The sequence below is a fragment of the Chenopodium quinoa genome, unplaced genomic scaffold (genome assembly GCF_001683475.1).
Source record: "Chenopodium quinoa cultivar QQ74 unplaced genomic scaffold, ASM168347v1, whole genome shotgun sequence".
Taxonomy (NCBI): Eukaryota; Viridiplantae; Streptophyta; class Magnoliopsida; order Caryophyllales; family Amaranthaceae; genus Chenopodium; species Chenopodium quinoa.
This window is the reverse complement of record NW_018743712.1, coordinates 21205-165383: the sequence shown is the minus strand read 5'-3', so window position 1 is coordinate 165383 and position 144179 is coordinate 21205. Positions and strand designations below refer to the sequence as shown.

General features: G+C 35.8%; 10 protein-coding genes, 1 long non-coding RNA gene, 1 other non-coding gene and 2 pseudogenes across 20 annotated transcripts; 8 read left to right on the top strand and 6 right to left on the bottom strand.

Annotated features, from left to right (window-relative positions):
• The first annotated feature begins 4839 nt into the window (after window positions 1–4839).
• LOC110684543 (protein EARLY FLOWERING 3-like) lies at window positions 4840–11832 on the top strand. The gene is made up of 4 exons (XM_021860990.1): window positions 4840–5870; window positions 7705–8537; window positions 10384–10435; window positions 10551–11832. The coding sequence occupies exons 1-4, from the start codon at window positions 5661–5663 to the stop codon at window positions 11556–11558; spliced, it is 2103 nt and encodes a 700-aa protein (XP_021716682.1). The 5' UTR covers window positions 4840–5660; the 3' UTR covers window positions 11559–11832.
• A 4356-nt stretch (window positions 11833–16188) lies between these two features.
• LOC110684542 (UPF0587 protein C1orf123 homolog) lies at window positions 16189–19145 on the top strand. The gene is made up of 4 exons (XM_021860989.1): window positions 16189–16438; window positions 16680–16787; window positions 18092–18262; window positions 18729–19145. Exons 1-4 carry the CDS (start codon window positions 16337–16339, stop codon window positions 18852–18854), a joined length of 507 nt encoding a protein of 168 aa, XP_021716681.1. The 5' UTR covers window positions 16189–16336; the 3' UTR covers window positions 18855–19145.
• Window positions 19146–21915: 2770 nt separating this feature from the next.
• LOC110684541 lies at window positions 21916–27390 on the top strand. The gene is made up of 2 exons (XM_021860988.1): window positions 21916–23174; window positions 26364–27390. Exons 1-2 carry the CDS (start codon window positions 22680–22682, stop codon window positions 27000–27002), a joined length of 1134 nt encoding a protein of 377 aa, XP_021716680.1. The 5' UTR covers window positions 21916–22679; the 3' UTR covers window positions 27003–27390.
• A 1063-nt stretch (window positions 27391–28453) lies between these two features.
• Window positions 28454–28525, top strand: TRNAH-GUG. Its single transcript has one exon. It is a non-coding gene; the product is annotated as a tRNA-His (tRNA).
• A 16409-nt stretch (window positions 28526–44934) lies between these two features.
• Window positions 44935–54500, bottom strand: LOC110684539. Of its 6 annotated transcripts, none has more exons than XM_021860984.1 (8): window positions 54277–54500; window positions 53669–53730; window positions 53480–53544; window positions 53286–53388; window positions 51887–52287; window positions 46834–47170; window positions 45311–45388; window positions 44935–45135 (listed from the first exon to the last, which is right to left on the bottom strand). In XM_021860984.1, the coding sequence occupies exons 5-8, from the start codon at window positions 52276–52278 to the stop codon at window positions 45082–45084; spliced, it is 861 nt and encodes a 286-aa protein (XP_021716676.1). In that variant the 5' UTR covers window positions 52279–52287; window positions 53286–53388; window positions 53480–53544; window positions 53669–53730; window positions 54277–54500; the 3' UTR covers window positions 44935–45081. The 6 variants fall into 6 exon arrangements, with proteins under 6 accessions (XP_021716676.1, XP_021716675.1, XP_021716677.1 ...); XM_021860983.1 differs by lacking the exon at window positions 54277–54500 and adding an exon at window positions 53983–54263; XM_021860985.1 differs by lacking the exon at window positions 54277–54500 and adding an exon at window positions 53983–54263 and having other exon boundaries at window positions 53669–53708.
• A 12094-nt stretch (window positions 54501–66594) lies between these two features.
• LOC110684532 lies at window positions 66595–67510 on the bottom strand. Its single transcript, XR_002503762.1, has 2 exons — window positions 66871–67510; window positions 66595–66654 (listed from the first exon to the last, which is right to left on the bottom strand). It is a non-coding gene; the product is annotated as an uncharacterized LOC110684532 (long non-coding RNA).
• Window positions 67511–69373: 1863 nt separating this feature from the next.
• Window positions 69374–75546, bottom strand: LOC110684537 (vacuolar-processing enzyme-like). Its single transcript, XM_021860977.1, has 9 exons — window positions 75224–75546; window positions 73940–74104; window positions 73700–73856; window positions 73065–73150; window positions 72653–72852; window positions 71247–71295; window positions 70763–70975; window positions 70291–70497; window positions 69374–69817 (listed from the first exon to the last, which is right to left on the bottom strand). Exons 1-9 carry the CDS (start codon window positions 75446–75448, stop codon window positions 69635–69637), a joined length of 1485 nt encoding a protein of 494 aa, XP_021716669.1. The 5' UTR covers window positions 75449–75546; the 3' UTR covers window positions 69374–69634.
• Window positions 75547–79861: 4315 nt separating this feature from the next.
• LOC110684538 (pollen-specific leucine-rich repeat extensin-like protein 1) lies at window positions 79862–84392 on the bottom strand. Of its 4 annotated transcripts, none has more exons than XM_021860979.1 (4): window positions 83904–84363; window positions 81332–82611; window positions 80390–81027; window positions 79862–80316 (listed from the first exon to the last, which is right to left on the bottom strand). In XM_021860979.1, exons 3-4 carry the CDS (start codon window positions 80807–80809, stop codon window positions 80056–80058), a joined length of 681 nt encoding a protein of 226 aa, XP_021716671.1. In that variant the 5' UTR covers window positions 80810–81027; window positions 81332–82611; window positions 83904–84363; the 3' UTR covers window positions 79862–80055. The 4 variants fall into 4 exon arrangements, 3 of the variants coding, with proteins under 3 accessions (XP_021716671.1, XP_021716672.1, XP_021716673.1); XM_021860980.1 differs by having other exon boundaries at window positions 81332–81467; XM_021860981.1 differs by lacking the exon at window positions 81332–82611.
• A 4585-nt stretch (window positions 84393–88977) lies between these two features.
• On the bottom strand, window positions 88978–94725 carry LOC110684536 (vacuolar-processing enzyme-like). The gene is made up of 9 exons (XM_021860976.1): window positions 94440–94725; window positions 91720–91884; window positions 91467–91623; window positions 90845–90930; window positions 90496–90695; window positions 90161–90209; window positions 89790–89999; window positions 89460–89666; window positions 88978–89359 (listed from the first exon to the last, which is right to left on the bottom strand). The coding sequence occupies exons 1-9, from the start codon at window positions 94665–94667 to the stop codon at window positions 89177–89179; spliced, it is 1485 nt and encodes a 494-aa protein (XP_021716668.1). The 5' UTR covers window positions 94668–94725; the 3' UTR covers window positions 88978–89176.
• Window positions 94726–118523: 23798 nt separating this feature from the next.
• On the top strand, window positions 118524–121871 carry LOC110684535 (putative wall-associated receptor kinase-like 16). Its single transcript, XM_021860975.1, has 4 exons — window positions 118524–118737; window positions 119309–119854; window positions 120342–120503; window positions 120680–121871. The coding sequence occupies exons 1-4, from the start codon at window positions 118524–118526 to the stop codon at window positions 121723–121725; spliced, it is 1968 nt and encodes a 655-aa protein (XP_021716667.1). The 3' UTR covers window positions 121726–121871.
• A 2301-nt stretch (window positions 121872–124172) lies between these two features.
• On the top strand, window positions 124173–125930 carry LOC110684531 (cysteine-rich receptor-like protein kinase 26). Its single transcript, XM_021860974.1, has 2 exons — window positions 124173–124570; window positions 125298–125930. Exons 1-2 carry the CDS (start codon window positions 124199–124201, stop codon window positions 125826–125828), a joined length of 903 nt encoding a protein of 300 aa, XP_021716666.1. The 5' UTR covers window positions 124173–124198; the 3' UTR covers window positions 125829–125930.
• Window positions 125931–126206: 276 nt separating this feature from the next.
• On the top strand, window positions 126207–127286 carry LOC110684534 (annotated as a pseudogene).
• A 138-nt stretch (window positions 127287–127424) lies between these two features.
• On the bottom strand, window positions 127425–130047 carry LOC110684533 (annotated as a pseudogene).
• A 9259-nt stretch (window positions 130048–139306) lies between these two features.
• On the top strand, window positions 139307–141941 carry LOC110684530 (cysteine-rich receptor-like protein kinase 10). Its single transcript, XM_021860972.1, has 2 exons — window positions 139307–139815; window positions 140892–141941. The coding sequence occupies exons 1-2, from the start codon at window positions 139423–139425 to the stop codon at window positions 141432–141434; spliced, it is 936 nt and encodes a 311-aa protein (XP_021716664.1). The 5' UTR covers window positions 139307–139422; the 3' UTR covers window positions 141435–141941.
• The last annotated feature ends 2238 nt before the right edge of the window (window positions 141942–144179 follow it).

The window sequence follows — 144179 nt, the reverse complement described above, 5'->3', positions numbered from 1 at the left end:
CTTCTTGGTATGAGCATTCGGCCAAGAAATCCGCTAGGGCTTGAGCCTTAATGGCAGCCCTCGGACGGTAGCTGATGCTGAATTCGGTGAGCTCAAAAGCCCACTTGGCTAGCCTACCAGATTTTTCAACCTTGCCGAGAACTTTTTCCAACGGCTGATCAGTTAAAACCACTATCTGATGGCAATCAAAATAGGGCCTCAGCTTCCGAGCAGCTACTACTACCGCGAAAGCAACTTTCTCGAGTAGAGGATAGCGAGTCTCGGCATCCGTCAGTGTATGACTGACGAAGTAGATCGGTTGCTGACTCTTACTCTCTTCCTTCAGCAATACTGCGCTGATGGTGGCTGGGCTAACGGCCACATATAGGTACAAAGTTTCTCCTTCAGCTGGGCTAGCCAGCGTTGGGAGTTGAGCCAGATGCTCCCGAAGCTGTTTAAAGGCGTCTTTTTGCTCTTCCTCCCAAACGAGCTCTTTTGTTTTCGGAGTTTTAGGGCTTTGAAGAAAGGTAACCCCTTATCCGAAGCTCTGGAAATGAACCTCGAGAGGGCTGCCATTCTTCCGGTGAGCCGCTGAACATCCCGCTTCGTTTTCGGCTCAGGAAGGTCGAGCGCCGCTTTGACTTTAGAGGGATTGGCATCAATCCCCCTTTTGCTGACCATGAACCCCAGGAATTTCCCTGACTTCACGCCGAAGACACACTTCTTCGGATTCAGCTTCATTTGATGCTTTCTCAAGGTGGCGAAAGTTTCAGCCAGGTCCTTTACATGGTCCTCTAGTTTTTTGCTTTTGACGATCGAATCGTCAACATAGACTTCCATGTTTCGGCCCTTTTGATCGGCGAAAACTTGATCCTCCAGCCTTTGATAGGTTGCCCCCGCATTTTTCAATCCGAAGGGCATCATTTTGTAATTGTACACCCCAGCGTTCGTGACGAATGCTGTCTTGGCTCGATCGTCGGGGTGCATAAAGATCTGATGATACCCCGAGAATGCGTCCATGAAGCTAAGCAAGGCATGGCCACTTGTCGAATCGACTAGCTGATCGATTCTCGGCAAGGGATAGAAATCCTTTGGACAAGCCTTATTTAGGTCCGTGAAGTCAACGCACATCCTCCAGGTACCATTGGGCTTCTGAACCATCACCACATTTGCCAACCATTCTGGATATTGGCAAGGTTCAATGAATCCTGCTTCCAATAATTTTTTGACCTCGGCTGCGATGTCTCGGTTCTTATTGGCGGAGTAATTCCGCTTCTTTTGCTTAACTGGCCGACACGTCGAGTCAACATTAAGCTTATGGGAGATGAGGTCTGAACTTATCCCGGGCATATCAGCTGCCGAGAAAGCAAACACATCTCTGTTATCCCGAAGGAGCTGAATAAGTTCGCAACGGGTGTTCGGATCAAGGTCCATCCCGATTGTTACACATTTCTCAGCGTCTCCTTCGGCCAACTCAACTGTTTCAGTCTGTTGGTCCATGTCCATTGCTGATGGATTGGACTCTTCATTATCTGGCCTGCTGCCAATATCAGCAGGTGTCCCAGTCTTTTTGTTCTTCGGCTGGCTCTCTGAGTCTTGCGGCTCAGCTGAGGAGCTAGCCTTTTCCCTTTCGGGCCCTTTACCTCTGGGTACAGATCCTTGGGCCGAAGCACTTAGGCCTTTCGGCTTTTTTGTGCTTGGCTCTCTTTCTTTTTCTTTCTCCTCCTCATCCTTGTCGTCATCTGGGCGACTACTGGATGGCTTGAGGTAGTTGCACCTTCGAGCGTCCTTTTGGTTGCCCTGTATCCTTTCGGGGAAGCCGGCGTCTGAGACGTAAATCATCAGCTGATGATAAGTTGAGACGACCCCTTGGATCTCGTGAATTATGGGTCTCCCCAAAATCACGTTGTACACTGAAGGAGCGTCGATGACCAAAAATTCAATCATGACGTTCCGGGCTGCCTCATCGCAACCGATGGTGACAGGAAGTGTCACCTTCCCATCTGGATAAGTTGAAGCCCCATTGAACCCGGATACCGGATAGGGTACCGGCGTAAGGTGCTTGGGCTTCAGCTTAATTTGATTGTAGGCCTTTCGGAACAGAATGTTTGCTCCACTGCCACCGTCAACAAGGACCTTACTGACGTCGTGGTTGGCCACCGTGGCGATGATCACCAACGGATCCTCGTGAGGGAACGTAATCCCCCGGCAGTCGGCGGCTGTGAACCTCATGTTCGGCACCGGCGACTGGGGAGATTGAATGTCAGCGTTTTTCACCTGGTGAGTCAAAGCTCTAAGGTGGCGCTTGTGCTCCCTCCGAGAGTATATTCCTCCCGAGATAACATTGATCGGAGGGAATTTCCCCTCCGGCTTTTTACTGTTTTTCCGGGGGAAATCAAGGTCCTGCCGAGGGTCCTTTGCTGACCTCTCGGATTCTTTTTTCTCGCGGTGATCCGCGATGTATTTTTTCAAGTATCCCTTCCGGACCATGTCCTCTATCTGGTCCTTCAGTTGGATACACTCCTCAGTGTTGTGGCCCGAAGACTCGTGGAACTCACACCACTGATTTTTATTTTTTCGCTGATACCACTCTGGGAGTGGTCTCGGCTTTCGGTAACTCTGCTCCTCCTTCGTCACACTGTAAATTTTGGCGCGTGGAAGAGAGAGCGGAGTGTAGGACTCGTATCTGCCTGTGTATGAGGCAAATCTTTCCTTCTTTGGGTCGTTGGCCAAAGATTGCTCCGGGGCCTTTGACTTTCCCTTTGCCTTATGGCCTTGGCCTTCAGACAAGGGTATTTGCCTCTGTTTCCCTCCCCCGGATTGAGGTTGGGTTTTCGCTTTGTTCCATTCTTCGGCTCGGATGAACTTATCCGAAGCACTAAGAGCTTCCTCCAAAGTCTGCGGGGTATGCATGACCATGAAGTCTAGGAACTTTCCTGGCTGAAGGCCATTCTGCATTGCGAAAACGGCTAGCCCCTGGTCCAGCTGGGAGACGCTTGATGACTCGTTACTGAAACGGGTCAGGTAGTCTCGGAGGCTTTCGGTTTCCCCCTGTTGCAGACTCATGAGCTCTGCGGTAGTCTTCTCTCGGCGGTTTGCCGTGGAAAACTTGCTCCTGAACTTGGAGGACAGATCATCCCACCCTGTTACGGAGCCTTGCCTTACTCCCTTGGAGATCCACGCTTGCGCGACCCCCTTGAGAGTGGTTGGGAAATATTTGCACCAAGTCGCCTCGGATCTGGGGCAAAGATGCATATGAGTCTCATACGAGGCCACGTGGTCCTTCGGATCCGTGGTCCCGTCATATGTGATGTGCGAAGGGATTTTAACCGTGGGTACGCGCTCTTCCAGTATCCATTGCTCGAATGGTGAACTAGCGGGTAGCATAACGGCCTTGCCCTTGTTCCTGGCCGAAGGGACCGCGCTCCGCCCTCTTAGAGAGGTAGGAGTGGTTTTCGTCCCTGGCTGGGAAGTCTGGGCCTCGGCTGCAGGGAACGAGAGGCGACTACGCACGCTCGGTTCCTGGCCGCCGAGTCGGTCAAGGACGCTTCTGCGAACAGTCTCAGGTTCTCGGTGAGTAGATTCTGGCCGAGAAGCTGAGCTGCTGCTCTTATGCGCTTCTGGTCTTGAGGATGAGGATCCTTTTAAAAATTGAGGGTTCTTTTTCCTCTGTTTTTCATTTTTCCAAGAATCCTCCTCCCACTCTTCCAGTTCCCGGAAGGAAGGAAGCTTCCCACCATCATGGTCTAACTTCCTCCGCTGATGCCGGGTATGCAGAGGAGTTCGATCACGAGGTGGTGGCATATTTTGTGCCCTCATCGCCTCCATGAGTACTGCCAGCGCTCTTGCCACCTCTTCCGAGCTGGGCCCCGTCAAAGGGGTCCTCGGCCGAGTGTGGGAATGAGGGCGCGCAGCCGATGGTTGGCTTTGGGACACTGAATATGTCCTATGATCGGACTGACCCCTGCTAGACCGAGAGTGGCCCGGCCTATATTGAGAGTCATGAATTACGGGAGATAGGGAATCCTCCTTGTATGATCCTCCCCCCGAGCCGGCACCCTTGGGAGAGTTCCGGTCCGGCGAGGGCGATGGTGTAGGGGTTTTAGGCTTTTCGCCCGCTCCTTGACGGAGGCTTTTGCTCTTGCGGTTCTTAGCCATTGCTGCTAAGATAATTGCAAGATGATCTTGGTTAGGAATTTGGCTTAAAGATTTTTGAAAGTCTTCCCCACAGACGGCGCCAAATTGTTTCGGGTGAAAACAATGGGACCTTGCCGAAAGTCCGCTGAAATGGAGAAGGCTGGATTCGGTCCAAGTTATGTTGGGCCGAAGATTTCCTGCACAGTAAACACACGTAAACTAGCCTCGGGGGTGTTGCCGAGGAAGGCCCCTCCGATGCTAAAGTCAGTACAATGTGTAAGAAGAAGACACTATGCAAGAGAGTTTGTTGCTTGAGGCTTTTTTGGAATATCTCAGAATATATGAATGAACATATGAATCTATGAATGAATCCGAATCCCCCTTTTTGAATGTATCAATATGATGGCCTTTATACCTCATCATACATGGAGAGGTTGGGCCTTAGCCCAATTGGCTTGCTTTGTGGGCTGACCTTTGACTTTAGCACAATTGGAGAGTTGAACCTTGACCTTGGGCTTTTAATTGGATCATTTAGTGCTTAGGCCCAATTGGACTAAATTGGACCCAAACACCAATAATAAATTTTAAATTATAGTTTTTTTTTAATGATTTCCTTCTTCCCTGTTTGGTTAGATAACATTAATAATAAACTCAAAGGTCCAAAATTTTTGAATAACAATATAATTTGGCGAAAAAAATAAAAATAAATAAATTGTGGGAGTTTTCTAGCTCTATCCAAACAGGACCCACAACCTCAATAACACTTTTTGCTCTTTCCTCTTTTCTACAAGGAAAAAAGCTTCAATCTTTCTATCAGAAAATCCCTAATTCTGCAGAAAAAAAACAGCATCATTTCCTGTTTCTCTCTCTAGATTTTATTCCTTTTCTCTCTCTATAAATTAGAAATATCCATTGATTTCTTGTCTGTTATTGCTGATTTTTCTTAAATTTGGGGAACTCTTTTTCACTGCTGTGGGATAATTTTCTCAGGTCGGTTAGCTTTTTAAGTGAGTTGGAGGAAACTTGCTTGTTCCCAAGGAGGATATTTAACAAAGATTTTGGCTTTTGGGTCTGCTTAAAAGCTGAGGGATTTCATTGTTAGGGTAAATTTTCTGGGTTTTTATGTCCTCTTTGAAATAATTTATTTAATTTTGTTCCTTTTCACTTTAAAATTGGGCTGTTATTTCTCAATCGATTGCAATTTCTGGCGGTTTGGGGTTCTGGGTATTTGAAACTTCCAGGTTTTGTGTTTAATTTTAGTGTAATTGGGTGTTTTTTCAGTTTACTTATTAGATTTGAGGGCTTTGATTAAGGGTTTGTTTGTTTGATGATTGAATGGTGTAATTGGATTCTGATTGAGGGGTTGTTTGCTTGGTAATTCAATGGGGTAATTGGGGTTTTCGATTAAGGGGTTGTTTGTATGGTGATTTGATGGGATAATTCAGGTTTTTTTGAGGGTTTGATTGCTAATTTTGTGGATAATTGGGTATTGAGCAAGGTAGTTAGTTGATTTTGAGGAATTTATAGAGAAGTGGGGAAAGAAGATGAAGAGAGGGAAAGATGATGATAAAATGATGGGACCTATGTTTCCAAGGTTACATGTCAATGACACAGGGAAAGGAGGTCCAAGAGCACCTCCTAGGAATAAGATGGCTCTCTATGAGCAGCTTACGATACCATCCCAACCGCGGTTCAATTCTGGTGCTCATCACAATAGCAACAACACTATGGCTCCTTCTACCTCAACAATGCAGGTGTGATTTTATGGCTCTTCAATTCATAAATATATCGGTTCTCATATATATTTTGATGGTGATTTTTTGTGCTTTAATTAATTTAAATGTTGCTACAGTGCTTATTCTTTTTCTTAGTAGATTTGTTGTGCTTTAGTTGATTGAAGCGTTGTTGCAGTGCTCATTCCTTTTCTTAGTAGTTACTTTGTGTATATTGAAATATATGGACCTTGCCTTTGGTGTGCCTAAGACTTGACTGAATTTTTGTCAACGTGTGGATATGAAGTATGTCAGTAAGCAGTTGAATGCCACAGGTATAGAGGTAGAGGTATCCCTGTGTTTCTGAGCTGCCTGACCAAAGAAAGGTTAAGTAGAGTGGGAAATGAATCTTGTAGGGTGGGGGGTGGGGGAGGGGGATTCGGAAACGTTAACATTTCAATTAGCTGATGTGAAGCACTGAAGCATTCCTTATCCTCAATTGACTCGGTTGAATACTTGAATGATATTGTTATCTCTAGCTTACCTACCTATTTTATACAACATAATTAGTTCTGTGTGATTATGGTTATTCTTGTAGCAATTCGCTTGCTATTTTTATTTGAAAGTGGAAAGCATAGTCCTTAACCCTTGTAGGAATTTGGAATGTATTATTAGGAGGAACTTAGACTTTTCTATTTTAGAACTCCTATGTTTTTTGTTTTTTTTTAGTCTTTGACTTCGATCATTCAATCTGGTTGGTGAATTACATCAACCCAGTTTTCTAATATGTCTCTAAACTCGTTCTTACACACAAATAAGTCAATCTGCTGTGAAAATGTCTAGCCTTATTGCATTCATTTGTCATCTCTAGTCTGCCTGTTTGATTGGTTTAAATGTTGATAAATGAGTCTCTATACTCAAGGTGCATCATCTTAAAATTATGTACTGACATGAGCTTTTTGGTTGTTGATCTCACCCCCCGCAAACAGAAAGTGAAAAAAGGCTCGCATTGAATGGCTCCAACAAGATCTGAAAAATGATAAATTGTTGGTCACTTTCATACATGCATCCTTTTAATATTGATATTATATAAAGGCCTATAATATAAGTAAATAAGTAAATTAAGTAAGGATTTAATTAGTGACAATAAAGAGGCAATTAGCATTTCAACAAGGACATCACCTATTGTTTGCTGGTGGAGAAAGTTTCTCCCAAAGCTTGATTCAGATGTACAACCAATGCATGAGGTGCTTACTAACAGTGGTAGACTTGATCTGTCATAGCTCAATTCTCAGCCTATGACCACAATGAGATCAAAGCATCCTTTGTAACTTCATAACTTCACCCATAAGCATATTAATGGTAAGGTTGATTCTGTAAGTATCGAGAGTTTGATAGCATAAAGCAATAGAGGGTTGGCTATTACCTTGTAGAATTAATATGGATCTGCTGTGGTCCTGTTACTTGCTGTTTGGTTTCTTGTCTATTACCTTTATTTATGTTTTCCCTTGCTTGCTGCATCATTGGTGATAAAATCAGCTTCAAAATTTCAGGGGAATTGTTACTATTCTCCTCCCTTCCATCCTTTCTGTTCTTCTATGGAGAATCGAGTGACATTTTAATCATTTAGCATTGTAAATTGGCATAAAAACTGAAACAAGATTACAGGTTGTAATTTGAATGGGCCCTATGAGTTATGTTATAAATTTGGCTTTGTATTGTTTGATCTGTATTCTGCACTTATTAAGGTCCTCTTCTCCATTAAGTTGTATGTTCATTTCCTGTTTGTGCATAGTCTTCATTGACATTTATACTGATCAGGTCTGGTTGACGATTAGAATTTTGCTTCTTTTTTGTGTATGGTTTATGTATGCAGGGTACTGGCCATGAACAAAGTATGTACTTTCCTCTTTATCGGCCACCCTTTGCCTCATCTTATGACGAGGTTCAAGTCAGTCGTCCAGAAGTGGTGGATGCAAGAAATCGACCGGTACAGGGGGAGAATCGGAAGCAGCCATTGGAAGAGGATGATTTTATGGTCCCCATATTTTCTCAACCTGGAATTAAGCGATATAATGGCAAAACTCAGAATAATATGCACGAGGGAAGACGCAATCATCCAGGTTCAGGTCATTCAACAGCGCTTCCAAGTCCCGGTGAAACAGAAACTGACCACAGAAATAGTGGAGACCTCATCTCTGAGCAGCAAATAAAAAATCTAGATGGAAGAAATTCAAGAGTATATGATGCTCCTACAAGACACTCATCTGATATATTGATGAGGGAAAAGGATGACTGGAGGAAAGATGCTTGTGCACAGAGTGGATATCCAGATAGGTACAGAGCGATCAATTTAGAGAAAATAGATGCCAATTTACGACAGGACCATGAGGACGATGTATCAGCTATAGATGCTACAAATATTGTAGGTGTTTCAGAACAGCCATTGGAGTACCCTAGCAAAGAAATTTCCTTGAGGCCGAGTCATGCTCCTCGTGTAGGATGTCATTATAGGGGTGATAACGAGATTGGCAGTGGAATGCAAAGGGTAGAAGAATATAGGACATTTGAAAATGAAAGTTTAGATAAAGGGGATGGTGTCTCTGAAACCTCCATGGAGGATACATCTGAATTGGACATAACTCCTGACGATGTTGTTCGCATAATTGGCCGTAAACATTTTTGGAAAGCTAGAACCGCTATTTCCACGTAAGTATTCTAGTACTTCACTAAGGTTTTATCTTTTTTCCTCATTGTGGATCAGATTTATTTATGGCTATATAATAAATCATATGTTGTGAGTTGTGACATTTTTAGATGCTGGATTAATTTCATACCATCTGCTCTTTCTCTCTACATGTGATCTTTTTATCTTTAGCTTAGTTTGATGATAAGTGTAGGCAACCAGACATGTATCAAGTGTGTTCTTACATAAATCAATCATCAAGTATTCCCTTTAATGAAATGCTCCTTCGCCCCAAAATATAGTGACAGGACTGACAATTTCAAAATGAAGAAATATACGGAGATATACTTTTTACTACTTTCTTCCACTCTCTTTTTGCATAATTCTAACACAATTTTAGTTACATATTGACAATATTAATACCATATCTCTGGGATAAAAATTCCCTGTTAAGGGACGGTGGAATATTTTTGGACTGCTGATTGTTATATGTGTTGTCTGTAAACTAAAGCTTACTATGTCGCTCTTTGTGATAATGTGATCTAAGCTCTTATGAAGTCAGATACTGCTTGGATGGGTGTGTAAATACCATGATGTGTGAGGCCCTCATATAGTTCCTCAAGATGCTATTAAGGTGTCGTGTAGCCATTGGTCTTCTAATTTTCTAAATGCTCTTGTTTAATTTTATTGGTCAATAGACTATACATGAGAGGGAGATCAATAACTGAATTGTAGTATGGTTTTCAGAAAATAAGTTTTCATGGAAATATATAGATGTGGATTTTTCACAAATTTACCCCCCTCTCATAAACGAAATTTGCAAGAAATTCAAAATCTCCAAAAAATTTACCAAAAATAAACTAATCTTTAAATTAGTTTTCTGTATTATGGATGTTTTATAATTATTGTTGAAATGATCTTATATGTTGGATGTATGTTAACTGCTGGGATTGTGGTGAATATTTTTGTGATACTGTAAGCAGAGTGTAAAATTTGCTTTAAGGGAGGGAATATTGATGCCGTGGAGATCATCAGTCCCTCCATTGTATGGGTTGGCGAACCTTCATAAACTCCTGCAGTGGATCATCATGAAACATCTAGAACAGTTTCAATGCATTTGGTGCGAGGCGAGTCTTGAGACGGTCGATCATCCATGATTTTATGTCGTTTGTCTCTGCCTTTGGTGAACATATTATGTGTCTTTCCTTGATATTGCTTTGCAAACCACTAATGCTTAGGTAAGTCCTTGGTGCTCAGTGGGTGTGTATTATGAGGAAAATTAGTTTGGTGGTGAGGTGGCCCAAGTATCTCATATCTAAATCAACAAAGAATTCTGTGACAATATGATAAATTTATCATGCTACAGTTATAGTGGGTACCAATGGGACAGACCTCCAGTGAAGCTTTATCAAATATGCCTATTGAACACTGATGCTTCAAGTGATTTTTGATTAAAGAATTTTGTTGATGCGTGTTGAAAACAAATTTCATTTTATCCACTACCTTGTACCCAAGGATTTAAGAATTTGTACCCAAGCTTATAACTATGTGATTGTTTTGTTTCTAATCTCGTCTTTCAGAATCTCATTTAGAATCGGAGAAATCTGTGAATACCTAGTCTTTATGCTGGTTTTCATTTTTCTGGGTACAAATGTAAGAGATTGACTTGTTGAAACATTTGTATATTGAGGTTTGAGTATTATGTGTGTCATAAAATTCAGTCCTTGTTAAGATGTGTGCTGGTCGGTCTTTTTTATGCAGTTATGTTGTGCTAAGATGTGGCTCAGCAAAAGTACATTTTTTTGTTATGTGACCTTTAGTTGATTCAATTTTCCTTATTCTTACTCCTACTTATTTTACTCTTTTCAGTCAACAAAGATTGTTTGCTGTTCAAATATTCGAGTTGCACAGATTGATAAAGGTATTTTAAAGATACATAGAAAGACTTGTGAGGATACTACTGTTATGTGTTTAAAGAGGATACTACTGTTCTGTGTTTAAACCTCATATTTTGAGACCTTTGGAATATTTTGTAGGTACAAAAACTTATTGCAGAATCCCCAGATTTGCTGCTAGAAGGCACTGCTTTTGTGGGTAAATCTTCTTTGAAGGATTCTGCTGTGAAGAAATATTCTTCAGAGTTTGCAGTAAAAGCTCTTGCTCGTAAGAGCTCGTCAAAAGATGATTCCCAAAAGGCAACTGATAAGATGGAAGGTACAGCTGAGAATGCAGTTGCTAAGTTGCCTCCGGTCCCAACTCAAAATGCTATCCAGCCTGCAGCTTATCAGCCTTCCTCTGTCAACATAGGGTCATCATTTCCACCGGCCAATATGGATCCGAAAATGAATCCCTGGAGCTTCCATCAACCAGGCCCTCATCAATGGTTGGTGCCTGTGATGTCCCCTTCAGAAGGTCTCGTATACAAGCCATATCCTGCACCTGGATTTACAGGCCCAGTTTGTGGGCCTGAAGGCCTTACACCTGTGATGAATCCGGCTTATGGAATGCCAACTCCACCTTATCTACAAGGGATGGGAATGCCACCAGGCATGCATTTTGGCGGGCAGGGTTACTTTCCTCCATATGGCATGCCCATGATGAGCCCAAGTGTATCAGGCTCAACTGTAGAGCAACTGAACCAGTTCTCAGGTCCAAATCCATATAGTCAAACAGGTCAGCTTGTAGGAACCAGTGCTATTTTTGGCAGCATGCAACATCAGGGTTCGGTCAATGTGCCTAGTCAAAAGAAAGGGACCATTGCACCTGCTGCAAGACCCCGCCCCCCTAGGGAACGCGAGCTGCAAGGAAGCACAGCTAGCAGCCCCAGTGAAAGAACACAGGAAACGGGTACAGTTCCTCTCATGGAAGGAAGAGATGCACTTCCTCTTTTTCCTGCGGCTCCAACCATCCAGATTTCTGAGGGCTCTCCAACTGAGAAGCCAACTAGAGTAATCAGAGTTGTTCCACAAAAATCTACAAGGGAATCAGCTGCACGTATTTTCCAGTCTATACAGGATGAAAGACGGCACTACGAGTACAACTAAATTCACTGTGACGGGGTTAATGAATACGACCGGTGATTCCTCATAATTTCGCGACTTTAACTGTTCTTGTTTTATAATATACTTCATATCTTGTAGAATCCTTGTGTCTGATCTGGTTATAGGGTTACTGATGTGTAGATATTGTATTTCCTTGAGGTTACAACTAATCCATGTAAGACTTTAGAATGTTTCTGGAATTTCTTTTTCTGTTTTGGATTTAATCAAAGAGATATTCAAAATGATCTATGTATATGCTATGAACACAATTTATCTGGCTCTGTTTGTGGTTTTTATGTAAAGTCCTAAGCTAGATATCTAATGAAGATGTGAGCCTAGTATAGCTGTGTAGCAATATCGTCTTTCCTTCCTACAGGCTTTTATTGATGTAAAAAGGCCATTGTACATACTCACATGAACTTGGTAGTGATAAGGAAGAATTTTGACGGCCATGTTTGGATTTTAGAGTTTTTACCAAAAATGAGCTTATTTAACCAAACTAGAGGTTTGACTATATTAATCATCTAATTTGGTTGTTTGATATAACCGTAAGCTTTTTAAATGAACTTATTGAGGCAAATAAGCTAATTTGTAAAAAGCTAAAAATTAGAGCCTTTTAGATTAGTTTTGTAATATCCCGTATTTTTGAAACGTATTTTTCAATTAATTAATTAATTAGTATTTTTTAAAAAGGGTATTTTAGTAATTTATTTTACAATTTGAATTTTGGAGCCAATATGATATTTGAATTTTGGGGCCAACAACATTTTGGGGCCAGAATGATATTTGAATTTTGGGGTCAACAACATTTTCAAAACTCGATGATTATTTTGGATTTTGGATAAGATTTATTATCCATTATTTTAATAAAAACCGTACACACACACACACACATATATATATATGTATATTTTCGGGTATATTAATTAACAAAAATTATATTTCTTATTTATAAATTAAAGGGCCGAAATTCCTAAATTAATTAATGAGATTTTCGGATTTTCTAAGTGTAGAAAATCTGATTTTTATTAGTTAATTAAGTTAGTTTTAAATTAATATATTCTAATTAATTATTTTCTACAAAATATATTATTTACACAATCATTTTTAATCCTTAAAATCTAGTAAATATTTTCCTAAAACTAGTAGTGGAGGTCTGAACATATGAGCATGGATATGCTCAATATTTTCAGTCACCCTATGTTAATTTTGGGTTAATTATTTTGTTAGTTTTGTATTTTAATTATCTTCCTTAAATTCCTTAATTCTTATTCTCCATCTCACAAAGATTTGATCATACAATTTATTTTCCTTAAATCATTATTGATTATTCCCCAAGCAAAGCCACTTACCATTTAATATTTCATGACCACATACTTACCTTATTTCTTCAATTCTTAATCACCATAAACTAGACTTTCCTAAATTCTTTAACTCTCTTTTCCAAGTAATTCCTTAAACTAAATTTACCATAATTTTTCCTACAAAATCTTACCTTAATTCTTTCATTCATAAGCCTATAAATACCCCCTAATACTTCACACTAAAAACTTAATTCTCTTCTTCTCTCTTACTCTTCTTTTCCCTCAACCTTTTCCTACTTTTCTTCTCCTCTTTTTTAAAAGAAAATCAACCCGTATATCTTTGGAGCCAATTTTTGGGTTCTTCTGGTAAGTTTTGGGGTTTTTCTATTTCACATAAAATTGTTCCTCTCACAAAATCCTTGAAGTTAGGCTCAAGAATCACCCAATTCAAAGTTATATTGAAGAAGTTATAGCCTCTAAAAGTTTTGCTTATTCTTTCCAACGCAAATTCAATTCTCTTTAATCCTATTCCTTAATTTTCTTCATGGTTAGTTTTCTAAAATATAAATACTTATTCAAAGCTATAATTTTATATTAAAGTATTATTTTTAAAGAGTTTTATAGTCCATGCACATTAGATTTGGGTTTATGTCTAAAGATGTTGTGATAACCTTATGGTTATGTTAATTGCAAGGTGTATTCGTGATTGAACTTTGAAAATGCGAAGTGTTGATTGAGAGTCGAAATCAAAGTACGTTTAGGTGGTTAGATACCTTTGAAAGTGATTAGTTTAAATAGCATATTTTATATAATTTTATTGGTGATTGAATTAAATTGATTTGAATTATGATTTATGAAATAAAGTATGTTTGAAAAAATTGATTTTAATATATGCTTTAATAAATGTATTTGAAGGATTGATTTTAATATCATGATTTGAATGTCTTGAATTACTAATCATGTTTAAATAAAGGAATTGATTCGAAAATCTTGTTAAATAAAATAAAAGTTTTTGGATCTCGAAAGGAAGAGTTATAATTGATTTTTGAAAAGTTATTAATATGAGATTTAATTCTCAAGTATTTATTAAAGGTTGATTTTAAAAGTATGTTGATTTAAATAAAAAGAGTTTTGAATTATTTTATTATAAAGGTTGATATTATTCAACGGAGGAATTTTATGAGGATTTATTGAATTATTTATTAAAAGTATTACAAGCATTATTATTATATTAATCCCACTATGCGGATTCATTGAAGACTATGGACTTTGTATGACCTAGTCTTTCCTCAAGAATAACCTTTCAATATAAACATACTAGATTGGGGGGGTGTGCACACTTAGGAGAGGAATTGAGTTTTTAAAAAGGAATTGGTTTTTATCACTTGAATTATTATCCAAATTATTATTGAGTTTTTGGAATTGTTTGAGAATCTTGAGAATTGAGAATTATTAATACATATGACAATAATCATGTCATTTAATCCTAATTATCTCCAAAAACAATCCCTCCAAAAAAAAAAAAAAAAAAAAGTCAAAGTAATAAAGAGAGTTAAAATAAACCCGTGGAAGGTTCAGAAACAAAAAAAAAAATAAAAAAAAATTAAGAAAACATAAAACGAGCTTTATTACAACACCAGGCCTCTACATTTCACCACCATTCACAACAAAAACAACTGGAGAGAGAAACCGAAAATGGTGATTTTGAAGCAACAGATTTCAGGGGTTTCCGTAAACGTTGCTAAAATTGAAGCTTGACTTACTCATTCAAGGTAACTCTTAGCTCCTTTTGCATTAATCTTGAATTTTGTATTGTATTCAGCTTCTCTGTGAGAGGTTACTTCTTCCGTTGGCCTGGCGTTGGGAGAGTACCGCAGTGGGTATACGGCAAACCTCTTCAATCAGGTATTTTTTGGTTTTTATTTTGTTTATTAATGAGTAAGATTTTGGTTAAAAGGTAGAGTATGGAGGATACAATACGAAGGAATTCGTATGGTATGCTATAAGTGTGGTAAAATCAGTGGTTAAGGAATTCGAAGGATTTTGAACAGCAGTTTCTCTATACGAATATCATACAGTAATATATAGTCAAACAAGAGTTATGAATTACGCAAAAAGTCTAATTATTGCAATTTTACTAAATAGGAAGAAGTGTTATTTAGAATTAGCCCAAGTTAAAGAGAGCACACCAAATACTCCCTTTTCATAGCGCCACCACACTTGCCACGTCATCTACTCAAATTCTTATATGGGACTAGCCTCCTGGTGTGGCCACTTCACATAATCACATAAAAGGCAATTAATTAAGTAATAGGGGTCACGGTGATGAGCAAATAGGGGTACCTTAACGTATGTAGGTTATTTAAATGAGAAAAAGGGGTTACTCTATTAAATAAGTGGTATCATTCTTTTAGTTTTTAAAACAAAAATATAGGGATTACTCGAATGAACAAATGGGGTTACTTATTTCTAAATTACTTGATTTTATTCGTATAATGAATTTGGGTTACTTTTATGGACAAAATGAAATTACTCTTGAGATTAAATAAGGTTAATTATACATATAAATGAAGATTAATCTTATAAACCAATGTGGCCACACCACATACAAGACTTACCAAAATAAAAAGATTCCAATTCTAATTTTATATCAAGAAAAATTTGGAATTTTATATCAAGAAAAATTTGGAAGAAAGGAAAGAAAGAAAATTTACAACAAAAACAACAACAACAACAAACCACATACAAGACTTACCAAAATAAAAAGATTCCAATTCTAATTTTATATCAAGAAAAATTTGGAAGAAAGGAAAGAAAGAAAATTTACAACAAAAACAACAACGGAAAAAAAAAAAAATTCTAGTTATACACATTCATCAATCAATAAGTTTAGGAAAAATAAATTTACTAGCTTCAATTAATTAGCAATCAAATATTTTAGGATTCAAAACAATAACTGAAACAATTAATCCAATATATTGAAATTTGACAATATAGTGCTTTAAAATATCATTTAAAACTATTTTTAAAAAAATATCATTTACTCCGTAAAATATATTATTAACTCTTACCCAAATTTTGTCAGGGGTTCGAACTCCAAAATATAACGTAACTCGAAAGTAATCCGATCCAAATTTCAATTTTTATAGGCTTAGTAATTTAGACATTTAGCATTGACTCAAACTTTTAATAGACTCGAGCACCGACTTAACTAAACCGACCTAATTACTCAAATTGACACCTTAACAAATCAAAACCGCTTCACAGATTGGGTAAATTTTATACTTGTACACATGATATCAATTCAGCCCCATAATACTAGAATCATCCGGACCTAAACCAAACAACAACCCAAATCACAAATACAACCCATTTCCCATTTCCCATTTGACCACCATCATCAACTAAACATTTAAGGAGAGAGACTCTTCTTCTGCAAGAAAGAGAGAGAAACAAAGCTTACAATCAACGCCAAAAATGGTGACCTTCAACCTCATGATCACTGCTGAAGTCGAAAATGTTTCCACCATTCAACCAATGGGCGGCCTTGATGATCCTAACTTCCTTTACTACTTCAAGGTCTTTCTTTCTTTCTCTCTTGCTTTTTTATGTAATTTTAGTTTTGTTAAATTGGTGGGGTTGATGTAATTTGAACTTAATATTACGCCTCGGGCGAGTATGGATGTTGGGTTTGTATCCGAACGACCCGATTGTCACCTCCTTGTGTAATTGCGTATGTTAGATGGTGTACAATGATTATTTAAGCTTGTATTTCTTGAGTAATGTGTTTTTAGTCAAAATTGATTGTGGGTTTTTGCAGGTGAAATGTGGGAATTGTGGAGAGGTGACTGAGAAGGAGAGTTATGTGATGTTGGGAGAAGTTGTTCCTATCCCTAAGAGTCGTGGCCAGGCTAATCTTGTTCAGAAGGTTTATCTCTATTACTCTCTGATAATCTGTTGTTCTATTCTGATTTGATTGTGCTCGCTTCTATTTGAGATTTAGTTGTCGCGTAGAAAGTGTAATTTGAATGAGTAATTTTACAATTATATTTGAATGGAGGTAGTATTTTGGCACTATTGATTGGTTTTGTCAGTGTTTATTTCTTTTTCTGGACTAATTTCTTGCCATTTAGTTTCATGAGGGTTTTAGCATTATATTGACTATTTCTTGGTTATTGTAGTGATTGTAGTTATGTGTTGATCAATGAATCATATGCTGCATTTATCTTACTGTAAATGTTACATGGTTATTGTAGTGATTGTAGTTATGTGTTGATCAATGAATCATATGCTGTATTTATCTTACTGAAGGTTACAAAAATGTGTGTTATCTGTAAGATGATCAGTGTTTATGAAGTCTATTTTTAGCGTATCTTATAGTGAAGGAAAGTGTTTTAAAGTTTTTGAGAACTCGTAGGAGCTTTGTACTTTCATCTTTTATGTTTAGTGATGATCTTTCGTCAATTTGCTAGAAGCGAGTTGAATACCCCTTAAGCTTCTTCATCCATTACAGGAGTATTGAACATGTATTAAGGATTATGAACACCAGGGTTGCAAACTGGAAATTTCTCCTCGTTGTTTTGATTCCTGTCTGATTTATTGAACTGTTGAACATGAGATAGCGTTTAAGTTTGGTATGAAAATTCTGCAATTCTGTTATCTTAGGATTATTTGCTTAGGAGTTAGGACTTGTTTAATATGTTTCTTCCGGATGTCAATTGATGGCCTTGTATTGGCACTTGGGGAATGGTTTATGATAGTGTATTGGTGTTGTACTAGTACTTCTGCTCTGGCTATTAGAATTCTTTTTTTTTTTTATTTTTTTTTTTATCTATTGTTCAGTCATTTGCTGTACTGATTCCATCTTTTTCAATAATAGTGTGCCCGTTCGAGTGATATATGGCTTACGTTGTTGCTATATCAGTATTGACTAAGCCTTGAATAATGTCCTGCAGCTTATAGAATGCGTTTGATGCTTTGATCTGTATGAATCACGTGTTGCATTTCTGCATTTTTTCTGGTTTACACTTAATTGACATTTGATGCCTGAATTACATTACAATGTGTAAATTTTCTGTGAGCTGTTAACTTTGTTCCATTCCAGCTATTAAAATTCTGTTGCTTTTTGTGTGTTATTGCCTTCTAAATTTTGGATTTTCTTACATTGGTAATGGTGATAGTTACATTGTGTTTTTGGCTTGTTGCTAATCAGTCACCCTTTCATTATTTCAGTGCAAGTTCTGTGGCAGGGAGGGTACTATTACAATGATACCAAAATCTGGCCGCTATCTAACAGGTGATGACTGTGAAGCAGGAAAGTTTGTCCCTTTGATGAGCTTTGACTGCCGGGGTTTGGAGCCAGTGGACTACTCCTTTGGTGGTGATCAGTGGAAAATTGTAACTGTAAGTCTCTCTTGTGTAATTTGTGTATTGAAATTTGCTAGATTCATCGGTTTAAGTTCCCATATTATCTCTTCATGTGATGATGGTGTCCGTGGGCATGACATTTTTGCCTATGCGTTTTCCTCGTGCCAGCACCATTTGTCCAATCACATCAACATGAATACCCCTTCCCCTTTGCTGCTTTACCTTAATGCTCATCTATGCTAGTTGACATTATGATAAGCTTACTTATTTTTGAAGTGAGGGCTTGGTAATCTACCTGATTGTGCAAGCTTAAACATTCTCATCTCTAGCTGTTAGCCATGGAAGGAACATCTGTCTGTTGGCTTAGGGTCAGAAATCCATATTAGTTGTGGGAATAAGACTTTTGAAAAGTAACATTGTTATTAGATAGTTCTTTTGATTTCATTTGCCGTCTACACTTTACTGATTGTTGCCTGATATAAGTTTAATCTTTTATGTGCAGACTGCTGGTACTGTTTTCGAAAATGTGGACCTGTCGGACGGGGACTGGGCTGATTATGATGAAAAGAAGAAAATGCCAACTTCTGTCAGTAACCTGCAATCACGTTTCGATGTAATGAAGACATGAAGCAGAGAAGGTGGTAATAGGGAGGGTGGTGTTTACATGCACAGTTCTTGAGAATCAGCCACTGACAAATGAAGTGTGAACTTAACCAGTACATTAAAACTGCTTAGAACTATGAATTCCATACTTGAATGTCTATGCTAGTGTAAATGTAGCACAGCTTACTGCTTGACAAACTACTTTTCGTTTGTTGGTTATCAAAACGTGTATTTCACCAAGTTTCTTGAAGGCTCTTTGGCTGGCTACTTTGATGCTTTGTGAAATGATGTGTTCAACTCCTAATTCTGTTGTTTCCTTGCCCTCTTATATTTGTATTTGTCATGCCCGGACAGTCAGTTGAATGACTGTCTTCTCAAGCCTCTCGCAGAATTAAATGTGTTTCATCTCAAAATAATTTTGTTTCCAAGATTTTATTATAAATACTGGTTAATAGATGCAGAAAGTTTCTTCTGTAGTAAATAAAACTCTCATCTGGTTAAAGCGATTGGTTTATTAGCTCAAAGAACAGGTTACAATCAAGAAATTGCTGCAACAGTTGATAATTGATTCATGCCTTTTAATATTATGGACCTGATTTTTGGTCCAACAAATGACTAATTGCCCTCCAAATTCTAAAATGCAACTTATTTTATATTTGCCTTAAGGAAAAAACAAATGTCACAAAACTAGTGACCAAAACAAATCACCACCAAAAAATTTGTTGAGTAGTTAGACCCTTAAACCTACGGCATAGTTGAAATTCTTGAAAAGCTTCAGATCATATTATACATTATTGAAATGAAAATGTTTTTACACATATGGTAAACAAGATTAAAATCTTGTAATTTTGATTACATGAATAAAAAATATTAGAAAAAACCAAAGGTTATACATTCCATAGGTTACATGATCCGGATTAACACTAAACACCTCACTACATATATAATTGATCAATGTCGACCTTAATGGCCTTGGAATGATCCAAAGCCCTATTCTTAGCAAGACCCCATTGAGAACAACACCTTGATCTTTTCAGCAACTGTACTCGGCAAAGTGGACAAGTATAACGACGACCATCCTTTACCCATCTATCCATGCAAGATTTATGGAACATATGATGGCATGACAACAATCTTATAACTCTGGTAGACATGTCACATACTTTGGCATCAACACAATCTTGTTCTTCTTGTCGCGCTACTTCTTTATTATCATAACTCGATCTCTTCCTCTTCTTCCCCTTGTTTGTAACCCCTTCAAGACATATAGCACAAGTAAACCCATCAAGCTTCTTAGGCAAATTCCCGGCCTTATTAGCCATCTCCACTGCGCGCAATGATGGATGTTGCTCATGTGGTTGTTCCCGAAAGTCTACCCAAGTGATCAACCACTCTTTATCGTGTGACATGCAATGTCGCTCAATGTGGTTAATAATCTCGTAACTAGTCCCACAAATTTCCACGTCATGTGCCATAGCTACTTTAAATCGAAGACTCGAAACCTTCTTGTATAGATCATGTAACACATCATTCGGGTTAGGGTGAAACACGAAAGATTCAAGGAAATTCAATAACCAAGCTTTGCATTCTTCGCAATCTACCGGATTAAACTTTCCCAATGAGAACGATCTTTTATCTCTTTTAACGTACCAACTTTCATCTTCTTTGTCACGACATTTGATCGTTCTTTCCCACTCTTCGTACCATACAAGTACCTCTACTTTACGTGTTCCGGCCGGCCACTCCGAGTGATGATCACAAGCGATCACAACTTCATCAGAGTTATTCTGTAAAGCCATTGATAAAATTCTCACTTTTTTTTTAATCCCTAATTTTTTTGTATTAAGTAATTCTACCCTAGAAACCTTACTAACCCCTCTATATAAACAAACGGATGAACTCCTTGATGCACAAAGATAAAAATTCTTCTGGCGCAAGACTTTCCTAAACATAATATACTCATAATAACTTATTTATGTTAACTATATCCAACTTATCACCAAGCTCCTTGCTTTATTTTTTATTTTTTTTTTTTTACGTTATACGAAGTAGTAATTTGGGATATGTTCAATTTATCTTATAAAAAATAAGTTCCTGATGCTATTTGAGTCTAATCATATCCAATTAGGTGTATAAAGAAGGGATATTATGGCTAATTTGATTTAACAAGTTTAGTTCATATAATATCGGGTGAAAAATTAATTTGAGGTGAGTCTGACCTCATATAAACATATAATATGCACAATCCTTTTGGGCTTAACTAAATAAAGTTTTGGACAATAAATTTTCACTAATTTATACTTTGTATAAATAAATATGTGAGGTCTTGTTAAATTTGTTTTTTTTTTTTTAAATATCAATTTTTTTTTTATCACTTTTATACATGGAAATTAGAGATTTACTATATATTAAAAGGTGTTCCTTTCAAAGAAAGGGTGCCACATGTTACTCTTCAAAGTATACGCACCATGTCACAATGCCACGTCACTATCCAAAGCATATGTCCCACGTAGGCTTGCCACTTCATTTAACAAAATAAATTATGCTTTGAGCTAGATTCGAACCCATAACCTCTAGGCTCAAACACATAATAGTCATACAGCTACCATCTCAACCTGTCTTGAAAATTATATAAAGTCAAGTAAAGCGATCTTTAAAGGAGAAAGAGATTACATAATTTCATATTTAAGCTACTCTCCATTCCTAAATAGTACAAATACTTAGGTTTTCATGTAATTTAGAAAGGATTTTGGATACTTTATGCGAAGTATAAATTAATAACCTAAAGGACAAGTAGAGTTAATTGTGGTAATTATAATTGTTGGTGGGAAAAAAAAAGAACAACCGCAACTTTGCAAGTGACGTAACTGCGTAAATGGGAAAAGGAAATAATAGGCTGGACCAAATAGAAGGTGTTGAGAATATTCGAAAATAATGATTTGCAAAAACCAATGTTGCAAATATGTCGTTTAATAAAATAAAGTAACATTTTATAACATTCACAATTATACATGCATATTATAGAGTATAAATACAAATTTCGTTTAATTTTATTAAGAAACGGAAGGAGTAAAAATTTTGATGAGTGATGAACATTTTGGACCTACGCTAATTATCCTAATTACTTGGCAATCATTAGGGAAATTCCAAGTTTAATTTTTTGACAAAAAAGTGCCTCCGACAAAGGCGACTACTGCGTGATACGAAAGACATACTCCAAAAACCTGGAAAATCCCAACATAAAATCCTCTTACGAGTATCCTCCTATATTTCCCCCCATCCCAGATTTTCTTTTCTTTCTCTTTCCATCTTTCTTTATTTCCCTAATTTCAAAACTTCCCCAATTTTTTTCTTCAACTTTTTTTTTTTGTTTTTGTTTTTGTTTTTTTTTTTTTTTTTTTTTTTTTTATTAAAATTTCTTTGACTCACTCTAATTAAATTTTCCCACTTTTTTGACCACCCATTATTGTCCACTAGCCCTTCCAATAAATAAATCAGTATGATATGTTTTGATTTTGGTATCAGTTTATTTTGGCAATATTTTGATTAACATATATCACCTTATGATTTTTCTTACCTTTTTAATCAGATATTTTGTAGTTTCAATCTTTGTTATTTCCCACTAAATAATCCATTTTACTATAAATTCAGCTCTTTTTATTACAGATCTGGCATCGTTTTTGATGCTACAGAGGTTCATTTTGTGACGGGTATTGATTAATTTCATCACCCATTTCTCAGAAATTTGAGATAATTGGGTAAGTGTGGGAGTTTTTGAGTGATTTTAGGCAAAAGGGTATCTTTGATCTTGTTGTTTAAGTAAATTTTGAGCAAATAAACAAGGGTTATAATGGCAATAGAAGAAGGGAAGGACCCAGTTCCTGTAACTAGAACTAGGGGTATATCAGTGAGATTACTGTTGGTATTTTTGATGTTCTTGGTGTTATGTGTGTTGTTTTCTTTCATTAGTCTTAGTACATTTAGGCGATTCAGTTTCGACAGCGTTGCTGGAGTTGTGAAGCCTAGTTTAGAGCCATGTATTGGTGAGTCTAGTGGTTTAGATCAGTGGATTAGACCCCCATCTAATTTGATGCATACAATGAGTGATGAAGAGCTCTTTTGGAGAGCCACATTGGTGCCAAAGATTAGGAAATACCCTTTTGACAGGAATCCTAAGATTGCATTCATGTTCTTGTCTAAGGGACCATTGCCATTGGCACCTCTTTGGGAGAGGTACTTTAAGGGGCACGAGGGGCGGTTTTCGATCTATGTTCACTCGTTGCCATCTTACAATGAGGAGTTTCCTCCCACATCAGTTTTTTACAAGAAGCATATACCTAGCAAGGTATGATTCTCACTACCTTTGTGCTCAATTTTATTGTTTGCATTTTGAATTGTTAATTCATTTTTTGCTAAACTGTTTGCCTGATTGTGTATGCTACTTTGTGTTCAAATCTTTATGTTTTTGTGCTATTTATGTGCTTAATTATGTAATTGCCTTCCATTATATTGATGAATATGTGCACAAATGTGAATTTTATTGCACTTTGTCTATTACATTGTTGATCATATGGCTTATACTAATGTGAGCCATTAGGGGTATTCTGATCGATTTGCGAGGTTTTAGGTGTGACTATGTCTATTAGGGGTGTCACATGCTTTAAGAAAAAAAAATTCAGTAATCAAGCCTTTAACTTATTCTGCAGCTTTTGGTAGAACCCAAATTATGTTGTTATGAGAAGGAAAGAGAGTATCTTTGTAATGAGTAAACTTAGTGTTATGCAATTAATATATGTTGTTACTATCTCATTAATTTTCCAATCAATTGTCTATGAACTGTCTTTGTCCAATTGCAGCATATGGTTGCATGAATTTGATTGTCCTAAAACCGCCACTGTTAGGACCTTTTGTAAGATACTATATTTATGTTATGGTATGTGTAGCTTTAAGTAAGCATTGATTGCAAGGACTGTTTCTACTTGCACCCCTGATGGTTGTTAGAAATTGAATGATATGTAACTCTTACTCCTCTAGGCACCACGCCATTTAAGATGTTGTACACTGTATTCAATTAAGTAACTATAAGCTTGTAGAAGCTTCAATGTATAATGATTCAACAAAATTGAGTCGCAGCAATCTTATATAGTCCATACCTCAAATTCTTATAAGGTCAAGAGAGTGTTTAACGGCAATTTAGTCACTTAAATGTTGTTGAAGAAATCTTGCATTGCTACTTTCTGAGGTGTTGTGAAATATCAATAATCAGAATTTTATGATGGATTAGAGGATGGGTTATAGCTTTATATTACCTGTGTTAAATTTTTGAATTGGGAACTATTATATTTTTATACATCATATAACTTGTGAGCCTGTAATTTATCTTGTGATCCTTTTTGACCTTCAGTGAGGGTTATTTTGAGAGGTAGTGTAGACCCTAGAGGACTTGAACCCCTGTGGAAAAAAGGTTTTCAACACATTTTCATGTCCTTATCACCTTTCCGAAGTGAGCACATCTTTAAGGCCTTGTTTGGCAACTAACTGTTAGTTGCATTAGGTGGTTTGACTAGTTGTTGGTTAAGTGTTTGGTAAATTGCAGTTAGTTGATAGCTACTTAATTATGTAAAATGACCAATAAAAATGTTGGCTTAATTTTTTTTGCCGGGTTTTGAGGACTTTCGGTAAAAGGTATTAAATTTGAGTAACTTTAGGGTTTAATAGTAATTTTACAACTACATAGTCTACGTCTTGAACCCTTTCATCCTAAAAGCTCCCCTTATCTCTTTCAAAATTATCCTTTGGGACTCAAATTTCTCTTCCAATATTCTATTAACCAGTATCCTTTTTAAGGATTGGACCTGTCAAACCTACCTTTTGGCCTTAAACTTTTCTCAACCAAACTCCCTGCATCATTTTGTGTATTCAGTGCATTCATCAGAGCTTACACTGGGCCACTGACTTTGGATAGTAAATTAACAATTGGAGTGACTGCTGAATTCTAATGTGCTTTGTGTGCCAAAGTATTGATCATTATATAGACGGGCTATTCAGAGCCCTTTGATGTTGAAGGAACAAGGTTAATTCTGGTGCAATTACTGGATTTTTACTAGTTTCATACATGTGTGGGGAAAAAAGGCATGTATGAGCAAGTTATGGAGGGTCAGCATCAATACTAGAGAAGATTTAAAGTAAGTTGTTGAGGAATATTTTTGGGTTTTTTGGGGTATGATTCTTTGGTCAGGTGCAAAAGTCTAATACTTTGTATTTATTTGGCTCTAGGGATTTAAATTTTGAATTTTTTGTCTTAGTGACTGGGGATTTCAGCCTTTCAGGTACTGGTTAAGGCAGTCATGCATAGCCTGTCCATCAAATTATTACTTGTTAAATTTGGTTGTCTACGATTGCTAACAAGTTTCGGGTTTATTTTGCAACTTTCTCGTCCTCTGCTCAAGATGTTATGTACCCTTATTATTGGTAAAAGTTCATGCCGTGACTGATAGATTTCCTCTCATAGTCTCATTACATCTGAGTTATTCCATGTTGGCACAACTTAACATGGTTGTCGGAGCCCTACTGTAAAGCCTGAGCATTTTAGCTGGGAATTTATGCATGTTCTTCCCCAACTAGAGAGCACTATGGTTTACATGTTCAGAAAATTTCGATGACTTACACAATGTGATAATCTGGGGTATGGCCTTATTCTCCTTAGCAGTTTGAGAGTACTCTTGGGTCTTCTGTCACTATTGGGGGATGTATATCTTCATATTTTTATTCGACGAAGTGACTGGCAGACAAGTATTTTTTGTGAAATTTCGTAGGTTTGAAACATGATGGGAAGTCCTCTGTGTGTGGGGTTAGGTATGCGTGTGTCTTTTTAGACATTGACATGATTTTTCTATTGTAAATGCATTATTCTTGGTCTGATTTCACTTGTCTGTACTTTGTTCAGTTAAATTAGAAAGCTCACTGAGAGCCCTCCAGGCTTGTCTTTTACTTGATTATTTGCCTCTGATGTCCATCCACTCCAAATTACAGGTCAGACCTGTAAATTTATCGCGGAAGTTTCTGGGTATTGTGAAGGCTTGCTCAAATGTTAATTACTTGGCAAGATGTCGTCTGCCAGTGCATTAAGTTTGCAATCTTGGGCGGATAGTAAACTTTAGCTAATTATAAATTTCTAAGGCTGTGATGATAGAAAAGGGAGTCATCCTTTGGTGAAAGTCATGATTTTGAGGAAGATGAATGGATTCAAGTTCAGTGGTCAGATTGTTTGTGATGTGAAAGTCTGTGTTGGAGATGAGAAAGTTGACGGTAACAAGTGTTGAGATCATGGAGGGATTTAACAGGGGTTTTGTATTGTCACTAGCATGTTAATTGTAATGAATTATAATATGTGAATAATTATAGCTAATTTGTAATTTGTATCCTAACTGACTTGCTGATATAAAGTACTTCATTTTTTTGATGTTTTGCTTGTCTCAAATATTTAGAACTAGAAATATGGCTAATTCACCCTTTTGCATTTTTTTTTTTGCAGGTGGCAGAATGGGGAAGGATGAGCATGTGTGATGCCGAAAGAAGGCTCCTTGCCAATGCATTGCTTGATTTTTCAAATGAGTGGTTCATACTTCTTTCTGAATCTTGCATTCCAATCTACAATTTTAGCACAACTGTGAATTACATCACAGGATCCAAGTATAGCTTTCTTGGTGCCTTTGATGACACTGGGCCATATGGGAGGGGACGATATAATGAGAGCATGGCCCCTGAGGTTAATCTATCTGACTGGCGTAAAGGATCTCAATGGTTTGAAATCGATAGAAGACTGGCAATTAACATAGTTGAAGACACTATCTATCACCCCAAGTTTGAAGCGTTTTGTAGACCTCATTGTTATGTGGATGAGCACTATTTTCCCACCATGCTTACGATCCGAGCGCCAAATCTTCTGGCAAACAGAAGTATCACTTGGGTGGATTGGTCAAGAGGCGGTTCGCACCCTGCTACTTTTGGAAAAGGGGACATCACGGTGGAGTTTTTTAAGAAGGTTAGGGAGAGTAAGACTTGTGAATACAATGGGAGGAATACTACACTGTGTTTTCTCTTTGCTAGGAAATTTGCACCAAGCTCCTTGGAGCCGTTGTTGCAATTAGCACCTAAGGTTCTTGGTCTCTGACAATGAATATTGGCATATGCATCTGATTTTGAAGATTACAAAAACAGAAATTAAGAGAATATACAGGTAATCAGCATTTTAAAACATGAAGTATAAAACCACAGCTCGCAGATGTTGCTGCGCACCCAGATGACACATGCTGCATCCTCTTTCTTTGGCCTACATTTACCCAGAATATTTCTGGTGTACAAAAGCTGTTTAGAGCTAGCATCATAATAGGAGAATTATATTGATGAGATCTTGTAGATTTTAGAATAATACTGGATGTAATTGAGGCTTAGCTTTTTGAACTTTTGTGCTTGTGTATGTATAGGTGTGGCATAACACAAGACGATATTGCAGGAGTTTATTGATATATACTAGAGATGTATCGCTCTCATTTTTGTCAGTTTTGATGTATTTTTAGCAGTTGAACTTTAGAGTTAGATAAAGCCTCTTAGCCTTGATCAATGAACCAACTAACGCAGCTAAGGTGGTTTAGCATAATCGACAGAAGGTTTCTTTTCCATATACCCCCATGCTTGGCATGCACACAAACGTGAGCCTGCACAAGGAGCAAACGAATAGCTACCAGTTCTGGCCATCATGGAATCACCCTAACGCCTCTTCTGATACTTTATTTAGTCTTCATATACACAAATACACAATGGTTGCCCAATGCATGCAGATTCGTTTTCTGCTTTGTGACGGTTTTGGTTAATTTTTCTGGGACGGTAGATGATGAAGTCATATTGCAGACTGGCAAGTTATAATGTTTTAACTAGACTAGATCACCATAATTTATTCATGATCAGAAAATCTTAATGTTAATTTATTAACTGGCCTAAGGGACTGTATATCTACTGAAGTGTTTCTCAAAGAAATTTTAGACTAGATGAAGATTGAAGCTTCTTTAATCTTAATCTTATACTGCATCTAATGAATACCATGGGAGTACAGTTGCAAATTGCCTGATAGAATCGGAAAGGTGCAAGAAAATGAGCAGTCTAAGATAATACGCATAGAATAGATAAATTGGTCTAGTCACCAATACTTCCTTTGTCCTTAAATTTAAAAAGGGGCTACAGTAGTTCGAAATTTTACATTTAATTTAGGGTTCTATACAAGAAACCTTGCTAAAATTTGTTTAAATTCGATTTATCTTTCACTAATGACGTATTTTAACAAACTATCATGTTTTTCTTTGAAATTATTACCTATACATACAAGGGTATAATTACGGTGATAGAAAAAAAAAAAAATAGTACCTTAAGTTAGTTAAGTATATCCAGAAAATAATCCATTTCTTTAGGATGAACTAAAACATAATTTGGTACACAAAATAGTACAAGTATAATTGAACAGGAATAGAATGCATAATGTGATGGACATTAGACAGCTTGTTGTTTGAATGTCTCACTTGTTATGTTTAATTTCAAAATGTAATATATATGCGGTTTATGTTCATCACAGTGGCTGTAGTTTAGTGGTTAGAATTCCACGTTGTGGCCGTGGAGACCTGGGCTCGAATCCCAGCAGCCACATTTTTTGCTCTTATTTTCTATTGGTCAAAGTTCAAATTTCTAAGTAGTCCAATTAGACATGATCTTCTTTGAATCTCAAGACCATCATTTCATCTAAATCGATCAATACATTGGTCAAAGCTTAGATTCTCTATACAAAGTTTGTTCCGCGAATTCTATATAAAGGAAATACAAAGTTTGTTCCGTAAAGTCTATAAAAAGGACATACAAAGTTTGTTCCGCGAAGTCTATAGAAAGGATTATATCTTTTGATCAGAAAGTCACTAAAAAAAAATGTAAACAAGATTCGATTTCATGTTTTAAATATTACAGAGTACCATATCATCAAACTTTAACCAAATAAGATAAATATTGGGATATTATCTTTAGATAATTATCTTGTGATATTATTCTATCTCTATTATTGTGGGATTATCCTAGTTTAAGATAGATTATTTGGTGATAAGATAGTGAGTTATCCTTGTCCTTGTTGAACAAGGAGTCTCTGCTATATATATTCTTGTACTCTGATGTTTTCAAGGTTAAGAAAGACAGAATATCAAAATTGTTGATCTTCATATCAACTTAGCATGGTATCACAGCCAGGTTTCACATAAATATTTTTATTTTATTTTTTTTCTTTCACTGCCTGCTCTTTTTCAATGACCACGCCATCATCTTCCACCGATGACAAACCGGTTGTTGATCTAGTGTATTATTTGGGCTCCAGTGATGCCCCTGGAAATATTATTACCCCTGTTCAACTCAAAGACGACAACTATGACGAGTGGGCACGAGCCGTGTCCATTTCATTGAGGGCCAAACGTAAGTTTGGTTTTATTGATGGTTTCGTACCCAAACCAACGGACCATGCGAAATTGGATGATTGGATTGCTGTGAACTCTATGCTGGTGTCATGGCTCTTAAACACTGTTGATCCCTCCATACGCTCTGTTATAAACGGAACTGCGGGAACAAAAACAGTAAGAACAAAGTTACCGAAAATTAGACTGAGTCGCGGACTATGTCGCTTTCTTTAGAACATTCACGGCACTGCCCTGAAAATGTGCAAACAGTTCGTACTAAACCGGATGTTCCCCAGGATAAAACAGCCTTTCTCTATTGTAATTATACCGGTGGAACTGCACAAAACCACCGGGCAACTAAACACCAAAAAGAAAAGAAACTGCTCGAGGGTTTTGTTTTTGTGAGGAAAAATAGAGAGGAGAAGAAGATTGCTTTCTGTATTTTTTTGTGTATCAAAAACAGGAAATCAACACGCCTTTTATAGGCAAAATTGCAACGTAACTGCTGCTGTTTAATTAGGCACTAATCACGCAATTAAAACGGTCATAAGTTGAACGTTGAAAACGGTTACAGAAGATTAATGCGTGGCAAAACGTTTAGCAAAAAATCAGTGAAAACGTTTGCATGATTAACGCTCCATTAATCAGTTTTGAAAAAACGGTCAAATGTAATCAGTCAAAAACGTTTAGCAAAAATCAAGGAACTAATCACGCAATTAGCCTTGTCCAAAAAATAAGTTTATTTAATAAACCCGACCCAACCCGGCTCGGCGCGCGTGTGTGATAGATGGTTTACCATATAGGTCCTCCCTCTCCACAAAATGTGGGTAGCCCAAGGGCCACACCTCTTTAGCCCACTCTCTATATTATAAAGAGAGTAAAACTCTCATTTCCCACCAATGTGGGACTTTGAGTTTTTTCACAAAATTCACACACTACACACTTGTTGTTCCAACACGCTCCTCTTTGGGGGCATATGACGATGCACGTTTGCTCTGGTCCAATATCAAGAACCGTTATTGTGTGGTTAGCGGCACTCGAATTTGTCAATTAAAGTCCTCTTTGGGCCTTTGCAAGCAACAAAAGACCGAGGCAGTTGCTATTTATTTTGGACGATTAGCAAAAATTTGGGATGAGCTAAATACATACTTGGCTATCCCGTCATGTGAGTGTGGGCTTTGTACATGCAACATCGTCTCGAAGATGGAAAAATTGCGTGAGGATGACTACCTTCATCACTTCCTTCTCGGGTTGGACGAAAAATATGGTCCAATTCGAGGCCAATTGTTAGCCCAAGAACCTCTGCCAGACGTGAACAAGGCCTACCAACAGGTCGTACAAGCGGAGCGCCTTCTTGGTGGTGAATCTTCCCAGTCGCGTGATCAATCGTCTTTGGCGTTCACAATTACCACGGACCAGAAGAACAAGACCCCACGGACAGACAACTCCGACCTCCTTTGCACACATTGCAATCGAGTTGGACATCTTGAATCGGGATGTTTTCAGTTAAGCGGATATCCAGACTGGTGGGGGGACCGTCCCCGTGGTGGTCGAGGCCAAGGTCGTGGGCAGTCTACCTCACGTGCAGGTGCACGAATGAGGGGCGTGGAAGGGGCCAATCCACATCCTCCTCCGCAAGAGCAAACAAAACAACCGCCCAATCAACACAGACTTATCACAATTCTGCCCCACAACTAGTGATGCGGCAGCTCTCTCGGGCATAACTCCTGCTCAGGTTCAACAAATATTAGACCACTTGAATTCTCTTAAAACCAAACTCCATGGTAAGCGTGAATGGATTCTAGACACAAGCGCATCGAATCATGTAACCTCTGACCTGTCATGTATGATTAATGTAACAAATTTGACTCACTATCCGGTGCGTCTTCCAGGATGGTACATCCGCTTATGCTTCCAAGATTGGAACAGTGGTCTTGGATGGAGGGTTAACCGTGAACAATGTTTTATTTGTTCCCCAATTAAACTGCAATCTAATTTCTATTTCACAATTATGTGACGATTTAAAATGTACTCTTCAATTTACTGACAAAATCTGTGTTATACAGGACCTAGCGATGAAGAAGGTGATTGGAGCGGGTGATCGTGTGGATGGTCTTTATTATTTCCGCGGTGTTCCTGAAGTGCAGACATACCAGATTAATACAGAGAACTCTCCTGAGATATGGCATCAAAGAATGGGACATCCGTCGGACAAGGTTTTACAGCATCTCCCGTTTAACTATCATAGTTTTTCTGAGTGCAAAAATAAATCCTGTGATGTTTGTCCCCGGGCCAAGCAACATAGAAGTAGTTTCCCAATGAGTGAAAATAAGGCAAGTGATTTTTTTGAATTGATCCATCTGGATTTATGGGGTCCTTATAAGACTCCTGCATCTTGTGGTGCACGTTATTTTTTAACAATTGTGGATGATTTCTCTAGAAGCGTGTGGACCTATTTGTTAAATAAGAAAGTTGAAGTTGAATTCTCGTTCCTTAACTTCATTGCTTTGGTTAAGAGACAATTTTCAAAGGATATAAAAACAATCCGCAGTGACAATGGAACTGAATTTCATGCTTTACTTGATTATTTTCATAAAAACGGAATAATATTTTAAACTTCATGTGTCGGGACACCTCAACAAAACGGGAGGGTTGAAAGGAAACACCAGCATATTTTAAATGTAGCCAGGGCACTTCGTTTCCAGGCTAATTTACCTCTTAAATTTTGGGGAGAATGCATTCAAACTGCGTGTCATCTAATAAACCGAACCCCCTCTAGATTGTTAGATTTTAAAACTCCTTTTGAGATATTGTTTAAGAAAGCCCCTTCTTATTATCATATCAAGGTCTTTGGGTGTTTATGTCATGCGCATGATCAACGAAGTAAAGGAGACAAATTTGCAAGTCGTAGTCGTAAATGTGTGTTTCTAGGTTACCCATTTGGAAAGAAAGGTTGGAAATTGTTTGACCTAGAAACCAAGCAAAGATTTGTTTCCCGTGACGTGAAATTTTTTGAGAACGAGTTTCCCTATTCCACACCTACCAAAGATCTCACGGTTGCCATGCAAAGTCACCATAATGCCTCTGCAGTTGGTGATTATGACGACTCAGATTTTGAGGCTCATTTTGCTAGACCCTCTGACCCATTAGTTGCACCGGGTAACCACACACCTGCTGCTGAGGAACTTGCACCGCCTGCTGCTGCTGAGACAGAAAGTACACTCGCTGCCCCTGCTGCCCAAACTACATCTCAGCAAACAGCACCTGCCCCAGACACTGCATCTGTATCGGTTTTTGGCGAATCAGAGAGCCAAACAGCAGCGGTAATGGCAAATAACCAACCTATGGGAAGAGGCTTCAGGAGTAAGGCTCCATCAGTTCGTCTGCGTGACTTTGTCACCGCTATCCGAAATAATAAAGACACACCTACATCACATATCACTTCCGCTGCACCATCTTCTTCAAGTATGGGTTATCCTTTAACACATTGTGTCAGTATAAATAATTTTTCTGTCAAACATAGAACATATGTTGCAGCAATTACAAAGGGAAACAAGCTAAAAACTTTCAAAGAATCTATTAAACATGAAGGCTGGAGGAAGGCAATGGCAGACGAAATTAGGGCATTAGAAGAACAAGGTACATGGGTTTTAGAACCACTTCCTCCAGGGAAGAAGGCCCTTGGCAGTAAGTGGGTTTACAAAGAAAAATATGATGAGCATGGAAATCTGCAGCGCTTGAAAGCTAGACTGGTCGTGTTTGGTCACCATCAGATTGAGGGACTTGATTATAATGAGACTTTTGCCCCGGTCGCGAAAATGGTTACTGTTCGTACCTTTCTTGCCATTGCAGCAGTAAAGAATTGGGAGATTCATCAGATGGACGTTCATAACGCTTTCTTGCATGGAGATTTGGAAGAAGAGGTATATATGAAGATCCCCCCAGGTTTTTCTAAAAATAATTCTAATAAAGTGTGCAGAATGAAAAAGTCTTTATATAGACTGAAACAAGCTCCTCGGTGTTGGTTTGCTAAATTGACAACCGCACTCAAAGACTATGGATTCAAACAATCTTACTCTGATTATTCCCTATTCACTCTGTCAAAGGGACTTGTGCAATTAAATGTACTTGTCTATGTTGATGATCTTATAATTGCAGGAAATGACTCCGGTGCTATGGCATCGTTCAAAAATTATTTGGGAGATTGTTTTAAAATGAAAGGGCCTTGAGGTGGCTCGAAATAAACAGGGAATTTTTGTCGGTCAACGAAAATATGCCTTGGATATTATTTCTGAATCAGGGATGACGTCTCACACACCTGTTGAATTTCCCATGGAACAGAATCATCGTTTAGCTCTTGCCACAGGCGAATTTTTGTCTGACCCAGGGAAGTACAGGAGGCTTGTTGGGCGCCTGATATATTTGGGCGTCACTCGTCCAGACCTTGCCTACTCAGTACATATTTTATCCTAGTTCATGCATGCTCCAAGGACGGAGCATTGGGCTGCAGCGCTGAGGGTTGTCCGATATTTGAACAACAGTCCAGGACAAGGTATTTTATTACGTTCGGATAGTGCCCTGCAATTGGAAGGATGGTGTGACTCAGACTGGGCGAGTTGTCCTTTATCTAGAAGATCCTTGAGTGGTTGGTTCATATTCTTAGGTCTCTCTCCAGTGTCATGGAAGACCAAGAAACAACCCACTGTTTCTAAATCCTCTACTGAAGCAGAATATCGAGCTATGGCTGCTACTACTTGTGAGTTGAAATGGTTGAAACGACTTCTAGCGGAACTGGGAGTTAAGCACAAAAATGGTATGAACCTATTCTGTGACAGTCAGTCAGCCCTGTACATTGCCCAAAATTCGGTTTTTCATGAAAGAACTAAACATATCGAGGTCGACTGTCATTTTATGCGCGATGCTGTAACTGACGGTACTATCTCTCCTTCATATGTTCCTACTAAAACACAACTTGCAGATATATTTACTAAGGCCCTTGGGAAAGATCGGTTCCAATTATTACTTTGCAAGTTGGGCATAGGTGTCCCTGCTCCAACTTGAGGGGGGGGGGGGGTATTGGGATATTATCTTTAGATAATTATCTTGTGATATTATTCTATCTCTATTATTGTGGGATTATCCTAGTTTAAGATAGATTATTTGGTGATAAGATAGTGAGTTATCCTTGTCCTTGTTGAACAAAGAGTCTCTGCTATATATATTCTTGTACTATGATGTTTTCAAGGTTAAGAAAGACAGAATATCAAAATTGTTGATCTTCATATCAACTTAGCAATAAATGACATCGAAACAGTATAATAAAACCTTACAAGTGTAACACAATTGATAAAGTGAATTACTTTTTTATTTTATTTTCTTGACGGGAAAAAATGTTAAGTGAATACTAATACAAGGATGAAAAAAAAAAAAAAAAAAAAAAAAGCAAGCTTAGTTCAAAGCAAAAATTGGTGCGCAAATGTAGTAATCTGGAAAAAGAATATCATGCGTAATCAAATGCCAAGCATAAAGAGATTAGTGGAGTGTGGAATATGATGGAGAAAATATATTAAGAAAAAAGAGGCTTCAGTAAGTTTACAGTAGGAAACTTCTGGAAAATTACACACTTGGCAATGTTGGCATGTCGACAACTATTAAAGGTCAAAAAATACCTGCTTGTTACAGCTCCAGGCCAACAGCACAGGACGTTTTAATCACGCCGATTATTCCGCATAAACTTCTCAATATTTTGGGGCCAATTTTTTTTTTTTTTTTTTTATTGTGTTGCTCTTTTTCAGTCTCAAATTAATTATCACATTTACATTTTTTTAGGCCTTGTTGTGACTATTAAAAATTATCTAAAAGCTACTCAAAAGCTCGAATATGTTTTAAATTGTCATAAATTTAGGTTAACGTAATGATTATAAGTTTTGTGGCAGAGAATGGATTGGATGGAGAATTGGAAACCATGGAGTACTATTATAATAAGTTCAGAAAAATACTTATTATAAGATATGATAAGTTTTGCAAAGGGTTAATAAGTGTTATCAATGTTCATTTTATAGTTAAAATAAAATATAATAAGTTCGGATTTATTTAGATAAGTTCATGTAAATTTAGATAAGATAAGTAAAAAGCATATGAATAGATCACACCCTTAGCTTCAAACAAAATTTGTAATATTATAGCATTTATTGATTTTTTTTTCCTTTTTTGCTTTTAAGATGATAGCACAAATTTGAATTAGTCGAAAGCATATACAAGCAATAAGTTCATTACTATGTGGTGTCCCTGTTGATCAAAGGAATAGCCTATATGAACTTGAACACCAAGGTCTCTAGTGGTCGTGTGGACTCATGTCCCATTCTAACCTTTGGTGAACCACTTTCTCATTTATTATGTTTGTATTAGATTAAATCGTATAACTTTAAAGTTGTGAGATATAAATCTTTCTACTAAATCAAATTCGGCTTGGTCCATGATATTTCTAAGCTCTTGGGTGCTCATATAGGATGATGTAAGACACTATGATTACTTAAACGTTAAACAAATAGAGTACATTTTAGTATGATATGAGATGTCGATATATTAATCTAACAAGAAGGACAAGTGTGGCTGTTTGTAAACTACCATCTCTACCCTACCAGAGTGTAAACATCATATAAATGGGCCCCATTTCCAGCCCAAACCCAACGGCAGCATATGCCCCCAACATCACTCATTCACACCTCTATTTCATCATACATTTTTTTTTGAATTTTTAACTTTCAAACTTTTCATAAAATTATGAATAAATATAACGACCAAAGGTTAATATGAATTAAGTCGAACAAGTAATTGTATGTGTGACATGTATTATTAAGAAATTCTTAGTAGTTTGGAATAAGTTAATATGGTTGAGAATGACTAATGACTAATGAGGTAGAAAATCTATACCTAAGAGTGTATTATACGTAAAAACTTATTAATTGATTGAGTTTAATAGTACTACGTAGTTTTTTTTGAGTTTAATAGTACTACGTAGTTAACTACAATCGTTTAACGCTAATTTGTTATAAAAGTGTTTATGATGTTTATTTATTTACATACCTCTACGCCCTCCACATCATCAAATTTAAAACTTCGTAATATTTGATCTGTAAGAATTTATTTATTTATCCATTTTTTATAGTAGAATGATTAGAATGTTTTTTTTTAGAGGTAAACTTCTTTGTACCACTTAAGTCCTTCGTTTCATTTTAATTGTGGCAATTTGACTAGATTTGTTGACATACAATTTTGACAATTAACATCTTAGTATTTATTTATCAACATAAATTATGAAAATTTGACATATTGAAAAAAAATATTAAGGTGATATTTGTTCTCTTATAATGCCTAAAAGGACATGTTATATTCACTTATCTTAATTTGTTTAATCTTTGGTAAACTTATATTACACATATGTATCTTATATGAGCTAATAATTTCCTTATTAAAACTTATTTTTGAATAGATTATAGTCTATATATGCATATTAGTAATATAAGAAATCACAATCAAATTGTGTATATACAAGTATAATTCGTATAATGCAAACATCAAAATATTACAACTAAAAAAGACATATAAAGTACTCCGTAAGAGATTCGAGGCTAAAATCTCCTGACGCACCTCATGCATGTTGATAGCCCCCGCTCGTCTAATGCTCCTTGACCCCTTCACTTGAACTCCAAGAGAATGTAATTCTCCCCAACCCACCATTCCTCTTCAATCCTCGTAAACCTCAACAATAATTCAAGTAATCCTCAAGAAAAAAAAACCTTTAACTTGAAACCATAAAAAATGCAAATTATGACAAAGACAAACACTATAAAAAAAAACAAGTTTTGATAGTACAATACACTATTCTTTTGGCATAAAAATCACTTAAACAAACAAGTTTTTATGGTAAAAATCATAAACAAACTCACAAAAATCAAACATAAAAATCGTTCCAAAAAATTATGGACAATTGGACACCATGTGATGTTAATTTCATACTAATCATAATTAGTGGGATAATAATCAATTATAACACCCATTAAAAACCCTATTAATGTGGGCCCCCACTTTACACAGCTGGCAATCCGCTAATAGCTAGTCTAAAAACCTCGGTCAGCTGCCCGTTCCAACAACTCACCTGCCCGTCTTCTCCCCTCTATAAAACCCCACATTTCACCTTCATTCTCACGAACTCTCAACTTTCTCTCTCCTCCATTACTGCAAAAAAAAACCTCCATTTTCTCTATCCTCAGAAAACCTTCAATTTCTTCAACAATGGCGAAATCAGTTCAAGCTTCTTTCATGGCGGTCATCTTCGTCATCTTCGCTATCATCAGCGTCGCCATGGCAGCTGATGCTCCAGCTCCAAGCCCTACCTCCGCCGCCGGAATTGTCGCTCCGTCGCTCGCTGGTGGTCTCGCCGTCGCAATCGCCGCCGTATTCTTCGGTTCTTTTCTCTAGATCTGAGGAATTTGTTATGGCTTAACTAGTGAATTTTCTGGAGATTCTGATTTTCTTTCTGCGGATGGTATCGTGATTTTCTTGTGTTTCAGTAGTAATAATAGTATTATATATATACATTTCGATATATATATTATGAATTATCGTTGATTATCTTAGGGTTTGATGTTCTAGTTTTGGTATTTGATTAACTTTTGAGTGTGTTCTTAGGATTTTCGATTTTGTTCGCAGTTTGATGCGTTTGTGTGTACATTTATTGGCACATATTTTGTTTTTCCATTATTTATATTATTGATTATGGTTTAAAATAATTATCTGTTTCTTCTCTTATTTCATAATCATTTGTTTAATTTTTTTCATGCAACTGCAGAATATGATAGAAAACAGAGTAAAATTGCAGTCATTTTTCCAATTAAATGAGTTGCTTCAATGAAATTATTGATCATTTAACTCTAATTATTGGTGGAAAGCAATCAATTTTCTGCAAATAATTGAGCGTAATTAATGTATGAAAAGTAAGCTTGTTTTGAAAAAGCATAATTGCTTTTCCAAATTTGTTCTGTATAATCTTGATCAATTAGGAATAAAATCCGCATATTTTGATACTTTAACTTTGTTAGTTTTGAATTTCGTCATACACTAGGCAAGATATTTACCCTACATAAATTCAGTTGGAGAGCTCAAAATGTTAAGCCTATCATTTTTGGTCACTTGGTCATATGAACGAAAATTGACCGTAACGTGTATATAACTATACGAGAGCTCGAAATGAATGAAAATTAACCATTGTGTATATGATTGACCCGAGTGTATAATGTTCATTCTATTATCGAATTTGGAAATATCTTGTTATTGATGGAGTTTGTATGAGCTCGAAATGAACGAAGCTGACCATAAGGTCCATAATGTACGTGTATGTGGTAGACCCGAGTGTAAATTGGTCATTTTTTTATCAAATTGATAAATATCTTGTTATTGATGGAGTATGTATGAGACTAACCTTGAGATAATCAACCAATTACATTGAAATTATATTTGTTAATCCCATCAAATCACACCATATGCTTGGTATGAACAACCATACCAAAATCAAATAAATAATCATACAAAATTCTATTTAAAACTTTAAATTTATGATTCATATGTTGCCTCTTGATTGGAGTGTGGCCCTCAATTAACATTAATTCCGAAAAAGCCCTTGGTGGAAACCACAATGTCTTGCTTAAGCTCGAAGAATATGTGCTCCTAAGTTAATAAAATGTGGACTTGAAAGTAGAATTGAAAGTAGCTTTATGATTTTTGGGTGATTTTGCTGATAATAAAGGACAAAAGGAGTTGCATGCAAATAAGGCTTTTTTTGAACCATAGGTAGTTGCAAAAAGAAGAGGTGCCTACTTTTATATCCTCATTATGCTTCATGAATGTAATCAAAATTGATGTCACATAATTTGGGGACTTTTGAGCCATAAATTGTGGTGTAGATTCTAGATTTGCTTGGTTCTTATAAACATAAGTAGAAGGAATGTAGAAAATGGGACACACCTTGTCAAAAAAAAAAAAAAAAAAAAAAGGACACACGCCATATTAAATTCGCAAAGGAATCGTCTTATACTAATACTTCTTAATGTTCTATTTGTTGTAATTTAATTTTGTTGAACTTATGCGTTACAAGTATATCAAAAAACTTTTTATTTGAACTTGTTAGTGTTAAGAATGTGTTATGTTATTAGAACTTATCAAGTTAAGTTTATGATAATAAGTTCTGATAAAGGTTGATAAAAGAAATTTAATTCAATTTGCAACATAACTAAAATAAATTTTATAAAATTCAGATAAGTTTTAATAAATTCTACTAAATTAAGATAAGATTGATATAAATTTATATAAGTTCATCAGATAAATGACAAGGGTAAATAAAACATACATATAAGTTAAACGGAATAGAGTCTAACTTGTTATAAGGTTGGAATATTTTTTATTTTTTTTTAATTAAAAAAAAAATTATTTTTCTCAACCAAATAAGTCCCAAAACTACACCTAGTATTTATTAAGTTCTAAGTTGCTAGATTGTTTCATTAGAGCTGCCACAGCGCTGAAATATTTGGATGAAATTTGGTCCAAAATAAAATAAAATAAAATAAAATAAAATAAAATAAAATAAATTAAAGTCAAATATAGGGGAAAAAAAAAAGAAAAAAAAAAACTACAAAATTTTTCTGTGATACTTTGTACGGAGTACTTCGTATTAAGCAAGTAAATATTAAGCATGTGATGATCAATAAGATCTACACATTATAGTTATATACATCATTTTTATATGAAAATTGTTAGGCTAGCTTTAAGCCTTATGAATTTAAGATAAAAATAATTATAAAAAAACATAATATCAAATTACACACTGCGTTAAATATCGCAAATACTTCTTCCGTTTTTAAATACTTGCTCCACTTTTTATTTCCGGCCGTTTTTAAATACTTGCTCCATTTCTTTAATTGAAAAGCGTTTACAATATTTATATTCTCTTTCCTCCAATTCTCTCAACTACTTTTGCTTTACAATTTTTTATTCTTCCACCTACCCCACTACTTTCACATTTTTTTAGTTTCTCCAATTTCTCCTAAAATTCCGCGCATAGAGATTTAAAGCAAGTATTTAAAATTGGAGGGAATATCAAGTAAGAATGTAAGATACGAACTATGTCGAAGTTACATTGATTCGTTCCATAATAGTAAGATTACTAAGATATCTTGGTATTTACGGTTTGATCTCATTTCTTATGCTACTAGCCCACAAATCCCAATTGACCCTTGCAAGTTGCAACTTGCAAACAAGTAATCTGTGTGACCGTGTATGTAGACTCTCTTTTCTTGTATTAACTTGCATTAGACTTTGGACTATGTACATTTAACATACGAACATCTATTAAAATAAAGTTGCATTTGGTCAATTAACCACATCAGCGGCACTTTAAGCGTGAGAATTCTCCAACTCTTTTCCCTCACTTTTAAGAGACACTGTCTATTGATCCAGGATAGATTGACTTGTGTAAGGTTTCAATTTGATAGGCTGATAAGAGGCCTTTTTCACACGATCCTATTTGATTGCTGATTGATGGGTTCGAAAAGAATGACGTTCTCATCAAGGGAGAGAAGAAAATAAACTTAAAAGTATTCGTGTAAGAGGAGTGATCAATTGCACACATTATTCATTATTTGCGTCCAGTACAGTGAGATTGTGAGAGTTCACAATTTTTTTAATTAGTATGCCGTAGTACGTTATTTTCATAATTAACGTACAATAGTGTGAGAATTATTGTGAGAGTTTACAATTTAATTTTTTATATGAGAAATAGATTTTTTTTGTGACTATGTTGATCATGGTGAAAATTGATGATTTTAATGAAGAGGAAGAACGTGGCATGATCAAGTATTCAAGAAGATTTTTTTTGTGATTTTCGGCGGATCGTTTGATGATTATATATTGCAATTTGATGATGACAACAAGATGCAGATTTTATTTTATTGTCCAAATCGAACGTTGGAGATCTACACCTCCGACTTGAGGGAGGGTATTAAGATAGGAATGTATATTGTGATATGATATTATGAGAATAATATCATATGAGATATTATTGTGAAAAGATATATGTGAGATATTGTATATAGATTTAGGAAGTTAAGATAATTAGGAATATTATGATTTGATATTCCTATTGTCTATGATGTGGCCGAATATTATGAATGGGAAAAATACAATAAGAAAATATAGAGAAATAATATTTTCCCAAAATTTAACGTATCAAAATCTTTTACAATTTGCGGCTTTGTCCAAATAATGTAAATCCCTACGCTTCAAAGTTTAGTGCAACCGCTTTATATTTCATAGGCAAGATATTGTAAGAAATCAATCAAGAAATTTACTTTATTATCCTTAATCTTCTTTTGATAAAACATGGTTTGGTCAATAACTTGGATAAATACAACCACTTTCAAAATTTACTATCAATGAACCCTAATTTGCGAAGCTTATGGCTTACGATTTAAACCCCTTTAATCACATTTCTCGCTAATTATGATGTTTATTTGCTCTAAAAACTCAGTTTACATACTTTCGAAATGTGAAATGCAACGTCATTATCATGATCATATGATACTAAGAATAGTCTAAACAACCTTCACCAAATTAGTCACTTTCAGCAAAGAATTTGTCTTTAACTAATAAAAAACAAAAACGGTATTCAGAAGCAAAGCATTTAAATGTATAGTTGACAGTAGCCTACATTACATGTATAGCAATTACTTCTTGTGCAGGTTTATTCTTTCTCTGCAACCATGTAAACCAAAGCTAACGTGTTCACCATATTAACAACAATCACATACTAATTATATTATTAATTTCAGATGTTTAAAATTTTAAATAAGGATAAAGAATTTTCTAGTCTCCTCTCTTCTCTCTCTCTTGTTTTTTTTTTTATAAAAAAGCTATAACTCTCTTGAAAGTTAAAAAAAATACCCTACTTTTCTTTGTCAATGTAGGAGATAATTGTCTTTTGGGCTAGACTCGAGAATCCATATCCAACACAAATGCATGTTCTAATGTCCGACTTAGCTATTTAATGAAGTATCAAAGCATCTCACATACGTCTGAGTGTTAAGGATTTGACTTAAGTACTTAATGCGTGAAAAGAAAAAAGTCCAAGTAACATAGCTTTTGGCCGGTTGACTACTTTTTTTTTAAAAAAAAACAATAATAAAAAAAAAATAATATAAAAAAGAGAGAACTTTAAAAGTAGGGTTTAATACAAAGTACTAGATTTTTTTTAATCAAATAACAATAAGGCCCCGTTCACTTCACCTTATTTTTGCCGAACTGAAACTATTTTTACAGAACTGAAATTACAGAACCTGATTTTCTATTATATTTCTTCTTTAAGTTTACTGATTTTTCCTGAACTGAAATTATTTTTACTGAATATTATTTTTTTAAGGTGAAGTGAACAGGACCTAAGTGCTAAATATTTATTTCAACAAGTATTTACTCCATATTTAGGATATTGCTAATGAGTGTCATGAGAGTTAGATAAATTTTTTACATATTCCCTAAAAACGTACAGAGTATTAATTTTAAAATGCATGCTTAAAAGTTAAAACACATATTAATCAGTTTAATTAATTTATTTTAATTTAATACTTCCATTTTTAGTCATTTTAATTTGTATAGACTACAATTTTATAGTCATTTTAATTTGCCAAATATTTAAACTCACAAAGAACGTACTTGGGTAATTTGTATAGACTACAATTTTATAGAATGACACTCATTATTTAGGATTCATCTTAAGTTGATAACAAATAAGTACGTTGCTATTTCTTTAAAATTATAACAATTTATTTTTATGAAGTAACATTTACAAGTATTTGACATCATCAATTTTTGATTTTTTGTCTTAAGACAAGACTTTATTTTTTTTTATGCATTTATGTGGCTTGGTCTTAACAAAATCTCAAGTGGAGTTTTGAAAATTCAAGACTCAACTTAACACTTATACACTGTATTTTTACCTATGTACATATCAAAACACAGTATTTTGATTTAAAAAAAAAATTAATTTTTTTATTTTTAAAAAAATTTAATTATTTTACTTATATAATTATTTTGTAAACATACGTTTTTTTTTGAAACAAAGTGTATATATGCATCTAGCTGCAGCAAGACTCACTTGAAAAACTTGAAGAGCATCCATACCCATCCTTGGATTGTGGACCTTCATTTTACTGTATCCTTTATCAATAACATAAAACATGTTACTACACATAAACAATTTTAATGATATAAAAAAAAAAATTAGTTTTAAAAAGTCAAGTAAGCAACTTAGATGGATAACCAATGAAACAAGTGATATTATCTTAATTATGTATCTATCATAGTATATGTGCTCTTAACATTTTATGATATTAATCTTAATTAGATTTTTTATCTCAAAATTAAATTTTATAATTTCATGTAATTCCATTATAATTTATTTTTATGCATCATCTATATTGCATAATGTGAATTTTAATATTAAAGTATAATATGTTAAAAGAAAAAAAAATAATAAATATTTTAAAAAAATCTTAAATGAGTCTTAGGAATGAAGAGATAAATTTGGTTGAGTGTTAAGGTGTCTTAACATAAATTTAAATTTAAAAAAAATAATTAAATTTAAGCTTATAACTGATGTGGTTCTAAAAGATTAATAAGTTTGAGTTAACCAAATCAAAAAAGTTTGAGTCAACCACATAAAAAATAGTTAAATTTAAGCTTATAACTCCAAACTTAGCATTTAGAACCTAGCTCACTCTGGTCAAATCAAAAAATAATTAAATTTATGCTAATTTTTTTTTTTTTTTTTTTTTTTTTTTGAAAACTTAGCATTTAGACTGCGCTGATCTTGCTAAAGCACAAATTACTTGATATATTGAAAATATACATGGACATTAATTCAATTATCCAACAACAAATAATACCAATTTTTATAGTAAACATGTGATAAAAAAAAATGATAGAGTACTTGTTATAATACCTTAAATCCACCAATCTTTTTTTATTCTTCTCACTTTGACAACAACAAGAACAAAGATTCAAAACTTTTCTTTTGGCAAGTTAATTAAAAAGAAACACTTGCAAAACTACTTCATGTAACCGGTGGTTTTCTACACTCCATTTGCATCTCTCCTCCAGCCTTCTCTGTAAAAACTATACTCCATAATGCAAAAAACGGAGAAAGCATATATATACTCCATGATGCAAAAAGTCAAATTATCGTCATTTTAAAGAAATACGGAGTAGAAGAATTAATACACTAAAAAAAATCTTTCAAGGCAGGTAGGCCAGGTACTTGTTTTAAAGCTGGTTAACTCAAACTTTTTTGATTTGACCAGAGTGAGCTAGGTTCTTGTATAGAACTGAAGCATGCTTTATGAAGAGTGACATCTCCTACATGACTGTTTGAAGGCAAAATCATCACGATTTTGAATTTTTTAGAAATCTTATTTCATGATTTATGCATATGAAAGTGTAAAATGGCCATGATATGGTGTCAACTACGTTAGATAACGATGGAGTAAAGGATTAGAGGGGATAGTAAGAAGGCAAAACAAGTATCAGAAAACAAAAATCTATTTTCTTCGTCATTGCTTTCATGGGATGAAAAAGTGATAATTTACATAAATTTCCTTCCTTTTCCATCAATATGATGACGCTACCATAACTTATACTTAGTATGAAAGAACAACCCTACCACAACTATTAATCAGAGTCCGACTCCATGTAGTTACCCATTGCCTTCAATCCTCTCGGCCTCTGCAATACATAACAAGAACATTAGACTCCAAAACGAAATAATCTAAACATTCACAGTAAGCGTTAATACAATTTTCATGGCAGTAGGGTGGCTTTCATCTTTTTAGAAAGCCATCTTAGTTTCTTAGTTATGAAGTGTTAAATTGAATATGGTTTAAAGTATAGCCTGAATTACCTTCTTTGTAATCTTTTTCTCTCGCACCTCATAGCGCTCCAAAGTTAGATCGCACAACCAACCTCCAGGGCTCACTAACTGCACATATATTACAGTTGAATTTAAACAAACCATATACAACTTCACATGCAGGAAACAAATAAGCTACTCCGTAATAAATAGATAGTTGGATTCTTAGCCTCAAAGGAGAATAAAAAGGGAAAACAATAACTTGAATGCATGAGCACCATACAAGTAAAGGGAGTTGTTCATACTTTTGCTAATTTAATTGAGAGAAATCATCTTATTTCAAAATATTCCTTGTATCTATAACTTTAAGCAGCACTAGCTAGCGTGGCAATACTGGGAAACTGGTTAGACAGAGAATGAAGCACACCCAAATTAAGATCATCATTCTGAGCCAAAAGCTCATAGGTGCTTTGTTATTACGAGCTGGACCAAGTAGTCACCATGTAGGTTGCATCATATTGATATGTATTTAACCGAAAAACTTCCCTGGAATCGAGTTGTATAAATGGCACTATTTGCTGTAGGCTAGAATATTGTTTTGGAACTGTCAAGGACTATGTCTAAATTTTGCTTTAGATCATATAACGCTATGACAAATTGGAGCACATACACCTAACACCTTGATTAGTTACTTATAACCAAGTCACCCAAAATTTAATAGCTGATGGTCCAATGCCTAATTTATTTGGGTGGCCCAGAGTACAGTAATTTCAACTTCAGTTTGCATTTACAGGCAACATTGTAGTATAGATGGATGATGTGCGCAAAATAAATGACAGCTCAATTTAAAATAAGCACCATTTCTGTTTTTCCCAGACAACTTTTGCTTATAAAAACCCAATTCAAGAACCAGAATATTCTTTAAAACCGTAAAATGTCACTCTTTATTTATTTTTCAAATTGCCCAGTTCAAGTCTGTTTTTAGAAGCTCATACTTCATACATGTGCTTTTCTGAAATATTACATGACTTACTATTTGTGTAAGTCAACATTTAAGGAAACCTTTCATCTTTAAATAACTAGTCGGCTTGTCCCCAGATAATAGACCACATTTCCGTGTATATGCGGTCTCTCAAAATTAATGTCACATACTCACATTAGCAAGTTTTCAAACTTTTCCTTAATTACTCTTAATCACTCTAATTATTAAGAGGTTATAATAATTTGATCAATAGTGTACTTGCATATAAGCACTAATATATGTTTCCTAAAATGGTACAAGTATGCAAATTTAAAACAAAATGACACGACGGGGTTATTTACGTTAAATTTTTTTTTTTTTTGGTGTTTAGAGAGCCAAAGCCGAATATTTTTTTTAGTCTTCTTATATGCGACCTTTTTTTTCGTAATTAAAAACGCAAACATTTTTTTTAATAAATATAAAACATGGCCTATTATTTAAGAACTGAAAAAAATAATAAAACAAATTAATTTTTTTTAATTTTATTTTTTGTAAAATAAAAACAAAATGAAGTAGGGGAGAGAAAGAGAGGAAAGCGGAAGAGAAGGCTTACATTGAGGGTACGTTGAACAAACTTAGCACGCTTTTTGGGTCTTTGAGGTAACTTAGAACCTTTGATTGCCATAAAATCCTCTTCTTTTTCTTTATTAGTAAGAGCGATCATAAATTTAGGTGGCCAAACGACGTCGCTTCCACCGCCCGAAGACGACCCACCACCTTTGGTCTCAGACGACGCCGTTTTACCTCCACCATTCATCACCAAATTTTCCTGCTGCTGATGATGATGGTGGGACCCACCTTTCTTTTCTCTCTCCGGTGAACCCAAACCTCTCATCCCTCCTCCTCCATTACTATGCTGCCCCTTCATTGCTGATCCAACTTCTGAATTCCTACACAATATTCATAAAAAAATAATAAAATTAATTAAATAAAATAACCATATAATAACATTTATATCATAAAAGTTACCATTTTTATGTGACAATATTAATGTGAAATTACAAAATTAACCTTGGAAGGTTGTTAAAAAAAGTGGGTTAGTTTAGGTTAATGTAAAGGGTTAAATGGTCTTTTGAATGAAGAAAAACAAAAGAGGAGAGAGAAAGAGAAAATAATGGGGTTAGGCGAAAGGGGTTACCTTTGCTGAAAACGTAGAGAAAACTGAGACAAGTGTGATTCGATAATATTAATAAATGAAAAATTTTAGGCAGCAAAAAAAAAATAAAAATAACGATGCGATTTCCGATTGTGTTTTGGACCGTCGGATTACGGTGTGATTTTTATGTTTTTTTTATTGCCTAAAGAAAAAGTACGTGTCCATGTGTGAGTTTGCTGGTGGTTGTACTAATCAAACGGTATACAATGTCTATGGTCCACGTGGCAGGACATTTTACTCTTTTTTTTTGGGTCAATGTATCAAATTAATACAAAGTGTTAAATAGACAAGGGAGTATAATCGACATCAAAATCGGGAATTTTTTTTGACAAAATCGGAAATTTAGATAAGTGTTTCTATATAAAATTAAGGATAAGAAAATACTAAATCTACTAATTACAGTTTCGAGTTTATTAACGTCGAACATTTGGTTAAAACTTCCAAACTTTGTATCATTTTGGAAAATAAAGAGTTACATAATACGCGGTTAAGGGTAAAATCTAATTAGTTTGTACATGGAAACATATTATCATTATTCAAAGGTTCAATCCATAAATTCTAAAGATTCAATTTCATGAAAGAAATGGAAAGTTCAGGCAATTATTTGTGACAGTCAAGCAAACTCACACAAGATTGTTTTACATGATTGACAGACCATAAAATATCTTAAAGGCAGGTAGTAAAAGATCAAACGAATTATATCAAATTGAATGGATATCCTAAGTGATCCTCCCAAAAAAGAAATATATGTGTCATTCATATGGAAAAAATCATTCAAGATTATGAATATTTGATTTCATGTCCAAAAAGTACAATCTGTTCTAGTCAAACTTATTTTCATATATTTTAAGTCAAATTCACTTAAGTATAGATAAGGTAAGTTCAAGAAAAAATATATTGGATAAAGTTTACCCAAGTTCAAATTATTTTTTTTTTTTACCTAAGTAAAATATTTTTTTTTTTGGAAACCACAGTTAAAATAATTTTAATAAAGTCTAATTTATTAACTAATACTTAAACAAAACATGCTGACATCATCTTTCTCTAAATTGTACACATGTCGCTTTCTCATAAAAAAATTTCCCGCCTAAATGCTTTAATGACATCATCTTTATTTTTTATTTTTTTTTAAAGCTAAACTACTCTATTTTTTTTTAATTTGAAAACTATTTATGAATTTTGAACTAAAAAATCAAATGAATGCTTCTACAAACTACTATACAAATTGTTAATGGTTGAAAGCTAAAATAATAATTTTGATGACATTAATGCTAATTATATTTTTTGAAGCATTAGTGCTAATTATATACTATGTATTTTTTTCTTCAAATTTCATTAATATGCATTCCTTAAATAATTTTCTTTTGACTATTTCAATTATTAATTGTAAATAATGTGCTTTATATATATCCTTAAATGTAAATTATTTTTAACAACCTAGTAAACTCATATAATAATTCATATAAGAAAAGATAAATTCAAATAAGTGAAAATTAAGTGTATATCTATCATATCATAAATCATGGTTACATATCATCATGGCATATCAAATAACGAAACTAGTCATAAGCACAATAAAAATAAAGTTCAAAATAGTCATATCATGCGCATGACAAGATTGTTATACAATATTCCATATCAAACACAATACAATTACCAGAAAACTCAAAAAACAATTAAATTTCTGTTAGCTAAGCCTAAAAGGGCGTGAAATTACCAAGCAAGGATAACATGATATTTTTGCTCCATTTTAAGCTTTAATTAACTAACTACAAGTACTATAATAAAATTAAGAGAGTACAAAAGGCCACAATAATTCACTAATTCTGCCCTTTGTGGGCCCAACATAGGAACCAAATGCTACACTAGGAGCGTAAAGATGCCGACAGAAAATGGCCATTCATATAAAGATTAAAGAAGGAAGAAAAAGTTTGAAAAGTCTATAAACATGTGCTTCGTCAACCCCAAGATTAATCCACAGTTAGTATGTTGGTACAATGGTACATTCAACATAGCCACGGCCACGGACATTAAAATGTTACTACTCCTATATCATTCAGTTTAGTTACTCCGGAATCCAGATCAGTTGCATCACATTAAAGTTCTACTCCGTACTATTTACGTGACAATTAATTTCAGATGAAAAAAATAAATGAGGTTACAGAGACTGAGAGATACAGAGTTTTAAAGTCGATGTAATAATAGAACAGAGGAATTGGCATTTATCATGTTTCTTCATTCAGGAAGGATAGGTGTTTGATATTAGGACCAAAAAATTCAACATGGCCTATCGTTTAAACTAATCCTATATGAGCTATCCTCAATTCATCTAGATTGAGAGAGGGAACGCCAACCCAAATAACAAGTCTTCATCTTCCACAATGGTTTCCTTCACACTCGTCATACTATTTAGCAAAATTAAGGAACTGATCGAAGGGTGGCAAAGTATGATCATCATCAATCAAATTGCTCTAAATGCAACGGTTGGGAAAAATCTGTTCAGATACATTTCAGTAACTACTCCGTATTGAAACCAGAATAACTGGGACACTCAATAGTGATGGTAAGTTTAGATATATATATGGGAAACAACCTTAGGCCTTCCAAGTCCCAACTACGAGAGATGAGATAGGAGAATGAATACTAAGAAACCACCAAACAATTGAGCACTGAGGAGCACAGAGCCTACTGGACACGAAAAAACACAATGCTTCAAGTTCTTGGCAGCACAAATATTATTGGTATATCACAATTACCCCCATACTTCAATATCTACTTCTACATACTAAAGATCCAATAAGACCTGTCTATACCCAAAGTGACTCAAACAAAATTCAATCCGCATGGACACAACCCTAGCATGAGCCAAACCTCGTAAAACATAACTGAACCATCAGATTTTTCCATTTTTGAGAGTCTCCATAATTATCTATATAACTAACAAAAAAAAAAATCGTATTTAATCACTTAATTTATTACTCTAAATAATAAACACTCCCCAAAGACGCCAACAAATATTTAGTTAGGAAAATTCCATATCTACCCAGTGGGTAGATTACCCATTAGAAATATAATCAAAAGTGAATTATTTATAGTACATATTCTATTTCTAGTGGATAATTTACCTAGTGGGTAGATATAACATTCTCCATCAAAACAAAAGATTTTAATTAACACTGGGTTATACTCCACTAATTTTGCAAACGAATTGAGAGATAAATTTTCAAGGTACATTCATAACTTTTTTGCATCCCTATACTTTGGAATATTAAGTCAAATACATCCAAAATATTGCCGAAAGGACACCAAAAAGTTATATAACACTTAAAACTTTTCTCCTTTTAAGTTTACAAAATTTTGAAACCTAAATCACTATAATCATTTAGTTACAACCAACTATACGTTGCATTGTACACCACAAAGAATATTCAAGACATGAGCACGCCTCGTGGGTACATAGTGCCTCGTGGGTGCATCATATAACTCTTGTATTGTAAAGCATACTTTACCGTAAATTGGCTGCTGGGCGCTAAGGACTAAACACAATACCCACAACTTCTGTACGAGAGATCACCCACCAAATCTAAAAGTTAAAAAGAACTGTAAGAGAAAGAAACCCTCAAAATCCAGAGTATTTTGGCAAAAAAATGTACTTGGAAAACTTTCGTTCCTCCCAAAATAGCACCTTTGCAAAGCAATGCTCTTACCGCTTATAGAGCATTGCAAGCTAAAAAGATAAGATTACTTCTTTGTTGTATAATGGTATCCACTTGAGAAAAACCAAATGAAATCTATATGTCTATATCATGGCTTCTTCCTTGAGGTAAGCCAAAGTAGACAAGAAATGCTTGCGTGTAATGTACTTGTTATCATTCATTTATGATACTATCCAACAAACTCTAGATACAGAAAAACTTAAAAAGAATGATAAAGGAGAAGTCTGAAAAGATGGGTGAGATGTAAAGCCAAATTCATATAAATTGACCCAATAAAAGATACAAGCACCAACTTAGGCATCTTCTCTGCAAGCCGACATGGCGACATCATAAATTTGAATTTCCACCAAAATCTATTCACCCCATTTTAAAATAATCTAAAAAGTTTAATCTATCATCACAAACCACTAGATGTCCTTAAGAAGTCATCCTCAACAAGAACCACATTCGATGGCGTTCGAGGTGGTTTATTCTCAACAAGCCAATTTTTCCACAGTCCTCACATCAAGCCACCTTTGGTTCACAATTCACAAAATAGGCTCAACTTGGGATGAATTGGCAAACAACAATCCAATTATGTTTATATATGTAAACAGTCATTATTCTCAACAACTATATACACACACAAAAGAGCAGATACACCAAAATTTATGACAATTAGCTCATTCAAGAATACACAATAAAACCATGATCAAGAATTGAGCAAAAATTAAGCAGTTCAGAAAAAATTATACCTGAGAATTCGCGAAGGAGGCCGAGCTGGAGATGCAGGCCGTTGCCGGAGATTAAAATGCCCATTTGCAGGATGATTACCACTACCAATTGTATTATTATTATCTTTATTATTATTATCGGATCTAACTACCCGCCGGTCCACCCGGACAGTTGTCCGGGTGGTGACCGGGGCGGAGTCATTTTTAACCTGGATCTTCATACACCGGAGACGCTTCCGGCTACCCCACCGCAACACGAAATCCGCCGATTGGGGAGGCCTAATGAATCCCTCCCCAATTATGTGCTTCTCCCTAAGACTACTAGTTGAGGTAGTAGTATTATTGTTGTGGGGATGATGATGATGCTGTTGTTGCAGCTGGTGATGATGATTCTTTACCACTTCCTTTTCCATCTACTACACCTGTCCCCATCAAAGAACAAATAGTATATATAGATATAATATAGAATACAGTCAGAAATTAAGCATTATTGACTAGAGTTAATTCAAACATTATTTGGTTTAGGTTAACTTGGGTTAGTTGGGTACGATTTTTAAAACAAAGTTTTAAAAAATAAATAAGATTCTGGAAGTGGAGGAGGGATGGGATTAAGCTGCCTTTATTACTTTATAACATCATCTCATATTTCATACACTAAAATACATTCAACTTCAAACCCATACTCATCATTGACAATTTTTTAAAGAAAAACAAAATTCATTTCTAGCTCCTTCATAACCAAAAATAAAATATTAAAAATTAAATCAAAGAAATACACCTAAAACTCAGAGCAACATTAATGGCGGAAAATAAATTAATGAAGATCAATTTCCCAAAAATATATCAAAATTATCAAAAAAATTAAAACAAAAAAAGCGGCCTACTCTATTAGCCAACAATTGTGCAAATTCGGGATCCAAAATTTTGTTTCGATAAATATTCATTTTTTTAGTAACTCATTTAGAAACTGAACCCAGATAGAACAGAGAAGAAGTTTTTTTTTTAAGGAAATTATACAAAATTAAATGAAAATATAAATCGAGAAGTTTGGCGCAAAAAAATTAAATTAAGAAGAAAAACAAGTTAGAAATTGGTGTTGAATAGCTGGAAAAGAGAAAACCACTCAAACAGGAGAAAACCGCCGTTTAACAACTTCTGAATTACATTGCGATAGAAAAGATGAAGAATTCTGGTAAATTATACCACTCAAAAGACAGAAATTCTGCAGAAAACCACTCAAAAGAGGAAAAATCTGCAGAAAACCGCCGTTATAAAATACTTTCAGAAATACATTTGACGTTATGAAATTAAGAAGAAAATAGAAAGAAAAAAACTGATCGATTAAATTCAGCAAAAAAAAAAAAAAAAAAAAATTGCTGAAAGTGATAAAATTACAAAGAAGATAGAGACATTGTTTCACCTGAAGATTAAACTTGCGATTTTTTGGAAATGGAAAATTAAATCTCAGCTTCAATGTTTGGATTCTAAAAATAGGAGGAAAATGTAGAAGATTCTTCAATGCACTGCAAAATTGAAGATAAACCTTTAGATTGAGCTGATTTCAACAAATATGGCGGAAAATCAAATTGAAGCGACGACTTCGAAGATCGGTACCAGTAATTGCAGTTTCTCTCTCTTCTTTGTTATTGATTCTTCTGTACTATTGAGCTTTCAAATCGCTGCAACACAAATTTGTTGAGCACAATACCAGGTTAATAATCAAAATTGGTGAAGAATCAAACAAAAATGGAGCAAAAATCAGTGTTTTTCTAGAAAATTTTCTCACTCTTCGCAACAATTTACCTGTTTTTCTCTTTGAATTCAACCGCAGAACTGAAGAAATCTATCGATTTCCAGAAAAGTAGCTGTAAAACAGAAGAAATTTAAACAAAAATAGTCTATTTTTTACCAGAAATGCGATAAATTTGTTAGCCAAAATTTGATCAACAACAAGTTTTAATTCATTCAATTGTTCAATAGTCCAATTCTATATCAAAATTTTCAACCTGGATGAAATTTCTATCATGAAACTTCACACATTTTAATCAATTTTACCACAAATTTCCGAATTTAAATGATTAATTTCCGAATCCCGCCATTGAAACAAAACCACAAACCTTTAAAAATCCAGCACCAAAATCCAGAAACAAAATAAAGCTCATTCAAGATCGTCAACTACAGAGAAAAACTACACTCATAATTCATCAATACTCTGTTTTTCATTGCATTTTCTTCAGGAATTATCAACAAAATTGTAAGATTGTAAATATTTGAAGAATTGAAGAAGATGAAAGTGCATATGAAAGAGGTAAGAGAGAGAAAGTAGAGAGAGAAAGCTTGAATGATACAAACAGAGAGACGAATGAAAAGAAATGTTCTCTCTCTACTTAAACTGCTCATTTTATACCCACCCGTTTCTTTCTTCAACTCCCATCTTAAAATCACAGCCGTTGATTTTCAATCCAACGGTTCATACATCGTCTTCCCCGAAAACTGTGACGATTTTTTATTATCGTTTTATATTTAAGCGGGTTATTATTTAACGCCGTTTGTAGATCTAACGGAATCTTGAGCATCCCCGTTTTTTAATTTTTTATTTTTAATTTGGAGTATTTTAAAATGGTATTTCTCGTTCACCGAAGCAAAGGAATGGCATTGAGTGGGAATTTAAAACCAAAGGAGTTGGGTTAGTTGAAGGGTTGGTTAAATGTTAACCATGGTTAGATGTAACCCTTGTTAATTGTCACGAGTGGATGATTCATGAATCATGGGCTCATGCCTCATATTTTAAGATCATAATAAAACAAGGTCTCATTGAAAAGTTGCACGGCGCATTGCATAATGTACTCATAGTTTCATACTCCCTTCGATTCTTAATATACCTAGCGAAATCGGATCAATTTGAATTTGGAGCATATCGTAAGATGGATGACTTGAAATTGACTTGATATAAGGAAATCGAAACTAATCAAAAGCTAGATTTGATCCAACTTGAACAAATTTGATTGAAATTGGATATAACTAGAGTTAATTTGTTTTGCACAATAAATCAATTTTCAATAGTCATGTAAATGTGCAAATGACTTGATATGCAATTTGAAAATCTCCTCACCTTGACCCAAATCTACATAGGCATAACCTTTCTCATAAAGATGGCATTGAGTTAAGACAGCCCAAGGCATGACACAACCCAACAAAAAAAAAGCACATCATGACACGACATGTTATTGAATGTGTTAAGTTGTGGGCTAGCTTAGGCCGATGTTATTTGAATGAAACGCGACAAGGTATAGCACAACACGACATGGCAAAACAAAACACATTAAAAATAGTTAAATTTTGACTTAAGCAAGCAAACACGATACAACCCGATAGGCAACACGTAGGGTTGGGCCATGCATCCGCTGAATTATTGGAAAAAGGTAGTGATTAGGGGATTTTTATCCACCAATCACCGTCTAATAAGTGGACCAACCAGGTTCCGCCACGTGTCCTCCACGTAGGCCAATAGGAGCCTGCCACGTGTCAATCACAGATACGTCCTCTACGGACCAATTGAGACACGCCACGTGTCCACCCATGCCAAATGGGAAAACCGGCCACCCAGGCCCAACTTCCGAGGGAAGCCCAATCGGCCCTAGGTTTACCTAAACCTAGGATGGGCACGTTTCCCAAGGTTATAAATACCTCCCTTAATCCTCATTAAGGGGGGGGACAGAACAGAAACATTACGGAACACACTAATAACCGGCTGATCTCGCTAACAAAGCAGATTACCTACATTAAACACTCTCACCTAGAGAGACCTTATTACTTTAATTTCCGCGTTAATTACTCCTTAATCAGGTACTAACTTGACCGTTGGAGGCGGAGCTCCCAGGAGTCTCCGTTTTTTTGCAGGTACAGGCGTCCGGTTCCAGTCTCGGAATTGTAACTCTCCCGCAGGACATCAGAAAACCCCGAAACATTTGGCGCCGTCTGTGGGGAGAGTACTTCAGAGATGGCATCCAAGTCTGTACCGACTCCTGAAGAGAGGCGTCCCCTAAACGACCCTCAAGTTCAGTCGGACCATGACACCGAAAGTGAATTTGAAGTTGAAACTCATACAGCTTCAGACGGGACCCTAAGGGCCCGACGTACCCGTCATACCGAAAGGAGGGAACGGGAGCATCTTCAAACAGGAAGCGAGCCGGCAGGCGCACCGCCTGTTCAGCAACAGCCGACTGATGGGTCTGCTCCCATCACAAGGAACGAACTCATAACCTTCATGAGGGACTTCAAGGGAGAGATTCAAGAGTTGATCAACAAGAAGCCGCCTGCTTCAGTCAAGGAGCAGTCGGCCAAGAAACCCTCCACTTCACTGAAGAGGAAGCCAGTTCAAGGGCGAGAGGCGACTCCTCATCCTAAATCTAGGAAGCGGGAGCCACCTGCCCTTGATTTCACAAAATTCCGTTATCCTACAGGAAATAGGAAACCGGTTCGTCATATTCAGGCGGACGGGTCAAAGCAAACATTCACAGATGCTCGGCTACTGCTAGAACAGAAGAAGAGTGACCGATTGTCAGAGTCGGCTTCTACTTCAAACTTTCAAGACAGTTTGCGAAATGCCTCGATGAGGCATACTCAGTCGTACCATGAGAGTCAGTCAGGCGGCACCTCCCGTCAGTCCGGCTTTCATAGTGCCCAGGCGGTACCAAACTTACCATTTGTGCCGCAACAACAGTATTTTATGCAGCCACCTCCATTTGGTGGACCTACAGCAAAAAACGTCCAACCTATGGACTGGCAGCTACGGTTGCTTAGACTTGGTGAACAGCCGTCGGCCTTCTCCAAGGAAATTACTGACGCCGCTCAGCCGGCCAAAGTAAAAAATGTACTAGTAGGCGCCTATGACGGCACTACTAACCCAGAAGACCATCTGATGGCATTCACCAACCTGATGTACCTTCAAGGGTTGGATGATCCCACTTGGTGCAAGTGTTTCCCAGCGACTCTCAAAGGAATCGCACAGCAATGGTTCGGCAACCTGCCGACTGGTTGTGTAAATAGCTTCAGGACGCTTGCTTACTTATTTGCCTCCAACTTCGCCATGAACATCCCTGCGAAGAAAACGACCCTTGATTTGGGAACAATTCAGCAGGGCGAGAAGGAGGGGCTTCGTTCTTACATCAGGCGGTTTAACCTGATGAGAATACAGATTCAAGGGTTACCGGATGAGGTAGCTTATACCGACTTTTTTAGAGGTCTCAAAGACGGGTCTACCTTCAAATTTGATTTGGTTCGAAAAAGGGTGGCGACTCTTCAAGAGGCCTTGATTGAAGCAGAAGCCTATATACAGGCGACTGATCTGTGTACGATAAAACAGTCGGACGGGAAAAGGTTCGACAAAAGAGAAGGACGACAGAAACAGTCGTCAAACAAAGATGAGAAAAGAAAAGAGGTCTGGGCGGCTGATTCCTCTAAACAGCCGGCCCAGAAAAAGAAAAAAGAATTCAAACCATACTCCCCAAAGTATGCGTTTAACAAGGATAACCAGTTTATCCTAAAAGAAATTAAGGGACGGATCTCAATTGAGAAGCCGGTCCCCATGAAGGGTTCTGCAAACAACCGAAACCAAGATAAAATCTGTGCTTATCATGATGACGTTGGTCATCACACCAATGACTGCATCAGTCTTATGCGGTACCTAGACCGCCTGGCTGAGCAAGGTGATCTTGACACTTATGTCAAGAAATCTACGGGGAACACTTCCTCAAAAAAGCTGTCGGCCAAAAAGAATCAACAGGCCGACAGCTCCGATACAGATGATGCAGTCGTCTACACCATTGCAGGCGGCTTCTCAGGAGGCGGTCCCACTATTAGGTGCGGAAGCTGTTCTTCCAATAGAACACTACGAGCCGACTCTTCGAGTAATGCTATATGACGAAGAGGCAAACTGGGAAGCCATGCGCCTGGCATTAGACTCACTTCCTGAAAAGAGGGGCAATGATGTCTTGCGCCATGAGATCTATCGCCTGAGAATGACTAGATCATACAACAAAAAAGTACACAGGCGTCCACTCAAAGTAGGGGACTTTGTACTTAGAAAAATGGAAGCAGTTGGTAGGGCTAATGAGTCTGGCAAACTAACTCCCAACTGGGAAGGACCCTACCGAATCTATGAGGAAGTCAGGGACGGTACCTACCGTCTGGAAACACCAGACGGACAACCGTTGCCTCGAACTTGGAATGTAGATAATCTTAAAAAATATTTCTTTTGAATGATGTAAAGTAAAGAGCTACTTAATAAAAGTTTGCACTTACTATTCAATTTTGTATTACGAGGGGCATGCCGTCTGTACCTTTACAGTCGGCTACTCTCCATTGAGTTTTACACTCTATCTTCAGAGGGGCATGCCGTCTGTACCTTTACAGTCGGCTACTCTCCATTGAGTATTTCACTCACAATAGGGGCATGTCGCCTGGGCATATAGTCGGCTACTCTCCATAAGAAGATGGCCGACTGGTTCCAAGCACATAGCCACCCCCCTAATACTTAGCTAAAAAGATTAGGGCCTGGCCGACCCTGTGCCTAACAGGCGGCTACCCTTCTTTTATTTAGCACCTACGTTCACCAAGAACTTACCAAGGCCACAGGCCGAATGATCAGACCAGGCGCCAAGCCAACTGATCAAATCTACAAAACTAATACGACCTGTCCCAACATCATAGCAGGCGTCCGACGGCATCCCTCCGGATGAAATTCGTCGCAGAGAGCAGCTCCCTTTTGGGTGGAACATTGTTCTATAAACTAATTACACGGCACCTATACGACTGTCCCCAAGGGCAACCACGTAGCCGTTTTTGAGACAAGGATAACTCTATCACTAACCAAACCAGTGGTAGCAGTTGACATCTGAGTCAGATGACCGCATGTATTACTTGGGATAAATGCAGGGGGTACCTATTGAGTTAATAGCCAACAAACATTGGCGAATCAAGGGGTCTAGCCGGCCTACGCCGCCTGGTACCTCTACTACTCAAACAAAAGTGACGGCGACTGAGTAACTCCAACGATAACTCAGTCACTCCCTCAAATTTGGTATGGAACCTAAAAGGTTTGAGTCGTCCGCCTGTTTTTAACAAACAGGGGCACTCAAACCCCTATTCCTACTAGGTAACCTATTGAGTTAATAGCCAACAAACATTGGCAAATCAAGGGGATCAGCCGGCCTCCGCCGCCTGGTACCTCTACTACTCAATCTAGATTGTGACGGAGACTAAGTAACTCCTATGTTAACTTAATAGTCACTCAAACTTAGTATGGAGCCTAAAAGGTATGAGTCGTCCGCCTGTTTTTAATAAACAGGGGCTCTCAACCACTACTCTTGCTAGGTTAACAAATTATGAGTTAAAAGCAACAACATTGGCAATAAAGGGAAACAACCGGTACCCGCCGCTTGTTATCTTTACTACTCAATTCCTTGGCGACTAGGTAATACTCTATTTACGCCTGCCTAAAAAGGATCCAGACAAAATAGTTCGAATACCGATTGAATAAATGGCCGACTGATCGTCTATCCCGGAAACAGACAACCAGTCGTCCAGGGGCATAGGCGGCGTACTAACTATCCGTACCTGTCTGCAACGTTCGGCCATGTACAACAGTCGGTCTAGTAAACAATGGGATATTAGATATGGAATACTTGGACAAAATTCATTGCAAACAAAAATTCATTAAAAATAAGCCGGTCATTAAAGACCAGCAAAATATTCAAAGCCCCGGCCCCCTGGCCGGGTAAATACAAAGCAAACGGCACGCAGGCCGTGGAAAGAATACATTAAGCTTAAGAAGGGGGCAGTTCAGTATTAGCAGCTGCCGCCTGGTCAGCACTCTTCTTGCTGGACTCGGCTTCAGCTGCATCCTTTTTTGATGCCTTACCCCCAAGTGGCACAAGCGCCACAACCGGCTCCTCCTCCTCCTCCAACGCTTCTCCCAACGCCTCTTCTTCAGCAGCCGTCAGGATCTCTTGATTATATGTTTCCGAACACTAGCGGTACGTTCTTTCCCAAGAGGCAAAGTCGGCATTGGGGAACAGGCGGCCCCAGGTCATGCGCTGGATTTGAGCGGAGTCTTCCATCATCTCCCGGACGAGCTCTTTCTTCTCTTGCTCGGCCTTTTCCGAGAGCTCTTGGGTAAGACTCTTCTCTTGGCTCACCAGGCGTTCTTTTACGCTTGCCAAGGATTTCTCCATGGCTTCGTAAGAGTACATTTTTAGGCGAAGAGGTTTCAGCTCGGCCTTAAGATTTTTGATGGTCGCCTCCAGCTCGTCATTCTTCTTCTGGGCCGCCTCTAACTGAGCCCGAACAGCGGCGGTAGCCTGCGCCTGATAATAAAGAATATCAATGGTCAGTACTTCATTTTGGGCAATTTGAAACATTGCCTTATCACAGTCAGAGGCGGCCATAGATTTTGCAGCCTTTACCTCCTTGTTCTTCCGATCAAGCGGCTTGCGAAGGCCGTTAACTCGGAGCACGGCCTAAGTACAAAAAAAAATAGGCGTCAGTTTCCAAACAAAAAAGATAACAGGCGTCCTGGAATTCAAATACTCAAAAAGTATACCTCAGCAAGGACCCCTGCAATCCCATCAAGGTCAAGGGTGCCGACACCCCTGACCGCCTCCCTTTCAGATGGAGGAACTACTTTGATCATGGATTTGGCTACCTCTACCAAGTCAGGCCCCTGAGGGCCGGCTGCATCAAGCGTAAAAAAGCAAGTTAGACCTAGTCAAGAAGGAAGCAAGTGTAAAAGTTTTTACAAGTAATTGTCCATACTTCTAGGCGGCCCCGCCGGAGTTTTAGAAGAAGTGGCCGGCTGCTTCTCAGCCGCCACTGTTTTCCTGGAAGACCCAGGAGAGCTTGCAACAGTCGTCCTCCGGGCCTTGGGGTCCGGCTGTTGCGAGGAAGAAGCTCTTGGAGTGCCCGACTGAAAAAAAAAAAAAAAAAAAAAAAAAAAGAGAGTTAGTATATGCATAAGACAACTCCTAAAAGAGGAAGAGTTTCGAAGCCTACCAAGGGTGCCCCCTTGTTGGGGGAGTCGGTACAAGACTGTTGCATGAGAGAGGCCCGCAACATGGCCGCCGCAGTCTTGGATGCTGTTATTTTACTCATGGCGTCAGCTGCAAAAAATAAACAGCAAAGTTAGTAAAAATCCCAAGTAAACAAGGCGTGAAAAAACAGAGTATTTGTCAGGCCGGCTACCTCTAGAGCACCGACTGCTGAGGCCACAGGCGGCCAAAAAGTACTCGTCATAGAGCCACTTGAAGCTCGGGACGCAGTTTAGGGGTACTTGCTCTCGTACCCCTGAAGTAGAGTTCACCCTAGTCTCTACTTTGAAGAGTCCTTTGTCTAGGATCTCTTTTTTAGCCTTTGGGGGAACAGGCGGCATGCTGCGGCCGCCTGCGAGAAGAGGCGGATCCCTATTCCACTTGTTAAAGCGTTTGTTCAGCTCCGTGTCTGAACCCTCGATGATAAGGAAGGTGTTCCGCCAATCCTTCCATTTGTTCGCCTTACCTCTCGTCATGAGGTAGCCCCTATGGCTTGTTAATTGATACCAGCCGGTACCTCCCGACTTAGGGGTCCGGCTGAGATAGTTCATATGGGCGAAAGCCTCAAAGCTTGGCTCCACCCTGTACATTTCGCACCCGGCCACATAGCCGAGTACGTTTACCCAAGAGTTGGGGGCTAACTGCCATAATCCCAAATCATACCCATCTAAAATCCGCTGAACAGCCGGATGTAATGGGAAGCGCAGTCCAGCTTTGATGGCCGCCACATAGCAGCCAAAGCAGCCGTCATCATAGCTGGTACCAGCCGGCCAGACGACAGTGTCTTCTGGATCCGGCACGAACAGTAAAAATTCGGGGCCCATTCTGTGGTTAGCTATAAAGCTCTCCACTTTGTCTTGCATGGCTGCGATCCGGCCCCGGGGTACCGTGCAGTAGTAGGGGGTGTTTTCCTCTCTGTAAGAGGCGGACGGCTCCGCCCAATTGCCCCCCTTCTCAACTGCATGAGAAAGCCTCGCCTCTTGTAGGCAACTGTTTCTTTCTTCTGAGCCTGGAGAAGCGTGGCCAGAAGAGCTGGACTCGGACTCGTCCTCTGACGAGTCCGAAGAGGACGACTCCTCCCCTCTCCCAGAGGGGCCCGCCTCCTCTCCCTTAGAAGGAGCAGGAGGAAAATTAGACATATCAACGGTGAAATGGGAAGGGACCACCTTGACCCTCTCTCAGAACTGTCGGCTTGGCAGCCGCCTCGTTTCACTTCTACATCTGGCGCCTGGTCAGATGTTTCACTAATGAGCAACCTTTGGGAGGAGCCGTCCGAGTTTGAGATCATAGCAGTCTTTTTTGTTCTGGCCATCACGTTCTGCATAGACACAGATACAGTCGGACTTTGTATAAAGGGCAAAGATGGGTCCAGAAAAGGGCAGGCGGCACTCCTAGTCCTAGATTCAGCCGTCCCCGGTGACCGGCTGATCACTAACTTAGGTCGTGTCGTGTGCTTCCGTGGTGCCATTTCAAAAAAATAAAAAGAAAAATTAAGAGTAAGAGAACTGACAGTTACCTGAACGAGTGACGGTTGATGAAGTTCTGAAAATCCTGTGCAGTCGGCTTGTCAGAACAGGCGGTAGGCAGAAAAGGTCCGAAATGTCAGAGCAAGTTCAGGGGTCCGAATGTTCTCGCAAAGTTCTCAAATGTGAAAATGACCGAAGTCAGCACTTCCTTATATAGGCAAAGTGAGAAGGCGAAGGGTCGCTTCCAAATTCAAAATTTGGGCGGGAAAATCTCTCGGCCATTTGCAAGGTGACACCTGTAGCAGGCCGTCGCCTGTCACCGTGCGGCACCTGTCACAGGTGACACGTGACCAGTCACGTGCCACCTGTGAGGGGCAAATGATTAGGGGATTTTTATCCACCAATCACCGTCTAACAAGTGGACCAACCAGGTTCCGCCACGTGTCCTCCACGTAGGCCAATAGGAGCCTGCCACGTGTCAATCACAGATACGTCCTCTACGGACCAATTGAGACACGCCACGTGTCCACCCATGCCAAATGGGAAAACCGGCCACCCAGGCCCAACTTCCGAGGGAAGCCCAATCGGCCCTAGGTTTACCTAAACCTAGGATGGGCACGTTTCCCAAGGTTATAAATACCTCCCTTAATCCTCATTAAGGGGGGGAACAGAACAGAACAGAAACATTACGGAACACACTAATAACCGGCTGATCTCGCTAACAAAGCAGATTACCTACATTAAACACTCTCACCTAGAGAGACCTTATTACTTTAATTTCCGCGTTAATTACTCCTTAATCAGGTACTAACTTGACCGTTGGAGGCGGAGCTCCCAGGAGTCTCCGTTATTTTGCAGGTACAGACGTCCGGTTCCAGTCTCGGAATTGTAACTCTCCCGCAGGACATCAGAAAACCCCGAAACAGGTAGCATATATGGTATGACACGACACATAACTCTTTGGTCAGGCCTAGCTAATATTAAAGCACGTGGGCCTGACACAAGGCACAACCTGCAATCATATTTACTAACCGTAGTTACTGATACCTAATCCAAGAGTCTCTTTAACATAACATGATACGAACAAAATGGACTTGCCTCGAATCAATCGACTCATTTTCTGCCTCTAATCCTCGCAAATTTTTACCTAGACTCAAGACCAGCAATTATAACGGTGGTCCTCCACTATAACGCCGTTACAGTGGATGGTTGGTCCTCCACTATAACGGCGTCGTATATGGTGCTCCTTCCTTTAAGCGCGCCGTTTTGTAGTTTTTTAACATCTAATTAAATTCTGCTCATCACTCAGAAATTCAGTTGGGTAATTTTGTTTTCATTCAGTTGGATAAATTCTATTTTCAATTAACTTAAAGTTTTTCAATTATCATTCTCTTCCCTTTTCTTTTCTATTTTTCTCTCTTATGGTCATCTTCTATATTTTGATTTTTCATCTTTGAAAATGTGATTTCCGATGGTGTATATGAATGGAATTAAAAGTTGATTCTTCACCTTAAATTCTTTGATAATTAATGGATGAATTTGAGTTTATATTAATTTTTAATTTTCTTTTGTATTTATTTATTTTGTATAATATAAATGATCGGTTTTTTTTTTAATTGAATGATTTAAATTTTTTTGCTTTTTTGATTGAATATTACGGAGTATATGTTTTGAATTGGGCAATTTATATGTTTTTCATATTTATAAAAATATTACATGGTCTGTATTGAACATGTAATACTAAATAAATAAACATTAAGTGATAGGAAAATGAATACAAATGATCACAAAAACAAATAGCAATAAATTGTATGTTTTATATATTTTTGTTTTAAGTTTATGAACATAATAAGAAAATGAACATTTACATATAAAATTATAAACACTTATTACAATGAAAAATTTGAGGACTTTACAATAACTTTAACTAATATGAATTTAAACACATTTATGAATATGAAACTAAACATCAATCAAATATTCTTAAATAGGAAATTATTGATGAAATGAACATCCAAGTTATGAGAAATGAACATTTATTGGTGTGGGTCTGTTACATTGGTTGGACAAAATTTGTTGGATCCTAATTTTAATGAAATGAACATCCTTTTTATATAAAACTGAACAAAAATAAAATTTTGATATTAAATTAACAGACATTGAATACTTTTATGAGCATATATAATATGAAAATGAACATCCACTTTTAAAATTTTGAACTCCTAATTATATCCAATTTGAACGCCAATAAAATACTTTTAAATAGTAAATCAAAGAAAAATGAACATCCAACATATGAAAATGAACCTCTATTTATTAGTGTTTAATGGACCATATAATTTCTTTTATCTATCATAGAACTCTATTTTATATATAAATGAACATCAATTTACATGAAAATGAACAAAAAATATTTCTAATACTAAACGAACCCACAGTGAATACTTTTATAAGCATAATACAAAAATGAATATCCAATTTTATGATTTTGAACATCCAATATATGGAAATGAACATCTATGTATTTGTGATTAGTGGATCATATATATATATATATAGTGCTCTTTTTTTTTTCTTTCTTTTTTTTTTTAAATTTTATTTTATAATAATGAACAACCATTAACATTCAATAATATTCAACATGAACACCAATAAAATATTCTTAAATACTGTAGTAATAAATAGAAAATAAATATCTATGCTATTGAAAATTTATTTATTGGTGTACAGTAGACTGTATCATTTTTATGAAAATGAACATCAGTTTATATGCATGAAAATGAACAAAAAAAAAAAAATCTTTCTAATACCAAATGAACACACATTGAATACTTTTATCATTTCATGAGCATAATAGGAAAATGAACATCTACATTGATTATTATGAACATCCATTAACAATTTGATACCTTAATGTTCCTACAACAGTACATTTTCTTGTTGAAGTTTGCATATATATTCAACTTGTTATTGTATTTTGAAGTCACTTCCCTATTTAAAAAAAAATGATCATTTGATATTAAATTAATAAGCATAGTTTTAATAAAGATTGAATAGATATACAAATAAACATTTTGTTTTAACATTGAATATCTTATAACATTTTTAATTGTTTCATTATTTGATTTAGTAAATTGAACATGCTTTGAAAACAAAATGAACTTGCACAACTATGAAAATGAACAAATTATTTTTTTCAGCAGTTCATTTTGAAGATAATGATGATCATTATCTTCCACATCATTTTGAAGTCCCCTCACTCTTTAAAAATGAACTTCTGATTTTTTGCTAATGAACATAGTTCAAATAACAAACACCCTCTCCTACAACCAGATTTACCACCTACTCCATCCATGGTGTCCCCTCCACCAACTCCAAGGGCAAACACCCTCTCCTACATCTCCAACACGACATCATTCAACACCATACAATGTACTATAAGTTATTTAGTATCATATCAACTATTTTTATTTTGAATATCATATGAACAAGGTACTGAGCATCATTCAATACCAAACAAGGTACTATAAGAAAATAAACATTAACTATTTTTATTTTGAACATCATATTAACAAGGTACTAAAAGTAATTGAGCATCATTTAACACCAAACAAGGTACTATAAGAAAATGAACATTAACTATATTTATTTTGAGCATCATATTAAAAAGGTACTAAAAGTAATTGAAAATGCTTTCAAACCAAAAGAACATCATCAACTATGAGAATGAACATCATCAACAATGAGAATGAACATCAATATTTTCTCTGATTTTTTCTTAAATTAAATTGAATATTTTCCAATATCAAAATGAACATTATATAACTTAATTACTTGGCTGTTCAATTGATCTGATATAATTTAATAGGGCTAGATCTATTATATGGGAAGGATTTTCGCGCTTGTTTTTAAGTTTATTAATAAGAGGTACATCATCATGGTCATCTCTATTTGTAAGATACAAAAATGAACATTTAGTTATCATAAAATGAACATTTAGCTTTCATATAATTCTACTAATTTTGTACGACAAAATAATTGAAACACACTTACAATTCTCTGCTCTCTCACTGTGAATTTGCTTTTTTCTCTCTGAAATTAAAAAAAAGTTAAGGTTTCAATTGTTCCCTAATTTTTATTGAACCAAACATAAAATCATGTAGAAATAACTTACGACCTTTTAATCTTGTCATTTTTGGTCTTTGATTGAGGCATTGAAGACGAAATTCGTGCTCCTCTGCACAAGATAGATGTACAAAAATTCAAATAAACCAAACAACATTTTAAATGTACATAAATCTAAATAAATCAACTAAAATTGAACTAATAGTTAGTGAAATTGACGATTAGAGAGAGAAAATGGTGAATTAACAAAATCTAGAGTGCAATTGGACATAATTTTACATTTTAGAGTGAAATTCGTTGCTCAAATTAGCGAAAAATTGAAAATAACCTTGATTTTTTACGCTAATTTCCAGAAACTGTGTTATCGCCATCAAATTTCTTCTCTAATATCCATGATTACGTATGAATTTTGTGATTTCTAAGCTTTTGGAGAATGTTTATGGAGGTTTTAGAGGAATTATAGTGATGAGAAAGTTGTGGTTAGAGAGAGAAAATGTTATGGCGGTGTAGTAAATTGAATATTGGGTTTTTTTTTTTATATTTTAAAACAGGTATTTATACCTGATTTGACAACACATTGCTTGGTAACGTCACGTCACGTAAGCTCTTATTTACGTTTCATAGAGTGAAACGCTGTCGTTTGGGCGAGGGTGCATGAATAATATACTTGGTCTCGAGACCAGCCTTCTCCAATTGTCTAATTCTAATTCTTAATAGTATTGAACGAGGTGTAAGTTTTTCTTTTTCCAAGTATCGTAAGACTAAAATAGAAAAAGTGTTGGGATCGTGTTTACTGCAACACACTTTTGCCTTCTCTTTACTCTCCCTAATTATATTGTGTCTGTTCTCTCAATTCTCATTAAGTCTATGTTACTTTTTTATTAACCTTTGGTGTTTTAAATTTTGACTCGTTTGACTTTTCACGACCTATAATACAATTTTTTAATTTAATAAATAAAACCATCTCCAACACATATCTTTGATCATAACATCTCTGACTTTGTATTAGTGAAAATTATAAAAAGTTAAAAACTTGAAAAATTACATTGAGATGAATATAACTAGGTCATACATTGTTAATTTTTTTATTTTATATAAATCATTTATGTTTAAAATTAATTTATTTTGACCATATGAATAATATGTGTATCGAACTTTCAGTCTGTGTTCCATTTACCTGATTTTCACTTATTTTATATAATATTTTCTTTAAACTTACCTAAATTTATATGAGAGAGTAAGGGATAGCTCAAGTGGTTAGAACTTCTTTCTCGATTTCCAGGAGATCCTGAGATCAATTCTCATCACCCCCGCCCTAGTGGCTCTCTAAACACAAAAAAAAAAAAAAAAAACCCCTAAATTTATGTGAATTTATTAAAACTTATTTTATTTGTAATTTGAACTTGAATAACCATTATCATCTTATCTCCTATCTGAACTTATTTTTAAAGTGTAACGCTATATGCAGCCCTACTATACTTCCTTTTTTTAGTATTAAGTCGGAAATTTTATCGACAATTCTCGAGCAAATTAGTGTAATAAATGTTTGTTTATTGTCTATTTTTTCCACTTTTAGCTTCTTATATATCTTTTTCCATTTTTAAATTATCTTATCTAAAATTTTCTGAATTGAATGGAAATAAGGTAAACTATAACAGGTCCTCAAAAATAGAGAGATTTTTTCCTTCATATTCAAATTTTGTTCTTCTCATTTGAATTAAGGTGTTATGGAAGATGGTCATTTTCTAGAGTTCAGTCTAGTCAGACTGAAATATTTGGTCAAATTTGATCAGATTATTAGAGCTGATAGATCTTTAACCTTCGTTGTACATGAGTACGTATGTAATATATAAGAGAAAACCTTCTAAACTAATTAATTTTTATTTTTTATTTTAGTTTTCCATAGTTTTTGCAAATGTGGAATTAAAGATATATGCATGAAGTACATCAATAAGCAAATGAAAATAAGAATATCTAATCTAATTTGATGTAGTCTACAATCATACCTCATAGTGGAATGGACCACAAACCCCCTCACTCCCTTCCCTCCATGGCAGCCAAATCAATTTCAATTACAAAACAGACCCTACCTAACGGTGTGTTTGGATGAAGGAAATGGAGGGAAAGAAAGGGAAGGGAAATGGAGAGATGGAGTATTTTTCATTTGGATAACAAATGAGGAAGGAAGAGAATTGGAAGGGAGAGAAATGGAGGAATTAAATTGTAGAAAATTGATCCCTTCAACAATGGAAAAATTTGGAAGGAAAACTCACCATTCTTCCCTCCCCTCCCTTTCTCTCCCCTCCTCTTCTCCTCCCTCCCCTTCTTTTCCTTCCCCTTTATTTATCCAAACATACTGTAAATGACTAGAACTTTATCTAAAACATAAACAAAGCTTAATGAAACATGAAACTGACATGCCCAAAAATGACCTAGCTTAGAAAGGGATTTTACTCTCCTCTTTGTGGGAATGAGTTATGCGCCAAAGGTAGGGTCGAGTGGATAACTCGCATAAAGGTTCACTCTTTAGTGTTTCAATATGTATCAAGACTTAGGGGGCGTTTGGTTAGTATATTTTTTGGATTGGAAACGTATTCGATTAAACCGATATCGTTACCGTGTGTTCGGTTTGAAGGCATGGTAACAATTACCATTACCTAAGGGTAATGGTTACCCCTCATTTGTTACCTCTCAATAATTTGGGGTAACAAATACCCTTACTTTCCTCTTAACAAATAACTTTTCCATGGTTAAGCCAAACAAATGAAAAGGTAATAACTAAATGATTCATTTCCCCCTCTCTTATTTGTTTCCTTTCCACTCCATTTCCATTTTCCGAACCAAACACCCCCTTAAAGGATATGTGATTAGATGAATTTCAACATTAACAACACTGCTTTTACATTCCAAATAAAATTCAGTAAGCAGGCACGGTATATTTACAGGAAATGCTTTTACAAGGAATGTGGGGATACAGAGGAACCTTTGAGGTAAATTGACAGTTCCTCAAATGTGAATTTTCGCATATTCATATCCTTTCTATCATTTTGTACATTGCTCTGGCTTTGTTAGTATGCAGCAGGATCAACCAATCAAGCACTGAATCCCCTGTGCAGAGAACTCCACGGACTGGAAGGAACGGTAGGGCAAGCCTGTGCTGATGCTTCAGCCATCTGATCGGCTGTGATTCCAGCATTGCAAATATTTGCGACGGAGCGCATGTGCTTCATTCCATATTGAGATAGAGATCCGCAATGCATCTCAAAAGTTTTAATCTGTATATTATGATGTTAAAGGAATTCCCCCAGTTAGATTTCAGTTGTTGGGGCTTTAATCAAATTTCTTAAACTAACAGTGTGTTTGGATAGATTTGGGGGGAGGAAAAGAAAGGGAGGGAGGAGAAGGGTGGGAAGGGAAGGGGAGGGAGGAGAAGAATGAAGAGTTTCTCTTCCAAATCTCTCCATTGTTGGAGAGATTAATTTCTTGCAATTTGATCCCTCCATTTCTTTCCCCTCCAATTCCCTTCCTTCCTCATTTGTTATCCAAATGAGAGATTATCTATCCCTCAATTTCTATTCCCTTCCTTTCCCTCCATTTCCTTCAATCCAAACAAAGGTGTAAAAGGTTCTTGACAAGAATTAAAATATCAAAACAATTTCAAGTAGATGATAGTGATTTTAAACAATGGAAAATTGGAAATAAAAGGCTTTCAATGATGAAAAATAGACAGGTATTTCAGAGGTCATACCAGTGTTCTTAGACATTTCCAGTCATCAACAAGGGGCTGCCCAGCAGGCCGGACAGTCTGAAGGACCTCTGGACCCTTCGTAATTCCAAACAATAGCTTGCCAACAAGTTTAACGCTGTGATCTAGGTGAACTCTATGTGACATTGCCTCCACGAACCGTGCCTGGGCTTCCATCTTTTTTTCAGAGCCTTCAGGGGCCTTGCGAAACTGTGAAAGTCACAAAGAGGAAGCAAATAACAAGTGAACACAGGTCAAATACGAAAATTCTAAGGCTTTAATAATAAATATCGAAATACAAATACTACTTTAACAAGACTAAAGACTAATACATGGTCAAACCAATTTTCAGGGCTTTTCTGTTTGTACTTTTATCCCACAACAATACAGTACTACTGTACCAGTTAAGCATGTATCCACCTAAAAATCATATGAAATGAACAATTTGTATGTAAAAGATATAAAGTACAAGAACCTTTTCCCAAAAGTGGACAAGATCAGCATCCCGCTGGTTGACAGCTTTAGAGGACCTTGGGCGCAATGCGTTATCATCAACAAATGTAAAATTCTCGTTAGCAGGATTTGTACCCATGTACATGTAGAGTTTGTCTTTGCTAAGCACTTTATCACCAAACTGCAAGACATGAGAGCCATAATAAGAGCCTCCATTGGCTGTCCTCATCTTAACCTGAAATGACCAGGAATAACATTACCCTTAAATTTTTCTTGAAAGTCAAATGTAATATTATCACTCCTTAAAATTCTTAGAAATAAAATCTGTAAAAAGTATTTTTAAATTCATGTATCAACACCCCTCCCACCCCATATTAAATTCATAACGATGAAAAAACCAAACTTGCCCTTTAGCTAGACACAACTGTGCACTTCAATCCTATGATAGTTGAAACGTACAATGTAAAAGGTAATCCAATCCAATTGTAAAACCCATGAGTTCTCACCAGTTCATATTGGCGCTTCAAGGTTTCGGTCCGCAAGTTGTGGCTCTCACTGTTCAGTGTTCACAGAATAATATATTAGAAATCTAAATATGATATTGCAACATTCAACTGCTACCATCCAAAAGAAAGAGAAGGGAAGGTAAAGAGAAAAATTCACTCATAAAGTTTTTACATGAGGCTTGAAATAAAATTTCAGAAACAGAAATATGGGGATATGGTAATGACTATTGAGACAAGGGTCTAGATATTGAATGATAGGGAAAAAAGGGCAAGATGTGAATGATATACTCCTATACATACAATAACATGTAGGAATGATTAAATAATAAATCAACAGCAAACAATGCTGAACATTTCATACATACAACTATGCATAGGTCAAACAGTCAAATCATGTTACATGAAGCATTATCGAAATAGACACTCCGAGTCCAAAGCAATATTGTGCCTTCTTCAGCCTTGAGAACGAATTTTCTACTGCCTGCAAAATGTCCCTAGCTAGTATTAAACCTATACTAATATACTTCACAGGACATAAACTTAAGTCCAAATGTAAATCAATCTGCGCTGGTGTGTGCTATGTGTGCTGTTCTGATTTAATTGGTTTTTAGCCTCCAGTCTTGATCATTAAGCATGTTCTTGCACGCAGAGAGCCAAACTGGTGAATGAAAACAGAACAGTAGCCACCCTCCAAAGATATTTCAGACCTTCCTTCACCTATCTAGAAACTGCTAATGCACACAGCTAAAGATGACTGTACCCTATCCCCTACTTCCCTTATGAGTAATGAGCTATTGTTTTCTGAAGTATCAGGTTATGCGTCATTGAGATGACCCAAGAATTACACAGAGCCCTAATATTGATCTTCTGTGCCAACTTGCTAGGCATTAGTGTGCTTTATCATTTGGCGTGTGACGCTTTGGTGTGTGATAGTGAACCTACTTCATGCATCTTTCCTCAATCGGGGTGAGTTCAATCTTGTCACAAATCACTTCATTTTCCTAGGGTCATTTTACTCTGAACTTAGTCTATTGACATATTCTCATTTAGACCCAAGCAAAGTTTATTCAATAAATAATTTTATTCTAAGAATTACACAAATAATTTTCACTATTTATCTAATATTAGCTATTTCACATTGATGTCCAAAATTGTTGTCTCAAGATCACTTGTATTATGTATAATATTTTACATTATTACATAACTTAGATTGTTAAACATGGCAAATTATGCATACAGGAGCAGTTTCATGCTTGATCAGTATCAGTATAAAGTTAGGATCCCCACCAGCCCACCCCCATTCTCCAAATTTGAAGAGGCCGGGAAGGGGAAGGAAACTGTCATTCTGTGGTATACACTAATAATTATGCATGATTTTGTATAACAGATACAAGTGTAAATAATACCTGTCTTCCATCCAAGCCGCACTATACAAATCACCCAGACATGTATCATACTCTGCAGGAGGGCTAGGATAATCACCAGGACAATAGGCCCCCCAACTACTCTCTACAGCATTTGACGCGGTGGTAGCATAAATGTTAAGTCCTTCAGGAAGAAGACCCTCAAAAATGCTGCCAGACTCACAGGCTTCAACATAAAATACCTGACATTTCACAGATTCCAAGTTCATGAGAACCCAAATAAGATTGATGGAAGATACAAGGGTATATAGGGAATCTAGGAACCTGCAAATAACCTACAACAAATACTAAAAATAAAGAAAGAAAAAGAAAAGCTGTTCATCATTTTTTCTTTTCCGTGTGTGTGTGTACCGGGGGGGGGGGTAGGTGGTGGACAGGGGGAGGATAACCTCACCAAGCTCTTATAGGTTCCAGCAGCATGCTTTTTCTTCAATGTATATATCAGCTCATCAGCATAGAGAAATGGAGTTGTAGGCATACCTGAACAAGCACAACGTGTTGAAATCCATTATTTCACAAGAAACAATATGATAAAAATTGATTGAGCACATTGGTGAGGATCCAACAATATGGAGTAGTAATGAAATTGAACATGACAAGTAACAGTCCTAGGGGTATGTTCATCTTCAAATGGTTGCACTTGTAAAACCATAAATCTTCATATAATTAAATAATCATTGTGTGCTCACATTGATCTAGTACTAAACAATGCATGGCATAAGAACAGCAGGAGTTCAATTCCACATGTATTTAAGAACCTGCCAATGTACTACCTACTATATGAAGAAGGATTTTGTAAGGATAAGTCAAATAGACAACATGAAAGCACCTAAAAGCCAAGAGAGACTAGCCGCACAATAATTTCCATAATATGCTGTTACTCCCGGTAAATACTCAACACTCAAAAAGCTATAGTAGTACAATATAAGATATTGTAAGAGATTTATAATATAAACATTCAAAACAAACAGATTCCACAAACAACAAAAGTATGACTTGCAAGAGAACTATGAGGATCAAAATACTAACCGAGCACACCAGCACCACCATGGTCCGAATAATAGATAAATATATGATCATTAGGGCCACTATCCACCACCTTTCCACTGCCACCAGTAATAGCTTCTTTGTTACCAAGTAACGCTGCCAAAAAATTGTTGACAGTCACATGTTCCCCAGTATAATCCTGCCATGCCACATCAAGCAGATGAGATTAAATTCTTCATAACATTCATGAAGTGACAATGGAAAGGGTGAACTAGAGAAAACCTTTGGGACTCCAGCGTAGACATCACTTCCATAGGGATTATTGATGATGACCCCGGGTCTCGGATTCTCCTCATGATAAGCGATGTCATCATACATGAAAACAATAATATTTTCATCTTTTAAACCACCTTTCTTCAAAATTTGGTAAGCATGACAAACGTCAGCCTGGACAACAGATTTAGCAACAATAAGCTGATTGTTAGGATAGGATCCACTAACTAACTCTAGAAAATTGTAAAATCAATCACAAGCACAGTGGTACATTACAATCACACAAGCAAGTTTAGGAATAAACTCACACTCTTTAATAAGCATAGAGTTAGACATTGAAAAAGACCAAATTACACTTCAAGATAGATGAGAAGTCAGTTTGTAGCTAATCCTATGGTACTACAACAAATTCAAACCATAAAAACGTTCGAAGAAAATCATTGCAGGAACTAGAAATCTATTTCCTTAGACTTGTGACTTGTGAGGTCCAAGGTCCCACCTTTCCCACTTGGCCACGAGCCCATGACACTTACCCTTATGTTCATTTTATGATATCCATCACTACACGATTTCTAAGTAGGTGAACTTGCAATGAAATTAAGCAAGGTCCATTTCTTCCAAACACCAAAATAGCACAAAAATATTATGTGATTGATGCCTCCTCCTAACGCCTTGCAATGAAATTAAGCAAGGTACACAAATAGAATTTCCCATTTGAGGTGCAATAGATACATGACATACATCATATACCAAACTAATGTAGCACTTCTTCAAATACCACATGCCAATTAAGTGCTAAAACCAGAGGTAAGTCAGGTAACTCTATATTCTGAGATAGCACTATGCTTTCCAAGCCAAAAAACATTGACAAACACAAACCCTCCTCCAAAAATCAATTTCGAGGTGAATGCCAGCTAGCTAAGTTGGTAAAGTCTTCGGTAATTACCCGACTAATCGATATCAAATCCCATCTACATCACTACCCGGTCTGCCCCTCAATTCTATATACATACCAAGAAAGTTACCGTCACCATGACAATCAAAGCAACATAACTACTAAAAAAAAATTAACAAAGTTCAAGTCTTGCCATAATCAATCATAATTACTTAAAAACAAATAATCCACAGCTAATTCACAATACCCAGTTGATAATTTCCAACAAAAATCAATACCCAGAAAAATCTAACCCAAAATTACATTAAACACCAAGTCAAAACTTCACTTCACCAAACAAATTCAAAAAATTTAAAAATTAAATTGAATTAAAAGAAAATAAAAGATGAAATTATAACCTGATGCCTGTAATTCCAGTACCCATTAGACCCAGCAATCAGAATCGCCCATCTAGTTCCAACAGAATCATCATCAACGGCGTCAATTTGAGGAAAAGCATGATCAAGTAATGAAAAACGATCAGACGGCAATCGAATAAACTCGTCAGAAATCTGACGGCTCTCAACGACTGTAATCAAAAGCAAGAGTACGATTAATGGTACGCCGGCGATGCAGCGGTTCATTATCTCCGGCGACAAAGGTTTTGGTAAAAATTAAAGTGAAAAGAAAAGGAGAGAGAAAATATCAAAATAATGTCAGATTTTTGATATGATTATGATATTTGATTTTGGTGTGTAATATAGAGGATTTTGTTGTTGGAAAAATATGGATATTTTATTTGGGTGTATGACGTGGTAAATTGTGGAACGTTGATTGTTGTGATTAAGGTGGGTGATGATGAATTGACGGCTCAGATTTGTCTTATGCTGTTGGGTCCACCTCTAACTTTAGAGAATTTTTTATGTGTAACGGCTAAGCTAATGTTTCTGATTGGTTGGATTTTTTTTGGCTTTTTCAAAATAAAATTATTTTGTGGTATCGTTACTATTTTTGGCCTTTCATGTTTATTAATAAAACAAATAAGGAAATTGCAAACGATATGATTGATTGATTGATATGATTTCAAAATAATATATTTTGTAAATATAATGAACTTAAAAAAAAAAAATAAAAAAAAAATCTAACAATTAGTTTAATATAAGTTTGTTTTATTCAACAAAGATAAGCATAAGTTAATAATGAGAAGAAAAATCCCTTTCAGCTAGTATAAATTTAATTAATAAATAAATAAAAGTTGAAAAGACTATAATGCTACACCATGAATAATGATTTTAATACTTCCTCCGTTTTCTTTTAATTGCAACACTTTGACTTTTACATTCAAATTATTAATTTTTCCTACTTTGATTGTTACGGAGTAATTTACAATTAAGGAAAAATATTGTCATATGAGATTATGTTAGTTTCATCTCGGTTTATACTTTATTAATATCCAATTAATATAGTTTTAACGTATTAGTATTAAAATATTTTATTAATTGAAATAATGTATTACCAAACATGTAATGAAAAGTGTTGTATTTAAAGAAAATAGTAGTACATCGTAAAATAGATTATTACTATTCATACAATAATTCATGCTTTGTGAATCATACCACGTGCTTTGAGAGTTGTCTCGATGTATGATTATCGTATTCCGTCGTAGAGAGAAAATGGGGGAATAAAGGAAGAATATAAATCATATGGGTCATTTTAGAGCAAGCTTTTTGGTCATGTAAGAAAATAATTGATCTCCCTCAAATTAATTTGAAGCACCTATGGAATCTCATCAACCCTCAAAGAAAGATAAAGAAAAACAAATATTAGAAAGCATCCAAGGCTTTGACTATATTACTCTTATCTTGCATTAGTTGAATACATGCATCATTAAATTTGTTACATGGGCTATTCAATATGCATGCATCTTACTTACAGAGTTACAGGGGAGCCATACTTACAAGGACTGCAGGATCTTAGAGAAACATCAACCGCGTAATATAGAAATGAGCCTAAATTTCACAAAATAAATACGAATTGAACTACACATCATTTAAGGGGCTAAGTTCTCAATGTAGAAAGCTCCAGGAGCTGGAAGGAAAGTTCGGAAAAGCCTGTTCTGAAGCCTCAGCCATCTGACCACCTGTGATCCCGGCATTGCAGATGTTTATTTGCAATGAAACGCATGTGTTACTGAGATAGAGATCAGCAATGCTTCTTAGATGCACTTACCTGCATAAAAAGAGTGTTAACATTTTAGGATTTTCATTGGAATTTCTTCAGTTTCAAACACAATTTCTTTTAACGCGGGGTTGGCCTGTAGGCACATTCTGCAGTACATTTTGCTATTCCAAATAAAGGCTAACCAACGAGTTTGATGTTGTCATCTAAATGTACTATGTATGACATTACTTCCATAAATTGCTATTGCGCTTGTATCTTTCTTGGAGATCCTTCAGGAGCTTTACGGAACTATAGAAAGTTAAAGATATTGTAAGACATCGTCGTTTGTAAGTTCAGAGTATTGTTGCATCAAGAAGCTAATAATACTGTGATTTAAGCAAATAGTTAGGGTGTAATAGAATAGAGGACAAAGACCTTGTTCCAAAAATGGATGAGATTTGCAATGAATTACCATCCACATGTATATAATTTTCATTAGCAGAATTGTACAACTAAAGATTGTCCTGCTTTAGCTCTGTATCAACATACTGTTTGACATTTGTGCCGCAAAAAGGGTTTGCTGCTGTGATTGCTGTCCTCTTCTTAACCAGAATGACACAACCATTCTTGAATCTTAACTTCTAAACGAAAATTCTTCAAGAAAAATTTCAATTCTTTGTAGGGGAATAGAATGCAAAATCTGAATATAGATTATTAGATCAACTTTTAGCATGGATGAGTGCTCAAAATATTCAAAAGCTCTTACCAATTCATACTGCTCCTTCGAAGATTCTGTCAGCAGATTGTGTCTTTCACTTTCTGAACAACAAACATTAGTAATTATTTGGAGAAAAAGAAAAATAACGCTAATGATTAACAAAATAATCCCAATCATATCGGCTTTAATAGGTTCCTGAGGCATGTTTATTCTTCAAGGTATATATGATCTCATTGGCATACAAGTACGGATAAGAAGGCATACCTGATATGGAGTAGAAGCATAAAGAATTGAGAGCCATATCGAAAGTACAAATGTTAAATTCAGCATATCAAAGAGAAATTCATCATCAGAATTAGCTTTCTTTTAATTAATCATGTGATTTATTAGTGTAATGAAAAGTTTAAACATAGGATTGGATAGGAATTAATGTGAAAGAGAGTGAAATTAGAGTTCAACTTACTTGCATTATCTATTAGAACCCAACAATTTTTTAAACTATTTGAGAAAACGTCTTGAGGCTCCAATAATATTCAAACTATCAAGGGAAAAACAACATCGAGGTTTAGCCTCTTACAAGCAAGCTTAGATTGAGTTATTGCCTTAGAGTTTCATAAGTGAGTCCATGTATAAAAAACACACACTAACAATAATAACAGTTATGATGAAAGAAAGAAAATGCTGCAGGAAAGTTAGTTAGTTATTACTAACCGAGCACTCCAAGACCACCATGGTCTGGTAAAAGATGAAGATGTGATCATGAAATTCTCCATTCACCACGACGCCTTTCTACTGCCACCATTTGTTACCGGGTACAAAATTTCTGGTGTAGTCGTCGGATACGGTCGACTGTACTAATTTAACAAATTGAATCTTGATCGTTAATATGTGAATGATCAATCTAAGCCACCCAAATCAATTTTTATCTAAAAATTTAGGGTTTTTTCATTTTTACCACCTTCAAATAATGACTTTGTCGAATTTACCACCTCCAAAAAAAAAACATTTACTTTACCACCTCATAAAAAAATTAAACATCAGTTTTACCACCTCATCTGAACTCAGGTGACGGAAAACGCTTGTGGGGCCCAGCATAACGGCTAGTTTTTGATTTTTTCCCAAATTTCTCTCGATTTCCCTTTTATTTAAACCTAGTTCTTCATTTGTACACCAAATTCTTGCAGATTGGAGATTAATTTTTGCGATTTTCTTCACAAATCAGTATTTTTGGGCAACCTTAACAATCCCAAACCCTCTAATTATCAAACAATCAATTGAACTCCTCGACAACAAGCATCAAATAGGTAAGCCATTGTCGTTAATTCTCTAGCAATTTTCGTGATTTCTGTTGTAATTTTTTGGCAATTCGTTGCGTGATTATGTTGCATTTGGTAAGAGTAATTGAAATTGGGCGTTTTGTGAGGTCAATTAAACCCCAATTTGAATTAAAATACTTAGGTTTCATGTAAGATTAAATTAGATTGGGGGTTTTTGTTATGTGAATTGGCTACTGAAATTAGGGTTATATTATGGTGATTGTGTTCAAATACAATTAATTTCATTCTTGTTCTTACTGAATTTCAGAAGGGAATGTCTTCAGTTAGCATGTCACCCTCAAAGGAGAAAAAATGCCAATGTGGAGTTCCAATGTCTAGGCTGACTGCTTGGACTAGGGAGAACCCAGGACGCAAGTTTAGGACCTGCAAATTCTATGATCCTGTGACTGAGTCAAGGGGGTGTAAAGCTTTTGAGTGGGTGGATCAACCAGATGGAACACCTTGGCAAACAGAGGTGATTAACAACTTGCTGCTGGACAAGAAACTAATGAAGGGAGAGCTGAATGACATGAAGAGGGAAGTTGATGATGTTAGTGGACAAAAGAGGTGCTTGCTCAATGAGATTGACAGCTTGAAGATGAAATGCAAAGCTCTTAGCTCAGACAGGAAGAAGATGATCAAGGAAGTGCATGGCAGCAATGCAACAACAAAGAAAATGCTCACAGTACATGCTATTGTTGTGTTTTGTTGTTTTGGTTTGGTACTGGCTATGTATTTTAGATCTTAGGTTCATTTAGGAATGCTTAGAAACAAAAAAAATCCCCAACTTATGTTGTGTTTTGTTGAATTATTATGTGTGGATGTTGGGATGACATTTCTTGTACTACTTTTAACAACATCAATGAGAAATGGAACTTTTTGGTAGAAACATATCACAATTCGTATTAGTACTTGCAACACAATGTTTGAAATTGTTTTACATTGGCTGAGACAAAAGTTAAGGCACCTTTGTGCAAAATCATTGTTCAACTATCATTGTTCAACTACCAAATAAACTTGGTTGTCTATTACAAAATACTAATGAGTAGACCTAGGGTCAAAGTTGATTGAGATCCTTGTCCTTCTTGCTTGTCATTACATGAAGCTTGGACCTGGTCTGTATTTTGACTTTGGGAGGAGTAGTTGTTGGCACTCTTGTGGGCTGACTCAGGCTCCTGTTGCTCCTGGTAACAGGCTGAGTTGGCAAAGGCTCTGTTCTTGTTGCAGGCTGGCTTGACACAGCAGTTGCAGGTGCAACATTACTTGACCCAGCCTGTGCTGTTGTTGGAGGCTGATATTGTGGCAACTTCAGTGCAGCCTGCAATCACAGTATGACAAGACTCAGAAACAAAGCCACTAAATACACTCAAGTCACAAAATACACAAAATACATGTCTTGCTGCTTTCTCTTCACTTTTCTTTCTCTGTTCCTTAATCCAAGGAGTCTGCATCTGTGGCCTCCCACCCTTTGGATTTGTTGCAGGTGGGTTAGGCTGTTCTGGTGCTGCTTCAGCCTTGCATGTTTTGGCAAAGTGGCCAAACCCACCACAATTCTTGCATTGTTTCATCACCTTTGGCTTCTTGCCCTCAGGTGCTGCAGAAGTGCCCTCCCCTGGTTCAAGCTTTCTCTTATTTGCCTTAGGTCTTCCTGGCTGCACTTTCAGCATAGGTGGCAAAGGCTGTCTGAGCTTGACCTTTTCCCAATTCTTAGGGCCAGGCATTGGCTGTATTGGGTTCTCATATGCAGCCAAGTATGTCACCCTATAGTAATGTGGGTGCACATACAACTCAGGATCATCCCTTTTGTCCATTATGCAAGCAACTAAACCCCCTAGGAACCTTCACATTCACATACACAAACCCATGTATAGCTGCTTGCCTCAAAAAGTGTACATCTATCTTATTTTTTTCCACCTTTCTCATCCAATAAACCCACCCACCATCCCAAGTTAACACCCTCCTATTTTTACCAGCTAAAGAAGGTATAAAGGCACCCCCTACTGTAATTTTTAAGTTCACTGTGTCCATTCTGTAACAACACCAACAAAAGCACACACAACAATAACCAATTTCAGTAATTACAGTAAACAACAAAAACCAATTCACCAATTACAGCAAGTAAAAGCAATTCACATTGACTATGCACTAAATTAACAGTAACCAAGTACATCTAATTAACTAATTATTTAACAAATGCACACTCTAATTTAGTCAAAGATTCGCATAATTAGGGTTTATAATACTTTAATTCACAGATTCCCCCAAAAGGCATACTTTACCCCAATTGACAACCATAAATCCAACGAAATGTACTAATAAAGGGTTTAAAGTACCTCTTGTAGTCAGGAATCTCGATTTCTGTCAGCAAATTACCAAGCTTTTGGTCCCCTCACCCTGTGGAAGATGACAAGAGAAGCTGATGTGTTGCAATTTTGTGGTTCCAGCTCGATTTCAACCACCCAAATTGATCTAGGGTTTCAGTTTTTACAGAGAGAAAGAGAAAATTCAAAGGAGAGAGAAGCAGTTACAGTGAGAATCAAGAAAAATCAAAGGAAAGAGAGACGAAAATTGATGAGGAAGTGAGAAATTTGGTGAGACATTGATTATGGAAGGTGGAAGGTGAGAAAAGGAGGAGACAGAGGGAAATCGATTTTAAAAGAATTAAATTGGAGGGAAGTGACAGTTAACTGGGCCCCACAAGCGTTTTCCGTCACCTGAGCTCAGATGAGGTGGTAAAACTGATGTTTAATTTTTTTATGAGGTGGTAAAGTAAATGTTTTTTTTTGGAGGTGGTAAATTCGACAAAGTCATTATTTGAAGGTGGTAAAAATGAAAATACCCAAAAATTTATTATGGTTTTATAATAGAGGTGATAAAAAATACTCCGCAAAGGTGTAGCATCCACAAGTTTCAGAGAGACCAAGTGGACAAGGCTCATCTCCCCGCTACCATGGCAAATTATAGCTTATCGTCCTTTAATATTGTTTAGTTTTACTTATTTTGTTATTTAACCTCATGTGAAAAAAAAAAAAAACCGCATCAAACACACCAAAATCATCATTACTAATAGAGAATATTCATAAAATATTCTCATCCTAGGTTTAGGATATATCTTGTAGAAGAATATCTTTATGATATCTTTACATATCTTGTTAGTTATCTAGCATGATTATGACTCTCATATAAATATTGATTAATGGAAATCACTCTAATGAAGGAGTTTATATTATCTGACAATTACTATAAAACAAAACATTTTATTCAATAAAGTTGAATTAAAGGCTAATATTAAAAAAAATTATATTACTAATGATTATTACAAAAATAAATAAATTATATTACTAATCAAAATTTTAGTAATGATCATTTTTGTAATATAAACCCTAAAACAGACATGATTTTATTGAATTATAAATAAAAGCAAGATTTATCATTTTTTAAAAATTAATAGATGGATGCATGGCTAAGATTTATGTAAACACATGACACATCAAAGATATGGATTTTAACAAGTTAATATATAATGGATAGTAGCCGACGACTACACTAGAAGTTTCGGACCGAGTGTAGCTGCTTAAAAATTGTTCACAATCACGTCTTCCCCAGTATAATCCTACCACAACAAGCACTTGGTAAGCATGACAAACATCGGACTGTATAGGACATCGAAACGAATGTAAGATCAAACTGAGCATATAATAAAAATAGGGTTGAGCAAACTATAAATAGGAGCATTAAAGAAACTAAGGCTAGCATATTGTAGTTTTACAAAGTTCCAAGTTGAGCATTGCATTACTCTTTTGTTATTGTAAAAAATTTCAGGGGCTTATACAATATGCATTGGAGCCTCGAGAAAATGCAAACTTTTGATGGGAGTTCAATTGGCAAAGCCTACTGAAACCAAAAACTTCAAGGTTTCAAATTCCTCTAACACCTAGCTACATGGATAATTCTCTTTTTCACACTACTAATTAATAATGGAATAATGCTATGTAGTCCAATACTGGACTACTCATTACAAACAATTAATAAATTAGCACTACATACATACATAGTATAAAACTGCTAAAATATTAGTGGTTGTATACATTAACCCAAAAGCAGTACCAGAAGCTAATCTTGACCTAGTGTTTAAGGTTTGGCCTCTTGACTTCAAGGTCATTGGATCAGAATCATCCCTCTAAGAGCTCTTTGACGGAGAAGAATACATAGTCATCCCTCCCCTCCAAGGGTTTGGTTTGGGGATCGAACTTGGAGGAGCGAGTCAGGTCTAATAACTAAGTCAACTACCTTAACTACCCCAAACAAACCAAAAAAAAAAAAAAAAAAAAAAAATTTAAACAAGGATATTCTAAAGTCTAATTATTTCATATTTATAGGTTATTGATGTAGTTAGATATCCAAAATCCAAGACATTAAGGTCCATAATTTCATAAGGTACCCGTATGTCCCCTTTAAGTTCTTGTTTAGTTCAACTCATTTATAACTCTAATAAGTTGACCGTTAGATATTTTGAATATTGTACCTTAATTTTTATGGTCAACTTAATTTTTTTGGTCAACTTAGTAAATGGTGTGGATTTAGTATTAAAAATGAATGGTCATGATTATGATTATAAAGTTAAAATGGCTACAAAATTAGTGTAACCATTGCAAAATTGTCCTTTACTTCAAGTAGTTTACTAAAAACTTATTTATATTTATTAAAAGCTTATAATTTACTTCAAAATCCCAAGCATATTGTGCACATATTGCGTATGCTCTATAATTTTAACAACTCATATTCAAGTCTAATCTACAACTATGATTATTAGGAAATTATTATAAATAATTACTTTGTATGTATAAATAATGGTTAACAAGTTTAGACAAATCAAAATAAGTTTTGGAAACGACAAAAAATTACCTGATGCCTGTAATTCCAGTACGGCAGTATCCATAAGACCAGGCAGTGAGAACGGAACAGCCCATCTAGTCCCAACACAATCATCATCAACATCATTTCTACGACCAAAAACATGATCAACTATCGAAGAATGATACGATCGGACGGCAGCCGAATAAGATCATCCTAAATCAGACGGCTGTGATCGACCGAGCTCGAAAGCAGGAGTACCACCATACACCACTGGTGTAGCGGATCATTACCTTTTAAGGCAACTCTTATAAAGTCAGAAAGAGAAATGATACCGCAAATGCTGTTTTTAGTTGGGTATTTGTAGTAAATGAGCTAGTGATTGTTTTCAGGGGTATTAAAGTAATTTTAATTGAAGAATCAACTGCGATAGAAATTTGTACGGTCGAAATGGGCTTCATCTGCATAGAGCATAGGAATGTAAATTAGCAAATTAGACTATTAGAGGTGATAAAAAATCGAGTCGAATCGTGATTATGCATAATCTATTGTGCCCAAGCCTGTAAAACATTGTCAGGTTATTGGGCGGTTTTTTTGGGTTGTTCTCGGATTTTGAACTAAAAAAATGTATTTATACTTGTTCAAATCTATACTGTTTTCGAGCCGAGTCGGATCGGGCTAATGGATCCGACCATTATATTAGTTATCACCTCTAGTGTAAATGAGCCGAACGTTCATGAACTATTTATCCAAAGCGTGATCAAAACTCGTTTGTCAAGTTTTTTCGAGCCGAGTTGAATCGGGCTAGTTGGTTTGACTATTATATATATTGATTATCACCTCTAGTGTAAATGAGCCGAACGTTCACGAACTATTCATCCAAAGTGTGATCACAACTCGTTTGTAAAGTTAATAAACAATCTTGAACAAAAATGTTTAGTTTGTTAAATGAACAAGCAAAGCTCTAATAATATTATGTTCGACTTGATAATTTTCGCGTACATCTCGTTTAGGTTTGTTTATAAGATTATTCATATTTGTTATAGTACGTTAAACCTCGTTAAAGGTCAGAAAAAAATCAATATTTTTTTTGTACTCCGTATATTTTTTACTCGTACTGGTTAATAAAAATTTCAAATTATTTCGTCGATCATATGATGTACAGTATATAGACATAACACATACAACACGTTTTTTGTGTGGCTGCCACACCATTCTATTATCTCAGAGAGAAAGAGAAGACATGTGCAGGTTGTAATATTCAAGATCGGTGAAGGTATGTGGCTATGTGCCTAAATTTGAGTTAGAAATTAAAAGGCACCATCTCTAAATTGCACACGTGTTCAAGTATTTGTATTCACTTGTTCAATTCCTCTAATAGCAAGACAATCAACAACCCTACTTTGGAGTTTACAAATAGTTGTCTAAAAAAAAAAAAATTTACAATAAAAAGTTGTCGATAAAAAGGATAACTTATTATCTCAAGAGATGAGTTATATTAGTTGAGGTACTTGTACGAATAAAAATAAAAATAAAAATAAATAAAAATCAATTGCACTCTTTTTTCAGATTTGGCAACCGTGATATTAATATTAGAGGTGTCAAAATCAGATTCGACCTTATCCAATCTAGCCCGAAAGTAATTTAAGCCATACTGTATTTACTCCCTCCATTTTTAAATACTTGTCCCGCTTTCTATTTTTGGTCGTTTTTAAATACTTGCTTCATTTCCTTATTTGAAATTTTTTTACAATATTTAATTCATTTATCTCAACTAGTGGACTCAACACAAATCATATTTTTTTAATTTCATATTCTCTCTCCTCCAATTCTCTCAACTACTTTTGCTTTCTATAATTCTTTATTCATCCACCTACCCCACTACCTTCATATTTTATTACTTTTTCCAATTTGTCTTAAAACTCCGCACATGGAGAAATGGAGCAAATATTTAAAAACAGAGAAAGTAACTTATATAAACAGAAATACACAATAATTAACACTATTCAAACTTGACATGTACCCATTCCGGTCTGATTTAACATAATTCAACCCAATTATCCAAATTGATGCTTCTAATCAACACTTTTAGAGTAGATACATGATGGAGCAAACCAGGAGGATCCAAACGACGACAATATATCACTATCTAATGAAATTCAAGGCCACAATAGAACTAATTGAGAACAGTACGTCAGTACAGTATGGCAACTTTTCGATTCCAAATTGGCTAATGGAACCTGCCGTTTGCGTACACGCTAGGGATTGTAGGTAGCTGGTCACAATCAACAACCTTCCAATTTATTTTCATTTACTCTATGGACTCGTTTGGTTGACTTCTTGACGACTTGAAGTTTGTATAAAAAGTTGTATTTCATTGGAAGTTATTTTTCTAATGAAATTTATAGGAATTTTCTAAACTTATTTGGTTGGCAATGTAGGAGTTTATAAATCACACAAACTTTAATCGTCTAAGAAAAGCATGGTAATTACCTTCTCACGTTTTGTGAAAAGTTAAAATTTTTATGATTTTTCAATTCCTCCATTTTTTTTTATTTGTATATCAATTAAACAAGTTTTCTCAACAATTTTTTTTTTTTTTAATTTATTATATCCCATGAATTTTCAATTCCCCCGTATTACATTGTCAACCAAACAAGACTTATACAGTATTAACTACGAGTAGTACTGTAACATTTATTACGCAAATATTTAAACAAAATGAGTTTTAATGTTATTTGTTGCTAAGATAAAGGATCATACGTAATTTCAAATTACTTCGTTTAAAATACTTAAATATTTAAATAATTGACACAAAGTCACATAATCAAAGTGTTAGAGGACTAAGATGTTTCATGTCAAATGAAAGCTAAACACCATACGCACTTTTACATATAAAGGATGGTGTGGGTTTTTGCCATTTTGGGTTGTAAATTGTTATATATATATGTCGGGGTGCACTGTGCACCTAAAGTTAGTTTTTGTTTTTCATTTGATGATTAAAAGAATAACAATCATCAAAATGAGAACAAAATACTCATGAGTGCACCGTGCACCCGGATACATGTATACAACACTCTCTCATTTTGGATAGCCATACTAGCCAAGAAGCCATCTACTTACTGATAATTGGTGGCTAATGCAGCGGACCATTTCATAATGGTTGCATGGACCAGCCATTCTCTCGAATGTACTAATTTGGCTATAAATACCTTTAGTTATAAATTGATATGAGCGAGTAATATTTAAAAAAATTAATGTATTGAAATTGAGATGACGCTTCTAATAAAATCCTTTTAGCCGTATTTTTTTAAATATTTCGTAGATGAATAAATGATAATTTATGGTCAAAATTTTTAACCTTTTTTCATCTGTCGTTATCAAAGACAGCTCAAGTAATTAAAATAGATAGTTTATCCGAAAAGACGAAATTAATTAAATTAGCATACAAAATCCAGTTAATTGATAACCTATAGCAGTAGTATATATCTTATGATTCTTATCCACAGCCTCTTATCAAAATGAGGATATAAGAGACTTAATAATCTGCAAAATGACAGATTCTTCCCTCACACAACTATCAACTAACAACCAACAACTTCAACAGGAAGACAAGAATTTCAAGACATGTCATGTGCATGTATCTTTCAAATTTTTTTAGTAAGAATAGTCGTTGGAACTATGCAAAAAAAGTCTAGTAGATTAATTAAAAGAAACATAAATGTTCACAACTAACTTGGCTCATTATATGGATTATGCAGTACATTCTAGATAGACTTTCACTTAATCTCATTAATGGTGATACCTACGATGGTCTTTAATTTTCTCTTTGGTGATATGTACGATAATTTTATGTTCACAAACTAAATATATGACACTTTCTTAAAGGGTAAAATAAAGTTTTGTTTAATTTTTGTGAGTAATGATGACACTGAATTATGGCGGTCCAATATGAAGAAAGCACATAGGATACAAGTACAATGCATGTATATAGTGCACCACATAGCACATTGGCTATTGGGAGTGCTTAGTCCGGCTCCGGCATGCTTAAATCTATGACATGACAAGTAAAGGACGGGTTGGCTATGGATTAGGCTTAGCCACCCTAATACAGATGACTATAATGCGCGTGAGTTTGACACGAGGCACAACGTGACAATTCCTATTTTACTAAGGGTGTTAATTTAAGCGATGAACAAGATGGTAACCAAGAGGCCCGATAGACACTAACTAGTTGTTATTTTTGAAGTTATCTTATAATCGTTATCTCTGGCCTATCATCACCCTGATTACTTAAGCATCATTGTACAAGGCTTTGCAATCGAGATGAGTTGCCTTTTAGTTGCTTCCATAACTAATTGAGAGTCCAAAAGTTTGAATCAATATATTGTCTTGTTGCTTAGACAGTTAGACTTGCTTGACATAGTATGTTGCCAATTTTGATTCTGTTCTTCAGTTTGCTTTGTCCTAGTTAAGAGTTCACAAAGAACTACGACAAAGCTATAAACAACTCACTCCTAAATTTACGAGTATTTAAGGATGGATCAATGTGTTCGCTCTTGGACTCTTGGTTGTATGCCACCTTACCTCGTGAAGTTGTAACTGATGTTCAAAATTTATGTTCCTCTGCTAATGTTTGGAGTAGACTTAAGATAGAGTTGTTTTACGCAAGCAAACATCGCTCATTCTATGGAATTGAAAAGCAGGTTCACTCATATTAAACAAATTTAATCACAATAATCTATAAGGATGCTTATTTGCTTGAAATTAAAGTGATTGCTGATTCTTTGGCTGCTATTCAATGTCCTGTGACTCAACATGATTTAGTTGAATATACTCTGTTTGCTTTGCATCATGATTGTGATTGTGATTGTGATAGCAGGAAGTAACTCTAGTGGCATTTTATGCTCAACCCCGGCCCTCTTCCAATTCTTGTGCTTATGTTGGTATCCATGTCACCAACGCGACAAAGCTGCTAATTGTCCTTATATGTTTAATCCTAATTTTGTCCCTAATGCTTAAGATAGTATTAATCGTGTTTTTGCTGCATTGTCTGTTAGTGGTGACTTACCCATTAAGCCCCGAAGAAAGAAAGAAAAGCAGGTGCTAGAAGGCATCCAAGGAGTTTACTACAATACTCTTGCATTAATTGAATATATGCATCATAAAATTTGTTACATGGGCTATTCAATATGCATCTTACTTAAAGGGAGCCATATTTACAAGGACTAGCTCCAGGGCCTTAGAAGAAAGCATAAACCGCGTAACATAGAATTGAGCACCAATTTCACAAAATTATTTACCAAGTACTACACAGCATCATATCAGGCACTAAATCCCCTGTGCACAGAGCTCCAAGGACCGGAAGGAAAGTTTGGACAAGCCTGTGCTGAAGCCTCAGCCATCTGATCAGCTGTGATCCCGGCATTGCAGATGTTTGCAATGGAACGCATGTGCTTCATTCCGTATTGAGATAGTGATCCACAATGCTTCTCAAAGGTCCTTACCTGCATTAAAAGATTGTTAAAAGTTAAGGATTTTCATTGGGATTTCTTCACTTCATTAATAATTATTCTAATTACAATGCATGAAATATGATAGTGTTACCATTGTCTTAAGGCAGTTCCAGTCATCGACAAGGGGTTGTCCTGTAGGTCGGACAGTCTGCAGTACATATAAACCCTTTTCAATTCCAAATAAAAGCTTGCCAACGAGTTTGATGCTGTCATCAAGATGAACTCTGTGTGACATAACTTCCGTAAATTGCTTTTGTGCTTGAAACTTTCTCGGAGATCCTTCAGGAGCATTGCGGAACTGAGGAAAATTAAAGATAAGGTAAAATATCATTCATAAGGTGAGAGTATAGTTGTATTAAGAAGCTAATAGCACTGTGATTCATGTAAAGAGTTGGGAAGTAATAAAGTAAAGGACCAAGACCTTGTTCCAGAAATGGATGAGATCAGCATCGCGCTGATTGACAGACTTAGAAGACGAAGGATGCAACGAGTTATCATCCACATATGTAAAATTTTCATTAGCAGGATTTGTACCCATATACAAGTAAAGCAAGTCCTGCTTTAGCTCTGTATCACCAAACTGCATGACATGTGAACCGTAAAAAGGGCTTGTTGCTGTCCTCGTCTTAACCTACAATAGCCACAATGAATTCAACCATTCTTAACTTCTACTCTTCTAGTATAAAATTTCAACAACAATCATCTCAAAAGGAATAGAACACAAAACTTAGACCAGTCTGAATTTTTAGATCAAAGTATAGATGAGTGCTGATAATATCTAAACATTCTTACCAGTTCGTACTGCTGCTTCAAAGATTCTGTCAACAAGTTGTGTCGTTCACTGTTTCGAATATATCATCCATTAGTAATCTTGATTTACTACCACTACTAAGGGAAAATATGCATGGAGAAAAAGAAAACTAACTCTAACAACAGCAACCTAGAGATTGAAAACATGCAAACAATCCACTTTAATGTTTTTATATTTCCAATCTCTGCAGTCTGCTTGAAAAAAAAAAGCAGATACATGCTTCTTAAAGGGACGGTGGGAGTACAATACTTTCGAAAACCCAGAGTATGTACAAAAATAAAGATATCAAGAAACAGATTGTAGACATACGCCATACCTGTCTTCAATCCAAGACACACTGTACAAATCACCGAGACATGTGTCATATTCCAGAGGAACAGTAGGATCTTGATCGGGACAGTAAGTTCCCCAGCTACTCTCTACAGAATTTGAGGCAGTGGTAGCATATATATCAAGTCCTTCAGGAAGAAGACCCTCAAAGATGCTCCCAGATTCACAGGCTTCTACATAAAAAACCTGACATTTCAGAGGCAAAAATCATTAATATACACTGATGAACATGATAAACTAAGATGGAAGACATATATTAGAAAGATAAAGAAGCCAAAGAATCAACTATGCTACAGCAGACAACAGAATAATGCCAAATCAACTATGTTACTTACCAAGCTTTTATAGGTTCCGCAGGCATGTTTTTTCTTTAGGGTGTCTATGAGCTCATCGGCATAGAGGTTTGGATACGTAGGCATACCTGATAAAACATAAAGAACTGAGAACCATACTGACAATACGAGTGTTGTATATATAAGGTTGAATTAGGCATTTCAGAGAAAGCCATCATCAGAATGATAAAACATCAGAGTGAGATCAGTATGACTCTTCCAGGTTTTGGCACGTTTATCATTAATTTTCAAGAGGTGATTTTATGAATATCAAGTAAGACTCATCACTTGTAGAAGATGAAAATAATCATTACTTTCTAAGATCAGAACAAAATTGGGATTAGCATTCTCTTAATCATGTGAATTGTAAGTGTTATGATTAATGAAACAAAGATTATTGTTCAACTTACATCCATTATCTATTAGAACCTACCAGTTTATAAACTAATTTTGAAGCCTTCTGAACTCCAATATTCCAAGTATCAGGGGAAAAACAATCCAAGAAAACTTGGATTTCAGCCTCGTTACAAGGCAATCTTAGATTGAGTTATCGCCTAAGAGTTTCATACATGAGTCCATAAGCACAAACATTAATAGATATTATGATGAAGATAGAAGCACTAACCGAGCACCCCAGGACCACCATGGTCCGTGTAAAAGATGAAGATGTGATCGTTAGGTCCACTATCAACCACCTTTCCACTACCACCAGTAATGGCTGTTTTGTTACCAAGTACAGCTGCTAAAAAGTTGTTTACAGTCACGTCTTCCCCGGTATAATCCTGCCACAATAAGCACAATTAGATGATTGAAATGCACATTATTGACAGATCAATCAACAGGAAATTATCTTAAGTTTGATGAACTTCAGATCAAACCTTTGGAACTCCTGCATAAACATCATGTCCATACGGGCTATTAATGACAACCCCTGGTCTTGGGTTCTCTATGTCATAAGCAATGTCGTCGTACATGAACACAATGATATTTTCATCCTTTAAACCTCCTTTCTTCAGCACTTGGTAAGCATGACACACATCGGACTGTAGAAGACATTAACTCGAATGTAAGATCTTGCTGATTGCCATTAAACATATAAATAAAAGGTTAAGCAACCTTTAGGGGCATTAAAAAAGATATGGAACTGAAGAATTTGCTAAATCATCTAAGGCTAGCATATTGCAGTTAAACAAAGTTCCAAGTTGAACAAGGCTACTGGAACCAAAACTTTTAAGGTTTCAAATTTCTTTAACAACCCTCTTTTCACACTACCAATGGAATGCTATGTTTTCACCCAAAAAAAAAAAAAAAAAAAAAAAAAAAAAAAAAAAAAAAAAAAAAAAAGGAATTCTATGTAGTCCGATATTGACTAATTGGACTACCCGATAGAAACTAAATTAAAATTAGCGCTAAATACATATAAAACTGCTAAAAACATTAGGGGTTGTATGTATAAATCCAAAATTAAAGGAGTATCTATAAGCTAAGCTTGACCTAGTGTTTAAGGTTTGATCTCTTAACCTCAAGGTCATTGGATCAAACTGACTCTAAGGGTCCGTCAGGGACTTGTGAGGTGTTAGGTCTAACTGCGTCACCCACCTTAACGACCAAAAAAAATAAAAAAAATTATGTACATTAGGATATACCCAAGTCCAAGCGTTTCACATAAAGAGATTATGGATGGATTTAAAAATCCAAAAGGCATAAAAAAAATCCAAGAGATTAAGGTACATAATTTTAAAAGGCCCCCCTGTGTCCCCCTCCAAGGCTAATGAAGACAAATAGTCTCAAAATAGTGAAACTAACCTGCTCATAATGTAAATCTAGGAGAGGAATGTGGAGATGCCATCTCCCCCCAAGTGATGGGGGTTCGATTCCTCACAGCCCCCCATTCTTGTGATAGGGTGGAGGGCCTTTCCGTAGTTTACCGTTAAAAAAATAATGTAAATCTAGGAAATGCTAATCATTTTAGTTGGTAAGTATTTAAAGGGGCGTTATTCAAGATCTATGAGCAAACACTATTTATAGTATTACTAGAATATTAATATTCTTCCAATTTTTTCTTGATTATAAATTAAATTTCCCCATCACCTTAGAGACACTAGAATCATTTGGCTGTTGATGTCTCTCTACTCAATATTCTCAATAGTCTTTTTCAAGCGCTCAAAAATTATATAGAAGTAGACACATAATGGTTAAATTAGGCCCAACCGCCCAACTAATAAACAACATAATATTATTTGTTGAAAAGAGGAAAAAATATGTTATATAGGAAAATGACATGTTAACAAAGCTTTTAAGTACAAAGTATTAGATTATTTTCAATTAAGACTTAAGAGAAAAGTTCTTACGAGGACCACTTGCTGAGCTAAGAGATACTCTAGAGTCAAGATGTGCTCTAAATATATGGCCAATAAGAACTTCCAAAAAGTCTAGACAACATTACTTAAACACCCTTGGTATATCTAAGAAATACTAATCAAAAGATCCTAAATAGAAATTAATTAATATGGATGGAAAAGCATGCAAAAAGCTTATTAACAAAAGGCCTACCTCAAAATATTAACTCAGTTAAAATCCCGATAGAAAATAAAAAAGCACTCAAAACAAGTACATGCTCCAGTATCATTGACCAACCCCAAATATAATTTACTAAACATAACAAAACAATAAGGTTTTAGTCTAGTGGTAACGAATTGTATGCATGCAACAACACTCAACACATGCATACTAAGGGTGCAAATGTGCACACACAACAATTTGGATGATAAGCAATAATTAAATTAACAAGAAAAGTTGTAAACCTTAATTACAATCGTAATGTTGTAATTAAAGTGCATTTATGAAGTTCGTTTTATTGATGGAAAATAGTCAAGAAAGCTGAAACTTAAAAATCAAGAAAATATGGAAATCATGACATACGTCTACAAGACCAAAACTCTACTACATACAAAAAACAAAAAACAAAAAAACAAAAAAGTAACTTACACACCTAAACTTAAATCAAGGTACATTTAAGTGTACTAGAGAATAATTGTCCGTTTAATTTATTGCATTGTCCAAACTTATCATAATCAATGTATCAGACGTAGCTTTATTAATAGATCAATAATAATTTGTATGTAGTTAGGAAAGTTATATTGCTCAATTTTATTGTAACAAGTCGATCTCGAATCATATTACCATATTGTTTTGTTCAAGGTGTCAATTTAACCAAACATAAGTGACTCACTAGTCACTAGTCACTAGTGAATTTAAAGTTGTACACTTGTACTTTCAAACTCCTTGAATCCCTTGATTCCCATGTCCCACATCTAGTGATTTGTAAATTTGTAAGAATCTAACCCTAAAAAAAACTTTAAAAAAAAAATCAAACATTAAGGGTTCCTTGTTCTTTAAGGCAAATAAGTTCATCAGTTGAAATACTTATTTATAAATTTGAATAAGACATATTCAAGTTTAATCCACAACTAAAATATGTCACGGTTACCATGATAATCATTTCAAATAAGTTTAATTATAGACTAATAATGAAATATAGATAACGGAAGACAAGTCTAGATAAATCAAAATAAGTTTTGAAAACAACAAAATTCACCTGATGCCTGTAATTCCAGTACCCATTAGACCCAGCAATGAGAACAGCCCATCTAGTCCCAACAGAATGATCATCAATATCATTTCCACGACCAAAAACACGATCAACTACCGAAGAATGATCGAACGGCAGCCGAATAAGATCATCCAAAATCAAACGGCTGTGAACGACCGAGCTCGAAAGCAGGAGTACCACAAACAGCACACCACCGGTGTAGCGGAGCATCATATTTTCGGAGAATCTTAAAAAACGAGATAAGAGAGAAAAGCAAGTGGTAACGAAAATGCTATTTTTAAGTAAGGCTATTTATGGTGAACTAGTGATGTTTTGTCAAGGGTATTATTGTAATTTTAAGTGAAGGAATCAGCCGCCTTTTATGTGGGTGATGACTACATCGACGGTTGTGATGAAAAGTTGGAAATTTTGTACGGTTGAGATGGGTTTTATCTGGACAAGATATGGGGTCCACCATGATTTTTTAAAGCAACAGATTGCTGATACGCATGAATCTTTTTATTATTATTAATTTTGTTTTAATTTTTTGGGTTTTTCTATTTTTAATTTTTGTTTGAATATACACGATTGATAAGATAATAGGAGCCACTTGGCCATTAGGGCTAGAGGATGGCCCAATTTTCGGATCTTGAATTTTAATTTCTAAAATTAATAATCTTCTCCATTTCGTGTCATTATTCAATTGAATGATAATGTTACACTAGAGATGAGGTAAGCATTAAGCATCATGCCATCATTGTAGTTTACTCTTTTAATTGGGACATTTGTGACGAGGTTTAATTATTCAAACTCGTATTAATAAAGAATAGAATAATAAGAAATTTTGTTAAGAAAATTATAATTTAAGATGCCTTGAGGCTTACCTAATATGTAAAACTAACATGGGTTTTCTCAAATTTTGAAAAATAAGCTTAAGTTAAAAATTGAAATCCACTGTTTGTCTGTTTCTTAACATTATAACAAATATAAGTGCCATATAGCGTTATTATAGCCTTCACAATAGCTTAATATTAAATAAGCGTGGTGCAATAGTGACGTGGCAAAAACAAGTCATTCATGTTTCTTGTAGTATCAACCTTTATTTCCTGAATTTTAAAAGGATGTCAAATGTGAAAAAGAAAAAAAACACTTATATAGTTGTGCCATCTCCTTTTTTTATATTTTGAAGTTAACAAAAGATATATTTGTTGTAAAATAATAATAATAATAATAATAATAATAATAATAAATTACATAGAAGATAATGTTTTACAATAGATTTCAGGATAATGTGACTACATACTAAATTGACATACAAAACACACAATTATAAAATGTAATTTAATATATATATATATTAAGTAAGCATTTTTGGAGAGCATTCGGAGCGCCACGTAAGAAATATACTTATTTCGACCAATAAGAAGAAAAATTTGTATTTTATTTTTGAATTAAAAAATTATGTTGCCACCTAGATAAAAGTAACGAATTAGATTTGATATATCTAAAATTTTAATGCCACGTAGATTATAATCCACGAATTAAATTATTTTAATGAAAAAAAATAAAGTAAAAATATAGGAAAAGATAAATTTATTAATTCAATACTACGAATATAAGAAATCCAAAAAAAATATACTAAAAAATATTTAAATGATAAACGCTTATAATAAAGTTTGATACCTATCATTATAAGATAAATTTTGATAGTATTTATGATAAGAAATACAAATTGTTCGTTAATTATAATTAAATTAAAATTTGTGATACCTACTGTTTCGGGGTTTTTTGATGTCCTGCGGGAGAGTTACAATTCCGGGACTGGATCCGTGCGCCTGTACCTGCAAATCAACAGAAACTCCGGTTGGTGGGAGCTCCGCCTCCGACGATCAAGTTGGAACGTGTTTAGGAGTAAAAAGTGCGGAAAGTAAAGGTGATCTGGTTCCCCCGGAGGGAGAAGTGATCAGGCTAGTTGCGGTGGGCAACCTTGGAAGGAGTGCAATTAATGCTAAGTAAGGTCTAGCAATTAGTATGCACGTGGGGTAATCTCTGAATTAGTCCAATCTCCTTTAAGGGAGGCTAATTACCTGTATTTATAGCCTCAAAGTACGTGCCCAATAATAGGTTAAATGGTAAACCTAGGACTGATTGGGCGTGCCTTGGGATTCGGGCCTTGTTGGTCGTTTTCCAGGTTGGCAATCTAGGTGCCACGTGGCGTGGCTTTGTTGGTCCATGTTGGACCTCCTGGAGTATGACACGTGGCAACCCCTGATTGGTCCACGTGGTTGACACGTGGCAGGTGCTGATTGGTCCACGTGGCGGGGGAAAAATCCCTAAACATTTGCACCTCACAGGGGTCACGTGGCTCGTCACGTGACACCTGTGACAGGTGTCGGCCTAGGATAGGCCGTCTGTTTTTTTTTTCCGCCTATTTTTGAATTTAGGGTGTGACCCTTCAAATTCTAGGATAACCCTATATAAGGGCGCTTGACCAAAGTCTTGTTCGCATTTTGTGAACTTTGCAAGAGAACTCAGAACCTTTGAACTTGTGCTCTGAGACTTTTGGACGACTGATAATCAACTGACTGTTTACACTAGCCGACTGTTTGTAGTGACCTGCTGCTTTCACCAGACCAACTGCTTTAGACTTCCATCTCCTTTCTCAGAAAACTTCAGACTTCAGGTAACCGTCTGTTTTGCTCTTGCACTTTTTCATTTCTTTGCTTTTTCTTTTGAAAATATGGTATCCCAAAAGCACCCGGCACGACCTAGGTTAGTGATCAGTCAGTCACCGGGGACGGCTGAATCTAGGACTAGGAGTGCCGCCTGCCCCTTTCTGGACCAAACTTTGCCCTGTGCTCCAAGTCCGACTATCTTTGTGTCTGTGCAGACACTATGGCCAGAACAAAGAGGACGGCCAGATATACAAATTCAGAAGGGTCCTCGTACTATGTTCAAATGAGCGAGCTTTCGGACCGGTCGCCTGGTACCCCAAGCACTCCAAGTGATTCAATATTGGGAGAATCTGAGGAGGTTCAGGCGACCAGTCCTGTCCTTATTGATATGTCCGGACAAGAGCCGATCCTTTCTGAGAAAGAGGAGTCGGCCTCTTCTGGGAGTTCAAGCGATTCTGAGTCTAGCTCATCTAGTCGGCATTCTCCAGATTCAGAATAGAGGCATTCTCGTCTTCATGAGACGAGAGCATCTCATGCTATTGAAAAGGGGGACGGCTGGGCAGAGCCGTCTGCTTCTCATAGGGAGTTGAACATCCCCTACTATTGCCATGTCCCAAAGGGCAGGATTAAAGCCATGGCCGAAAGAATAGGGACCTTTCAGCCGGACCATGTAATGGGCCCTGATTATTTTCTAACAGTGTCGGATGTTGAAGATACAGTGGTCTGTCTTGAGGGGGCCAGCTATGGGGACGCCTATTTTAGCTGCTATGAGGCGGCCATTAAGGCTGGACTAAGATTCCCTTACATCCGTTTGTTCAATAAATCCTGGATGGGTACCAGGTGGGGCTCTGGAAGTTGGCCCCAAACTCGTGGTTCAACATACTAGGCTATGTGGCCGGCTGTGAAATGCATGGGGTTGAACCAAATTTTGAAGCGTTCGCCCACATGAACTACCTGAGTCGAACCCCCAAAGCAAGCGGTACTGGCTGGTACCAGATTTCCAGCCATAAGGGCTATTTGATGACCAGGGGGGAGGAGAACAAATGGAAGGACTGGAGGAACACCTTCTTTATTGTCTCCAACCCCGACAAACTTTTAAACAAGAGGTACAACAGGTGGAACAGGGATCCACCTCTCCTCGTAGGCGGCTCTGGCTTGCCACCTGTTCCTCGTCAAGCTAAGGAGGAGATCCTTGATCGAGGACTCTTCAAAGTAGAGATCAAGGCCAACTCTGCTACGGGGGTACGAGAGTTAATCCCCCTAAACTGCATACCCAAGTTTAGTTGGTTGTATGACGAGTAATTCTTGGCCGCCTGTGGCCTTAGTGAACGGGCCACTAGAGGTAGTCGGCCCTTTTTGTGTTCTTGCATTTTTTTATTAGCTTGTATTTTTACTAACTCTATGGTGCATTGTTTGCAGGTGAAGCCATGGATAAAGTTACTGCTTCCAAGAAGGCGACCGCCCTCCTGCGTGCGGCTATTATTAGCCAGAAGCGGCCCTCCACCGACTCTCCCTCAAAGGAGGTGTCCAAGGTGAGCTTTCAAAACTTGTCACATTCTTTTTGTTTTCCCCCTTTTGATCATACTAATAACTTTGACTTCTTGTCGCAGGGTGGGGTATCCAAACCTTCTCCCTCCCAGCAGCCGAACCCTAAGGTTCGTAAGCAGACGGCTGGGAGTACGCCTGGTTCTTCCAGGAAGCAGCCGGCTGATAAGCAGGCGCGAACCCCCCAAAGTGGGGCAAAGCAAACAGCCGTCCCCAGGGACACTCGGCCTCCAAGAGGTATAACCGGTTTTCTTTAATTCCTTTGCCTATTTAAACTTTCTCAGATCGGGCGGCCTGTTGCTTCCCCCCTTATCTGATTAATTTTCCATGCTCTCTATTGCAAGCGCCCCTCAGGAGCCGGACCTGGTCCAGATGGCCAAGTCTATGGTCAAGGCCATTCCCTCGGATGAGAGGGAATCAGTTAGGGGAGTCAGAACCCTTGACTTGGACTCTATCATGGGTCTACTCTCTGAGGTAGACTTAATGGATTTTCTTTGATATTGGGCAAAATTGGCATTGTCTGCCATCTGTTTTTTGGAGATTTTGACGCCTATTTTGTTGTTTCGCAGGCCTTGCTTCGTGTACATGGTCTCTGCAGACCTATCAGCGAAAAGAACAAGGAGGTAAAGGCTGGGAAGGCCATGGCCGCCTCTGATTGTGACCGGGCAATGTTTCAGATTGCCCAAAATGAAATTTTGACTACTGACATTCTGTATTATCAGGCGACTGCCACCTTGCAAGTCAAAACTGAATTGGAGGCGGCCAGGAAGAAGAACTTGGAGCTGGAGAAGGCGATAAAAGACCTCCAGGCCCAGCTGCAGCCATTGAAGCATATAGAGCATAAGGCCGAAGGTCTGCAAAAGACGGTCAAGAAGCTCAAAGAGCGCTTGAATGATCAGGAGGCGGCCCTAAATCAGCAGCTCAACTCCCAAGCCGATACCGACAAGATGACCCTTGTTGAAGCTATGATGGAAGACTCCACTGCCATCATGAAGATGACCTGGGCTGAACTCTTCCCGGACTCAGACTATGAGCGATGGGGGAACCAGTTCGCCGCCTATATGAGCAATATAACAAGAATATTATGAATCAGGTGCTCAATGAGGAGGAAGAGGCAGTCGGCTCCTCTTCTGAAGGTGAGGATGAGGATGAGGAGGAGGAGGAGGAGGAGGAGGAGGCGGAAGCCAACAAGGAGGAGGACGAAAAAGAGGAGGCGGACGCTAATCAAGAGCAGGCGCCAGCTAACGAGCCACAACAAGGGAGTGTGCTAGAGGAGCAGGCGCCCAATGTTGAAGCCGATCAGGCGGCCGCTGTTAATGAAACCCCTCTCTCCAATGTTTAAGCTGTTTATTTTTCAACTCTTCTCCGGCCTGTGTGCCGTTTGTTCTTGTATCTTTTTACCCGACCAAGGGGTCGGGGTCTATGAATATTTTGCCGGTCTTCCTGGCCGGCTGTTTATATATGAATGTGACGACTGTTTTGTCGTCTTGCAAGCAGTCTTTATTTTGTTATTTCAGTTTGCCAAATCTTTTTTCCAAGTATAGAATTTCTTCAATAGCCGCTTGTTTACCATACCGACTGTTCTTGCTAGTGTTCTTCCTTTTTGCTTCAAATTTTTCCATTTGAATGTTGCTAAGTATAGAAGACATCTTAGTGGGTGCCGCAACCGACTGTTATTGTTGCCCCTGGCTGACTGATTGTTTCTTTATCGGTCAGTCGGTCATGAGTTCAGTCGGTCTACCTTTGAAAGCTTGGGATAGCAGACTTTCTAGACTTGGTGTATTTTTTAGGAATATTACCCGGGCCGCCTGTTGGTTGCGCTTTGGCACAGGCGGTTGTCTTGAGGGTTTTGAGCAATGGTCGTAGTAGGCGTAGTTGAGGACCTAAGTGCCTAGATCTTAGCAGGATTCCTCAAGCTTTAGTTCCAGTTGCACAATGGTAGTCAGCGTTTGACTTGGGCCATTGTGGGTAGCCGCCTAGTTTCAAAATCAGCCGGCTATCAGTGTTAGAAAAGTAGGAACAATCCTCTGCGATAGTCGGCCTTGTGGCGCCTTCTAGGTGGTTGGACACTAGGTTAGTTTAACGATTTACCAAGTTTGAAGGAAACAGATCGTCTGTATAGGTTCCAAAGAATGACGGGACGCCTGTTTTGATGGGATCCGCCTGTATCGGTTACAGACGTTCCCTAATTAGGTCTAGATGAAATAGTAGTGGACGGCCGCCTGTTTTCAAGGTGGTCCTTTCATACTTTTGGTTCCATTCTAGGGAGGGCAACTGGTTATCCAGTCACCACCTCTTTTGTTTGAGTAATAGGAAGATCAAGCAGCGGAGGCCGCTTGACTTCCTTTATTTGCCAAGTTTTGCTTGGATATTAACCCAAATTATGCCAAAATGTTTCGGCAGTTTACAGGGCGTTGATGTTTGGTAGAGATAGGCCGCCTGTTCATGTGGACGAGGCGTCTGGTCTGTGCAACTGCGCTTGTATTGGTGGACCTAGTTGGAATAGTGGCCAAGTACCCTTGTTTGCCAAAAAACAAATGTTCTTGTACCTTATAGGTTCCAAACTAGACCGGGTGACTATGAGTCTCCCTCGGGGCTACTCAGTCTCCGACACTGATTTAAGTAATAGAGGTACCAGGCGGCGTAGAACGGCTGTCCCCCTTGATTCGCCAAGTTTTTCTTGGCTATTAACTCAAAAGGTACCGTCTGCATTTATCCCAAGTAATGTCAGGCGGTCTTCCGACTCAGATGTGAACTGACCACCACTGGTTCGGTTAGTAGTAGAGTTATCTTTGTCTCAAGTGTATACGGCTACAGGGTTGTCCTTGGGGACAGTCGTTCGGGTCCGTTTGTTTATGGTTTATAGAGCATTATTCCACCCAAAAGGGAGCTTCTCACTGCGACAAATCTCATCCGGAGGGATGTTGCCGGACGCCTGCTATGATGTTGGGACAGGTTGTATTAGTTTAATTTTAAGGTAGGATCAGTCGGCCTGGCGCCTGGGCTGATCATCCGGCCTTTGGCCTAGTTTAGTTCATGGTGAACGTTAGTGCTAAGTTTCCTTACTTGAGTAAGGGGAAGGTAGCCGTCTGTTTAGGCACATGAACGGCTATTTTCCTTGGAGAGTAGCCGTCTGTTTTGGGTTCAGACGACCCACTTCTAAGGAGAGTAGCCGACTGTATGTTCAGACGGCATGCCCCTCTAATGATAAGACTAAAATACACATTTGGAGAGTAGCCGACTGAAAATGTACAGGTGGCATGCCCCTCTGATAAAAGTACAAAGTATTGAAATAATTGCAAGTTTTATTAATAACTCTTGTTCAATCACATTATTCAGAAGTAATACTTTTTCAAATTATCTACATTCCATGTTCTAGGTAGAGGCCGGCCGTCTGGTGTTTCCAGGCAATAGGTGTCGTCTCTGACCTCTTCATAGATCCGGTATGGTCCTTCTCAGTTGGGAGTTAGCTTTCCTAACTCATTAGCCTGTGTACTCTTTTGTTATAAGTTCTTGTCATTCTCAGACAGTAGATCTCATGGCGTAGGGCTGCGTTCCCCCTACGCTCGGGGAGTAAGTCCAATGCTAGGCGCATGGATTCCCAATTGGCCTCCTCGTCATACAGCATGACACGAAGAGTCGGCTCATAATGCTCAATGGGTAGAACAGCTTCTGCCCCATAGGTCAAGAGGAATAGGGTTTCCCCATTCGCCCCTTTTTCAGTTGTCTTTATGGCCCAGAGAACATGTGGTAGTTCGTCTGCCCATAGGCCGCCTGCTTTTTCAATCTTTTTCTTGATTCCATCAGAGATAATCTTGTTGAAAGCTTCTACCTGGCCGTCTGCTTGGGGTCGACCAACTGATGCAAAGTTGTATGAAATTCCTTTATCCCCCAACTAATTCTTGAGAACAGGCGTCTCAAACTGAGGGCCATTATCAAATACCATAGACATAGGCACCTCAAACTATGTAATGACGTTCCTACAAATGAATGAGATAACGTCCTTGGTCTTGATGCCTTTGACAGCCTTGGCCTCTACCCATTTGGTAAAGTTGTCAACCGCTACCAAGATATATCTCCGTCCGCCTGTTGCAGGTGTATACGGACCCAGGACGTCCATGCCCCACTTGGCAAATGGTAGGGGGCTATGTATGGCCGTCAGATCAGTGGACGGACGATGGATTAGCTTGCCAAACCTCTGACACTTGTCACATTTTTTCACTATTTCCATGGCATCCGCTTATAGGGTAGGCCAGAAGTAACCATGCCGCCTGGCTCTCCGAGCCAGGGACTTGCCGCCTATATGAGAAGCACAGAATCCCGAGTGTAAGTCTTCTAAGACCTCTCGCCCCTTTTCTGGGGTGACGCATTTGAAGAGAGGTTGGAGATAGCCTTTCTTGAAAAGTTCCCTTTTATGCATTTCAAAGTTGGACGCCCGTTTTTTCAGTAGGACCGCCTCTAAGTGAGTATCTGGTAGGGTGCCGTCTGTTAGATGTCATCCATCCAGGTTGAGCTTGTGTCTAGGATCCCAATAGGGTCCTCCTCGATTCTTCTTTTATCCATCACTTCCCAGAAAACCGTCCTAGGTGTGTCACAGGAGGCTGATGATGCCAGTTTAGAGAGGGCGTTCGCCTGGTTATTCTCAGACTTGGGCACTTGATTTAGGTGAAACTCTTCAAGTGTCCCGGCCTCCTGCTTTATCGCCTGTAGGTACTTGATCATGGCCGGATGTGTGGCTTCATAGTCACCATGGTATTGGCTTACGATCAGTTGTGAATCAGAACAGGCGGCTATCTTCCTTGCCCCGGCCGCCTTACACATGTGGATGCCAGCCAATAGGGCTTCATATTCCTCCTCATTGTTTGAGGCTTGGAACTTAAACCATAGTGCATACTCATACCTATCCCCTTCAGGAGACTGACATATGACGCCTGCACCACAACCATTCATTGTGGAGCTCCCGTCCACATAGACTTTCCAGACTTGCTCAAAGTTCTCAGGATCAGTCGGCCCGGTTAATTCCACTATGAAGTCAGCGAATGCTTACCCCTTCACTGCTTTCCTTGGCTCAAAAGTGATCTCTAGACTTTGGATCTCGATGGCCCATTTGATCATTCGGCCTGACGACTCCATGGTTGTCAATGGCCGCTTGATTGGCTGGTCGGTGTAGACCACAACTGGATGTGCCAAAAAGTAAGGCTTCAATTTTTTAACTGCCATAAAGAGGGAAAGGCCAAATTTCTCAACCATAGGGTACCGTAACTCGGCGTTTTTCAGAACATGACTAATGAAGTAGATCGGGAGCTGGAAGCCGTCCCTTTTAGCAAGGAGGACGGCGCTAAGAGCATGGTCAGAGACCGCTAAATACATGTATAGCACTTCCTTGGGCAGAGGGCTGACCAGCCTTGGCAAGGAGTGCAAGTGTTGTTTCAATCTCTGGAAGGCCACCTCTGCATCCGGCCCCCATTCAAACATGGTTTCTTCTTGATAGCTTGGAAAAAGTAGAGACACTTGTCGCCCGACCGGCAGAGAAATCTCCCCAATGCCGCCAGGCAACCCATAAGCTTTTGAACTTCTCGGACAGTGCGGGGCGACTGCATGTCTATGACCGCCTGTACCTTCTCGGGGTTAGCCTCTATCCCCCTTTGATTGAATTCCCTTAATAATTGGTGCAGGACAGCACCAAGTTCAGCAAAAGCAGTCGTCCCGACTTTAACAGTTTGCTCAGGGCGAAAGTCATCCAGGACTATGTCTACATGTTCACCAGCCGGCTAAGGGCGGAATTCATCTGACCGCTCCTCGGCTAGTGATTGCTATTGTTTCTCTTTCCTTTCGACCTCCAGAAGGGTGGCCTTTCTCTTCTTACCGGCTACTGATGGGGCAAGCGCGGCCTCCTTGATTTGCTAAAAGTTCCGTAGTCTCTCCACTGGGGCCGGATGCCGCCACAGTGGGCTTGATATCAGAGAGGTAACACTCCTTGGCCATCTTTTGGTCTCCCCTTAGGGAGCCGACTGTTACATCATCCCTCTCAAACTTGAGAAGCATGAGAGAGGGAATGATGATAGCTTTGGAGTAATTAAGGATGGGTCGTCCTAAAATCATGTTGTAGGCCGAGAGTTCATCGACCACCAAGAACCGGACCACCATGTGACGGCCCTCCCCTTTCTCGCCCAGGAGGATAGGCAGATCCACCCGTCCAACTGGGTGCACTACCCCTCCTCCAAATCCTACTAAGGGATGGGAGACCGGGTGCATGCTCTCGGGCTTGTACTTGAGCTTTGTCAAGCACTTGTGACTGATGAGACCAGATGAGCTCCCAGTATCAATAAGAATCCGACCAACTCTCTGGTTGGCCACCTTGCATTCAATTACTATGGGGTCGTCATGCGGCCCCCTGACTTTTCCCAAGTTTGTTTAGTAATGACAACTTCAAGAAACGAGCTCTTGGAGGCCCGTCCCTGGTCGACTGAGTTTATATCCAGCCGCTTGATGTTGTCCTTGTTGCCCCGGATAGTAGGTCCTCCTCCTGCGAAGCCGCCTACTATAGTATAGATTTGTGCTTCGTCCGTGTCCGAACTATCAGTAGGTGTCGACCTCTTCTTGCCCGCCTGTTTCTGCTTGGGTTGTTGGTTGCCCTTTGATTTCTTGACATAGGAATTGAGGTCCCCTTTGTCTGCCAGGCGGTCCAAAGGCGCTTGAGGCTGATACACTCATTGGTGTCGTGACCAATGTCCTCATGGTAATAGCAATATTTATCTTTGTTCCGATTGTTGACGGAACTCTTCATGGCAGCTGGCTTTTCAATTGAGATCCGGTCCTTGATCTCCTTGAGGATGGCATAGTTATCCTTGTTAAACTCATACTTGGGGGAGTACGGTTTGAATTCCTTCTTCTTCTTCTGAGACGGCTGTTCAGAGGAGTCAGCCACCCAAATTTCTTTTCTTTTTCTTTCTTCCTTTTTGGCCGGCTGCTGTGACCGACTCTCTTTTTTGTCGGACTTCTTGTGGTCTGACTGCTTTCCAACATTGCAGAGGTCGGTCGCCTCAATGTAGGCGTCCGCCTCCATCATTGCTTCTTGGAGGGTGGTCACCCTCTTTCTGACGAGATCGAATTTGAAGTTCAACCCGTCCTTCAGACCTATGAAAAAGTCCGTGTAAGCTACTTCATCAGGTAGTCCCTGTATCTGAATTCTCATCAGATTGAACCTCCTGATGTAGGAGCGCAGTCCTTCCTTCTCTCCCTGTTGTATGGCCCCCAAGTCAAGGGTGGTCTTTTTAGCAGGGATGTTCAGTGAAAAATTTGACGTGAACAGGTAGGCGAGGGTCTTGAAATTATTAATACACCCGGTCGGCAAGTTGTCGAACCACTGCTGGGCGATGCCCTTCAATGTGGCCGGGAAACACTTACACCATGTGGCATCACCCAACCCTTGGAGGTACATAAGGTTGGTGTATGCCATCAAATGGTCTTCCGGGTTGGTAGTGCCATCATAGGCCCCTACCAACACATTCATTACTTTGGCCGGCTAGGCGGCCTCTGTTATTTCCTTGGAAAAAGCGGACGACTGTTCTCCCAACTTAAGTAGCCGAAGCTGCCAGTCCAAGGGTTGGACATTCCTTGCTGCCTGTCCTCCAAAGGGAGTAGGCTGCATGAAATATTGAGATTGCGGAACGTATGGCTGGGGAGGCACATACGTTACCGCATGATGCTTCTGGGAACCAGAACGAGAGGAGGTGCCGCCCGTCTGGCTCTCATAGTTTGATTTTGAATACCTCATGGAGGTATTGTGTAGACTGTCTTGAAAATCAGACGTGGAGGCCGACTCTGACAGTCGATCATTCTTCTTCTGCTCGAGTAGCATTCGAGCATCAGAGTATGTTTTCTTGGACCCGTCCGGCTGAACATGACGGATGGGCTTCCTCTTCCCTGGTGAGAGGAAGCGGTACTTAGTTAGGTCGATCACTGGCGCCTCCCTCTCCCTAGGCCTAGGGTAAGGAGTAGCCTCCCGATCCTTTACAGGCTTCGTCCTCCCGGATTGGGAGGGTCTTCTGGTCGACTGTTCCTTTGGTGGAATAGTCGCCCTTTTGTTGATAAGTTCCTATATCTCCCCTTTGAAACTATTCATGAAGGTCATGAGTTCGTTTCTGGTGATGGGGGCAGATCCCTCGACCGCTTATTGATGATCAAGCGGCGGGCCGGCTGGTTGACTGGATACAGCCGGGCAGTCCTCCCGTTCCCTCCTTTCGGTGGGACGAGTGCGTCGAGCTCTGAGGGACCCGTCAGGGGCCGTGCGAGTCTCGACCTCAGTTTCATTGTCCGTATCCTGGTCTGAGTAGACCTGAGGGTCGTCCATGGGTACAGACTGTGATGCCATCTCGAAAGTACTCTCCCCACAGACGGCGCCAAAATGTTTCAGGGTTTTTTGATGTCCTGCGGGAGAGTTACAATTCCGGGTCTGGATCCGTGCGCCTGTACCTGCAAATCAACGGAAACTCCGGTTGGTGGGAGCTCCGCCTCCGACGATCAAATTATAAAGGTGATCTGGTTCCCCCGGAGGGAGAAGTGATCAGGCTAGTTGCGGTGGGCAACCTTGGAAGGAGTGCAATTAATGCTAAGTAAGGTCTAGCAATTAGTATGCACGTGGGGTAATCTCTGGATTAGTCCAATCTCCTTAAGGGAGGCTAATTACCTGTATTTATAGCCTCGAAGTACGTGCCCAATAATAGGTTAAATGGTAAACCTAGGATTGATTAGGCTTTCCTCGGGATTCGGGCCTTGTTGGTCGTTTTCCAAGTTGGCAATCTAGGTGCCACGTGGCGTGGCTTGGTTGGTCCATGTTGGACCTCCTGGAGACTGACACGTGGCAGCCCCTGATTGGTCCACGTGGTTGACACGTGGCAGGTGCTGATTGGTCCACGTGGCGGGGAAAAATCCCCTAAACACCTACCATTATAAATTGACACATCATACGACACAAACAAAATTTCGTATCAATAAAAAACCCCATCAAGCGAATTTTGTGTTAGTAATTTTGTGTTAATTTTTGGTCATCAATGACCGGGTAATTTTTAGCTTAATTTTTTAAAATCCTATGTTTAAATTAGTATTTCTAATTATTACTTACATTGTATTAATTTGGTATACTCAACGATTATATGTTTATGTTTTATTTACTAAATGTTTTTTTACATGCAGATCTAACACCTCATACGACACAAGTAAAATTTCGTAGCAATACAAAACCCCATCAAGCGAATTTTGTGTTAGTAATTTTGTGTTAGTTTTAGGCTATCAATGTCCGGGTAATTTTTAAAATCTTATGTTTAAGTTTATATTTGTAATTATTAGTTACATTGTATTTATTTAGGATACTTAACGATTATTTGTTTATGTAACGGCATACAGTTAGATGTTGTATACTTAATATATGGATGATTTTGGTTATTTTTCGAGATGATGAAAAATTCCAATGCATAGATTTGATTTTATATCGCAACAATTTTTCATTTATTGGTAAATATACTTATTTATTTTGTATAAATGTAAAGATTTAATTTATATCAATTTCAGTTTGGCTAACATTTCATGGTTCAATTTATCCATTGATGTAGTAGGTTGGTTGTGGACGAGGTTGGCGATTCTATCGAAATAAAAGATATGGTAAAACAATGAATAATGATTTAGGATTTAAATTATTAAAAATTTATTATTTCACATTAAAGATTTTATATAATGGAAAAAATATCATATTTCCAATTTATTTATATTTAATAAAATCATTATAAATTATAGTAAAAAAAATATATTAAACTTTTGTAATCTTATCTGAAATTATTAAGTACAATGAATCAAATAATTAAAAATCTTACTCAAACTTAGTAAATGGCATATAAACACTTGTAGAGTAGATAAATGGTGGAGCAAACAAAGAGAATCCAACCTTACAAATATAATTGAATATCTAGATTCCTAGACGACATATCACTATCTAATCAAATGCATTGGCACATTAGAAATTTAGAATAGTAGAATTAATTAAGAACAATACAATATGTCAACTTTTCAATTTCAAATTGGCTAATGGAATCTGCCGTATGCGTGCACGCTAGGGGATTGTGGGCTGTCACAATCAACAACGAACCTCCCAATTTATTATCATCTACTCTCTCTATTCCACAAATATTGCAATAAGGATGAAATTACGCATTTTAAATCACATTTTATTTGCTAAATATCTATAATTATGTAAGAATAAAAATTATAAAAAGTTAATATTGTAAAAATATTTTACGAGACGAATCTAACAAGACCCCACATAACTATAATTTACTTAACGTATAAATCATTATATGTGGTCAAACAAACGTGATGAATAGTGTAAAATTTCAGTTGTTGCAATATTACTAGAATGGAGGAAGTATTAACTAATACTAAAACAAAATGTTGCTGACATCATCAATCCCCCTCCCTATCCTATATGTCGCTTCCTCATTAAAAAAAATTCTGCCAATTTAATGTATGATGTCATTGTTAAATTGTATATATTTTTTAAAAAAATCTACACTTTACGTAAATGTCAATTATTGTTTAACCGATCTTATCGATAATGCCAATCGTCGTGCAACTAACTTATACTTGTAGATACATGAAAATATCTCACATTTTGGACTAATACAATGATGATATTGCGTAATTAATCCGTTACATTAATTTGATAATATATGTAGATGATAGACATACCATATTTTACTCTAACCTATTAGGTAGGTTAAGGTTGAATGGTCCAAATAATGGTGTAAAAGAAAGAGTTTGGGGGGGGGGGATGGGGTTAATGGCAAATAAAAGAGGTAATATGTGTGATAATATTGTGAAATCTATTCTATTAACTATTATTAAAACTGAGTATGTTGACGTCATCGCTGTTTATATGTCACTCTCTTAATAAAAATTTACTCGCCTAAATACAAGGATGATGTCATCTTTTTTTTTTTTTTTTTTTTTTTTTTTTTGTGGAGCTACCATATATAACGTTTTTAAAATTTGAATAATATTACAAGCTTCTGCATTACAACTACTCCTTACAACTTATCAATTTATTCTAGGAAATTGAAACAATTTAAAATAACACACTAATAAATGACCTCCTACATTAAAACATGTATTACACGACGTTAAATAAGTACTATATCATAATTTTGATGAAAATCTAAAATTTTAAATATTTTTGTACAAGGTGCATAATTCTTATTTATATTGATGTATAATAGCCATTAATTTATATATGTATAAATTTATAAAATAGATTTTGTATAAACCGTGCATCGCACAGGTTTTAACCTAGTTTTTACTATTATAAGATAGCTACATTCATTATTCAAATACAACTATATAAGTACTATTAGAATTAAAGTGAGTTTCCTAGGTTGTAGTTGTACTACGTATGTTACTAAAATAATGGATCATATTTTAATTCAAATTACGCCTTTTTAATAACTTAATTAGTGTGTGGTCCGGACAATGTCCCGCTTTGTTACTTTGAACAATTATAATTGAATTGATAGGTTCATTCATTATTATTCCATTTATTCATTATTTGTTTATTTAGTTTTTCATCAAACCTTTAAATAAGTTAATTATGGAACAACTACTGACTAATTATATATAAACATGTCTTTTGTATATAATTTATAATTAATATAATAAAAATAAAGACATAATTATTATCAAAATAATTAAATAACTAAAATTAGTTTATAACAATAGTTAATTATTCTTGTTTGCATTACCTCATCGATGAGCATTATTAAATTAGCAAATAATAAAATTGATTTTTTTTAAGAATCGTAGTCATTAAATGTTCATATCTCCAATCCATATATATATATATATTTTATGAATCAAGTATAAAAACATTATTAATTAATAGATGAGATGGTAAGACTTTTTTGAGGTTGTGAGTTAAAATCTCATGATAGAGATTTTCATTAGAATATGCTCATATTTAAAAGATGACATGGCAAGAGTGTCACGTGGCACATAAACGTTTTTAGAAATGTTTTTTAAAATATACTTATAGATTAAGTGACATGATCACAGTGTATGAGGAACAAGAAGTTTTTGTGTCAGATGAGAGTTAGACACCATATGCGTTAATTATCTAGAAAATATATTGAAGATGTTGTGGGGTTTTGGCTACCCAAATACATATATACACACACACATGATGTCATCTTTTTTTTTTTTTGGAGCTACCATGTTTAACAATTTTGAATTTTGAATATTAAAAGCTTCTACATCAACCTATCAATTTATCCTATAAAAATAAAACAATTGCAAATAGCACACAAATAAATGGATTCCTACATTAAAATATGTATTAGCTGACGTTGAACATATATTATATCATAATTTTGATGAAAACCTAAAATTTTAAAATTACAAAAAAAATTATACAAGGTGCATGCTTCTTATTTATATTAATCCATTTTTTTACATGTACAAATTATAAAATTAGATTTTATATAAACGTGCGTCGCACGGGTTCTAACCGAACTAATATATATATATATATATATATATATATATATATATATATATATATATATATATATATATATATATTATATATATATATATATATATATATATATCAAAATCGTTGTACAACATTTTTTCTATTACAGTCTCAATCTTTCAAATGTACTAAATTGACAATAAATATCTATAGCTATAAATTGACTAATTTTTAAAAGATTAGTAAATATATAGAGACATTTCTAATAACAAATATGCAAATGAGAATTTATGATTAAAGTTTTATCATTAAGAGATATGAGTAGCTGAGGTACAGTACATAACTATAGATAATCTACAACATAGCTATGTTTTGGCTCATACTCCCTTAATCTTACTAAATTTACCATGTACATTAAAAATGAATGTCCTATTGAGTTTGGTCCATTTCAGTCTATATGAAACGTTTTTCTCCTTTAACAACCCATATAAAGTTACCTAAAATATACAAGGCAATTTTAGTGATATGGAAATGATAGTAGAATTCACTCCTAGCAAATTAGCTCTCTTAGTGTCTCGAGATTTGAGAGTGATATGAGTACATATGGAAATTCTCATCCCAAAGTGTCATAGTGAGGATTTATATATGAATACATACGAGTACATAATAAGCTAATTATGATGGACCACTTATATTTAAATTTCATGTCCGGCATATATATCTTTGAAAATTTCCCCTCGAATCTTTGATAAACAAGCGAAGAAACTACAACTTTTCTTCTTCAACTTAACTGGAGTATGCGTACACGATTGTAGTACTAACCAATCCAATTAAGTCAAAATAATCATTTTCCATCAAATCGAATACAGTGAATACTTTCCCTGCTCTACAAATATTGCAACAAATATGAAATTACGCATCTCAAACCACATTTTATATGTTAAATATTTATAATTATATAAGAGTAAAAATTATAAAAAGTTGATATTGTAAAAGTATTTTACGAGAGGAATCTAACAAGACCCCACGACTATATTTTACTTTACGTATAAATCATAATTTGTGGTTAAACAAGTACGATGAATATTGCAAAAGTTCAGTTGTTGCAATATTACTAGATTGGAGGAAGTATCATACAAGTATATTGGGCTTGATATGCCTATATGTTCAATTAACCCCTACTTTTTAAGACACCAAACGTGTCAGATCAGTTGACTATATTAACATCATATCATATTATATATCACTAATAAATAAAGCCGGTCTCGCAGCCAGGTCACGAGAAAGTAACACTTGACATTCCAGTTTTTCGTCAAGTGTCATGCCACGTAGACGACAAATAGGTATTATTGTGGCACATATGATGCTAAAGTAATGGATAAATTTTTAAAGATAAAAATGTTGTGTAGAGCTTTATTATCGATATACTTCTAATATTTCATATATACAAAATTAATCATAACTTTTAATAAATATCTTATAATTCGGTACCATTTCCATCATAAAATTCGTTTTAAAAAGTTCTTTAAAATAAGATCCATTTATAATATATTTAATATATTTACAAAAATAATAGAGAATCAGTGAAAATAAGTTTTAATTATGAAAAATGATTTTTGTTTTGGTAAAAATACTTTTGGTTCAGTAAAATTAATTTCAGTTCAATAAAATATATTTCAGTTCAGTATGTCTAAATATCATGCATTATCAAAAGGGATTATATGATCGTATTGAATATTCAATCTAAAAAAGTTTATCAACCATCTGGGTATTGCCCGGGCACAAAACTAGTCACCAATAAATAAATTCGGTCTCGCAGCCAGGTCACGAGGCAGTGACACTTGGTATTCTAGTTTTTTGCCAAGTGTCGCACCACGTAAGAGATAAATAGGCATTATTGTGACACATATGATGCCAAGTAAGCGATTTTTGGATAGATTTTTTAAGATAAAATTGTTGCATAGAGTTATAATAATTCTAATATTTCATGTATACAAAATTAATCATAACTTTTAATAAATATCTTATAACTCAATTCTATTTCCATCATCAAATTCGTTTTAAAAAGTTCTTTAAAATAAGATCCATTTATAATATATTTAATCATAAACTTTTATACGTAGCTGGCCAAATCGTGTCACCAACTATTACAAGATCAGAGTTACTTCGTTAGTGCTATAGGGGTTACTCGGTCAGTGTTATAGTGGTTACTCAATCAGTGTTATAGATTAGGGTTACTTAGTCAGTGTTAGAGGTTACTCAGTTAGTATTATAGGAGTTATTGGATCAGTTTTATAGGGGTTACTTTGTCCGCCTAGATGGTGTGGTTAGCTGCATACAAAATGCATTGTTATTTAATTTATTTAAAAAATATTAGAGAATTAGTAAAATAAGTTTTAATCAGTAAAAATAATTTTAGTTTGGTAAAAATACTTTCAGTTCTGTGGAAATAATTTAATTTCAATAAAAATAATATCAAGTCAATAATAACATAGATATCTATTTACAAACAAAACTAGACAAAGTACACTCCATATGATATCGTATGTCTAAATATCCTACATTATCCGAACGAATTATTAGTATATATGACATTCAAGTTAAAATGCTATCTTAAAATTTTATCAACCATCTGGACATCGTTCGGACACAAAACTAGTAATTAGTATATATGAAATATTAATTAAGTATTCACATATCAAGCTCATTTATATTTATATACATAAAATATAAATCTTTGAAAAAGATTAAACTTTAAGGACACTGAGATGTTACATTGTATACCACTTAAGCACAAAGACCTTAAGTCGTCCTTCTTTAGTTTTTTACCTTTGAAAATAATTTTTGGGATTTTCTTACACTTTTACCACCTTCAAAAGAAAAAATACAATCTTCTATAACTAATACTAAAATAGCAACCGTTGATGTCATCTTTTCCCAAAACTGTACATGTGGCGCTACCACATGAAAAAATTTTCCGCCTCAAATGTTAAACCCATCTATCTATATACCTAAACTATATTATGGAGTTGATTTTTTTTTGAAGGGGAATTTTCCTTACTAAACTCTATTGTTTTCGTTTAGATTTTTGCAGAATTATTAATGTGTCTAGAAACTTTATACTTTAATTATTTATTACTATGATGGACTACTTTTAGATCACATTTTTCATGAGACTTCTATATTTAATTTCAATTACCCTCATTAAAAACGAGCATAGCTCGGATATTATCTAGTTACTTATTATAACAAACAACTCATGTAATCAATTGATAACTAATCAATTAACATTATACGTTGTATTAGTTTTAGTTACTACCTTTTTTTTAATCAGCTTATCACAAGTGATTGAATATTAAGTGCTTTTCAAAATAAGTAAAATTAGTATAAATCCTGTGTCAAATAATAACCTATAAACACTAATATATCTTATGAATCTTATCTATTGCCTCTTTTCATAATGAGAATACAAGTGACTGAATCTACAAAATGACAGATTCCTCCTTCACACAACTAACAATTTCAACTAGAAGACAAGAATTTCAAGACATGCCATGTGTATGTAGCTTTCAAAATTTTTATAGTAAGACTAGTTGTAGGAACTATGCAAAAAAATATCTGGTTGATTATAATTGACAAATGTTCACAACCAAGTTGGCTCATGATATGATATGGATAATTCGGATCACTTCATCCTAAATAGTGTATGTGCATTCATTGTAACTTTATACAAAGTATAATAAAAAATACAGGTATATTTGACTTTTGTAAATAAAGATGTCATTGGATTGGGCTGATCCAATGAAAAAACAAGACACAACAAAAGTACATCGTACATACAACATGTCACAATTGGCGTAAGGACTAAGGAGTTGACCAAGCAAACCTGACCCAGTCCGATCCAACCTAAAAATTGCTGGGTTTGAGTAGAATTTTTAGGATTTTTTTTCCAAACTAAGCTTTATTGCCAAAGTATTTTGCAAAGTGGACTCGTGGCAAAACTATTTACCAACCTAAGCTTTCAGGGTCGGACAGCGTTTTACACCCTGGTTTTTTAAAAAGAATATCCAACGAGTATAACGCTATCTGAGACAGCGTTTTACATGTTGACTTTTTTCTTAAAAAAATGTCGTAATTTTTGATTTTAAAATAAAATAATAATAAAAAAAATTTACACTAAAAACGCTGATTGTGTCAGCGTTTTTAGTTAATTTTTTTTTTTAGTTCTTAATTTCAGATTTTTTAAAAAAAAAAAAAATTACACAAAAAACGCTGAAGTCAGCGTTTTTAGTTAAATATATATATTTTTTTAAATTGTTAATTTTAGATCTGAAATTAAGAATTTTAAAAAAAAAATTTAACTAAAACCGCTGACTCAGTCAGCGTTTTTAGTGTTTTTTTTTTATTTTTTATTTTTAATTTTAAAATAAAAAATTACGAAATTTTAAAAAAAAAGTCAACATGTAAAACGCTAAAACCAGGATATAAAACGTTATCCGAGACAGCGTTTTACTCTGAAAGCTTAATTTAATAAATAGTTTTGTCACGAGTCCACTTTGCAAAATACTTTGATAATAAAGCTTAGTTTGGAAAAGTTTCCGAATTTTTAGGTCCGCAATATGAGCTCAAGCTAATCCAGCTAGTTTTTTACATGTATTATTTTGGGTTTTGGATGGACATCCTAAAATTTAATTTTCGGTTGCAATTTGGCCAGACCTGAAATCACCCAAAAATCTCGGTATTTTGGCCCGAATAACATGACACGTGTTCCGGCCTGAAATGGCTCAAAAGTCCGGTATTTTGGTCCAAAAGCCAACTTTTATCGTCAAAGCGTGGCACAGCCTACAATCAGGTTTAGGTCCGACATGCTGAAATGAGTGAGATCTATTTTCTTTTTTTGTTGGACTAACAACATGAAACATTCTCATACGAGTTATACCATCTTTATTTTTGATTAAGATTGTTAAGCCCATCAACAAAATGGTAACTAAGAGGCCCAAGAAAGATTTGGGCCAAGAAACAAATTTTAAAGGAATTGAAACTACACTATGAATGGTCTTGTTATACTTTTTTTTTTTTTTTTTTTGAATAATCTTGTAATACTCCTTTTGTTTATTTAGTGTTAAACTTTGATTTTTTCCACTATTCACATAATGATTTTAATTTGACTTTTTTTATTTATGAAATACAAATGTTGTTGTATAGTACTCCCTCCGTGTTTAGGGGTAGGATTCATAAGTTATTACAAATTTACAACTAAATTTAATAAATAGATTAACAATCCTACAAATAAGCAACTACTACTAGAGGTGTCAATTCGAATGTTCGGGTCGGGTTCGATGAGATCGGGTCGGGTCAGATTTAATTTTAAACTTGAGTCATTCTAAAATATTGTGTTTATACGAGTCGAAATTTAAATCGGTTATTTTCCAAGTCGAATCGATCAAGTTAGGTTTTAACACCTCCAAATACTACCATTCAAAATAAGTTTTTTCCTTGGACTACAAAGTGGTGCGATGAAATTCAGAAATGTAATCAGATTTGAGAAAATCCAGGGAAGAAAAAGTCAAAGGCAAGAAAAGGTATGACAAAATTTGAGCCCGCCTATTTTAAAACTAACATGACTACTAGCTTTTTGGACAATGAAAAGTCCAAATAAAAATTTATCAAAAACTACATCAAATGACAAGAATTAGGAGATCATCCATCTATCCAACAACTCATTATTAGTGGTATGGAAGTACTACCTAAATGTGGTTAACATAACATTAAAAAAATTGTGTTAATGAATAGAAAATCTTTGGACATTGAAAGACAAATCATTTACAAATTAAACCAATTATCATTATGGTATTAATCAAATTTAAGAATGTTCATTATGTGCATGAAGATTTAAGACGTGCTAAAGTCATTAGCTAGTATCTGTCCAGCAAGACCAGCCCATTTAACGCCATGATTCTCTGTAATGACGGTGATTATTACCGATTTATCATAAAATTAGTCATGAGTCAAACTTTATACTTTATTAAGCAAAAAATTTCCAATAAAATGGGGTTGTAGACAACTCATCATATGATATACATAATCTCCCTCCACGATTGCTTGGAGAGTACAAATTATTAGATAGGAGTACCTCTTATCATAAATATATACTTAGTATATTTCATCCATTTCATATTATTTGAGCTATTTGACTATTATGATTAACTAAATAAAATACTGACCAAGGATTCCCCTAAATTTTCACTATGGAAAAATTATAGAAGCCAATGTTTAGGAAATATCATTTGTATAGCCGGAATTTAGTTTTATTTGTGTATAAAATGTAGTATGTGCGATATTTTTAGATTCGTCTTAATATGTAGGTCGGTACTTTTATAATATCGTAAATTTTGAATTTTTGTTAAACATATTTAAAGATAGGCCCTGCACCTTAAAAAAATAATATTCAGTAAAAATAATTTCAATTCAGTAAAAATAAGTCCAGTTTAGTAAAAATAAGTTCAGTTTAGCAAAAATAATTCTAGTTTAGTAAAAATAATTTCAGTTCAGTAAAAATCAGTAAATGTAAAGAAGAAATATAATAGAGATTCAGTAAAAATAATTTCAAATCAGTAAAATTCATTTCAGTTCAGTAAAAATAATTTAAGTTCAGCAAAAATAATTTCAGTTCAGTAAAAATAATTTCAGTTCACTAAAAATAAGGTGAAGTGAACGAAACCATACCGATGGCTAAAAATAAGTTTGTATAACTAACGTGTAAAGTCAAAACATACATAAACATCATTTTAGAATGGAGAAAGTATATAATTTGTGCAAAATTTCAAGTGTTACTAGAAGTCTAAAATTAAAGAATGAAGTAAGTGTTGTATTATTCCCGATATAACATTCTTTATTAATTTTCAAAACATTCTTTATTAATTTGATTTTTTTTTCTTTATTAATTTGATTATAATAGAAATGCTTTTTATTATTACGGGAGTTGCCGGGTTAATTGATAATACATCTTGACTAAGCGTACACGTACAACATCAATATTTCCATAAAACATTTCTTCATATTCAGCTTTCGATTCTTTCTTTCCAATCAACTAATATTTTCTCCAAATTTATGTAACATAAACAAAATAACCAAAATCCAACCAAAGAAACCATGCATTTCTTAATGTTGTCAATAATAGTGCTACTACTCTACACCATTCCGGCATGCTCAACCGCACCAATAACAATGTTTAGCGCCCCGAACATCACCAAGCCCGGCTGCCCTCGCAAATGTGGCAACCTAACCGTCCCCTACCCCTTTGGGGTCGGCTTGGGAGCCGGCTGCTCGAAAGGTATTTGGTATGACATCTTTTGCATGACTTCTTTTGATCCTCCGAAGGCCTTCCTACCCGGAAGTAATGATGATGACCAAAATGCAATGGAAATCCTCGACATATCTGAAACTCAAATCCGTCTTAAGAACCAAATTAGTTACGTATGTTTCAATTCAACGGCTGAAACTTCTCCTATGAGTTCCGACTACACTAGATTCTTTCTCAAGACAATGCGTGCTCCCTACAGTGTGTCCGGTACGTATACAATGCACATGTTCTTCAATTTTCAGTGAGATCATCACACATAGTGCACAAAAAAAAAAAAAAAAAAAAAAGGAAAATTTGTCAGAAAACACAATTTTTGTTAGAAACCACCTTATAATTTTTTTTTTGTTAAAACACACGTAATTATTTTTTTTGTCTAGACCCACATTAACCCGGAATATGGTTGTTGACCCACTATTCCAGTGTTGACCCCTAAACCACCACCCCCACCGCCACATGCATTAGTTTAGCCGCCATAACACCCGCCCTAACCACCCTCTCTTATGAATTTGCTAATTAAACTTGATTTTTTTGTAAGAGGTTATGCCTTTTTTTTTTTTTTTTTTTTTTTTTTTTTTTGTATTGTAAGAATTAATATTACAAAAAAAAAAAACTGCAAGTTATCGGTCTATATATATATATATATTAATCATGTTAGCAATTAACACATACATTAATTAAGAAATTAATTAAACTGGCTACATAATTAGCCCAAACTACTTAAATTTGAGTTATTATAGTTACCTACATATACACGTTTAATTTTTTTCACTGGCACCAGGTACTGCAAACAAACTCTTCGCTGTGGGGTGCCGCGACTATCCCCGATTCACCGGAAGCATTGATACTGGCTTGTTCACTCTGACCGATGACGGAACTGCCTCATGCAGAACCAACTGCAGCTCAGGGGGCAAGAATGTCGTCGCAGGCGAATGCAACGGCATAGGGTGCTGCCAAGCCAATATTCCCAAGGGAATGAGGTCTTATACTGTGAATCATGATAGTTTCAACAATAACCACTCAACCATTACATCTTACAACCCTTGTGGGTATTCATTCGTAGCAGACCAAGAAAGTTTCAAGTTTCGAGGGATCAAAGATCTTAATGACCCTAACTTTTTAAATAGGACTATGTATGATGCTCCTTTGGTGCTAGATTGGGTGGTTTCTAATACAACTTGCGCTAATGCTAAGCGCGATCTTCATTCTTATGAGTGTAAGGAGAATACTATTTGTGTCGATGCTGCTGATACCGGTATTGTAGGGTATCGTTGCAGTTGTCTTCCTGGTTATCAAGGTCATCCTTACCTTAGTCCGGGATGCACAGGTAAGATGACTACATTTACGACCATTTTTTATACTCCGTATTTTTGTGTATCATAATTGTTAGGATATGTGTTGAATATAATTTAATTGCCTCTACAAACGATAGTTTTGACATAATTTTTGGACATTTTTTAAAGAAAACTGTATAAAATCGTTTTCAAAAACAATAAAACTTTTCTTAATTTACCTATTTGGACATAGTTAACGCATTATTAGTAAATGTGTGAATGTGTTATTTTTCATTATTTCTTTAATTTATATATGTTGCATTTGTTATAACGGTATTTTAATATATCAGACATTACACGTTGACTTTGTGGGTAAATCATCCACTAGGTAGACATAACCTTCTAGCAATACCATACCATGTACAATGAGTACATCATTACATGATGGATCAGAGAATAATGATATACGAAGTAGGACTGTAGATGTAGATATATATAGTTAAGTTTTTGTTGAGTTTGCTCTTTCTTATGTGTTGGCAGATATAAATGAATGTGAAGATCTCGATAGTAGTCCATGCTCAATGAAATGTAAGAACACTCCAGGAAGCTACACTTGTTCTTGCCCGTCTGGATACACCGGTGATGGTAGAAGAAATGGGACTAGTTGCAATCTAGAATTTCCTGCTTTGAAAGTTGGCTTAGGTAATGTCTATTTATGGACACTTTGTTTACAATATCATACATAACATATAACACTGATAATTGATAGAGTATAAAACATATCAATTTCTGGGTCAAAACCATCAGCTTTTGGTTGAGTTGGTCCTCTAACAATAATTTTTAATTTTATTTGTACGTACTCCTCCTTGATGATACAGGTGTTGGATTGGGCTCCTTATCTTTACTAGTTACTTTAAGTTGGGCATTCTTGGCTAGTAGAAAAAGAAACCTTGCGAAAATGAAGGAGACGTTCTTTCAAAGAAATGGAGGATCGCTATTGAAGCAACTAATTTCTCCTAATAAACAAGACGACGTGGAGCAAGTGAAGGTATTTACCATAGATGAGCTAAAGGTAGCCACCAAGAACTTCAAGGAAGAACGGATTGTTGGTCGAGGTGGTTATGGGACCGTTTACAAGGGATTTTTGCCAAATAATCAAGTTGTTGCGGTTAAGAGATCAAAGTTTGTGGATGAAGATCAGATTGAACAATTTATTAATGAGTTGATCCTCTTGGCTCGAATTAGACATCCTAATGTGGTACGGCTTATAGGATGTTGTTTGGAGGTTGAAGTCCCGTTGTTGGTGTACGAGTTTATCTCCAATGGCACATTATATGATCATATTCATAACAAAGATGGAACGACTTGGTATTCTTGGAGTAATTGCTTGCGTGTTGCCATGGACTCGGCTAGTGCTCTAGCACATATACATACAATTCCAATATTTCATCGAGACATTAAGTCCGCAAACATATTACTAGATGATAGTTACACGGCAAAGATATCCGATTTTGGAGCTTCGAGGTTGATTCCATTACATAAGACTCATTTGTCCACTGTGGTACAAGGTACACTAGGCTATCTCGATCCAGAGTACTTTTTCTCGAGTCAATTAACAGAGAAGAGTGATGTTTACAGCTTTGGTGTAGTTCTTTGTGAACTCCTAACACGGACAAAGCCACTTTTAACGGAGAGGCAAAGTGAAGCACAAAACCAAAATTTGGCAACATACTTTGTCAAGTCTATGCAACAGGACAATTTGTTCAATATTTTGGACCCTCAATTAGTTATGGAAGCGACTAAAGAGCAACTAATCACGATTGCAAAGCTTGTACAACGATGCTTAAATGTCCAGGGAGATGATAGGCCAACAATGAAGGAAGTGACAAAGGAATTGGGAGATTTATGGAGGCAAACAATTTAATCTAGATGGCTCCGGGCAATAACCTTAGCTTGATTATGATCAGAATATACCAATAAACAAAATCCGTAGTTTTTAATAGTTCTATGAATTTTGTTATTGAATTTGTTGTAGGTTTTAAGCAGAAAAACAACCATGATCAAATAGTAAAATAGTGATCAAATTGTAAAATAATACAATTGTAATGAATTAAAGAAAACAATGGAGAAAAGAACGTTGAAATTTTATATTGAATCTTGATAACTATGAGAATATAAACATGACTCGAGCCCTTCAAATGAGAACATGTTGAAGACCGTATTGGTAGGAATGGGCTAGTTAAATTTTGTGAAAATTGTACCGCAAATCTAATCAACAACCTCAAATCTATTATCAACAAGATCCCAAATAATTATTTGATGGCGCTCAAATTATTATATTATCTACTTTCTAGTAATTCTCATCTTAGTAATGACTAAGGATTATTAGTAGTCAAATAAATGTTATTAGTGGAAGATAATACTTCTCTAACAAAAAAAAAAAGCTCTAGTTTTGTTAAGTTTAGTGTTGTATTAGAGTTTTATCTATCCCACACCAACCTTAAAATATTATTATTTACTTAAAGGAAAATCTGTCAGAAAGGTATTTATATGCTCACTTTTTTGTGATGAATAACCTTATATGCTCAAAGTGGTAAAAAAAGGTCTTTAAAATTCACTTTTGTTGTGAGGGATCTTGACGTTGAAATATGGTCGTTGACTTCAAATTTCTGGAGTTGACTATCATTTGCATGTCACGTGATGTTTTAAAAATGCTCTTTCTTTGTTTTTTTTTTAATTTTTTTAATCAATAACATGGCGACACATGGCACTATGGAATCCACTTGACAGATAATTTATGGATCAAAGCTGTTAAGTGGTGATATAATCAATTTTCAGCAACTTTTTGGTGCAGCAGGCCACACCGTGTGCCAGGGGTTACTCGAGTTATTTTGTTAGGGGTTACCCGAGTTATTCAGTCAGGGGTTACACGAGTTACTCGGTCAGGGGTTACTTAAGGGGTTCGGACAAGGGTTACTCGAGGGGTTCACTCGGTCAAAGGTTACTTGAGGGGTTACTCGCGGTCAGGGTTTACTCGAATTACTAGGTCAAGGGTTACTCGAGTTACTCAGTTAGGGGTTACTCGGTCAGGGGTCACTTGAGTTACTCGGGTTAGGAGTTATTTAAGGAGTTCGGTCAGGGGTTACTCGAGTAATTCGGTTAGGGGTTACTTAAGGAGTTCGGTCAGGGGTTACTCAGTCATGGCTTATGTGAGGGGTTACTCGGTCAGGGTTACTCGAGGGCTTCGATCATGGATTGCTCGAGGGGCTACTCGGTCAGGGGTTACTTGAGGGGTTACTCGGTCAGGAGTAACTCAAGTAACCCCTGACCAAGTAACTCGAGTAACCCCGACAACTCGAGTAACCCCTGACCGAGAAACTCAAGTAACCCCGGCAACTCGAGTAATCCCTGATCGAGTAACCCCTGTCGCACGGTATAGTAGGCCACATACAAAAATTTGTGATAAATTTATTTTACTATTTTGTGGTGTTAAAGTAATTTTTTTTTTTTTTTTTGTAGTATTAAAAAAATTTCGTGCTTTTTTATGTTGTTAATTAAAAAAATTCCAAAAGAAAAAAAAAAAAAAATAGTAGCATACTCCGTGTTACCAGTATACGGAGTAACTTTTATTGTATGTTGCCTAAGTGGCGATTATAATTGTCTTACCAGGCAAATACTTAGCATGACTAAATAAATTGATTAGATCAAATGATAAAATAGTTAGCGTCATTGTTGTTGTTAGCGTCACAGTTAGGTCTATCACGATGTTGTACAGATATGCTCTTGTAGTGGTAGGCAAGTTTTTACCAGGACGGCATAATAGCTGCACATTTGACCTCGACTTGCTGGCCATGTTCTGTTGAACCTTAAAACCTTGATTAAAAAAAAAAAAAAATACAAGTACTATAAATTTATGATAATAATCTAAGTCCATTTTTTTTTCTTTTCCTTTTTAATATGCTTCATTTTGAAATATCATACTTGAAAACCCCAAATAAAATATAATTTTATAGTTTTAAAATAACTATAAAATATTATATTATATACAAGTATAATTAATTATTATATATATGGTCAACTATAAGGTTAGATGTTTGTTTATGTAAGATAAAATGACAATATAATTTAAAGATGGTGACAACAGGGACCCATTCTAATTTCTGATCACTACTTTATTTTGTATGAATAGTAAACGGGAAAACAAAAAAAAGTACACTACAAATCTGTTAAAGTTAATTACAGTAAGCTGTATATTAGTACGTATAATTGACTATGTAAGTGCTCGATTAAAATGACATGGATGAGCTCTCATTAATTATAATTATAATTATAAAGCTTAAATTTTTTTTTCCAAAATCGTATAAGAACATGGTTCTAACTTCTATTACGGCTTCCCAATGGCCTGGCAAATAATTTCTTCTCTTCATCTTTTCTTCTACACATCTCTTTCTCTGATAAGTTTGACAACAAGTCAAAATAATCCGATATTTTTAGGCTGGAAATGTGAAGACTCAAATGGGAACTATACTAAAAATAGTCTTTTCCATTCAAACCTCTTAAATGCCTTCTCTAATCTTACCTCCCTCTCCTCTTCCAATATCTTCTCCAACTACTCTGGAGGCATACGCGAGGATGCTGCAAACGAAGTCTTTGCCTTATATGACTGTCGAAACGACCTTCCACTTCGAACATGCCATGATTGCGTTGAGGAAGCCGCAAAGAATCTCTTGGAGATTTGCACCTCCAAAGAGGCCATAACCTACTATGAGGTATTAATGTTCATAACAATTAAAAGAACATACTTTATAAAAGTACCCTCTTTGTTCTTTTTTTATCTACCTACTCCGTATTTTTTTTTATCTTCTTATTTTTGCTTTATTTTTTTTATGGCAGTTTATTTTTTTATCTTATCACTTTTTACTCCACCACATGGTCCACATTAAATGAAGTATAATAATTCGGAGCACTAATCTTTCAAATTAATTTTTCTTTCCTATCTAAAAAGTAATGTAAGGACCCAATTTTCACTTACTACCAGTACTTCATTTTATATGAACAGTAAATGAGAAGATTAGAAAAGAACGGAGAGAGTAGAGTTGTCATTTGAGTTTTTTTTTTTTTTTTTTATCCTAACAAATCTATCCAAAAAAACCGAATGAAGTGGACGTGTGATTGAATTAAATGGGTGAATTATCCGAATAATATGTGTCAAAAAAAAAAAAAATCCAAATAGTAACTTCATATGTAGTTTGTAAAAATACCCCATTCCGCCTATTTAATTTTTTAGGTCAAACTTATAAATATTTGACGGTAATTTCTAATCAAGATATGTATCAAAATTGTACAGTACTTCGTATGACTTAGCTGTTACTCGTATAAAATACTTCAAATATAGTTTCATCTCAATATAGAAATATAGATACTTCGTATGACCAAATGAATAATTTATATTTTCCTAGCCAATGAACATACAACTACAATGGTTCTCTATGGCAGCAATGCATGTTACGGTATGCAAACCGTCCAATCTACAACATCATGGAGTTGAAGCCCCAACTTTATTTCTGTGAGATCAGTATACCTGATGGAGGCGAGTTAAATCGAACTGTTGAACCGATCTTAAAAGGGCTAATAGATGAAGCTACAATGGAGAACTCATCGCGCTACTTTGGACTAGGAGACGAGAGTTATTTTGAGTATCAAAGAGTATATTCTATGGTGCAATGTACTCCTGATATAAGTAGGGAGCAATGCAAGGAGTGTTTGATGAATTCCTTGAATTACACCCTTCAATGTTCAAATGATAGTATGATGTCAAGTTATCATGGCGTGCCAAGTTGCTTTATGAGATACGATTTCGTATCTTTCTACAATATATCGTCACCAAGCCCTTCACCAGTTCCTCCCATGGCTACCATGTCAACACACTCAAGGACTACTAGTAATGGAGGTCAACGTTTGTATTCTATTAGAAACTTAATTTTTATTTTCTCCTTTTCTTTGGTAATCATGCATGTAATGTTATAACATTGTTTCTCAAGTGAAATATACCTAGAGCAAATATGTACGATTACTTGTATATTTATGGTCAAACTAATGCATTGTACTGTATATTAGATTTTATTATATTGTGTCGATTATTTTGAAACAGATAAAGTATTTTTACAAGGTATTATCTCCCAAATACAGTTTTAAAAAGGTCTTAATTTGCAAACTTGAACAAACTTATGGTCTTTTCCATTATAACATTATAATTTCATCCTACCTTTGAGTATCACCCACGGGGCCACGGCTTCTCCTGCTAACATACCAATTTGGACCGTACCCACACGCTATTAGTAGTAGTATTTATTTATTTGTGGGATTGGTTAGTTCATTCAACTAACTTGATGGCTGGTGGTGAAAACCAATTTGGAGCAAGTAAAGGTATTTACCATTGACGAGTTGAAGGTAGCCACTAAGAACTTTAAAGACGAACAAATTGTTGGTCGAGGTGGTTATGGTACGGTTTACAAGGGTTTTTTTTACCGAATAGTCAAATTGTAGCAGTGAAAAAATCAAAATTCGTAGATGAGAATCAAATCGACCAATTTATTAACGAGTTGATCCTTCTTGCACGAATAAGAGACCCTAATGTGGTACGACTTTTAGGGTGTTGTTTGGAAGTTGAAGTCCCATTGTTGGTTTACGAGTTTATCTCCAATGGCACACTACATGATCATATACATAATCAAGAGAGACCTTCTTGGTATTCTTGGAGCAATTGTTTGCGAATTGCCATGGACTCGGCTAATGCGTTGGCATACATACATTCTTTACCAATAATTCATCGAGACATTAAGTCCTCAAATATTTTACTAGACGATAGTTATGCAGAAAAGATATCCGACTTTGGAGCTTCAAGGTTAATTCCATTAAATGAGACTCATTTGTCAACCGTGGTACAAGGTACACTAGGATATCTCGATCCATAGTACCTTTTTTCAAGTCAATTGACGGAGAAAAGTGATGTTTATAGCTTTGGCGTAGTCATTGCTGAACTCTTAGCGAGGACAAGGCCACTTTTGTTAGAGAGGCAAACTGAAGAACATAATCAAAATTTGGCAACATACTTTGTCAACTCTATGCAGCGCGCAAGATAATTTGTTCAATATTTTGGATTCTCAATTGGTTACGGAAGCAACTCAAGAGCAACTCATCTCAATGGGAAATCTTGTACAACGATGACTAAGTGTTGAGGGTGCTTTGAGGCCAAAAATGAAGGAAGTGGCGATGGAACTAGGAGACTTATGGAAGCAAACAATGTACTTGACCCCGAGCAATAGCCTAGCCAAGCATGATACCATGACTTTGCTTGAAAAACAATGATCAATTAACGTATGAATCATTGCAAAGACATCATTGAAAGAATGAAAGATCTTTATCATGGAACTGTATAGTGAGTTTACATATTTATTTAATTCAAGTTACATTGTTTTGTTGTTTGTTACTCAATCAAGGTGTCTTAATTTTTTGAATCAGAAATTTTGGCCGCCAAATTCTATTAGACAAATTCAGCAAGATCGATCTTAGTTTGATATCAGCTTTGATCCAAAGAACTTCTTAGACTTGAGTTTTTTTTTTTTTTTTTTTTTTTTTTTGTGTATTATTCATATGATCATCAAGAAATACTTTTCTCATTCAAATCACAAGATTAAGATACCTTAGTCTAAAAAATAAACCAAAATAAAAGTAAGACACCTTGATCAAAATGTTAAGAACAACCAGACACCTTGAGAAAATGTCAAGAACAACCAAATTAAAAGAAAATTAATTAATAGTCCTCATAAAAAATGAAAAAAAAAATAATAGTAATTGATGATTACATAATTATTAATTCTCCTGTTATGTAATCATGTATGTTGCTGTTACATTTCTCGTTCAATCGGAGACAAGTTCGTTGGTTGCTTACATAATTCTCCTAGATCAATTGCGACTTCCATCATTGTCGGCCTATCATCACCCTTAACACTTAAGCATCGTTGTACAAGATTTGCAATGAAGATAAGCTGCTCTTGAGTTGCTTCCACAATCAATTGAGAGTCCAGAATGTCGAATAAATTGTCTTCTTGAATCGATTGTATAAAGTATGCTGCCAAATTGCAATTTTGGTCCGTTTGCCTTACCGGTAAAAGAGGCCTTGTCCTTGTTAAGAGTTCAGCAAGAACAACACCAAAGCTATAAACATCACTTTTCTCGGTTAATTGGCTTGAAAAAAAGTACTCTGGGTCTAGATATCCTAGTGTACCTTGGACCACGGTGGATAAATGGGTGTGATTTAATGGAATCAATCGTGAAGCACCAAAGTCGGATATTTTTGGTGTATGACTATCATCTAGTAAGATGTTTGAAGATTTGATGTCTCGATGAATTATTGGTATTGAATGTATATATGTTAGCGCATTGGCCAAGTCCATGGCAATTTGCAAGCAATTGCTCCAAGAATACCAAGAAGCCCCGTCTATATTGTGAATGTGATCATGTAACGTGCCATTGGAAATAAACTCGTAGACTAACAATGGGACTTCAACCTCCAAACAACATCCTAGAAGTCGTACCACATTTGGATGTTTTGTTCGTGCTAGAAGGATCAACTCATTTATAAATTGTTCAATTTGACCTTCATCCATGAACTTTGATCTCTTAACTGCGACAATTTGATCATTTGGTAATAATCCCTTGTAAACTGTACCATAGCCACCTCGACCAATGATCCTTTCTTCCTTGAAGTTCTTGGTGGCCACCATCAACTCGTCAATAGTAAAGACCTTTACTTGCTCCATGTTATCATGCGTACTGGGGGTTATTAGTTAATTCAACAACAAACCTCCATTTTTTTGATAGAACAACTCTTTCATTTTTGAAATCCTTCTTCTCTTCCCGGCAAAGATCATCCAAATGAGGGCAATGAGTAAAAATAGGGAGCCGAAGCCAACACCTGTGAGTTGACAAAGTATAGTTTCCATTAATTATGGAAGTGTAATTTCCTGAAAGAATTACTAATAATAGTGGAAAGATATAATTAAAAGTGTAAAACTAAGAAGTTTGCTCATGCTATTTAGCAATTAGTACCTAAGGCAACCTTCATTACAGGAAATTGTCGTTTGCAACCCGTCCCTTGTTTTCTACCATCCCCAGCATATCCTGATGGGCATGAGCATGTGTAGTTTCCTGGTATATTTGTGCATATCATAGAGCATGGACTACTACTTGGATCCGCGCATTCATTTATATCTGTGCACATTCAAAGATTAATATAAACAAATTATCTCACACTTTGTAACACTAGTCAAAAACAAATGCAACATTTTGATTCAAAATTGAAAAAAAAATATATAAAAACTTAGGAATGCATGATTCATGTACATATTGGTATATTACCATATACGATATTTTGTTACTAATAACTTCATCCTATACAAATACTTTTTTCATCGTATACAAATACTTTTTTGTTCTAAATTTCTTGATCTGACTGATGTGTAGAAAATCCAACTTATATGACATAAATGATAAGGTTGAAACATAACTATTACTCCATATATAGAATGAACAAATACTTGATTTTTTTCTTTAAAAAAAATGGAACAATCAAGATTTCATTAATGAAGTTGGTGTCATGCATATTACCTGAGCAACCAGGAGAAAGATATGGATGGCCTTGATAACTAGGAAGACAACTGCATCGATAACCTCCAATATCACTATCAATGACATCGACACAAGTAGTATTTTGCACACATGCATAGGAGTTAAGATCACGTTGAGCATCGGCACACGTATCATTTTCTATGAACCAATCTAGCGCCAAAGGAGCTTCATATGCTGTCCTGTTTACAAAGTTGGGGTCATTTAGATCAGGAATGCCGCGAAATTTGAAACTTTCTTGGTCTGCCACAAATGAGTACCCACAAGGATTATATGTCACAGTCGATGTATGGTTCATGAGGATATCAAAACTCAACGAATAAGATCTCATCATTCCCCCAGGAATGACGGCTTGGCAACACCCATTGCCATTGCATTTGCCTGCAGCCACATTTCTGGCGTCGAAGCTGCAATAAGTACTGCATGAAGTACCTTGATCACTGGGGATCACAGTGGGAGTGGCATCGAAGGCTGACTCGAAATGGGAGGCATCATGACACCCCACAACGAACAACTTGTTTGCGGTACCTACACATAGTATAGGATTTATTACATCCATTTTATTAAGGTTTTAGGAGTCTTTTGATTCTGGCATTTGGAGTCGATTTGAGGTCAAAATATGAAAAAAGTTATTGAAAATGTCTCATTTTGTATGTGTCATGGAAACCGAGGTAATTATTAGCACGAAAAAAATAGGTATTTCCGATAACGTTTTTCAATTTTTGACCTCAAATCAAATTCAAAGGACCAAAATGACCTCTAAACCTTAATAAAGAAAATTTGGCACAAAAGTCAATGTTTATATTTTAAATTAAAAATGAAACTTTTTAGCGTTTTTGAAAAAAAGGGTGGTATAATTGAAAATAAGGGGAGGTTACTTCTAAATAGGATGTATTGAGGGGTGGTTATTTACAAAATTTTCAAAAAATTATAATATTTTTTGTGTGCTTATCGAGATGATGAATATAATGACACCCAACATAACTATGTTATTTATTATTTGTAATTAGAAAATGATGGTCAAAGAAGTGAGTAAACAATGTAAGAAGTCAACCTAGAACAACTTAAAAACACAGAGGAATGAAGTAGTTCTATGCTTCCTCTTGATGAGCTAGTTTACGTGGACTTGCCACCGCGTACCTGATACACTGTACGGGACAAGTGTTGTGACGAGGTTGAAACTCAAAGTGTCGGGAAATTCAGGGGATATAACAGCCGTTGAATTGAAACACTTGTTTAGAACTTGGTTCCGAAGACGGACGTGAGATTCGGATATGTCAAGGATCTCCACTGCATTTCCATATTGGTCATTGGCTGCTAGTAAAAAAGCCTTTGGTGGATTGAAAGAAGTCATGCAAAATATGTCATACCATAAGCTTCTTGAGCAACCGGCACCGAACCCTACACCAAATGGGTAGGGGATGGTTAAGTCACCGCATTTTCGAGGGCAATTGGGCTTGGTGATGTTCGGGGCAGTAAACATGGTGATTGGTGTTACCGAAGTTACTGGAATAATTATGGTACGGTTTAGTAGCACTAATAAAAATAAATAGGTCCTTATTATTGGTACTAGGGTATGCATGGTTCGTTTTGTTGTTGGATTTACACAACTTTGTGATGTATGTGAAGAACTATTAAGAAGGAATGTCATGTATAAATAGCAATATAGCATCTACGTGTATATTTGTAATGGATATTAAAAAAAAAAATTAGGGTAGAATATAGTCGTTCTCGAGACCGATTCTTTGGATTTTATAACCTATTTTGTTAATTAATTTTTTGGTACTCATTCGATTTGTCAACAAGCCCTCATTTTTTAATCTCTAGATCTAGTCTTAGCTTTAACTTAAAAATCTAATTCATTCTTTCATAAAACCTATTGATTAAATCTCAATACTGAAACGAATTGTTTACTAGTCAAAATGATATATATATTACTATGCAGAGTACTATATTATTACAGACGGATGAGAGGAGGGATGACAAGCATATGTATAGTACAACAAAATCTAATGGATCACCCCACCAACGTGATTAACAATTATTGGTTTTAGTATGAAACTAACTTAGGCTTGTATGTAAACGTAAATGGATACACCTTTGATAAGCATTTTTTTTAGGGCGGGCCTTCAGCAAATATTTATACGAAGTATGTGTTAGTGCATATAATTTAACATAGTTTATAGTCCACACAAATTAATTAATGAAAAAAGTCAAGATGGATGACTTTTTTTTTTTTTTTTTTTTGTTATATGTATGTGCACTACAAGAACTCTTTAAACGGTCAAATAATTTACAACGTAACCGTCTATAGTATTCATAGAATAATAAGGTCCAATTCTAATTCATTTTATTAATATAGGTTTTAAAATTTTCTTAAGTTGTGAGTACCTCATGGCTCATGCTTAACGTCCTTAGCTCCTCACCGCTGTGCATAAGACACACTGTATAATTGGGAAGAACTAAACTCCATTTTTTCTGCGGCATGTATTAAGCAGTTTATAATTATATTTTCTAAATTAAATAATGGATCGGATAATACAAATTGAATAAAATATTGTAAGGTCATGTTGTTATGTACAATAGTACAAATAAAATACAATCACAACGTTAATTATAAAAAATTTCCTGAGTACTTCGTACTAAATTAAACTATCTGTCATTTGTATAGTTCTATTTACATCACTATGCTTTATATACCACTATGTTATTGACTATAGAAACCTAATGAATAGTAACATATGATGTTTTAATTGAATAATTCTTATAGTTATATACAAGTAGGATACATAAATGTTGCTGGTGATGATAATGATTTGAACATTACTATATCAATATAAGAATTGATGAGGTAGGTTCTGCCTTTCTCTTTAGTTGCATTTCATGCTTTAATTTGAATATCAGCATTTGACAAGAAAAAAAAAAGAATATCAGCATTTGACAAGTCCATCAATATGGAAAGAATATTAGGTATAATTTTCCTTGTTTTCAGCTTTACCACATTTTTTTTTTAATTTTATTGGTTTATTCTAGGGCAGAACTTCATTAAGGCTCGCAGAGACCAATCCTTCCTAATAAATTATTTTAGCTATCATATATAAATATATATATACTTATTCTATTTTTTAATAGTTGCAACACTTTTCTTTTCACGTGTGCCGATGCATGATTTCAATCGTTAATATCTTTAATTTCTAATATGTAAAAAGTATAAACATTTGATATTAGAATAGCATAAATCAAGACGAATATAACAAGATTCCCACATGACTATATTTTTGCTTAAGTATAAATCATCAATGATAGTCAAAGTAAAACACAACCATGAATAGTGTAAAAGTCAAATTGTTGCAACTATAAAAATAAATGCTACCTACATACGTATGTGACAATGATTTATTCTATCTAGAGGTTGAATGCTTAAACGATTCCTAGTCCTTTGTCAATTTTTCTAGCTTTGATTGAATGAATAATTTGTAAAATAATTTAAAATATTGTATGTAGTAATTAAACTAGAATCTCACTTATGGATAGAAAAATAATGGTCATATATCTTTGTAAAACTTAACAAGGATAGTTACTAAATTTCCTCAAATTTCTAAAAGGTGCATGCTTTAATAAGAAGTCCATGGCTAAGCAAACAATGTTCCCTCTTCTCTTCTTCATCACAACGCTCACCCTCGTTACTCCCACAACTAGCCAGGACAGCCCTAACATCTTGGGCTGGAGCTGCGACTACACAAAGGGAAACTACACTGAAATAAGTGATTATTACTCTAATCTCTTGAATGCTTTCTCTAAGCTAACCTCCTTATCCTCTTCCAAAACCTTCTCAACCTTCATTGCAGGCACAGACAAAGATGCCACAAACAAAGTCTATGCCTTGTATGATTGTCGTGATGACCTTACACTCCAAACATGCCATGAATGTGTCGAGGATGCCACAAATAATCTCTTACAAATGTGCTCCACAAAAGAGGCCATAACTATATATGCGGTATGTCATGTTATGTACATCTTTCATATAGTGATGTATCTAATAACTAAACTCATCCTTCACGTAAAGAATTAGGTGCGTAGAATTTTCTTAATTAAGCTAAGTGAGATAATAATAGTGATTGAGATAATTGAGATGGATAACTTGGACTAAAGAATCAGAATATAGACATTCTACATACTTGTATTAAATATATATTTGGCCACATGGGATATTGTAGACTATATATTATACAACAAGGTATATAATTATGCAATAATTATCTTCTTATAGAGAATAATCAAGGGACAACTTCTATATTCCATAATCCTTGGGAAAAAAAGTTTGCCACTTCTATTTTATCCCATGTGTTTGATCATCTTACACTAGAATTTGGCATCTCTAATTGTTCTTTATGGCAGGAATGCATGTTACGCTATGCTAACCGTCCGATTGTTGGAATGATGGAGATCACGCCTATATATATTGACGTTGGATATTAAAGTTGTCCGATGAAGGCATGTTGAATCGGACAATTGAGCCAATCTTCAAAAGGTTGATAGAAGAAGCCACATCGGAAAATTCGTCGTGCTATTTTGGAGTAGGAGAAGGGAGTTATTTTGAATATCCGAATATATATTGTTTAGTGCAATGCACTCCTGATATTAGTAAGGAGCAATGTAAGGAGTGCCTAATGGATGCCTTAACTTATACGCTAAAGTGCGCGAATGGTAGCCAATTGACAAGCCTTCTCAATGCCCCGAACTGCCAGATGAGATGCGGTATTGAACCTTTCTATGATGTTTCATCAAGCCTTTCAGTTCCACCAGTGGCACCTCCAAATTTGTCACCGCAAATAAAGACTGGTGATGGATGTCATTGTTTGATTTCAATAAAAACCTTTGTTTTTGTCATCTTCTTTTTTCTTTTGTTTAATGTAATGTAACAATACTAGATACATATATAAATCTTGCAACGCACAGACTATAAAATTCCGGTTATGATATATGTTGGTGTGTTTAATGATTGATACGATGAGTAATTATCCAGGCGTTTATAGTTCAATTTATGCAACTTTAAAGATTGCATATATCATTTGTATATATTATACGGAACATTATCATTTTCCTTGAATCTATTTGTTTATTAATTTCATTTAGAGTTTGTAATGGAAATATCTTATCATTATTTCAAGTTAAGGGTATACTTGCACATTTTATTAATTATAAGTGACAAAGTGTCCATCTATATTCAATACATACTTATATTGCATGGAGACAAGCTTAACCATGATAATTATTCCCTTGACAATATAATTATATAGGTGATTGGTAGCAAAAATCCTAATTCAACGTGACGTAATACAATATAGAACCATATAAATATATCTCCTAAATTTGTTAATTAAAAGATATAAACATACATTTTGGTAGTGATGTCAGTGGAGCGGGTCAAATAGGAGATCTGCCCCATCCTTGCCCTAATCTCCCCGCTCCTTGGGGCAGGGACGGGTTCTAGTTTGGCGGGTGATGGGGCGGGGATAGGGATCAAAACCATACCCGCCATGGGTGAAGGGGCGGGGGTGGATATTAGGTTGTACCTGCCTCATCCCCGCCCCGCCCACCCCTCCCCACTTCGTACCCGCCCCATCCCCACCCCATACCCACGTCTATATATTTTAAAAAAAAAAATTGTTTACTTTTATATTTTTTTGTATTAAAAATATTATGTAAAATAAAAGTAGTAAATATAATAAATTCTAGTATACATATATTAAAAAAAAAAGGTGTAATATTAACAATGAATTTTTTATTCTAATCTATGTTATGCAGTATTGTTGAATTTGTAAGGGGGGATTAGGCGGGTCTTGGGTGGGGATTAGGTGGGGGTGAATATCCAAGTGGGGGATGATTTTGGAATTGTATCCGCTGGGGCGAAGATGGGGATGAATTTTGGACTCGTCGTGGGAATGGGGATGAGCTGAGTATGTTAGGCGGGGATAAGGATAGGAAAGCCAACATCCGTCCCGCCCCGCCCGATTGACATCCCTACATTTTGGAGCATTGAACAGGCCACATACATGACTATAGTCAAATCATAACACAAATGTTTTATTAATATTCGATCGAGCAATAATTAATAACATAAGCAATAATGGACAATAATAGAGCATAAAACATATTCATGGGCCTCAAACATCAACTTAATTAACCTTTTGGTTGTATTGATCCTTTAACATGGTATCAGAGCTAACGTGACACAAAGGTCACGGGTTCAAATCTCATCCACCCCCACTTTCAAGTGAAATATTTCGCGCTAGATATGGGAAGGGCTCATGATGCATCAACACTTCAAGCCCAACAAATTCTCGTGTGAGAGGGCGAGACAGAGTATAAAACATATTTTTGGAACTCAACCATTAACTTAATCCTTTGGTTGAGTTAGTCCATCTAAATGTAAGTATGTATATGGCTAAATTAAATTTTTTTTGCTACCATGCCCCTTTATAATATAGAGGAATTATTTATATTATTATCAATTGGTTTTAGTATCCGTGAGTCTTATTTTTAAACCGAATACTACTACTCCTTGATGATGGTATAATCCCATTCAAACATGGAGGCTTAAATCAAAGAGTCATCTTTTAGGATATAGTTGATAAATATGGTTGATCGTATTCATGAGTCATGCAGTATATATATATCCAAATATGTCACCCCCTCAAAATGGGAGGGGAATTCGGGGAAGTTTTGAGTAAGGGAAATATGTACAAACATGACACGACGCATGCATGGACGGCATGGCATAAGCTGGAATTTGTTTTAGCTAGTAATTGTTATAAATTAAAACTACTAATCAAGAATCAAGAGTCAAATTATGACAATAATAAAGGTAGTATTTTTGTTGACTTCCCTATATTTAAAATATTATAAGCAGTTTTTTTTCATTAAAAAAGTTTATCTTTTCGGTCACAAAATATTTTCAAGATTTGAAAGTTCATGCTTATTTGATCAGTTCGTAGGTAACCATATATTTTGATTACCTATAGTAATTGTTTATTTTCAGGTTTTATAAGTTGGAATATAGGGAATAATTTACTACAGAATATAAACTACCAAGTAGTACTTATCATTTTTATTATAAAAAATTTTCTAGGTTTAATAAATTTTGGTACAAACCCATTTCACTAGGTAGATTCCGAAATAAACTTTCTTAAGTGAAAATATTTTATAAGTTCTATGCTTGTATTAGCTTTGAAAATTTCATAAGTTCATATGGCATGGAAAATAATCTTCATCCTACTCCTTTTGTTCTCCATAACACTTACCCTAATAAGACCCACAACTGCTAAAGTGAACCCTCTTTTCTTAAGCTCAACTTGTGACTACTCAAAGGGAAACTATACTAAAAATAGTCCCTACTATTCAAATCTCTTACATACCTTTGCTAATCTTAGCTCCCTCTCCGCTTTCAATACTTTCTCCAACTTCACTTCAGGCTCGGGTGAGGATGCCACAAACAAAATTTACGCCTTATATGACTGTCGGCTTGACCTCACACTCCAAACATGCCAGGATTGCGTTAAAGATGCCGGAATAGAGCTGTTGCAGAGTTGCCCGTCGAAAGAGGCCATAGCAATATATGCGGTATGTAATATATAAAACATTATGTTGGTGTTTATAGCCATAGTTGTGTAAAGGTTTTTTTTTTTTTATTTTTTTTTAACACAGAATAAGAAACCAATTGCAATTGAAAATTTAGGACGAATTCAACCTAACTCATTTTAATTTTACTAATAATAGATATGAAATACACAATATTGTATATGAGGTATGTTAATTTTTAACAATATACTCGTATAATACTTCATATTTGTTCAATTTTGTTGCACGGACACTGTATATAATACTTCATTCATTCTATTTTAATTTGAAAATACGGTAGTTGACATTTTCATGCATGTCAATGTACATTCTATAAAATTAATATCTATAATTATATAATTTTTTTCTAGTGACGTGGAGTGCATGTATTATCACTTATTCTTTTGTGATACATCCCTAGGGTAGGGTACTACCGTACTAGAGTATATGTTAAGAAACATGCAATGTGATATTTGATCAATTTAAAAGGTGTAGGGTTTGTCTTCGTTCATTATAATCTTCAAGGAATTATGTAATGATTTTTTCATATATTGATATGGATGGTAATTCACATTTCAATGTTAAGTGACGATCTCATTAGTTTTAAAGCAATTTCATTATTCTCTATGGTAGGAGTGCATGTTACGGTATGCAAACCGTCCGATTGTTGCCATGATGGAGCTAACGCCCCCTCAAATTATATGTGGGGTTGGGTTACTATGGCTGACGAAGGTGTGCTGAATCGGACGATTAAGCCGATCTTCAAAGGGTTGATAGAAGAAGCCACATCAGAAAATTCATCGCGGTACTTTGCCACTGGAGAAGGGAGTTACTTTGAATACCAGAAGGTATATTGTTTGGTGCAATGTACTCCTGATATTAGTAGGGATCAATGCAAGATGTGTCTAATAAAATGCCTTGAATTATACGCTTAATTGCGCGAATGGTAGCCAATTACTAAGCGTATCTAATGTGCCAAGATGTGTCTAATGCGCGAATGGTAGTACGTACACAATAAAAAGTACTACTAGCCATGTTCTTATCACAAACATAAAATGATCGATTGAGAAAGTTAAGGAGACATTATACTTTTCTCAAAGCTTATTTCATAGAGGCGTATGTACCATGCATGGTACATACGTTTAATTAAGAAAAAGCAGAATAAACATATTATAAAATGTAATGAACATTTTGTTACAGTGAAAAGAACATACTATTAAAACGTAATGAACATATACATAGAGTGAAAAGAACATACTATTAAAATATAATGAACATATACCTAGAGTAAAAACAACATACTGTTAAATAATGTACTTTATCTCCATGTTCTTTGATTGTTTGTATAATGTACTTTTATTTATGACATAATGTTCATTGTTTATTTTGAAATATTTTTTGAATTTTGTCTATAGATTATGGTGGTTGAATAAAAATAATGTTCATTACATTATATTATCATGTTCTTTATTAATATTACGGATGTTCTTTAGATATACAAAAATAACATAAAGCTAAGTGTTCTTTATAAAACAGCTATATGTTCTTTACAAAACAGCTATATGTTAACTACAAAACAACTATATGTTCATTGCGCCTTATTTAAAAAAAAAATAATTAAAATTCTGTATGCACCATGCCTCCAAGAAGAAAATTTCACACTTTTCTTGCCTTTAGAGTCGGTTCAATTTGGTAATTACCTCAATATTATGTTTACCAAATAATTAGTGAGTGCTTCTGTTGAAGATAAAAATAATCGAATACGGCAGGCCAGGGTATTCGTATACGGCTACGTGTGGTCCGTTGAAGATAATAAAATCCTAATTATTTAGGAATATTCCATCTATGTTATTACATACTACAATATTTTAATTTATTTTATGGAAGATTATTATGATATAGAATTCAGTTGTACCGTCTATTTTTTATTTTCCTCAGGATGGAATTTATAAATTATTCATGAAACTATTATAATCAGAAGAAATCTAATAGTTATTGTCATAATCACTCTTGCATTATAGAATCAAGTTGGAGTTTAGTTGGGATAATTTAAGTATTGTTTTTGCACATGGTTGGAATGTGGTACATTTCAATTCCTAGGTCAAACTTATTTGAATCGAAGTTACATCCCTCCCACTTCAAACCAATAATGAAATAGCTAATAATATAAATATTTTTTTATACATATTTTGATGATACTTAAATGTACAAGATCAACATGCATCCTTTTTTGCTTGTTAAATATGATGCTAAGCACCCTAAGACCTGGAAATATTAAACACGAACCAACGACCTTTAGATTTAAACGCGAACCATGGTTTCATCACCTTTTCATGGCTTCCACATAATATGTTGGTTCCTTCTTATTTTCACTTTCTGTCTTAAATGTGTTTCTTCAACTACTGAGGCGACTAAGGAGTTTGTGAGAAATGATTACATATGCGACGATACCATGGGCACCTACACCAGTAATAGTACTTTTAGTTCAAACCTTAAACTTGCATTTTCCAATCTCACTACCCTCTCTTCTTCACGCATCTTCTCCAACGTCACGATCGGATCTGATGAGGCTGACAAAGTCTACGCCCTCTATGACTGTCGGAATGATATTTCTCTAGATAAGTGTCACCGCTGCATTGAGGACGCCATCGAGAGTATTCTAGATCTTTGCAATGCCCAACCTAAAGAGGCCATTGTCATGTATGAGGTAATGAAAAGTGTAATCGTTCATGTATATACTTTATGCAGATTTCCATTCCGTTTATATGAAATCATATAGAATGACAATAATTATAAGAATTTTTTGTAAGAAATTACCTAATAAAACCTAGATTTTGTGAGAAACTATCTAGTAAAAGGTACAGAGTAAAATATTTAAATGCTGGACAATTTTACAATGGCTACAATAATATTGTAGCCATTGTAATCTTTCAATCTCAACCTTTAAAATTTGGTATTAAATCTTAACCATTCAAAGTTGACACTTTTTCTTTTTTTAATATACAATTAGTAAAAATTACGGTAGTTTTTTTTTTCTTGAAATAAAATTAGTGATAATCATAGATCGATTACTTTTAAGAAAAGCCTAAAATTATTTTCCCCTATCCTTTCCTCCATTGATATACGGTTTCATTCCGAATCTCGACTTTAGTATGATGTATTTTTGGTGATATTTTGTTTTGCGGGATAGAAGATATAGAGTAGTTAATTGTGGAGGATAAAATATCTAATATTCCTATTCTCAATGAAAATGCAAAGTTAAGTATGTTCATTTTCTACTATACAATTAATGGAGATTGAGAGATTTGCCAGGTAAATGAAAGTAAAAAACTGCTTGTTTTGGCGATTTTTTTTTTTTTTTTGCTTAATTATTTTTTAGTCAAATAAATAAATGAACAAGATTTATCCTTAAAATTTTAATGGTTGAGATTTAAAACATTTACAATGGCTACATACTACCTTAGGCCATTATCACGTGTTAGGGAGTTTTTCATAGAATCTGAGTTTTTATTATGTAATTTCCGATAAAAAAATCCAAAAAATGTTATTTCATTCTTAACAACCAATTTCATGATGCATTATTATTATTATTATTATTATTATTATTATTACTAGTTCTATAATACAGTGAAATCATTATATGGAAGAAGAGATCGAGTGACTAACCATTCTAAGGATAAATTTATAAATTCGATATTATAATTTTTTTTTGGTGAAGGAATTTGATAATATAATGTAGTCTATTAATTTGAATTTCCATTACATTTGCTCTCTTTTAACCAGGAATGCATGTTACGCTATGCAAACCGCATGATCTTCTCAACTATGGAGCTCACCCCAAACTATACGAATTGCGACATGGTCTATTATACCAACCGTAATATCAAAGAGGCTGTCAAGTCAACCCTCGAATCACTAGTCGACGAAGCAACCAAGGAAAGTAAATCATCGAGTTACTTTGCATCTAAGCCTATGATTCGTATAGTGGATAGGTACTTCTACTTTTTGGTGCAGTGTACACCAGATCTAAGCAGGGTGCAATGCAAGGAATGTTTGACGAATGCTTTAAATTTCACGGTCGAATCGTGTGCGAGTGATAACCGATTAGGAGGTCATATTACGGCGCCAAGTTGCGAAATGAGATATGAAGATAAACTTTTCTTTAATGTATCGTCGTTTAACCATAATTATACTCCGCGTCCAGTGAAGTCCATGTCTACACTTACTATGATTCTCTTAATAGGTTCTTGTGTTGTACTTGTGGTGTTAGTTAAGATGTGTTTGCAAAAGATCTTAAATTGGTGTAGAGAAAGAACAAGGTTTTGAGTGAAGTCTTAAGTGAGAAGAGGGATCTTTCAGGGAAGATCTCAAGATGCAACTATTAGAGGGAATAGTTGTAGGGAGTATGAGTTCAATTTGTTGAGGAACTCGATAGAGGCTCAAGTTCCTCATAGGTTGTAATAGAGTAGTTGGCCTATTTTAATGGAATGTTTTGAGTCAAAATTCCTTGTGGACGAGGTTTTTCACTTTCTATTAGGCCCAAGAAGTTTTCCTCGTAAAATCTCTCTTGCACTATTTCTCTCCTTGCGTTAAGTTTATTTTAATCTCGCAAAAAGTACGTGACTAGCAAGCTCAATACTACAATTCACTCCCATCTTGCAGTATTTCATCTAAGTAACAGTTCAAGATTAGATAATGAGACTCTTTGTATCCTGTTCGAATGCTAGCTTAGCCTGATCGATGTGCCAAGCTTCACCTATGAGTACGTAGATAAGACGGGTGATGGAGTTCAACGACGCCTCATGTCAATGATGAAAAGCTTTGTTTTTTTTTTTTTTTTTCCTCATCTTTTAATTTTGTTTAATGTAAGGATATTTTTTGTTTTTTTTAATCAATAAATAATGTAATAATAATTTAATACTAAACGTGTTTAATTTTCTTAAAACAATTGTGTCGATTGTGCAAGAAACAACCGACGACAGTGGCACCATCCTAGTTGTTTGCGCTCTGAAAATGGTATATTTGAGGACTCATCAATGTCGTTTTGCTGTATATATATGAAGGAGGATAAAGAACGAAGTATAAAGTAAAATGTAAAAAATATTATTATATTGCTGGCTTGCTATTACAACTGCATACACAGCTTGGTCCTCCCACACCAATAAAGTGTTGGCTCATTTAATAAGGTTATTACATCAGATTCTAAAAGTCAGGGGTTTGAACCCTACTAATATTTACCAAAGGAGGTTATTATTTGGGGGCCGGGTAGAGATCCTTTACACTTGCCTCTACTTCCTTGTGGCTGGCCTACAAATATTGCCATCAAGGTTGAGGTCTAGTCAGGAACCTCCTTTCTATAAAAAATAAATAAATAAAAATTGATCCTCCAAACAAAGTATGTGCAAGACTGCAAGTATGAAAATTTTAAGGCTGTCATCAAGTATGGTTTTCAAGCTTAAATGATTAAATTACAGACTAAAGCATATACCCTCTATCCCTTCATAATTTTATCCTTTTAACTTGTATCCAAAACTCGTTACGTAAAACATAAATATTCACAATTTTGTATGTTTTAAAATTATAATTTATTATCGATATTCTAACAATAGACATATTAAACATAACTAACAAGCAGAATCTCTCAAAACACTACAGAGTATATATTTTATTAATTTGACATTAGTGAGAACTCTTATTCTTAATTTTTTAAAGCTTGACCCAACAAAATGCAATGGAGCAAATTTCAAAAGATGGAGACTGGAGAGTACTATGTATAAAATGTTAAATACTAGATACATGGTGATTGATGCGTAAATATTTTGTATAAAGCACTTAAGCACATACTCCACGTACCTTATTATTGGCCACTAATATTTTCTTAATTGTGATCATATTTACTATGGAGTACTATCCAAAAAAATATATATATATATATATATATATATATATATATATATATATATATATATATATAATATAATATAATATAATAAAATACAAACTGGATCATATTTATGCAAATAAGATTTAATATGCAAGGAAGAGCTCGTCAAAAAAAAAAAAAAAAAAAATGCAAGGAAGATATAGGAAACTTTCTACTGACCATAACATTATAAGGGACAGGTGAAACAAAGTGTATGGAAGACGACGTATGAACTATGAAACATGATTCTTGCACCACCAACTAGGAGCTGAGTCAATCGAATATTAATCATAATATCTTTTTAAGGTAAGAACCTTGACTATACCTCAACTCTCACATTATCACTGCCTAGGAGAAGTACTACTAGCCATATTCTATTATAATATTTGATAAAGTGATGGAGACATTATACTTTCCCTGCCATTTGGATTTGGTTTAATTTGGTAATGACTTCAATTTAAATTAATTTAATGATTTGTAGGCTAGATTATGAAGGACACTATTAATTAATAATAATGTACTACGTATTATGGATACCAAATATACAGCGAGTGCTTTCATTAACCTTTAGCTATAAACAAACATGTAATGGAATACGGCAGGCCAGGGTATATCGCATATGTGTGGTCCGTTGAATATAATAAAATCATATTTAATTAAGCATATTCCATTTATGTTAATACTACAATATTGTAATGCATTTTAGGGGAGATTATGATACGTAATTTGAGTTGTATACACCCTGTTTTCTTTTCTCCGGAGACTTTCAAATGAGGGCGGGGTTTAGTCGTTTAGAAATTATTCATGAAACTATTATAATTATGCCGAATTTAATTAATTAGTGTTATAATCATTCTTGCACTAAAGAATCAAGTCATAATTGGAGTTTAATTTAGATAATTTTAGTATTGATTTTGCTGATGATGGGAAAGAGGTATGTTTCCTTGGTCAAATATATTTGAATATAATCGAAGTTATTACTTCCTTGCCACTTCAAAACAATAATGAAATAGCTAATATATAATAGAAAATTACAAATATCTTTATATTTGATAATACCTAAATGTACTACGTCAACATCAAACACGAACCATTGACCTTTAGATTTGTATACCTTCCCAAAATCAAATACGAACCATGGTATCGTC

What these genes read in the sequence shown, in the direction of transcription:
- LOC110684543 (XM_021860990.1), top strand. Translation starts at nt 5,661, where the DNA reads ATGAAGAGAGGGAAAGATGATGATAAAATGATGGGACCTATGTTTCCA. An exon ending in GCTAGAACCGCTATTTCCAC is followed by an intron (nt 8,538 to 10,383) that starts GTAAGTATTCTA and finishes TACTCTTTTCAG; the next exon opens with TCAACAAAGATTGTTTGCTG. An exon ending in AGTTGCACAGATTGATAAAG is followed by an intron (nt 10,436 to 10,550) that starts GTATTTTAAAGA and finishes AATATTTTGTAG; the next exon opens with GTACAAAAACTTATTGCAGA.
- LOC110684542 (XM_021860989.1), top strand. Translation starts at nt 16,337, where the DNA reads ATGGTGACCTTCAACCTCATGATCACTGCTGAAGTCGAAAATGTTTCC. An exon ending in ACTTCCTTTACTACTTCAAG is followed by an intron (nt 16,439 to 16,679) that starts GTCTTTCTTTCT and finishes GGGTTTTTGCAG; the next exon opens with GTGAAATGTGGGAATTGTGG. An exon ending in ATCAGTGGAAAATTGTAACT is followed by an intron (nt 18,263 to 18,728) that starts GTAAGTCTCTCT and finishes TTTTATGTGCAG; the next exon opens with ACTGCTGGTACTGTTTTCGA.
- LOC110684541 (XM_021860988.1), top strand. Translation starts at nt 22,680, where the DNA reads ATGGCAATAGAAGAAGGGAAGGACCCAGTTCCTGTAACTAGAACTAGG. An exon ending in AGAAGCATATACCTAGCAAG is followed by an intron (nt 23,175 to 26,363) that starts GTATGATTCTCA and finishes TTTTTTTTGCAG; the next exon opens with GTGGCAGAATGGGGAAGGAT.
- LOC110684539 (XM_021860984.1), bottom strand. Translation starts at nt 52,278, where the DNA reads ATGGAAAAGGAAGTGGTAAAGAATCATCATCACCAGCTGCAACAACAG. An exon ending in TTGTTCAACGTACCCTCAAT is followed by an intron (nt 45,389 to 46,833) that starts GTAAGCCTTCTC and finishes ATATATGTGCAG; the next exon opens with TTAGTGAGCCCTGGAGGTTG. An exon ending in AGAAAAAGATTACAAAGAAG is followed by an intron (nt 45,136 to 45,310) that starts GTAATTCAGGCT and finishes TATGTATTGCAG; the next exon opens with AGGCCGAGAGGATTGAAGGC.
- LOC110684537 (XM_021860977.1), bottom strand. Translation starts at nt 75,448, where the DNA reads ATGAACCGCTGCATCGCCGGCGTACCATTAATCGTACTCTTGCTTTTG. An exon ending in ACTGGAATTACAGGCATCAG is followed by an intron (nt 74,105 to 75,223) that starts GTTATAATTTCA and finishes TCTGTTGTCCAG; the next exon opens with GCTGACGTTTGTCATGCTTA. An exon ending in TCTACGCTGGAGTCCCAAAG is followed by an intron (nt 73,857 to 73,939) that starts GTTTTCTCTAGT and finishes GTGGCATGGCAG; the next exon opens with GATTATACTGGGGAACATGT.
- LOC110684538 (XM_021860979.1), bottom strand. Translation starts at nt 80,809, where the DNA reads ATGGACAAAAGGGATGATCCTGAGTTGTATGTGCACCCACATTACTAT. An exon ending in AAGAGAAAGCAGCAAGACAT is followed by an intron (nt 80,317 to 80,389) that starts GTATTTTGTGTA and finishes CTGTGATTGCAG; the next exon opens with GCTGCACTGAAGTTGCCACA.
- LOC110684536 (XM_021860976.1), bottom strand. Translation starts at nt 94,667, where the DNA reads ATGATGCTCCGCTACACCGGTGGTGTGCTGTTTGTGGTACTCCTGCTT. An exon ending in GCGGAACCTATAAAAGCTTG is followed by an intron (nt 90,696 to 90,844) that starts GTAAGTAACATA and finishes CTGAAATGTCAG; the next exon opens with GTTTTTTATGTAGAAGCCTG. An exon ending in GGAACTGCCTTAAGACAATG is followed by an intron (nt 89,360 to 89,459) that starts GTAACACTATCA and finishes CTTTTAATGCAG; the next exon opens with GTAAGGACCTTTGAGAAGCA.
- LOC110684535 (XM_021860975.1), top strand. Translation starts at nt 118,524, where the DNA reads ATGACTTCTTTTGATCCTCCGAAGGCCTTCCTACCCGGAAGTAATGAT. An exon ending in TGCTCCCTACAGTGTGTCCG is followed by an intron (nt 118,738 to 119,308) that starts GTACGTATACAA and finishes CACTGGCACCAG; the next exon opens with GTACTGCAAACAAACTCTTC. An exon ending in CCTTAGTCCGGGATGCACAG is followed by an intron (nt 119,855 to 120,341) that starts GTAAGATGACTA and finishes ATGTGTTGGCAG; the next exon opens with ATATAAATGAATGTGAAGAT.
- LOC110684531 (XM_021860974.1), top strand. Translation starts at nt 124,199, where the DNA reads ATGGCCTGGCAAATAATTTCTTCTCTTCATCTTTTCTTCTACACATCT. An exon ending in AGGCCATAACCTACTATGAG is followed by an intron (nt 124,571 to 125,297) that starts GTATTAATGTTC and finishes TCTCTATGGCAG; the next exon opens with CAATGCATGTTACGGTATGC.
- LOC110684530 (XM_021860972.1), top strand. Translation starts at nt 139,423, where the DNA reads ATGGTTTCATCACCTTTTCATGGCTTCCACATAATATGTTGGTTCCTT. An exon ending in AGGCCATTGTCATGTATGAG is followed by an intron (nt 139,816 to 140,891) that starts GTAATGAAAAGT and finishes TCTTTTAACCAG; the next exon opens with GAATGCATGTTACGCTATGC.